This window comes from Coregonus lavaretus (genome assembly GCF_964263955.1).
Source record: "Coregonus lavaretus genome assembly, chromosome: 38".
Taxonomy (NCBI): domain Eukaryota; kingdom Metazoa; phylum Chordata; class Actinopteri; order Salmoniformes; family Salmonidae; genus Coregonus; species Coregonus lavaretus.
The window spans coordinates 21,660,089-21,772,243 of record NC_140025.1 but is presented as its reverse complement, the minus strand read 5'-3'; the positions used below and the strand labels follow the sequence as shown (position 1 = coordinate 21,772,243).

General features: G+C 43.1%; 2 protein-coding genes and 1 pseudogene across 4 annotated transcripts; 1 reads left to right on the top strand and 2 right to left on the bottom strand.

Moving 5' to 3' along the window:
* Positions 1 to 14,127: 14,127 nt before the first annotated feature.
* On the bottom strand, positions 14,128 to 57,446 carry LOC311112388 (alkaline ceramidase 2-like). 2 transcript variants are annotated; one of them, XM_084155495.1, is made up of 6 exons: positions 57,092 to 57,446; positions 56,431 to 56,545; positions 47,458 to 47,599; positions 30,748 to 30,885; positions 18,335 to 18,472; positions 14,128 to 15,868 (listed from the first exon to the last, which is right to left on the bottom strand). In XM_084155495.1, the coding sequence occupies exons 1-6, from the start codon at positions 57,197 to 57,199 to the stop codon at positions 15,679 to 15,681; spliced, it is 831 nt and encodes a 276-aa protein (XP_084011621.1). In that variant the 5' UTR covers positions 57,200 to 57,446; the 3' UTR covers positions 14,128 to 15,678. The 2 variants fall into 2 exon arrangements, with proteins under 2 accessions (XP_084011621.1, XP_084011622.1); XM_084155496.1 differs by lacking the exon at positions 30,748 to 30,885 and having other exon boundaries at positions 57,092 to 57,440.
* Positions 57,447 to 65,997: 8,551 nt separating this feature from the next.
* rps6 (ribosomal protein S6) lies at positions 65,998 to 70,112 on the top strand. Its single transcript, XM_084155693.1, has 6 exons — positions 65,998 to 66,521; positions 67,404 to 67,535; positions 68,098 to 68,308; positions 68,829 to 68,975; positions 69,553 to 69,710; positions 69,983 to 70,112. Exons 1-6 carry the CDS (start codon positions 66,516 to 66,518, stop codon positions 70,076 to 70,078), a joined length of 750 nt encoding a protein of 249 aa, XP_084011819.1. The 5' UTR covers positions 65,998 to 66,515; the 3' UTR covers positions 70,079 to 70,112.
* Positions 70,113 to 106,815: 36,703 nt separating this feature from the next.
* On the bottom strand, positions 106,816 to 110,227 carry LOC311112079 (perilipin-2-like; annotated as a pseudogene). Its single transcript has 8 exons — positions 110,161 to 110,227; positions 109,942 to 109,979; positions 109,497 to 109,692; positions 109,280 to 109,362; positions 108,923 to 109,169; positions 108,448 to 108,632; positions 107,509 to 107,574; positions 106,816 to 107,177 (listed from the first exon to the last, which is right to left on the bottom strand). The product of its transcript is annotated as a perilipin-2-like (transcript).
* Positions 110,228 to 112,155: the final 1,928 nt, after the last annotated feature.

The following is a 112,155-nucleotide window of genomic DNA, read 5'->3' as shown; positions in this document are numbered from 1 at the left end:
GATCCTATTGGAGCGTTCTAGTATTTGCATATTTCCGTGAGGGTATGTCTACTCAATTCGCCCTTGCACTCCGTCTAAACAACGCATTTATTTAATTTTTTGGCAAAGGGTAAAGTCTACTAAACTTAGTCCACTCTGTTCTTAACAGATTCAAATTTTGGGAACAGAAAACTGTGTTGAGATCAAATGTTTAATCGATGAGAACATTTGCAGAATGTTGGCCAAAATCCATCTCGTTCTATCTTCTCCCACTGCCGGCCACTGGGCTTCCTCTCACCACCATATTTGATAGTGAGTGGCAACGCCAAGCGGATGCTTCACATTTATACATCTGGTGAAATATCTGCCTCATTGTTCTCTCTGTGCCTATACCCTGGTTTTAATGTATATGCCTATAACAAAGCGCAGCAGTGCTTTTGTTGTGACTTGCAAGCAGCCCGGCCGAGTTGCATATTCAAGAAAAGCGGAACACTCCTTGTGATGATAAATTGACAAAATTAGTTTAATTGTTTAGGAAATATGTAATCGGGACAATTGTCAAATTGTTGTTTGGGGACGTGTGTGTTTATGTGTGTGTTCGTGAATGGGGGGAACTGCAATTTGACATGTTATTGATAAGTACCGTCAGCAGCCATATCACCTGGCATTCTTCGGCTGTCTAGGGTTTCACCAGGTTGGGCTTTGGAAGACGTTTCTACTGTGATGAGGATACTGTTCTCAAAGGGTGCCATCCTTGCTAAAACTGTAAACTGATGCCCAGACTGAGGACAAGTATCCCAGGGCAGGGCTGTGCATAGACATTTCAGGGGGCAGGTGCTGTAATAATATCTCGAAATTCATAACATAACCGCCTCTGTAGAGAATTGTTATTTTTAGAATATGCCTATATATTTCTGCAACAACATACTCACTCATCACAAATGGTAAGCAAGCTAGTTGCCTCCTAAAGACATGATTGAGATCGGTAAAAGAGGGTGGGCTATCAACTGATCATTGATGTTGATGAATGATGTAAATCTGCTAGTTAGCTAGCTCAATCATTTTTTTTACTGATTGTGATTTATCTTCAATTCTCCTAAATAATGACTTCATAGTATAATATTCTCTCATGATATATGTCTGGCTGGCTAGTGGCCTGTGTGGATATTTTATTATGTTGTGGTTAGCTAGAATCAACTACCTCTATTGCTGATGACACATGTGCAACTCCCGACTGAGGAAAGGATGGAGTTAGGTCAGAGGGTCGTTGATGCAGCGCGCCTCTCCTCTCTTTCTGCGTCTCACTGCTGCACGTATCAGCCAACCAGACCGAATATTGATGATGATGTAAATTAAATGTTATAAAGTGTTAATCACGTTACACTGCTGTGGCAGTACCGTTCATATTTAAAATAGGTAGCTTGCTACACACACACTCACGCATCGCAAGACATGCATGTTTGGATACTGGGCGCGCGCAATCTCCGTGGACACCGGGAAACAGGCGCAACCGATCGTGCGCGAGATCCAGGGCAGACCAAAAGGCGCAACCAATGAACGGGGTGGGTGGTGGCGAACTTGACGACGTGACGACGACCATACAACGACCCAAAGGGCACTTGGTGAGTGGGAGGGCAAAGAGTGAGGTGCTCAGGCACAGTTAGGCCTCTATCTGTGCACGTGCCTGTCCCAGGGCACTTACGGTGCAAGAGCTGAAGGGCTTTATCCCAAATGTCCAAACTAAAGTCCTACTCCGGACCCTCATACTGTCATGGCCATCTAACTAAATTGGCACCCCAGTCTATAGTCACACAGCTCAGTAACACTCACAGTGCAATTATTACTGTGTAATTATTCCTGTAAGGAAAATGTAGCATTGCAATTACTCATTGTTATTATGAAGGTTTAGGGTTACTGCTGTAAGTACAGTGTAAAAATGACTAATAACAATACTTGTTAGACTGTACTCACAAGAATAATTAGCCTATGCAGTAATCAGATAGTGTCACCAAATCAGATAGGAACTTTACCCACAGCAAATGACATGGCAAAATAAACAGCTGTTGGTCTCATTTTGTCACTTACTGGCTTCATTGCTTCAATTTTCTTGCCCACTGAACCAGCCTGTCGATTATTCAAAAACGAACATCCTATTACTGAATAGACATACTGTCATGCCCTGACATAGAGTTCGCTAGTTGGTTTGGTCAGGGTGTGAATATCTATTTATGTGAAGATCTATGTTGTGTATTTCTATGTTGGCCGGGTGTGGTTCCCAATCAGAGGCAGCTGTCGATCGTTGTCTCTGATTGGGGATCATACTTAGGTAGCCATTTTGCCTACCTATGTTGTGGGATCTTGACTCTTGTTTGGCTTGTTTGTGTGTAGCCATTGTGAGCTTCACGTTACGCTGCTTTTGTGGTTTTGTCGTGTGTTAACTTCGTTAATAAACATGTATACATTCCACGCTGCACCTTGGTCCAATCCTGTATTCAACGAACGTGACAGAAGATCCCAACACCAATGGACCAAGCAGCGTGCCCAGGAAAAGCAAAAAGCCTGGACATGGGAGGAGATACTGGAAGGAAAAGGATCATGGACGTGGGAAGAGATCCAGGATGGTATGGATCGCCTTCCTTGGGAGCAAACAGTGGCAGTGAGGGAGAATCGACGGCGACTCCAAAATGTGAAACGACGAAGGAGACCCGAGAGGCAACCCCAAGAAAAAACATTTGGGGGGCACACAGGGTGGTCGACGAAGCAGCATGAGGCCGTGAAAGGGCTGACTGTGGAGGAGGAGGCCACTATTGTAGAGGTCCTCCAAGACCTGCGGATCAGCAGTTTGAGAGAGGAGACCACCATATTACGGGGGCTGTTAGAGAAGAGGGAGCAGGGGCTCTCACTTCAGAAGGAGGCGCTGCAGGAGGCCCAAAGGGAGAAGGAATTAGTGGATGCACGGAGAGAGGAGCTGGCCAGGCAACAGAAGAAGCGTGTGTTCATTGAGGAACCAAGTTATGCGGAGATACGCACTGTGTCACCAGTGCGCCTTCACAGCCCAGTGCGTCCTGTGCCAGCGCCCCGCACGTGCCGTGCGAAAGTGGGCATCCAGCCAGGACGGGTTGTGCCAGCTTTACACTCCAGACCTCCAGTGCGCCTCCACGGTCCAGTATATCCTGCTCCGGTTCTACGCACTGGGTTACCAGTGCGCCTCCCCAGACCGGTACGCCGCGTACCTGCTCCCCGCACCAAACCAGTGGTGCGTGTATCCAGTCCGGTACGACCCGTACCTGCTCCCCGCACCAAACCAATGGGGCGAGTCGCCAGCCCGGTACGCCCCGTACCTGCTCCCCGCACCAAACCAGTGGTGCATGTATCCAGTCCAGTACAGCCCGTACCTGCTCCCCGCACCAAACCAGTGGTGCGTGTCGCCAGCCCGGTACACCCCATACCTGCTCCCCGCACCAAACCAGTGGTGCGTGTATCCAGTCCGGTACGGCCCGTGCCTGCTCCTCGCACCAGACCAGTGGTGCGTGTTCCCAGTCCGGCACAGCCCGTGCCTACTCCTCGCACCAAACCAGTAGTGCGCGTCTCCAGTCCGGCACGGCCCGTGCCTGCTCCTCGCACCAGACCAGTGGTGCGTGTTCCCAGCCCGGTGCGGCCCATGCCTGTTCCTCGCACCAGACCAGTGGTGCGTGTCCCCAGCCCGGTACGGCTGGTGCCAGAGCAGTCCGCTCCACCGGTGCCTAGTCCAGCTCTGGTCAGCTGCTCCAGTCCAGAGCCAGAGTAGTCCGCTCCACCGGGGTCCAGTTCAGCTCCGGTCAGCGGCTCCACTCCAGAACCAGACGTCAGCCCCTCTCCAGGGTCGGGGCCTCCCACACCAGGGTCCAGACAGGGCTTGGTGCATCACGGGAGGATTGCCGGTCCAGGCCCAGACGTCAGCCCCTCTCCAGGGTCGGGGCCTCCCACACCAGGGTCCAGACAGGGCTTGGTGCATCGTGGTAGGACTGAGAGGGGAAGCATTGCGCCGAGGTCCAGACCGGACCAGGGATTCAACGGGGAGGCAGTAAGGGAGAGGACGTCACGCCCGGAGCCGGAGCCGCCACCGAAGCTGAATGCCCACCCGGACCCTCCCTTAATGAGTCAGGTTGGTGCGGCCGGAGTACGCACCTTTGGGGGGGTACGGTACTGTCACGCCCTGACATAGAGTTCGCTAGTTGATTTGGTCAGGGTGTGAATATCTATGTATGTGAAGATCTATGTTGTGTATTTCTATGTTGGCCGGGTGTGGTTCCCAATCAGAGGCAGCTGTCGATCGTTGTCTCTGATTGGGGATCATACTTAGGTAGCCATTTTGCCTACCTATGTTGTGGGATCATGACTCTTGTTTGGCTTGTTTGTGTGTAGCCATTGTGAGCTTCACATTACGTTGCTTTTGTGGTTTTGTCATGTGTTAACTTCGTTAATAAACATGTATGCATTCCACGCTGCACCTTGGTCCAATCCTGTATTCAACGAACGTGACACACAGTATTCTACTAAATTATTTTTTCTAATTTCTTATGTTCCATCAGACAAGATCTGAAAGACTAAATGTAACACTCTTGTTTTTATGTTTGTTGTTATTGTCATTGCATTTGATGTGTATTATGAAAATACAGTTAGTTGTTTGCAATGGGACTCACATGATTATATATAACAATGAAAAGGCAAAATTGTTTAAACACATATATAGCTAACAGGTGTAACAATCGAAGTGAAAATAGCAGTATGATTCAGGCACAGGAGGCAACAAATGTACAAATGCACTAAGGACATTTTTCACAGTTGTGAATGGATCCATTATCATCCCTCTCATATGGTCCAATAGCCAGTTGTGTATCATTAGAGCCCTCTATTAAGGTCTGAAACAGTCTCTCAATATGAGGCTTCTTGTATTTTGTTAGTAAAACTTTGCATAATACTAATAATAATAATTCATAATAACAACAATAGGCTCATATTTGTTTTGGCCTAATACATACTTCCCTTCAAGTATACATTTATTTACTGAAAGGTGTGGCATTTGTAGCATAGCTTAAAAAAATACTGTATAATAACCTTATATGCAACATATTGAGTAAATAGATTCATAGGCTATTTGCTCGGACAAATACAAAACAATGAATAAAATAACAAAAAATCATTCAGGAAAATTATCGTTATAATACCATTATTACATGTAAAGCATATGCCATTTGTAATTGCATCCCTAAACGATGTGTAATTGTAATAATAATAATAATAATAAGCCATTTAGCAGACGCTTTTATCCAAAGCGACTTACAGTCATGTGTGCATACATTTTTACGTATGTATTGTAATGTATATTCCGTTAATACACACAGACAGACTAACAATACGATTTTACTTCTGAAGTGAGAAGACATCAAAAGACAACATGTCAACAGGAACTTGAGGAGGCAGTTTGCTGACAATTTTACCACGTGCTTTTTAGTAGCCTACTAAATACCTCAAGGTTCTCTGTTAAGTTCGGTCAAGGGGGGGGGCACTTCATTTGGCCGGTCATAAAAAAAAACGGTGACATCCATTTCCTCCGCGTTTGGCCTGTGCTTTTTCATCCAGGAGCATTGCTTGCAGGCTGCCAAAGGTTGTGATCAGTTGTAACTTGTAAGTAGAGACGATGCATATATTTTTCTCAACTTTCATATCCATTTGCGTTCTGCAAACATAAGTATGTGGATATACATTTCAGACGCGTTTTGGAAGACCATTTGGAGAACTAGGGAGGAGCGGGTGGTTTAGGCCAATGCGACAGGGTGAAGTCTCCAATAATGAGCATGAGAATCTGAAAAAGGAAATGGAAGAGATGCATAATGGTACGCGTAATGATCCCACGTATAATGGACATTTGCCATTGGTTAGCCAACTCACCGCGGTTGCTTCAATCTTCAAACAGACATCCCTTCCAGGCCAGATCAATGACTCTCGTCAAAAGAATGCCAAAGCGTTCTGGAAGAGCTTTTTGCTACGAAGAAGATCTGAGTTATTGTCTATAATACCTATAAGACACAATGAGATCAACCAGCAGATATGTCGCGCGTTACCAACGTCACAGGTAAGAATACAACCAAATACCCCAACAGGTATTATAATTTATTTGTACTGGGATGAGTCAATTATCATTTGTTTCTTTTTTAGAGGGTTCATCATGACGACTGCGAGACCCTGGTGCTGGAAGACAACATTTGCTTTGGGAAATGTAGTTGTCCAGAGCGCAATACCAACAGCGAAGACGGCGACCACGCTTCTTGCGTTCACTGCTCACCAGTCAAATTGACCAAGTCTGTGCAGTTGAAATGCAAGAACAACACTCAGATAACTAAAGTGGTGACGGTGTTGGAGGACTGTCAGTGCAAATTGAAGAAAGGACTGTGCTCCCACAGCCGCCAAGGACCCTCTCTTTTTGATCCAATCTTAATTTGAAACATACCATGAAGGAGATTCAGTATGGATGTGTAACCTGGTCTCAGAGCATTTCATATTATTCTGTACAAAAATCAGAGACACTCCATTCATAGGTTACGTTTTGCATGGTAGCTCAATTGGTAGAGCACGGCGCTTGTAACGCCAGGGTAGTGGGTTCGATCCCCGGGACCACCCATACGTAAAAATGTATGCGCACATGACTGTTAGTCGCTTTGGATAAAAGTGTCTGCTAAATGGCATATTATTATTATTTATTATTATTATTAATTTGTGGATGTCCATCATCCATTTCGTATGATATGCTACGAATATGCTAAAAATACACTGTTACGAATTTGCTAAAATGTATGATATGTTACAAATTCCAATTTGTTGTTGCTAACGTTAGCTAGCTTGGTTAGGGGTTAGGGTTAAGTAAAAGGGTTAAGGTTAGGGGAAGGGTTAGCTAACATGCTAAGTAGTTGCAAAGTAGCTAAAAAGTAGTTGCAAAGTTTCTTATTAGCTAAAATGCTAAAGTTGTCCATGATGAGATTCGAACACGCAACATTTTGGTTGCTAGACGTTCACGTTATACACCCACCCATCCATCCATCCAGCCACCCTGACCAACCACCCTTCTTTTGTTTTTGCCTTAAGTAACTTTGTCTTACATAATCATACCAAACCTAACATATCATACTCATTTGAGTGTCCCTGATTTACATTTACTATGTTAAATCCAGTGGTGAAAAAAAGTAGTCAATTGTCATTGTTGAGTAAAAGTAAATATACCTTCATAGAAAATGACTCAAGTAAAAGTGAAAATCACCCAGTAAAATACTACTTGAGTAAAAGTCTAAAAGTATTTGGTTTTAAATATACTTAAGTATCAAAAGTAAATGTAATTGCTAAAATATAGTTAAGTATCAGAAGTCAAAGTCAAATTCAAATTCAAAATTTCAAATGTACATTCAAAATGTAACGAGTACTTTTGGGTGTCAGGGAAAATGTATGTAATAAAAATTTCATACTTTTCTTTAGGAATGTAGTGAAGTAAAAGTTGTCAAAAATATATATAGTAAAGTACAGATACCCCCCAAAAATACTTAAGTAGTACTTTCAAGTATTTTTACGCCACTGGTTACATCTAGTCTATGAGACCAGGCTGGGGTGTGAGGTGTCTGACGCTGAAGTGTAGCCTATCAACTCTATTCTGTAGCAATTGTACAGCAGTGGAATGTTGCATGTACTGTACATAAAGTACAAACAATGATAAGAAAGTAACTTAACTATTATACAGTAGAGAAGGAATAACTTGAGAAACATGCCCGATAGGCATACAAATTTGGCACTATATCTCTGATCTACAAACAAGATGAGGTGGGCATGGATAGTCTGCCCTCATTTCTAACACATGGACATTTTGAATTCTATGAAATGTTATTCTTTAGTGGTTATTGTTTGTGTTGAAGTTGCCAATTCCACAAAGCAGCGCTGCTCTTCTGTCATTGTTTAAATAGTTCAAGTTCAGCATTCTAATCAGGTAAACGTTTGCAAATCAATCTCACATGAAGTTTGGAATGTAGCTACATGTAAAAATAAAACATAAAAATAAAGAATAACTTCACAAATTGATCCCATACAGACAGCTTTCAGACAAATTCACAACCCACTGTGTATGAAGGTTTTCCAATGACATGGAGGTGACAGAGTTCTGTTGCTGACACCTCAGTCAAAAGATACAAGGTAATGAACCTTCCTTCATCTGTGCTTCAGTGGTCGGTTAGTTTTTGTTGTAACACACTCCCCCCTGGTGGCATAAACACTGATCAACAGGTAGTCTTAGTTGAGATCAGACAGCCCATTGTCCTTGGCCTAATTTACAGCTGCTAATTGCTTAACATATCAACTTTACTGTACAATGAAAATAGGCTACAATTCCAGCCAACATGTTTTAAAGCGAGCCATAGTTGTATGATGGTGATCAAACATAAACTCATATTTTGGCAGGATTTTGACAGACTCGCTATTATGTTCCATTATGTGTTCGATGTTCTAATATGTGTTTGATGTCCAAATCTAACCAACTTAATCAATTCCTCAAAACGAATAATGCCAGGATGTGCATTTTTTTGTAATATTTTATATTTTATTGCATAAAATAAAAAATAATGTTAGAAATGCTTCAATCACATTCAAAATATTTGTCTACAAAACAGGATAAAATATTAAAATAAATATTACTGTGCAAGTTGTATGTATTGTCATTGCAGGTAGAGAGACGGATCAAGAATACTCTTTTTATAGATTAAACTTCACCTGAACTGAGTTACAATTATGTAGGCTTTAGGTTGGCTAGCTCAAGGCCGTTTGAATAGAAAATGCATCATTCTTTCCGCCCTAACCTTGAGGCCATCACTGACATGCATGTGATTGGATAAGTAAAAGTAAAGTTTAAACCCCACTGCTTTTACCAATTCAACCCTCTCACATCTGTGATTACTTTGAAAAGGGAAATAAGATTGCATTGTTTAAGTTAAAGCATTCAAACAGGTCCTACGTTTTTTCACACTACTGAGCCAAGCCGAACTCAGTTGACCCAGTTACACATCTACTAGTTGCTGGAACCTTGCTTTAATAGGACAATGTGAAGTCAGCAAAAAATTGTTTGGGTCTGCACAATAGTGTGAAAGGGGTATTGGTTAGCCTATGTAAAGATCTGTAGTAGGCTGTCATAGGAATCAAGACACATATTTTGACAAGTAAAAAAGCTTTGCGCTTTGTCAAATCACTCATACTTGGAAAGTAACAGTTACGTGACAGAATGGTGATTCTTGATTCTACACAGTCATATTCTAAAAACAGTTACCATGCTGCATGTCTGCAGGTTTTTAAATAAAACCAAGTAGGGAGTATCAAGGTTTGTAGACACTAGCACAGTTTTTTTTTTTGCCATTGTCATAACAGTGCGCTGCATGTTACGGTATTCCATTCCCATACAATACCTTAAAAGTCATTGAGACATCTACTCACTACAATGGTTGACAATACAAACTAATAATACTTCAGGAGTTTTTTTTTTGTCATGCATCCTTTTAAACAACATGTCTTGAATTTGGTTGTGCTCTACATTTAGGAAAATATATACTTTTTGGCTAAACAAAATACTTCAGATACTGTACTAACAAAACATACCACTGGATAGAGTTGTTTCCTGCACTTGTTTGTAAAATGTTGCTCCTATACTTTGACACCACACAACACAACAAATTGTATACAAAATAAATTGACTGTAAAGAAATAATAGTATAGCTTAGTATTAAACAGAACAGTTCTAAACGGAATCCACGAAAAGGTAATTGATATGAGATTAAATGGCTTGTGGTAAAACTCTATTATTGACGTCTCAATAGTGTTTTGCTATGCCTCCTCCAACCAACAACCTTCCCTTTCAAATGGTAGTGTACAAAAGTTGAGCACTTTTATTCAATTACTACATTTCAATTCACTTACACTACCGGTCAAACGTTTTAGAACACCTACTCATTCAAGGGTTTTTCTTTATTTTTACTATTTTCTACATTGTAGAACAATAGTGAAGACATCAAAACTATGAAATAACACATATGGAATCATGTAGTAACCAAAAAAGTGTTAAACAAATCAAAATATATTTTATATTTGGGATTCTTCAAATAGCCACCCTTTGCCTTGATGACAGCTTTGCACACTCTTGGCATTCTCTCAACCAGCTTGATGAGGTAGTCACCTGGAATGCATTTCAATTAACAGGTGTGCCTTCTTAAAAAGTAAATTTGTGGAATGTATTTTCTTAATGTGTTTGAGCCAATCAGTTGTGTTATGACAAGTTAGGGGGGGTATACAGAAGACAGCCCTATTTGGTAAAAGACCAAGTCCATATTATGGCAGGAACAGCTCAAATAAGCAAAGAGAAATGACAGTCCATCATTACTTTAAGACATGAAGGTCAGTCAACACAGAATATTTCAAGAACTTTTAAAGTTTGTTCAAGTGCAGTCGCAAAAACCATCAAGCGCTATGATGAAACTGGCTCTCATGAGGACCGCCACAGGAATGGAAGACCCAGAGTTACCTCTGCTGCCGAGGATAAGTTCATTGGAGTTACCAGCCTCAGAAATTGCAGAGTTCAAGTAACAGACACATCTCAATATCAACTGTTCAGAGGAGACTGTGTGAATCAGGCCTTCATGGTCGAATTGCTGCAAAGAAACCACTACTAAAGGACACCAATAAGAAGAAGAGACTTGCTTGCTTGGGCCAAGAAACACCAGCAATGGACATTAGACCGGTGGAAATTTGTCCTTTGGTCTGGAGTCCAAATTGGAGATTTTTGTTTGCAACCGCCATGTCTTTGTGAGACGCGGTGTAGGTGAACGGATGATCTCCGCATGTGTATTTCCCGACGTAAAGCATGGAGGAGGAGGTGTTATGGTGTGCGGGTGCTTTGCTGGTGACACTGCCTGTGACTTATTTAGAATTCAAGGCACACTTAACCAGAATGGCTACCACAGCATTCTGCAGCGATACGCCATCCCATCTGGTTTGGGCTTAGTGGGACTATCATTTGTTTTTCAACAGGACAATAACCCAACACACCTCCAGGCTGTGTAAGGGCTATTTTATCAAGAAGGAGAGTGATGGAGTGCTGCATTTGGGATGAGTCGGACGGCAGAGTGAAGGAAAAGCAGCCAACAAGTGCTCAGCATATGTGGGAACGCCTTCAAGGCGGTTGGAAAAGCATTCCAGGTGAAGCTGGTTGAGAGAATGCCAAGAGTGTGCAAAGCTGTCAAAGGCAAAGGGTGGCTAACTGAAGGCCAGATCATGGCATACTGAAAAAGCAAACCAGGTTCACTCAAGGCTTGCCACTATACACACACAGTGCCTCTTAATTGGATAGGCTTTGAATGCCTTAATATTGCTGTCAAGGCGTCATAAAGACATTACATTTACATTTACGTCATTTAGCAGACGCTCTTATCCAGAGCGACTTACAAATTGGTGCATTCACCTTATAGCCAGTGGGATAACCACTTTACAATCTTTTTTTCTTCTTTTTTTTTTTTGGGGGGGGGGGGGGGTGGGTTGGGGTAAGGGAGGGGTAGAAGGATTACTTTATCCTATCCCAGGTATTCCTTAAAGAGGTGGGGTTACATGAACAGCAAACAATAACTATGGTAACAGACCTATCCCTTTTATGCCTATGTGAGTATATATTGTTGCAATTCACTATCATGAACAGTTAAGACAGCATTTTACATTTCAGTTCTGTTACTCTCATTTTCATGACAACTGACAATCTGAGACTTGACTTACATTTCCCTTCTAATACTCCACATTCAGTAAAGACTAGGGTTGGGGGGGTTGAGTGTTTAAAATAAGACTCAGCTAAACACCTTACTTCAAAAAGGTACCCGTGTGTTCCAGAGGATTCAACAGGGTGAACATTTGTTTACTTTCACTTTTCCTTTACATTTTAAAATATATATAATACAAATGCTTTTAAATATAGTTGTAGATAATGCAATAACTGAGATAATACTGTATATACAGGAAGTCTGTTAACCCTTTACATTCGTACCCGTATACGGGTGGAAAATGGCAGATTTGGATACTGCTAAGAGCCTAAATTCGAATGCAGTGGCTGTGCAGTAACATGCTATACATGACGTCAGAGTTCAGGATCTCCGCTTCACAGCTCTGTATGGGCTTTGACTGACAGCCGTTCTGAACTTGAGCACCACGCGTGACAAGGAGTTGCCTCCATCCCTCCTGCTAATTGGGCAACTTTTGCAAATGTTTTGTTGTCTGAGTGAGGGAAATGCTGTAAATTATGAGGACTCAATGTATTTTGAAAGATGAGACATTGAGGATAATAATAAATACCACTCTGATGTCATACAAGCAAGCCAAAAACCTGTGAGTCCAAATGTGCACTTCACATTTCCATATCAACTCACGTAATATACAGTGTCAACGTGTATATTACATGTTTGATGTACAGATGAAAATGGTGTTATACCCTGGGTTGTCCTGAACAGAATGAGCCTGTTTGTTGTATTGTGATGAAAATTTGCAGCGGACCACGCATCTGAATGCACTCATGACTCCATTCTATGCGCACCAAAATTATTATCTGCTTCTCTGAATTGCCTTGTGAAGGCCTAACACTGTAAGATCATATTTTATAATTTAGCTAGTCATGTTGGCAATAGAACAATCTTTCAAATGATGACCCAGATTGCGATTTATAATGGACTGTTTTTGGATTGCGTAAACAACAGTAATTGTGTAAAGACGGGGATGCAGGGCTGTGTTCCAAACAAAAAAACTACAATTGTGCTTGTTCTAGTTCCTCAACGGCGCAGCTAGGAGAAGAAAAAAAAAGCTGCTTATAGTTGAAGATTTTTCTTTGAGTCATAAAAGTGTATTGAAATTACTTAGGAACTGTGCACACTTTGGAGACGTGTGTGGCCACTTGGAAACACAATATATATATCTCACTTGCCATTTTCTTGTCTTATGTTGCGCCTACCCCACATTTTCCAAGAATATTCTTATCAGATTCCTGAATGTATCCAGAGTATTTTTTGTTTTCGTTATAAACAAATGCTTTGAATGCCTTAATATTGCTGTCAAGGCGTCATAAAAACATTACATTTATGTCATTTAGCAGACGCTCTTATCCAGAGCGACTTACAAATTGGTGCATTCACCTTATAGCCAGTGGGATAACCACTTTACAATCTTTTTTTCTTCTTTTTTTTTTAGGGGGGGGGGGGGGGGTTGGGGTAAGGGAGGGTTAGAAGGATTACTTTATCCTATCCCAGGTATTCCTTAAAGAGGTGGGGTTACATGAACAGCAAACAATAACTATGGTAACAGACATATCCCTTTTATGCCTATGCGAGTATATATTGTTGCAATTCACTATCATGAACAGTTAAGACAGCATTTTACATTTCAGTTCTGTTACTCTCATTTTCATGACAACTGACAATCTGAGACTTGACTTACATTTCCCTTCTAATACTCCACATTCAGTAAAGACTAGGGTTGGGGGGGTTGAGTGTTTAAAATAAGACTCAGCTAAACACCTTACTTCAAAAAGGTACCCGTGTGTTCCAGAGGATTCAACAGGGAGAACATTTGTTTGCTTTCACTTTTCCTTTACATTTAAAAATATATATAATACAAATGCTTTTAAATATAGTTGTAGATAATGCAATAACTGAGATAATACTGTATATACAGGAAGTCTGTTAACCCTTTACATTCGTACCCGTATACGGGTGGAAAATGGCAGATTTGGATACTGCTAAGAGCCTAAATTCGAACGCAGTGGCTGTGCAGTAACATGCTATACATGACGTCAGAGTTCAGGATCTCCGCTTCACAGCTCTGTATGGGCTTTGACTGACAGCCGTTCTGAACTTGAGCACCACGCGTGACAAGGAGTTGCCTCCATCCCTCCTGCTAATTGGGCAACTTTTGCAAATGTTTTGTTGTCTGAGTGAGGGAAATGCTGTAAATTATGAGGACTCAACGTATTTTGAAAGATGAGACATTGAGGATAATAATAAATACCACTCTGATGTCATACAAGCAAGCCAAAAACCTGTGAGTCCAAATGTACACTTCACATTTCCATATCAACTCACGTAATATACAGTGTCAACGTGTATATTACATGTTTGATGTACAGATGAAAATGGTGTTATACCCTGGGTTGTCCTGAACAGAATGAGCCTATGTTTGTTGTATTGTGATGAAAATTTGCAGCGGACCACGCATCTGAATGCACTCATGACTCCATTCTATGCGCACCAAAATTATTATCTGCTTCTCTGAATTGCCTTGTGAAGGCCTAACACTGTAAGATCATATTTTATAATTTAGCTAGTCATGTTGGCAATAGAACAATCTTTCAAATGATGACCCAGATTGCGATTTATAATGGACTGTTTTTGGATTGCGTAAACAACAGTAATTGTGTAAAGACGGGGATGCAGGGCTGTGTTCCAAACAAAAAAACTACAATTGTGCTTGTTCTAGTTCCTCAACGGCGCAGCTAGGAGAAGAAAAAAAAAGCTGCTTATAGTTGAAGATTTTTCTTTGAGTCATAAAAGTGTATTGAAATTACTTAGGAACTGTGCACACTTTGGAGACGTGTGTGGCCACTTGGAAACACAATATATATATCTCACTTGCCATTTTCTTGTCTTATGTTGCGCCTACCCCACATTTTCCAAGAATATTCTTATCAGATTCCTGAATGTATCCAGAGTATTTTTTGTTTTCGTTATAAACAAATGCAGTGAAAAGTACATTGAAAGTCAAATGCACATAAAATCAACAATGTAATGTTTGGATTCAGTCTTGTGTCAGGAGAACTGTTGTGTCCTCAGCTTTAGTCTGATAATTTTCCAATAATCTCCAAACTGTTCCCTTTTAATTACTACCATGGTTATGCCTATGCTTTCCATATTTCTTCTGTAAGAAACATTTAAATTTAGCCCTATCCACATAGGTCAATTCCCATGAGTGTAAGGGGTTAATTAATACACATCTATAACAGTATAAACAATCAGTCAGCCACGCTGTAAATTTAAATACGGCACAACATACACCATTGGCAAGGTCCTCCCCATTTGTGCTAAGTTGCCTGAAAATACAAGGACAGTGAGCATTTTGAATAGTAGATCCAGAGCTGAAAAATATGATTTCAAAACATATTTCTGTGAGAAACACCGCAATATACCTATAAATATTACTGGTTCAGTCGAAATTGAATTATTCCCAATCACATCAACAAAGCCTGAGAATTACATTCAGGGTTGATTAATGAATACAACTTGGCAAGTTTCTTAGCATAGAGGTTAGCATAGAGGTTACGTCACTTATGTCACTGTAATAGACGATTGTGCTTTGACACTAAGTTGCATAAACATTATTGCATATGTAACAATGGAGAGAGTGAGTGAGGGGATTACATTTTGAGGCGATAACGGACAAATTATGTCGCCTTTATGTCACCCATGTCAGAGAAGTACTTTAGAGGTACTTCCTTTTATTACATTCTACATGCATTGTTCCAAATGTCTGACATTAGGGCATATTTTGTGTTCGTGTTTGGGAACACCTCATAGTGAGGGATTTTCCAAGCACAGTGGGCCCTGAGTAGGTTATGACACCTTATGTCACCTTGACAGAGTCAGATTTCTTGGTTTCACAGAGTAGGGTGACATAGGGCACTCCGATGAAGGCCCATTTCTCATTGGGCCAGAACATGATGACCGGGCCTCGTTCAGGGGCCTCTGTTGCCACGTCGAAGTAGGCGAAGCACACACAGCCCAGGTAGGAGGCCAGGCAGATAAGGATGTGCCTGTGGTAACAAGAGAGTCATGGGGTCAGGACCTCAAACATTTAGGGCCAGTTTCTCTGAAAACTAGCTGAGAAACTGGCCCTAATGGTGTATCTCAACAGACTTGAGTGGCTTCCTTTCCTCGTCTCCTTTCTTTCTTCTGCACTGATGTGAAAGATCTGGCCCAGTGGGCAAAAATGGTTGAAAGGACGTTCATAATGACATAATTTAAAACAACTTCTGGTTATAACAACATCATTTCAACTAGTTTTGCCTGCTGGGTGTCAGGAAGAAGGACATTTCTTAATACAGAAAGTGCGAAGACAATGTACAGTGGGGAGAACAAGTATCTGATACACTGCTGATTTTGCAGGTTTTCCTACTTACAAAGCATGTAGAGGTCTGTAATTTTTATCATAGGTACACTTCAACTGTGAGAGACGGAATCTAAAATAAAAATCCAGAAAATCACATTGTATGATTTTTAAGTAATTAATTTGCATTTTATTGCATGACATAAGTATTTGATCACCTACCAACCAGTAAGAATTCCGTCTCTCACAGACCTGTTAGTTTTTTTTAAGAAGCCCTCCTGTTCTCCACTCATTACCTGTATTAACTGCACCTGTTTGAACTCATTACCTGTATAAAAGACACCTGTCCACACACACAATCAAACAGACTCCAACCTCTCCACAATGGCCAAGACCAGAGAGCTGTGTAAGGACATCAGGGATAAAATTGTAGACCTGCACAAGGCTGGGATGGGCTACAGGACAATATGCAAGCAGGTTGGTGAGAAGGCAACAACTGTTGGCGCAATTATTAGAAAATGGAAGTTCAAGATGACGGTCAATCACCTCTGTCTGGGGCTCCATGCAAGATCTCACCTCGTGGGGCATCAATGATCATGAGGAAGGTGAGGGATCAGCCCAGAACTACACGGCAGGACCTGGTCAATGACCTGAAGAGAGCTGGGACCACAGTCTCAAAGAAAACTATTAGTAATGGATTAAAATCCTGCAGCGCACGCAAGGTCCCCCTGCTCAAGCCAGCGCATGTCCAGGCCCGTCTGAAGTTTGCCAATGACTATCTGGATGATCCAGAGGAGGAATGGGAGAAGGTCATGTGGTCTGATGAGACAAAAATAGAGCTTTTTGGTCTAAACTCCACTCGCCGTGTTTGGAGGAAGAAGAAGGATGAGTACAACCCCAAGAACACCATCCCAACCGTGAAGCATGGAGGTGGAAACATAATTCTTTGGGGATGCTTTTCTGCAAAGGGGACAGGACGACTGCACCGTATTGAGGGGAGGATGGATGGGGCCATGTATCGCGAGATATTGGCCAACAACCTCCTTCCCTCAGTAAGAGCATTGAAGATGGGTCGTGGCTGTGTCTTCCAGCATGACAACGACCTGAAACACACAGCCAGGGCAACTAAGGAGTGGCTCCGTAAGAAGCATCTCAAGGTCCTGGAGTGGCCTAGCCAGTCTCCAGACCTGAACCCAATAGAACATCTTTGGAGGGAGCTGAAAGTCCTTATTGCCCAGCGACAGCCCTGAAACCTGAAGGATCTGGAGAAGGTCTGTATGGAGGAGTGGGCCAAAATCCCTGCTGCAGTGTGTGCAAACCTGGTCAAGACCTACAGGAAACGTATGATCTCTGTAATTGCAAACAAAGGTTTCTGTACCAAATATTAAGTTCTGCTTTTCTGATGTACAAATACTTGTCATGCAATAAAATGCAAATTAATTACTTAAAAATCATACAATGTGATTTTCTGGATTTTTGTTTTAGATTCCGTCTCTCACAGTTGAAGTGTACCTATGATAAAAATTACAGACCTCTACATGCTTTGTAAGTAGGAAAACCTGCAAAATCGGCAGTGCATCAAATACTTGTTCTCCCCACTGTATGTATTTATTCCCTCTTAAAAACAACAGGTGCAATTTCATCCAATTGGCTTGAGTCATCTGGTGACACAGATCAGTATCAGTCCCTGATTAGAAGGAGAGAATTCAAAACAGAGGCGTTGCAGGTTTCATCCTCCTAGGCTTATAATGGAATATCCCTACATTAGAGAGTGGTTAATAAAATATTTTAAAAATACCACAAGGGAAAGTAATTCTGAAAGCCAGTGTCATAAGAATATTTGTGATCATCATGCATTCACCATGTGTGATGGAACATATCAAGGTGACCCCATTTAAAAGGATGACATTAAAATGGTAGCTACCCATCTTTCCCACTCATTTGAGATTGAGGCATATAAAGTAGCTGGATCAACACATCAGACAGCGTGGTGCATGGACTCATCTCACCATTAGACCACTTTTGAGGTCTGGAAACATTAAATGTTTCATTTCTTTTATTTATCCTAGTTGAATTCACTGACTGTAAGTCACTCTGGATAACAGTGTCTGCTAAATGACCAAAATGTAAATGCAAATTCTCTCAATGACTTCTCATGCAGTTTCAAGCTCACCAAGCACAGTGTAGGTAGGGAAAGTTGACAGAGGACCACATCTCACAGAAGATCTTGTCACTGATCCAGCAGAGGAGAGCCAGAGCCCACCAGATCCCCGAGATCAGCCCCAGCTTGAGTACACGTGGGTTCTCACACCTGCAAACACAACACAATAACATATTGGCAATGCATAAGTCCCCACACAAAGACATATACAATCACACACACCTTGCATTCCCCAGTGACTTCACGGCTTGCTGTTGGTAATGTAGGTTCTATATTGACAAGAACTACAGAAAACACAAAACCACAAGCAAATGCCAGCACAACTTCCAGTAAATGCCCATACATATTACTTTTCATTGCATTTCAAATAAGAGCTTAAAACGATAGGAAGCCATGCATGTAAAAAGCAATGGGCAATGAAATATCACATTTAGCAAACGCTCTTATCCAGAGTGACTTACAGGAGCAATTAGGGTTAAGTGCCTTGCTCAAGGCAACAGAGATTTTTCACCTAGTCTGTTCGGGGATTCGAACCAGCAGCTTTTCGGTTACTGGCCTAATGCTCTTAACTACTAGGCTACCTGCCGCCATAGTCAACTAAAATCCCCATACAGATTTTGAATCTGGTATAAAAATAATAACAAGCAGGTTGTCACGATCGTTTACGGATGAGACGGACCAAGGCGCAGCGTGATAAGCGTACATATTTATTCACGTACTGAACACGACAAAACAACAAACAAACGATACGTGAAGTCTAAAGGTTACACAACACAAACCTATACAGAACAAGATCCCACACAGACTGGTGCCAAACGAGCTACAACTGCCTCTGATTGGGAACCACCCTGGCCAACATAGATCTACACGATCTAGAAACTCAACATAGAAAACTAAACATAGAAACTACACACCCTGGCTCAACATTTAAGAGTCGCCAGGGCGTGACACAGGTAGACTCCCCTCAGGTAAATGCTTCCAGTTCAGTCAGTCAGACACGTGTGCACTGACAGTAGTTTATATTTGTAAATAGCATGAGCAGTATTTAACTGAGCCTCAGTCCGGTGTCACATTGACGGGCGACTCGCCCTGACAGGGGAAATTAAGTGTGGCGATGGGCTGTGTTGTGACAAGCAGTCTGTACTGGGACAATAAACCATTAGTCATCGACACCGACCATACCGATCACTTATCGCAGGCATTTTGCTGATATTGTGCATTACAATAAGCAGCCTATACTAGAGAAATGTGAAGTTTTAAATGAAATAAGGTTGCTAATATGGGTGATTGTTAATGGGACAATTGATGGCTACAACCAAACTATTAGTAGTAGTAGTTTAAAGGATAATTTTAAAAAACTGTGGTGCACATTGTTATAAATTTTTTGTTCTACTTATTGTTATCGCATCAATTCAGGCAATGTATCGCGATATGGATTTAGTTTTTTTTATATCGCATAGCTCTAGTCTGTACAACTGGCTAATTAAGCACCGAGAGGGAGAAACGCATGCACGAGAGAACAAGCAGTAAAGAAGAAGTGCAAAAATAAAGAGACGGGGGAAAAAGACAGTGTCAGGAAATAGAATGTCAGAAGAACTGTGGTAGAACTATTAACTCATATTAGCGCATTTCCATGCAACTTTGAGCTTGAAGGAGACACACACATGTTAAAAAACCACAGGGACTATGGGTAGTGAAATGACAATGGCGTCGTTCCACGAAATGAGTGTAACTTGTTGAAAAAAACACTTGATATTAACATCGTCATGAAAAGCACATGTTCAACGTCATAAAAAAACTTGATGTCCCGTCTCAACATGTTAAAATTGGCCTATAGTAAGTGGCTATTTAGTGCCAAATAAAGTTACAGCATTGACTGTAACAGGGTTGACGATTTCAGCTTACATCAGCCATAAATCCCCTTGTGACAGGGGGAATGGAAGCTTATTGCGTGCAACAGGGAGGGCCAATTGAATGCAAGCTTCATTATTATTATTTTTTATCAGAGCCTGTCTATCTATGGGTAACAGGGTTGATGTGTTATGCTCGACCCACTACGTTTTCCACCACAAAACAGAAAATTGCAAAAAAAACTGTAGAACCAGCTCACCTGATTTGACACTATGATTTGACTATTAGATGTTCAATGTTTGTTTAGATGTACAGTTGAAGTCGGAAGTTAACATACACCTTAGCCAAATACATTTAATCTCAGTTTTTCACAATTCCTGACATTTGATCTGAGTAAAAATTCCCTGTCATAGGTCAGTTAGGATCACCACTTTATTTTAAGAATGTGAAATGCCAGAATAATAGTAGAGATAATTATTTATTTAAGCTTTTATTTCTTTCATCACATTCCCAGTGGGTCAAAAGTTTACATACACTCAAATAGTATTTGGTAGAATTGCCTTTAAATTGTTTAACTTAGGTCAAACGTTTTGTGTAGCCTTCCACAAGCTTCCCACAATAAGTTGGGTGAATTTTGGCCCATTCCTCCTGACAGAGCTGGTGTAACTGAGTCAGGTTTGTAGGCCTCCTTGCTTGCACATGCTTTGTCCCCATGTGCAGTTGCAAACCGTAGTCTGGGTTTTTTATGGCGGTTTTGGAGCTTCTTCCTTGCTGAGCGGCCTTTCAGGTTATGTCGATATAGGACTCGTTTTACTGTGGATATAGATACTTTTGTACCTGTTTCCTCCAGCATCTTCACAAGGTCCTTTGCTGTTGTTCTGGGATTGATTTGCACTTTTCGCACCAAAGTACATTCATCTCTAGGAGACAGAACGCGTCTCCTTCCTGAGCGGTATGACGGCTGTGTGGTCCCATGGTGTTTATACTTGCGTACTATTGTTTGTACAGATGAACGTGGTACCTTCAGGCATTTGGAAATTGCTCCCAAGGATGAACCAGACTTGTGGAGGTCTACAATTGTTTTTCTGATGTCTTGGCTGATTTCTTTAGATTTTCCCATGATGTCAAGCAAAGAAGCACTGAGTTTGAAGGTAGGCCTTGAAATACATCCACAGGTGCACCTCCAATTGACTCAAATTATGTCAATTAGCCTTTCAGAAGCTTCTAAAGTCTTGACATCATTTTCTGGAATTTTCCAAGCTGTTTAAAGGCACAGTCAACTTAGTGTATTTAAACTTCTGACCCACTGGAATTGTGATACAGTGAATTATAAGTGAAGTTATCTGTCTTTAAACAATTGTTGGAAAAATTACTTGTGTCATGCACAAAGTAGATGTCCTAACCGACTTGCCAAAACTATAGTTTGTTAACCAGAAATTTGTGGAGTGGTTGAAAAACGAGTTTTAATGACTATAACCTAAGCGTATGTACACTTCCTACTTCAACTGTATTTATTTTTTGTAATAGTTTCACCATATTAAAATGAGAGTTCAGTTCATAGAACAGGGTTGATCTTAAAAAGAGGGACAGGTTTTTTTAACAAAAGAATGTATCACTAAATCACATGAAATAAATAATAATCTTCATAAATGACTGTCAAAGCAACAAAATAACTACGGCATTCCAATGATGGTGAAAACATGGAGAAATGTTGGTGGTAAGTGGGTTAAAATATTCTTAGAAGTCACAGCGAGTGCACAAGGGACATGTCAAAATGCTGAATTTTTGCACTTTAGCAAGTCTTTGTCCCCCATGATGAAATCGGGGAGGGGACTGTGGATCGTTCTCCATCCTTCCGTCTGTCCTTACGTTAGTCACACGCGATATATCAGACAGCACTGGCCCGATATTGACGAAAATTGGGTGAATGATGCGTCTTGCCATAGAGCTCCGGCATTTACAAAATTACACTGATTGGCTCAAGGCATGAGCTATAGTAATTAACTGAAATGTGTGAGTCACACCAGACAGGAAGAGGCGAAGCGAGAGGGATTACTGGGACAAAAATCTGTTTTCTCCAACAGGTGGCGTTTTTTTTGGGGCATTTGACATCAGGTACAGGGAGTGGATTAGCTGAAGAGACTGGTACCCAGGCTAACTGCCTTCCATTTTTTAAGAAAAGTATTTTAATTGTTAGACCGGCCACTTGAGTATCTGGTCAATACTCAAAAATCTGACTTATAGAATTTTTCATGTGGTATATATTAAAGGGCACTTCATTTAATTTAACAGGCTTTTTAAATGAAATATTGGTGCACAATCTCTACTTAAAAAATCAAAGGGACTCATTTCGTGGAACGACCCACCTGCTAGCTACACAGGTACCAATCTAAGCCAGTTAATTCACAGACAAAAGACTAATCTCCAATGCGATGTGAACTCTAATGTACAGGTAACTGCCAAAATAAAGGAAATACCAACATAGTGTCTTAATAGGGAGTTGGAACAGCTTCAATGTGCCTTGGAATAGATTCTACAAGTCTCTGGAACTCTATTGGAGGGATGCGATACCATCCTTCCACAAGGAATTCCATTATTTGGTGTTATGTTGATGTTGGTAGAAAACGCTGGCCTCAAGCGCCACTCCAGAATCTCCCATAAGTGTTCAATTTGGTTGAGATCTGGTGACTGAGACGGCCATGGCATATTGTGAAACATCAGCAAGTTGAGCGGTCTTCGTCACTGAAGCTCCTGCCAAACATGCCCCTACAATCACTCCTCTTTCAAAGTCACTGAGATCTCTTCTTCTAGTGATTGTAGCCAAAATAATGGGCAACTGGGTCTGCCCAGCATTTTTATACATCACTCTAAGCATGATGGGATTGTAATTCCACACCTGTGTGCAAGCACCTGCTTTCAATACAGTGCATTCGGAAAGTATTCAGACCCCTTGACTTTTTCCACATTTTGTTACAGCCTTATTCTAAAATTGTTTTTTTTATTTTTTTATTCTCATCAATCTACACACAATAACCCATAATGACAAAGCAAAAACAGGTTTTTCAAAATCTTTGAAAAAAATAAATAATAATAATGAAATATTACATTTACTTAAGTATTCAGACCATTTACTCAGTACTTTGTTGAAGCACCTTTGGCAGCCATTACAGCCTCGATTCTCCTTGGGTATGACGCTACAAGCTTGGCTTACCTGTATTTGGGAAGTTTCTCCCATTCTTCTCTGCAGATCCTCTCAAGCTCTGTCAGGTTGGATGGGGAGCTTCGCTGCACAGCTATTTTCAGGTCTCTCCAGAGATGTTCGATCGGGTTCAAGTCTGGGCTCGGCTGTGCCACTCAAGGACATTCAGAGACTTGTCCCAAAGCCACTCCTGCGTTGTCTTGGCTGTGTGCCTAGGGTCGTTGTCCTGTTGGAAGGTGAACCTTCACCCCAGTCTGAGGTCCTGAGCACTCTGGAGCAGGTTTTCATCAAGGATCTCTCTGTAATCCGTTCATCTTTACCTCGATCCTGATTAGTCTCCCAGTACCTGCCACTGAAAAACATCCCCACAGCATGATGCTGCCACCACAATGCTTCACCGTAGGGAGGGTGCCAGATTTCCTCCAGACGTGACGCTTGGCATTCAGGCCAAAGAGTTCAATATTGGTTTCATCAGACCATAGAATCTTGTTTCTTATGGTCTGAGTCCTTTAGGTACATTTTGGTGAACTCAAAGCGGGCTGTCATGTGCCTTTTACTGAGGAGTGGCTTCCGTCTGGCCACTCGACCATAATGGCCTGATTGGTGGAGTGCTGCAGAGATGTTTGTCCTTCTGGAAGGTTCTCTAATCTCCACAGAGGAACAGCGGAGCTCTGTCAGAGTGACAATCGGGTTCTTGGTCACCTCCCTGACCAAGGCCCTTCTTCCACGATTGCTCAGTTTGGCTCTAGGAAGAGTCTTGGTGGTTCCACATTTCTTCCATTTAAGAATGATGGAGGCCACTGTGTTCTTGGAGACCTTCAATGCTGCAGAAATGTTTTGGTACCCTTCCCATATTTGTGCCTCGACACAATCCTGTCTCAGAGTTCTACGGACAATTCCTTCAACCTCATGGCTTGGTTTTTGCTCTGACATGCACTGTCAACTGTGGGACCTTATATAGATAGGTGTGTGCCTTTCCAAATCATGTCCAATCAATTGAATTTACCACAGGTGGACTCCAATGAAGTTCTAGAAACATCTCAAGGATGATCAATGGAAACAGGATGCACCTGAGCTCAATTTCGAGTCTCATAGCAAAAAGTCTGAATACTAATGTAAATAAGGTATTTCTGGTTTTTATGTTTAATACATTTTCTAAAAACCTGTTTTGGCTTTGTCATTATGGGGTATTGTGTGTAAATTGATGAGGGAAAAATATAATTTAATCCATTTTAGAATAAGACTGTAAAAAGTGACAAAAATGTGGAAAAGGGGAAGGGGTTTGAATACATTCCGAATGCAGTGTTTACTTTGTATCCCTCATTTACTGTCTGTCTGATGAAGCTACTCTCACCCCAAGGGATAAAAAGGAAGACATACCCAAAGATAATAGAAGCAAAGTAAGATGCAGCACATAGATTAAATGGTTCCCTTTTCAAGTGCTTCGCTGAAGTTACAACCAGGAATAGTCAGAGATCCTATATGTTCCTTTAATTCAGGATGCGGCCATTCTAAACTGGGCTCTATGAGAGAACATAAACCAGGCATTTAAAATGTAAAATTTACCCACTTAGCGAGATAATGAAAAAGCCCCATAATTGGTTTGAAATGTATTGTGTACATAACAGATGAGTCCTTCATTCTGAACAATAGGAAGAACTTCAAATTGTAAATAACAAATGCACTTAGCATTTGACATGAGCGCTAACTGTTTTAGTTCAATGAGAGTGGGTAATATGCTAAACTATTGGCTCAGTTGCAAAACTAGAGGGAAATGTCAATGGAGTTGCAAAATCAATTGTGATGTACTAGAAGGCAGCAGGCCATGTTTCAAAGGGTCTACTGCAGGAACTCTCACCCACTTATCAGAACTACGAAAACAAAACAACAATATGAATGATTGGCCGTGTGAGCTATATCAAGAATTAGAAACAGGTAGAACAATGGATGAATCAAGGCTAAATGCTTTAAGAAGTGAGTCAGTCTTATAGGAAAAAATGAAAAAACAACATGCACCCCGCTTCCACACACTTGCATATAGACAAACCAGCACACGACAGGAATGGCCCCTGTGCTGTTATTTGGAAGAATGTTAGTTCCTTCAACATTGACAGCAACAAACTATTGAATGGCACAAAATATCTCCATTCAAATAGGTGACACATAACCATAGTAAAATATGTGGACTCTCCAAAATGTGACTCACTTGCTTTCTGTGTCTAAATGGTTTTCTTTGTGTTAACTGCTACTACACTCATGCCTGCCTCTCTGACCTTGGAGGAAAAAAACTTTTCTAAATGCACTTTTAACTCTTTCAGTCTTGCCCTTTACTGGTTGAAAATTACTACACTAAGTATAACATTATAGTGTTGTCACGACACCAGTATTATGAAACAGGAAGCAGACTAAACTCCATGGTCCTTTAACAACCTGCTTTAGGTCACATATTGTGTGCTTAGCTTGGAAATAAAATGTGCCTCTGGGTGACAAAATAAGGCTGTTTATTTCCAACATTAAGACTTCATTAAGTCCACTTCATGTGTTGTTTACTTGCCATGAAACTTGTGACATTACTATAACATTACACTCGTCACTTTTGTAAATCATATTCATTGAGATAAGGTTTTGATATAGAATCCTCAAAGTGAGGTGAATCGCTATTTTCAATGCGAGTGAGAGGACACACACACACAGGTCCACCGTCGCATGTGCACACACACCCAAACACACCTTGTGGCTGCCTCATTAGATACAGCTGTCAAAACATTCAGATGCATTTCTCATTCACTCAGCAACAGGCCACAAAGTCTTTCATAAAAATAATTATCCTTACATTTGAGGGTGTATTCTTTCATTCAGGTTCATTACATTCCAATTCAGGAGATGAATTGACATTCAAATCGAGAAGATATTTTTCTCCAATTCATTCATTACATTTCAACGCTCTTCCTGAAATGGGCTTGACCCCAACCCTGGTTTCTACATAGGCCTACAGTAGCCCCTCAGAGAGAACTAACGACCCAATGTCAATGTGCCATCTGTTATTTAATGGATTCATAATGATCTCAATGATTTAATCTGTTGTGGCTTCTCAAGCATAATTTAATAATTTAATAACTCAACTAGCTGTAGGCCCCATACAATAGGACAGAGTTGTGGACTCAAGTCACATGACTTGGACTCGAGACAGATTCGAGTCACACATTTGATGACTTGAGACTCGACTTGATAGAAAATAAAATAACTGGAGACTTGACTTGGTGGACTTGCTGCCTCAAGACTCGGGGCTCGACTTTGACTTGAGACTGATGATTTGAAATTATCTGGCCATGTTTTGTAACATTTTGTCACTCATTTTGTGGCAGAGTATCCGTGGATTACTCTCCACGCAGTCAGAGACAGTAGCCACAGAATCGCACGTGCAACAGATTGGCTAGTGAAACACACACTCAGCCTCTGATTGGACCAGTAAACTGTCAATCAACACAGGTTGGGTGAGCTAGCAAACAGATTGCTGATTTGCTGTACAGCTATAGGATTGTGTGCAGCACAAACGTCAAATTGTAGGGAGAGAGGATTGCCATAAATAAATATGCAGCTCAAAAAATTGGTGATTAAGAAGATTAACTGTTTAGCCTACTTTGCAAGCTCACAAGCAATGGGACATCAAGCAACAATTACTAGCATATGCCTATCAGTCTTTTGATATGTCAAAATTGCTTGAAATTGTTAATTTACAGTTGAAGTCTGAAGTTTACATACACTTAGGTTGGAGTCATTAAAACTTGATTTTCAACCGCTCCACAAATGTCTTGTTAACAAACTATAGTTTTGGCAAGTCGGTTAGGACATCTACTTTGTGCATGACACAAACAATAGTACGCAAGTATAAACACCATGGGACCATGCAGCCGTCATACCACTCAGGAATGAGACGCGTTCTGTCTCCTACAGATGAACGTACTTTGATGCGAAAAGTGCAAATCAATCCCAGAACAACAGCAAAGGTCCTTGTGAAGATGCTGGAGGAAACAGGTACAAAAGTATCTATATCCACAGTAAAACGAGTCCTATATCGACATAAACTGAAAGGCCGCTCAGCAAGGAAGAAGCCACTGCTCCAAAACCGCCATAAAAAAGCCAGACTACGGTTTGCAACTGCACATGGGGACAAAGATCTTACTTTTTGGAGAAATGTCCTCTGGTCTGATGAAACAAAAATAGAACTGTTTGGCCATAATGACCATCGTTATGTTTGGAGGAAAAAGGGGTACGCTTGCAAGCCGAAGAACACCATCCCAACCGTGAAGCACGGGGGTGGCAGCATCATGCTGTGGGGGTGCTTTGCTGCAGGAGGGACTGGTGCACTTCAGAAAATTGATTGCATCATGAGGAAGGAAAATGATGTGGATATATTGAAGCAACATCTCAAGACATCATTCAGGAAGTTAAAGCTTGGTCGCAAATGGGTCTTCCAGATGGACAATGACCCCAAGCATATTTCCAAAGATGTGGCAAAATGGCTTAAGGACAACAAAGTAAAGGTATTGGAGTGGCCATCACAAAGCCCTGACCTCAATCCTATAGAAAATGTGTGGGCAGAACTGAAAAAGCATGTGCGAGCAAGGAGGCCTACAAACCTGACTCAGTTACACCAGCTCTGTCAGGGGGAATGGGCCAAACTTCACCCAACTTATTGTCGGAAGCTTGTGGAAGGCTACCCGAAACGTTTGACCCAAGTTAAACAATTTAAAGGCAATGCTACCAAATACTAATTGAGTGTATGTAAACTTCTGACCCACTGGGAATGTGATGAAAGAAATAAAAGCTGAAATAAATAATTCTCTACTATTATTCAGACATTTCACATTCTTAAAATAAAGTGGTGATCCTAACTGACCTAAGACAGGGAATTTTTACTAGGATTAAATGTCAGGAATTGTGAAAAACAGAGTTTAAATGTATTTGGCTAAGGTGTATGTAAACTTCCGACTTCAACTGTACTTATGAAGCTTGCATTTGGACTTTGTTGTTAAAATTAATAATAACTGTGGTGAAGACACACCACACTCCCGCCAGTGGAGAGCGCTTTGTTCTCTTGTTGAAATGTTTGATGTTGCTTTCACACGTTTAAATGCCTATGTGGTAAATCTACATTTGATCTAACCCTACAAGAATTGCTAGCGTTTCATCATTCCATCCCTGTACCGTTTATTGCAACACTTAGACATTTGTTTTATGTTTGATAGATACATTTTAATTTACCATTTCTTACCCTTTGAGTGGGTGCGATGTTTATTGTGCACATGAACGTTCGCAAGACTCATGTAGAAGTTCTGTTTATTTAATTAAATGTATGGTTTCCTTAATAATTTCTGGGTTGTTGTTGTTGTTCCGTATGTGTCATATGTCTCTGTAATTCTGGTTGTGCGTAATAGGAGAGCGTGCGCCTATGAATAGGCTTATTGACTTGCGTGCTACGATTTGGAGTCAGTACGTTGAATAGAGAAAATTATTGTTCCATGTATGAATGGTGAGGAAATATCGATTTGGTTTCTCAACTGCCCTCTACCTGTGTCTGTTCAGATAGCACAGGTTAAGCCTGATACATAGGCTATTTCTTTTGGGCTATTGCCCATCTATATTTGGTAAATCTACTTCTATATTTTGTATGATATGGAACTTTCACCATTGGATCACCAAGACCTGTGAATAAATGAGCTGCTCGTTATGTGTAATCCTTTCTACTGCAGTTTTTTTTAAAAGATATAACGTTAGCCATGGAGAACTGCAAATGTGCGCTCAATAACATTGCTGCCCTGAATTTATCAGGCGCTATCGACAAAGGTCAGTGGGAAAAAGTTGTGATGGACTACTTTCAAGAGGATGATTCTTATGGCATTGCACACGGTCAGTGTGATCCAGAGTGACTTGACAACGGGCCAAGCAAGCTGTACAAACAATGAAAGGGGTTGCAGTTTGCCATGAAGCATTCATCCATGTATACGGGTAAGAGTCTAGCTACAGATTTAGATATTATAAGTTTCTAACTTTGTCTGAAAGTTGATTTCATTGCAAGTTAAAGCTTGCTGTTAGCTAGCTAGCTAACGTTAGATGGCTGGCTCTCTAGCTAACATTACGTGTATGATCTGTGTAGTAATATTATCTCAGAAATCCATTTGCATTGTTAGTTATAGCCTAATGTTAGCTAGCTAACATTTAACCTATTTGGTTAACTTTAGCTAGCTATGACAATTGGTTTGTATTGCTAGTACTCTATGGATTGGGATTATGGTTAATTCTGTAGCTATCTAGCTAGCTACATGTTTAAACAAAAGACCCCAAGTTAAAGCGTACTGTTAACTAGCTAGCTGATGTTAGGTGGCTGGCTCGCTAGCTAACATAACGTGTATGATCTTTGTAGTAATATTATCTCAGAAAGCCATTTGCAATGCCAGTTATAGCCTAATGTTAGCTAGCTAACATTGAACCTATTTGGTTAACTTTAGTTAGCTATGACAATCGGTTTGTATTGCTAGTACTCTATGGATTGGGATTATGGTTCATTGTTTAGTGCATGTCTAAACAAAAGACTCCAATTGGCCAGATGATTACATGACCCATCAAGTTAGCCAGGTGTGTCTGACTGTGATTACGGCCATCTATTGTTTAATAATGCTAAAATATTTGTATCTGGAATTTATCTTTCAGCATCAGTAGAACACGCCTGACTCTCCTCCACCAGTCATACAAGGAGAATGGTCTAATGCCTCCCATCAAAAAGAGAGCTGGCCCAAGCAAGCACAGGTTACACCTGAAGCATGACTTGCAGCGAGTTGTGAACTTCAACAACAACGCAGAGGATAATGCAATAGTATTACCAGGACGCCACCCAGGACACAAACACTTTGGTGGAAAGTTGCTCCCATCTCATGTGACAAAAGCAGTGGTGTGAATTGATGACAACACTTGGTATGTAAAGCATAAACAACACGTTTTGATTATTTAATTTACCTCCAACATAAAAAAACTTAACTAGACTCGAATTGACTTGCTCTTAGAATGCCCGACTTTGACCTTTATTTAACTAGGCAAGTCAGTTAAAAACTCATTCTTATTTACAATGACGGCCTACCAAGAAGCAAAAAGCCTCCTGCGGGGACGGGGGCAGGCACTCAACTCGAGACTCAACCTGTTCTACTTGGGACTCGACTTGAGACTTGGACCTCGTGACTTAAGACTTGCTTGTGACTAATAATAGTGACTTGGTCCCACCTCTGCCAGAGGATGTACCAGCTAGTCTATTGCATGTGATATTTGTTGGTGTTTGTTCTCAATAACCCGCCTGTTGAAGTAAACAGTGAATCATTCTCACCTTTTGAGCTCAGTAATGAGCAGAACAGTGCAGGGGATACCCAGAGTCATCAGAGACACCGAGTTGACGACGGGCTTAACGAAGGCCAAACCAGTGGTGATCCCGGACAAGATGCCAATGACCACTTTGAACCTTGACCTGGAAGGCAAAGATACCTATATCACCACAGAGCAAAACAAACTGGCAAAGCTGCATCCACTTTATTTAGAATGTGATGAGCACTGGGAAGAATGCAACATGGGAGTATAGTGCACAAACAAACAGACAAACAGTATAAAATAACCAAAAACAGCTGTATATTGACGATTCAAAGAGATGCAATTTACCTGAGGATTTGAAAAATCCTTTATTTTGATGTCCGAAAGTTTAGCCTGGATACCAGTCCAAAAACAGCAACACAGGAAACGCATCACATCAATCCAAATGCACTGGATCAAAATGCAGTGTACAATGGCAGGTCAAAAAAGTTCAGTAAAGTGCAAGCACAGGCTGGAGTTCAGACACGTGATTGGTTTGGTTACAAAGAAGGACATACAGTGCCTTCAGAAAGTATTCACACTCCTTGACTTTTTCCACATTTTGTTGTGTTACAGCTTGAATTTAAAATTGATTAAATTCAGATTGTCACTGGCCTACACACAACACCCCATAATGTCAAAGTGGAAATATGTTTTTAGAAATGTTTACAAATTAATTAAATATTACATGACATTACATTTCATATCACTTTTCACAACACATTAAGTGTGTTCCCTCAGGCCACTACTCTACTATCACATATCTACAATTCAAAATGTGTGTTTGTAGAGTGCGTGTCTTATCATGTGTGTGTGTGTCTCTATAAAGCCCCGGCTGTTCCATAAGATGTATTTTTATCTTTAAAAAAAATAAAAAATGTAGCACTGTGCGCCTCCCATAGTCTGTTCTTGACTTGGGGATTGTGAAGAGACCTTTGGTGGCATGTCTTGTGGGGTGTGCATGGGTGTCTGAGCTGTGTGCTAGTAGTTTAAAAACAGACACCTCGGGGCATTCAGCATGGCAACACTTAGTAGTGATGAAGTCAATCTCTACTCCACTTTGAGCCATGAGAGATTTACATGGCTCTCTGTGTACCTTTAAGGGCCAGCCGTGCTGCTGAGCTAATTGTAATTTGTGGTACCTGACCACACGACTGAACAGTAGTCCAGTTGCGACAAAACTAGGGCCTGTAGGACCTGCCTTGTTGATAGTGTTGTTAAAAAGGCAGAGCAGTGCCTTAATATGGACAGACTTCTCCCCATCTTTGCTATATCAACATGTTTTGACCATGACAATTTACTATCCAGGGTTACTCCAAGCAGTTTAGTCACCTCAGCTTGCTCAATTTCCACATTATTTATTACAAGATTTAGTTGATGTTTAGGGTTTAATGAATGATTTGTCCCAAATACAATGCTTTAAGTTTTTGAAATATTTAGGACTAACTTAATCCTTGCCACCAATTCTGAAACTAACTGCAGCTTCCCTCCAGGCCTGAAGGCACACACACTTTACTGTAGGCTTAGATTGAAGATATGATAAATAGGAGTGACAATATCGTCCGCTATTATCCTCAGTAATTTTCCATCCAAGTTGTCAGACCCTGGTGGCTTGTCATTGTTAATAGACAACAATAATTTGTTCACCTCTTCCACACTCACTTTACGGAATTCAATATTACAATGCTTGTCTTTCATAATTTGATCAGTTATACTTGGATGTGTAGTGTCAGCGTTTGTTGCTGGCATGTGATGCTTAAGGTTCCTAATCTTGCCAATGAAAAAAGTATTAAAATAATTGGCAATATCAGCGGGTTTTGTGATGAATGAGCAATCTGATTCAATGAATAATGGAGCTAAGTTAGCCTTTTTGCCCAAAATGTCCTTTAAAGGTGCTCCAAAGCTTTTTTACTATCATTCTTTATACCTTTTATCTTTGTTTCATAGTACAGCTTCTTCTTCTTTTTATTCAGTTTAGTCACATGATTTCTCAATTTGCAGTAAGTTTGCCAATCGGTTGTGCAGCCAGTTATTTGCCATTCCTTTTGCCTCATCCCTCTCAACCATACAATGGTTCAGTTCCTCATCAATACACAGGGATTTAAAGGTTTTTACAGTCATTTTCATAAATGTGTCAAGTACAGCGTCTGGTTGCTCCTCATTACACACCATACACTAACAAATATTATTTTCATCAACAGCATATGAATCACTACAAAAGTTATTGTATGACCTCATACACTATATTTGGCCCTTGGAACTTTGGTTTTCCTAGATTTGGCTACTATATTGTGATCACTACATCTGATGGATTTGGATACTGCTTTAAAGGAAATTTCTGCAGCATTAGTAAAGATGTGATCAATACATTTTGATGATTTCATTCCTGTGCTGTTTGTAACTACCGTGGTAGGTTGACTGATAACCTGAACCAGGTTGCAGGCACTGGTTGCAGTTTGAAGCTTTTTCTTTAGTGGGCAGCTTACTTCATGTCCATATTACTTCAACAGTATTTAACATGAGATCCTCTAAGCTTCACAGGAATGTGGTTCTGAATATAAACAGCAACACCTCCACCATTGGCATTTCTGTATTTTCTGTAGATGTTATAACCATGTATTGCTCCCACTGTATCAAAGATATTATCTAAGTGAGTTTCAGAGATTGTCAGAATATGAATGTCATCTGTTACTAACAAATTATTGATTTCGCGAACCTTGTTTCTTATGTTACATATGTTAACGTGGGCTATTTTTATCACTTTTCTGGGATGCTTGATTGTTTTCATTGCTTTACTGGGAAGCTTACCAGGAGTAGACATGCTCATGTTATTTATGTTAGTGCAGGGTGAGCTGCACAGTGGACTTGCTACTAGGGCACACCGCCTCAGTGCTAATAGTATAACTCTTGTTCACAGGCACATGATTACTCCATACAATAGCTGTAGGATCAGCAGAGGCATTCAGTGCAGTTAGAGGGGCATACAGTGCATTTGGAAATTATTCAGACCCCTTTACTTTTTCCACATTTTGTGACATTACAGCCTTATTCTAAAATTGATTATTTTGGGTTTTTTTCCCCGCAATCTACACACAATACCCCATAATGATAGAGCCAAAACAGGTTTTTAGAAAATTTTGAAAATCTATTAAAAAAATAAAAAACTGAAATACCTTACATAATTATTCAGACAACTTCCTATGAGACTCGAAATTGAGCTCAGGTGCATCCTGTTTCCATTGATCATCCTTGAGATGTTTCTACAACTTGATTTGAGTCCACCTGTGTTAAATTCAATTGATTGGACATGATTTGGAAAGGCACACATCTGTCTATATAAGGTCCCACAATTGACAGTGCATGTCAGAGAAAAAACCAAGCCAAGAATTGTCCGTAGAGCTCCGAGACAGGATTGTGTCGAGGCACAGATCTGGGGAAGGGTACCAAAAAATGTCTGCAGCATTGAAGGTCCCCAAGAACACAGTGGCCTCCATCATTCTTAAAATGGAAGAATTTGGAACCACCAAGACTCTTCCTAGAGCTGGCCACCCGGTCAAATTGAGCAATCGGGGTAGAATGTTCTTGGTCAGGGAGATGACCAAGAACCCAATGGTCACTCTGACAGAGCTCTAGAGTTCCTCTGTGGAGATGGGAGAACCTTCCAGAAGGACAACCATCTCCGCAGTACTACACCAATCAGGCCTCAGTAAAAGGCACATGACAGCCCGCTTGGAGTTTGCCAAAAGGCACCTAAAGGACTCTCAGACCATGAGAAACAAGATTATCTGGTCTGATGAAACCAAGATTTAACTCTTTGGCCTGAATACCAAGCGTCACATCTGGAGGAAACCTGGCACCACCCTTACGGTGAAGCATGGTGGTGGCAGCATCATGCTGTGGGGTTGTTTTTCAGCGGCAGGGACTGGGATACTAGCCAGGATCGAGGGAAAGATTAACGGAGCAAAGTACAGAGAGATCCTTAATGGAATCCAGCTCCAGAGTGCGCAGGACCTCAGACTGTGGTTCAAGGTTCACCTTCCAACAGGACAACATCCCTTCTCTGAACGTCCTTGAATGGCCCAGCTAGAGCCCAGACTTGAACCCAATCGAACATCTCTGGAGAGACCTGAAAATATCTGTGCAGAGAAGAATGGGAGAAACTACCCAAATACAGGTGTGCCAAGCTTGCAGCGTCATACCCAAGAAGACTCGAGGCTGTTATCACTGCCAAAGGTGCTTCAACAAAGTACTGAGTAAAGGGTCTGAATACTTATGTAAAACCAGTTTTTGCTTTGTCATTATGGGTTATTGTGTGTAGATTGATGAGGGGAAAAAACGATTTAATCAATTTTAGAATAAGGCTGTAGCGTAACAAAATGTGGAAAAAGTCAAGGGGTCTGAATACTTTCCGTTGTCTATCAACACCCATGGGATAATGTACATTTGCTGAAGCATTATGACAACTCAGCGACACAATGGTAGGGATTAACTGAGGTGGGCTTGGGTCATTGATAAGTAATTGTCTCAGCGCAGCCTTATAATGCTGTGAAAGGATCCAGGAACCCAAATGTTTTGGGTGGATCCCAGACCTACCACAAAAGGCAGAGCCCCGTCAGATCCAGAGAGAGGGAAAGGAGCTGAACTCGACGATGAAGCCGCTGTTGGAGTCAGCATAGTTGGAGTCAGCACAGCTGTCGCAGACAAAGGCAGTCCTAGCGATGAAGGCGCAGGCAGATCAGGCACCAGGGTGGCGAAGCTATTCTTCATGTCAATCGGCTCCGGACCTCTCACAGACACTCTAGTCCGTTTAGCAGCATGCCGCTGCCTTTGGTTTCCACGACTTGTGACAAGGGACCAGCGCTAATTGAAACAATCTTCTTGCTGTTCTCTGTCTACTCCACTACAAGATGGAGGAGGAGAAGCAGATGGAGATTACTTCCTTGGCAGGCAAGTTCCCGGTAGCTGAGGCCATTCGGATAGGGACAGATGACAAGACGGGGATAGATCCATCAAACCTGCGCGGCGTCCAGCCACAGGAGTTGAGACGGAGAAAGTTCCAATTTGCGTTTTCCCCATAAGTTTGCGCAGATTTCAAATTTGCTTGCTAAGGATAGCCACCTCATTCCTGTAATACTCCGCAAGCAAACAATTGACGCATTGGAACGCCGGATTGTCCATATTGTCCTAGACAAGAGCATAATAAACACAGCTTCTACAGCGCTGTAAACTTATAAAATGGAAAGGATATTTTCTCCAAACAATTTGAGGAGTGCGCACATGCGGCTATTCTGTGTTGAGCGGTTAAACAAAGAAACAGGTACTCTTATATGCTTAATTTAGAGTTATTTATGTAACTTTAGTTATGATACAAAACGGGCTATATGTTTTGAATTTTAATACATTCTAAGGCTGCATGATGCGACTAATGATGATTTGAAAAAAGTCACATGAAAAGGCATGAGCTCTGCTTTATCTTTTTTGCAATAATTACATTTTACATTTTAGTCATTTAGCAGACGCTCTTATCCAGAGCGACTTACAGGATCAATTAGGGTTAAGTGCCTTGCTCAAGGGCACATTTACGTCATTTAGCAGACGCTCTAGACCAGAGCGTCTCACAAATTGATGCATTCACCCTATAGCCAGTGGGTGAATGCACCACTTTTTTTTTTTTTTTTGGGGGGGGGGGGGTAGAAGGATTACTTTATCCTATCCCAGGTATTCCTTAAAGAGGTGGGGTTTCAAATGTCTCCGGAAGGTGGTGAGCGACTCCGCTGTGTGTGGGGGGGGGTAGAAGGATTACTTTATCCTATCCCAGGTATTCCTTAAAGAGGTGGGGTTTCAAATGTCTCCGGAAGGCGGTGAGTGACTCCGCTGTGGGGTGGGGGGGGGGGGGTGGGGGGGGGTAGAAGGATTACTTTATCCTATCCCAGGTATTCCTTAAAGAGGTGGGGTTTCAAATGTCTCCGGAAGGTGGTGAGCGACTCCGCTGTGGGGTGGGGGGGGTAGAAGGATTACTTTATCCTATCCCAGGTATTCCTTAAAGAGGTGGGGTTTCAAATGTCTCCGGAAGGTGGTGAGCGACTCCGCTGTCCTGGCGTCGTGAGGGAGCTTGTTCCACCATTGGGGTGCCAGAGCAGCGAACAGTTTTGACTGGGCTGAGCGGGAACTATGCTTCCGCAGAGGAAGGGGAGCCAGCAGGCCAGAGGTGGATGAACGCAATGCCCTCGTTTGGGTGTAGGGACTGATCAGAGCCCGAAGGTACAGAGGTGCCGTTCCCCTCGCTGCTCCAAAGGCAAGCACCATGGTCTTGTAACGGATGCGAGCTTCAACTGGAAGCCAGTGGAGTGTGCGGAGGAGGGGGGTGACGTGAGAGAACTTGGGAAGGTTGAACACCAGACGGGCTGCGGCATTCTGGATGAGTTGTAGGGGTTTAATGGCACATGCAGGGAGGCCAGCCAACAGCGAGTTGCAGTAATCCAGACGGGAGATGACAAGTGCCTGGATTAGGACCTGTGCCGCTTCCTGTGTAAGGCAGGGTCGTACTCTCCGAATGTTGTAGAGCATGAACCTGCAGGAGCGGGTCACCGCCTTGATGTTAGCGGAGAACGACAGGGTGTTGTCCAGGGTCACGCCAAGGCTCTTCGCACTCTGGGAGGAGGACACAACGGAGTTGTCAACCGTGATGGCGAGATCATGGAACGGGCAGTCCTTCCCCGGGAGGAAGAGCAGCTCCGTCTTGCCAGGGTTCAGCTTGAGGTGGTGATCCGTCATCCATACTGATATGTCTGCCAGACATGCAGAGATGCGATTCGCCACCTGGTTATCAGAAGGGGGAAAGGAGAAGATTAGTTGTGTATCGTCAGCGTAGCAATGATAGGAGAGGCCGTGTGAGGATATGACAGAGCCAAGTGACTTGGTGTATAGGGAGAAAAGGAGAGGGCCTAGAACTGAGCCCTGGGGGACACCAGTGGTGAGAGCACGTGGTGCGGAGACAGCTTCTCGCCACGCCACTTGGTAGGAGCGACCGGTCAGGTAGGACGCAATCCAGGAGTGAGCCGCGCCGGAGATGCCCAGCTCGGAGAGGGTGGAGAGGAGGATCTGATGGTTCACAGTATCAAAGGCAGCAGACAGGTCTAGAAGGACAAGAGCAGAGGAGAGAGAGTTAGCTTTAGCAGTGCGGAGAGTCTCCGTGACACAGAGAAGAGCAGTCTCAGTTGAATGACCAGTCCTGAAACCTGATTGGTTTGGATCAAGAAGGTCATTCTGAGAGAGATAGCAAGAGAGTTGGCTAAAGACGGCACGCTCAATAGTTTTGGAAAGAAAAGAAAGAAGGGATACTGGTCTGTAGTTGTTGACATCAGTGGGGTCGAGTGTTGGTTTTTTGAGAAGGGGAGCAACTCTCGCTCTCTTGAAGACGGAAGGGACATGGCCAGCGGTCAAGGATGAGTTGATCAGCGAGGTGAGGTAGGGGAGAAGGTCACCGGAGATGGTCTGGAGAAGGGAGGAGGGGATGGGGTCAAGCGGGCAGGTTGTTGGGCGGCCTGCAGTCACAAGTCGCAGGATTTTATCTGGAGAGAGAGGGGAGAAAGAAGTCAAAGCATAGGGTAGGGCAGTGTGAGCAGGACCAGCAGTGTCATTAGACTTAACAAACGAGGATCGGATGTCGTCAACCTTCTTTTCAAAGTGGTTGACGAAGTCATCCACAGATAGAGAGGAGGGGGGGGGGGGGGGGGGGGGGGGGGGGGGATTCAGGAGGGAGGAAAATGTGGCAAAGAGCTTCCTAGGGTTAGAGGCAGATGCTTGGAATTTAGAGTGGTAGAAGGTGGCCTTAGCAGCAGAAACAGATGAAGAAAATGTAGAGAGGAGGGAGTGAAAAGATGCCAGGTCGGCAGGGAGTTTAGTTTTCTTCCATTTCCGCTCCGCTGCCCGGAGCTCAGTTCTGTGAGCTCGCAATGAGTCATCAAGCCACGGAGCTGGAGGGGAGGACCGAGCCGGCCGGGAGGATAGGGGACACAGAGAGTCAAAGGATGCAGAAAGGGAGGAGAGGAGGGTTGAGGAGGCAGAATCAGGAAATTGGAGGGAGAAGGATTGAGCAGAGGGAAGAGATGATAGGATGGAAGAGGAGAGAGTAGTGGGAGAGAGAGAGCGAAGGTTGCGGCGGCGCATTACCATCTGTGTAGGGGCAGAGTGAGTAGTGTGGGAGGAGAGCGAGAGAGAAAAGGAAACAAAGTAGTGGTCGGAGACATGGAGGGGAGTTGCAGTGAGATTAGTAGAGGAGCAGCATCTAGTGAAGATGAGGTCAAGCGTATTGCCTGCCTTGTGAGTAGGGGGGGACGGTGAGAGGGTGAGGTCAAAAGAGGAGAGGAGTGGAAAGAAGGAGGCAGAGAGAAATGAGTCAAATGTGGACATAGGGAGGTTGAAATCCCCCAAAACTGTGAGGGGTGAGCCATCCTCAGGAAAGGAACTTATCAAGGCGTCAAGCTCATTGATGAACTCTCCAAGGGAACCTGGAGGGCGATAGATGACAAGGATATTAAGCTTAAATGGGCTAGTGACTGTGACAGCATGGAATTCAAATGAGGAGATAGACAGATGGGTTAGGGGAAAAATTGAGAATGTCCACTTGGGAGAGATGAGGATTCCTGTACCACCACCCCTCTGACCAGATGCTCTCGGGGTATGCGAGAACACATGGTCAGAATAATGCTTATTATAACTTGTGTTAAGAAATTGTGCAGCAAAACCGTTGACACTATTCTCACCATTACATTACTGACACCTGAAGGAGAGGCTCCAGAACCCTATTTACTTTATTTATTTCCTTTGCCTGATTACATGATAATCCATAACACCAAGGTAAAAACATTGAGTTAATGGTGAAGCATGTCCATAGGCCATGCCCATGACGTGGGTCATGTAAATGTTGCTCCCATGGCAATGTGGACAGTATCAACGAAGCAATTGCCTTGTGTGTGGTGATGAAGCGTGTACGATGTGAAGGTCTGAAACTCAATGACAACGGAGGTAATTTACAATTGTAATGTACTAAGTGTAAGAAAGTCTTTACTTTTCCCTCTTTCCCCTCATGTTAATGACTGTTTGATGAAAATGCTTGGAAATAATTTTCTATTAGGTTGAGACAGTCTCAAACAGGAGGAAATGTGGTGGAATATTCCCAAATTTGTCATGCTATCCTGTGTTTTACTACTTAGAGAATTGTTTTATGTTAGTTTTTTTCTAACCTGATAAAAACGTGTCTTTGTGTGACTTAGTCATAAGAATGGTTGTATAGTTAAGCCTCTATAGACCTTCTCCCCTACCTCACCTCGCTGATCAACTCATCCTTGACCGCTGGCCATGTCCCTTCCGTCTTCAAGAGAGCGAGAGTTGCACCCCTTCTCAAAAAACCAACACTCGATCCCACTGATGTCAACAACTACAGACCAGTATCCCTTCTTTCTTTTCATTCCAAAACTATTGAGCGTGCCGTCTTTAGCCAACTCTCTTGCTATCTCTCTCAGAATGACCTTCTTGATCCAAACCAGTCAGGTTTCAGGACTGGTCATTCAACTGAGACTGCTCTTCTCTGTGTCACGGAGGCTCTCCGCACTGCTAAAGCTAACTCTCTCTCCTCTGCTCTTGTCCTTCTAGACCTGTCTGCTGCCTTTGATACTGTGAACCATCAGATCCTCCTCTCCACCCTCTCCGAGCTGGGCATCTCCGGCGCGGCTCACTCCTGGATTGCGTCCTACCTGACCGGTCGCTCCTACCAAGTGGCGTGGCGAGAAGCTGTCTCCGCACCACATGCTCTCACCACTGGCGTCCCCCAGGGCTCAGTTCTAGGCCCTCTCCTTTTCTCCCTATACACCAAGTCACTTGGCTCTGTCATATCCTCACATGGCCTCTCCTATCATTGCTACGCTGACGATACACAACTAATCTTCTCCTTTCCCCCTTCTGATAACCAGGTGGCGAATCGCATCTCTGCATGTCTGGCCGACATATCAGTATGGATGACGGATCACCACCTCAAGCTGAACCCTGGCAAGACGGAGCTGCTCTTCCTCCCGGGGAAGGACTGCCCGTTCCATGATCTCGCCATCACGGTTGACAACTCCGTTGTGTCCTCCTCCCAGAGTGCGAAGAGCCTTGGCGTGACCCTGGACAACACCCTGTCGTTCTCCGCTAACATCAAGGCGGTGACCCGATCCTGCAGGTTCATGCTCTACAACATTCGGAGAGTACGACCCTGCCTTACACAGGAAGCGGCACAGGTCCTAATCCAGGCACTTGTCATCTCCCGTCTGGATTACTGCAACTCGCTGTTGGCTGGGCTCCCTGCCTGTGCCATTAAACCCCTACAACTCATCCAGAATGCCGCAGCCCGTCTGGTGTTCAACCTTCCCAAGTTCTCTCACGTCACCCCCCTCCTCCGCACACTCCTCTGGCTTCCAGTTGAAGCTCGCATCCGTTACAAGACCATGGTGCTTGCCTATGGAGCAGTGAGGGGAACGGCACCTCCGTACCTTCAGGCTCTGATCAGTCCCTACACCCAACCGAGGGCATTGCGTTCATCCACCTCTGGCCTGCTGGCTCCCCTTCCTCTGCGGAAGCATAGTTCCCGCTCAGCCTAGTCAAAACTGTTCGCTGCTCTGGCACCCCAATGGTGGAACAAGCTCCCTCACGACGCCAGGACAGCGGAGTCACTCACCACCTTCCGGAGACATTTGAAACCCCACCTCTTTAAGGAACACCTGGGATAGGATAAAGTAATCCTTCTACCCCCCCCCCCCCCCCCAAAAAAAAAAAAAGTATAATTGTAAAGTGGTTATCCCACTGGCTATAGGGTGAATGCACCAACTTGTAGTCGCTCTGGATAAGAGCGTCTGCTAAATGACGTAAATGTGCCCTTGAGCAAGGCACTTAACCCTAAATGCTCCTGTAAGTCGCTCTGGGTAAGAGCGTCCGCTAAATGACTAAAATGTAAATGTAAAAAATGTATAGCTAAGAGCCGTTAGGGTGGGACCGCAGCATGTGACACATCCCGTGGTTACTATAATGTGTGAACTGTAACGAACGCAGTTAGATGGTTGAGCCCTTGTGCTATCAACCTCGGGCTATCTTAATCTGCACAGTCAAACTAAATCGCCTTTTACACCATGTTCCACCCGTTTCCACACATCTGCTAAACTGCCATGTAGACAAAAGAGGTTGCACTATTGAGTGAGTAATTGTTAACTGCTCCATTTTTGCAAATCTTATAATAAAGTTGTTTGAAGAATCTACGGCCCCCTTTGTGTGCCTTATGCCTTATGCAGCCAGTGGCTGTTGTGCCCTTGGGCTGAATATAATAATTATAATTACCTTCTCGCGGCTGCGTGCTTAGAAGCACCTCTCACTCACATGGCTCTCCGTCATGTGATCGGGTCTTTCTTACAGGCTACAAGTGAAGACAGACACATCGGGTACGCAACTGCATGCATTCTTATCCAATTCCGAGGCGCATATTGAAGATATTGGAAGAACTGTCCACATTTACTTTGTCAGCCAACAAGATGAGTAGGCCTAACAAACAGCAAAAGCACTAGCCTATGTCAATCTACTATTCTATTCTGTGTGAACATAGTCTGGGAGAGTTGTGGGATTCGCGCGATAGATCCCAAATTAATACATATATGTGTGAAATTTGTTTTGATTTAGAATGGACCATTATCATGCACCTGTCTCGAAACAGGGGCGGGGAAAAAAATACGTAATCTATACACTTAAATAGCAAATGTAGTCATGGCTCTATGTAGTACTCTGCGCCTCCCATAGTCCGTTCTGGACTTGAGGACTGTGAAGAGAGCAAATCATCAGTCATTTGTGTAAGTGCTGTGCTTGTTGAATGTCCTTTTCTATAAGCATGCTGAAAGTTTGTTGTCAATTTGTTTACAGTAAAATAGCATTGTATCTGGTCAAACACAATTTTTTCCAATAGTTTACTAAGGGTTGGTAACAGGCTAATTGGTCGGCTGTTTGAGCCAGTAATGGGGGCTTTACTATTCTAGTAGCGGAATTACCTTTGCTTTCCTCCAAGCCTGGGGGCACACACATTCTAGTAGGTTTAAATTGAAAATATGGCAAATAGGACTGGCAATATCGTCCGCTATTATCCTCAGCAAATTTTCCATCCAAGTTGTCAGACCCCGGTGAATTGTTATTGTTAATGGACAACAATAATTTGTTCACCTCTTCCACACTCACTTTACGGAATTCAAAATTACAATGCTTGTCTTTCATAATTTGGTCAGATATACTTGGATGTGTAGTGTCAGCAATTGTTGCTGGCATGTCATGCCTAAGTTTGCTAATCTTGCTAATGAAAAAAAGTATTAAAGACGTTGGCAATATCAGTTGGTTTTGTGATGAATGAGCCATCTGATTCAATGAATGACATTTTTCCCAAAATTTAATTTAAGGTGCTCCAAAGCTTTTGACTATAATTCTTTATGTCATTTATCACATGATTTCTCAATTTGCAATACGTTTGCCAAATCGGTTATGCAACCAGACTTATTTGCCATTCCTTTTGCCTCATCCCTCTCAACCATACATTTCCAGCATACAGTGTTCAGCAGTGCACTCTGATGACGTACTGGAGTTGGACAGAATACAGTACTGTACCATATTTATGGAGCGCCAAAAACCTTTTGACCACTAGTGGGTGCATGGTATTGTGTCCACATCACTAAGGAATTAACATGGTCCACACACACCCACACAGTCGTGAAGAGGGCATCAGGAGGCTGAAAAAATTTGGCATGGGCCCTCAGATCCTCAAAAAGTTGCACCATTGAGAGCATCTTGACTGGCTGCATCACCGCTTGGTCCGGCAACTGTAAGGCACCCAACCGCAAGGCGCTACAGAATACAGCTTCGAAGTGAATTGCCATGAAGAAAATAAAAAATAACAGAACAGTCTTGACAGCCAATTATTGCAGGATATCCAAGGACCTATATACCAGGAGGTGTCCGAGGAAGGCCCAAAAAACTGTCACCCTCCAACCGCCTAAGCCATAGACTGTTTTATCTGCTACCGCACAGTAAGCAGTACCAGTGCACCAAGTCTGGAACCAACAGGACCCTGAACAGATTCTGCCCCCAAGCCATGAGACTGCTAAACAAGACCGCTAAATAGCTCATCAAATGGCTACCCGGACTACCTGCATTGACCCTTTTTTGGACTTACTCTTGCACTGACTCTATGCACAAACACTGGACTCTACCCACACACTCACACCCTACATACGCCCACACACACACATAACATGCGCATACTGACGCCACACATACACTTTCACACTCACCACATAGCCTACAGCTATTGTGTATTACATATGCCATTGCCTAGTCTCTTTACCCCTACCTATATGTACAGTAAATTCGGAAAGTATTCAGACTGCTTAACTTTTTCCACATTTTGTTACGTTACAACCTTATTCTAAAATGGATTAAATAAAAAAAGTATTAATCTACACACAATACCACATAATGACAGAGTGAAAACTGGTTTGTAGAAATGTTTGCAAATTGTAATTAATAAAACAGAAATACCTTATTTACATAAGTATTCAGACCCTTTGCTATGAGACTCGAAATTGAGCTCAGGTGCTTCCTGTTTCCATTGATCATCCTTGAGATGTTTCTACAACTTGAATGGAGTCCACCTATGGTAAATTCAATTGATTGGACATGATTTGGAAAGGCACACACCTGTCTATATAAGGTCCCATAGTTGACAGTGCATGTCAGAGCAAAAGCCAAGCCATGAGGTCGAAGGAATTGTCCGTAGAGCTCAAAGACAGGATTGTGTCAAGGCACAGATCTGGGTAGGGTACCAAAAAAATTCTGTAGCATTGAAGGTCCCCAAGAACACAGTGGCCTCCATCATTCTTAAATGGAAGAAGTTTGGAATCACCAAGACTCTTCCTAGAGCTGGCCGCCCGGCCAAACTGAGCAATCGGGGGAGAAGGGCCTTGATCAGGGAGGTGACCAAGAACCCGATGGTAACTCTGACAGAGCTCCAAAGCTCCTCTGTGGAGATGGGAGAACCTTCCAGAAGGACAACCATCTCTGCAGCACTACACCAAATCAGGCCTTTATGGTAGAGTGGCCAGATGGAAGCCACTCCTCAGTAAAAGGCACATGACAACCCGCTTGGAGTTTGCCAAAAGGCACCTAAAGGACTCTCAGACCAAGATTTAACTATTTGGCCTGAATGGCAAGCGTCATGTCTGGAGGAAACCCTACGGTGAAGCACGGTGGCAGCATCATACTGTGAGGATGTTTTTCAGCGGCAGGGACTGGGAGACTAGTCAGGATCAAAGAATCTATTAACGGAGCAAAGTACAGAGAGATCCTTGATGAAAACCTGCTCCAGAGCGCTCAGGACCTCAGACTGGTTCGAAGGTTGACCTACCAACAGGACAACGACCCTAAGCACACAGCCAAGACAATGCAGGAGTGGCATCGGGACAAGTCTCTGAATGTCCTTCAGTGACCCAGCCAGAGCCAGGACTTGAATCTGATCGAACATCTCTGGAGAGACCTGAAAATAGCTGTGCAGCAACCCTCCCCAACTAACCTGACAGAGCTTGAGAGGATCTGCAGAAAAGAATAGGAGAAACTCCCCAAATACAGGTGTCCCAAGCTTGTAGCATCATACCCAAGAAGACTCGAGACTGTAATCTCTAACAAAGGTGCTTCAGCAAAGTACTGAGTAAAGGGTCTGAATACTTATGTAAATGTGATTTCAGTTTAGTATTTTTATAACATTTGCAAAGATTTCTAAAACCTTTTCTTCATCGTTATGGGGTATTGTGTGTAGATTGATGAGGGAAAAAAAGTCCAGTTTAATCCATTTTAGAATAAGGTTGTAACGTAACAAAAAGTGGAAAAGGTCAAGGGGTCTGAATACTTTCCGAATACAGTACCAGTCAAAAGTTTGGACACACCTACTCATTCAAGGGTTTTCTTTATTTTTACTATTTTCTACATTGCAGAATAATAGTAAAGACATCAAAACTATGAAATAACACATATGGAATAATGTAGTATTCAAAAAAGTGTTAAATCAAAATCTATTTTAGATTTTAAATTCTTCAAAGTAGCCACCCTTTGCCTTGATGACAGCTTTGCATACTCTTTGCATTCACTCAACCAGCTTCATGAGGTAGTCACCTGGAATGCATTACAATTAACAGGTGTGCCTTGTTAAAAGTTAATTTGTGGAATTTCTTTTCTTAATGCATTTGAGCCAATCAGTTGTGTTGTGACAAGGTAGGGGTGGTATACAGAAGATAGCCCTATTTGGTAAAAGACCAAGACCATATTATGGCAAAAACAGCTCAAATAAGCAAAGAGAAACGACAGTCCATCATTACTTTAAGACATGAAGGTTACCTCTGCTGCAGTGGATAAGTTCCTTAGAGTTAACTGCACCTCAGATTGCAGCCCAAATAAATGCTTCACAGAGTTCAAGTAACAGACATCTCAATATCAACTGTTCAGAGGAGACCGCGTGAATCAGGCCTTCATGGTTGAAATGCTGCAAATAAACCACCTCCAAAGGACATTAAGAAGAAGAAGAAACATGAGCAATGGACATTAGACCGGTGGACATCTGTCCTTTGGTCTGATGAGTCCAAATTTGAGATTTTTGGTTACAACTGCAGAGTAGGTGAACAGATGATCTCCGCATATGTGGTTCCCACCGTGAAGCATGGAGGAGGAGGTGTGATGGTGTGGGGGTGCTTCGCTGGTGACACTGTCTGTGATTTATTTAGAATTCAAGGCACATTTAACCAGCATGGCTACCACAGCATTCTGCGGGACAATGACCCAACATACCTTCAGGCTGTGTAAGGGCTATTTGACCAAGAAGGAGAGTGATGGAGTGCTGCATCAGATGACCTGGCCTCCACAACCACCCGACCTCAACCCAATTGAGATGGTTTGGGATGAGTTGGACCACAGAGCAAAGGAAAAGCAGCCAACAAGTGCTCAACATATGTGGGAACTCCTTCAACACTGTTGGAAAAGCATTCCAGGTGAAGCTGGTTGAGAGAATGCCAAGAGTGTGCAAAGCCGTCATCAAGGCAAGGGGTGGCTACTTTGAACAATCGCAAATATAAAATATTTTGATTTGTTTAACACTTTTTGGGTTACTACATGTGTTATTTCATAGTTTTGATGTCTTCGCTATTATTCTACAACGTAGAAAATAGTTTTAAAAAACAACAACACTTGAATGAGTAGGTGTGTCCAAACTTTTGACTGGTACTGTAGCTACCTCAATTACCATTGTACCCCTGCACATCGACTCGGTACTGGTACTCCCTGTATATACCCATGTTATTTTTACTCATATTCGTTATTCACTGTGTATTCATTCCTTGTGTCACTATTTATTTATTTTAATTTTGTATCTTTAACTCTGGAAAAGGACCCATAAGTAAGCATATCACTGTTTACGAAGCATGTGACAAATAACATTTTAATTTTATAACATGTAGTTTAATGGAACTGAAACCAACCAGGCCCCCAAAAGGGAGGTCTGCAGACCCTTCATATCTGCAAACATCGACGCTTAAGTGCCAAGGGGAAGGGAGTGAATTGAGGATTGAGACCAGGCAAACTGTTGACTCACCTGTCCTTCCTGAACATCTTGGGCAGGTATCTCTTGGGGAACCACATGCCGATGGCACACATGAGCACCCACAGGATGGACAACTCATCCAGCATCTGACCCAGGAAACTGAGGGTGGCATGAAAGTATGTGGAGCCAATACCTGAGGCAAGGGAGAGACACCACAAAGTTACATGCTATACAAAACAAGGGCATACAAAATCAACACTGTGCCTTTTAATAGGCACAACAGCTGCTCATATGTGGAGCTGTTGAGAACAGGTGTTACTGGTATACTACAGGTGGTCCTCTGTAGCTCAGCTGGTAGAGCACGGCGCTTGTAACGCCAAGGTAGTGGGTTCGATCCCCGGGACCACCCATACACACAAAAAATATATAATGTATGCACGCATGACTAAGTCGCTTTGGATAAAAGCGTCTGCTAAATGTCATATTATTATGAATGAAATTGCTGTAACTCCGGTCAAAAGCAGTGACTAGGGAATAGGGTGCCATTTCAGACGCACAGGATTTACAGACGCCCAGAGCTCCTCAGCTCCCTCAGACTAATTTTATTAACTTTTATCTTACTTTGTGATCAGTTTCCAAAAATTTTCCCTAATCAAATTATGGTCTTGGTTCTTTCAAAACAAGGAAACATCGCCCTCTTGCAGAAATCAAACTTATCTGATTAGTGGCAGGATGTTTTGAAACACAATTTCACCCGGAGGTCAATTGAAAACAGTGGGAGAGTTCACCTGAAACCCAGTTCTTTCCCTACAGCCGTTAAGCTATCCACAGCAATTCAGTCTGACCACAAGAAATACTACTGTCTCTCAATGAAACATAAGAAAGAGAACACTGTTAATAACAATACGTTGAGCCAAAGCACAGACAAGTCAAGCACAAAGACTTAGTAGATTTTAATGTTAAGCCACTGTTCATGTAGCCTGGTCCCAGATCTGTTTGTGCTGTATAGACAATTTACAGTATATGCCATAACAATGACAAAAGGAGTTGGCTATACAGCTCAAACAGATCTGGGACCAGGCTAAGTGGATCTCAGCTAAGGCTTGTTATAATTTCCATAGGAGCATAAGAATATTGACAAAAATGACAACAGGCCATTCAGTTCAACTGGTCTCTATATTTACAGGGTGAAGGTAGACACCTTGTCTGATCTAGATTTGCATGATTAATTGAGCATGGCTTGAGATGGTGTGACAGACTGCTTGGTGCTGAAGGTCAATAAAATAAGTCAGGAATTTCTCCTAGGCCTTATCATAATAATAATAATAATAATAATAATAATAATAAGCCATTTAGCAGACGCTTTTATCCAAAGCGACTTACAGTCATGTGCGCATACATTTTTACGTATGGGTGGTCCCGGGGATTGCACCCACTACCCTGGCGTTACAAGCACCATGCTCTACCAATTGAGCTACAGAGGACCACATCATAACTCATTATGTGACGGAGTTTTACACTTACATATTTTAAGTGTAGTGTTTTGAAGTTTTAGTGTGAACAGACTGGTCGGTAGCCCATGGCCTCTTGTTATCAGGGTCCAACAGACACTCTATTGTATTTATCAGTGCTTGTCCAAGAGGCACCACCCGAACCTGGCAACCCTTTAAGGAATTTCCCAGCAATCAGGACTTCTCCTTATAAATGCCCAACATGGCAACCTGTCAATCCACTCTGGGATCATCGGTAGCCATATAGCCCCTTGACATCGACCCCTAGCCCTTCACCCACCTAAACTCTAACCTCCCCAGATCTGAAGGAACCAGGTGTGAACAATGTGGCAAATCTCCCTTTTGCCTATGGGAAGGCAAGGTAGTGCCATCTCAGATTTACCCTGTGCACTGCCTGAGGATGCCTGCGGCATAAACGTGCCCTTAGGCTACATTGAATACATTAATCATTGAAGATTATTTATGGTGTGCTGTCCAAGCTCTTTCACCAAGGTGGAGCCATTGCCACACTGCTTGACCTATCCAGTCCCTTCAGAACCACATAGAGTGAACACAGAGGAAGTGTTTCCCATTTCTGGTCCTGGGGAACCAAAAGTGTGCACATTTTTGTTTTTGCCCTTCGGGTCAAAAGGACCAGAATTGGGAAACACATCCTCTCAGTGTTCACTGCATGCAGACACACTGGATAGGGCCTATCTAGACAGAGGAAGGAGCCAGGACACCAGGCACACAGCTCTAAATTAGATTCCAGCTCTGTCTCAGGTCAGAGGTGAACTCAGCTCCAGAGACTGTGTAAGGAGAGGCAGGGGTTATGCGAATTGTGGCCACTGTGCAGCTACTGTCCACTAGGCGTGTAATGCAGTATGCTATTAACTCTCTTAAACCTATTTTAATGTCTTTATAGTCATCCATTTTAGACTGCAGACTTATAGATCAGGATACACAGTTTAATATGTTGTTTGGGATTGTGGGTGATGCTGTAGATTTAGGTAACCCCACAGCCTGGACAAGAATCTGCAGTGTAGGCTTCGCAGAGACATAGCGAAATAGAAATGGCAGCTGTACATATAACTCATCCAGACCCCTTTGACTTCTCAAACATGGCAGAATGGCCCAGATGGATCAGAATTTCGAGAGGTTTTGTCTGGCATCAGGACTGAATGCAAAACCAGAGGAATATCAGTTGAACTCTTTTATACAGTGCCTTGAGAAACTATTCACACCCCTTCAATTTTTCCACATTTTGTTGTGTTACAGCCTGAATATAAAATTGATTAAATTGAGATTTAGTTTCACTGGCCTACACACAATACCCCATAATGTCAAAGTGGAATTATGTTTTTAGAAATGTTTACAAATTCATAAAAAATGAGAAGCTGAAATGTCTTGAGTCAATAAGTATTCAACCCCTTTGTTATGGCAAGCCTAAATAAGTTCAGGAGTAAAAATTTGCTTAATAAGTTGCATGGACTTATGGACTGTGTGCAATAATTGTGTTTGACATGATTTTTGAATGACTACCTCATCTCTGTACCCCACACATTCAATTATCTATAAGGTCTCTCAGTTGAGCAGTGAATTTCAAACACAGATTCAACAAAGGCCAGGGAGGTTTTCCAATGCCTCCCTGGCCAATATATATATACAGTGAGGGAAACAAGTATTTGATCCCCTGCTGATTTTGTACGTTTGCCCACTGACAAAGAAATGATCAGTATATAATATTAATGGTAGGTTTATTTGAACAGTGAGAGACAGAATAACAACAAAAATATCCAGAAAAATGCATGTCAAAAATGTTATAAATTGATTTGCATTTTAAAAGAGGGAAATAAGTATTTGACCCCCTCTCAATCAGAAAGATTTCTGGCTCCCAGGATTTCTGGCACCTGTCCACAGAAGCAATCAATCAATCAGATTCCAAACTCTCCACCATGGTCAAGACCAAAGAGCTCTCCAAGGCTGGAATGGGCTACAAGATCATCGCCAAGCAGCTTGGTGAGAAGGTGACAACAGTTGGTGCGATTATTCGCAAATGGAAGAAACAAAAGAACTGTCAATCTCCCTCGGCCTGGAGCTCCATGCAATATCTCACCTCGTGGAGTTGCAATGATCATGAGAACGGTGAGGAATCAACTCAGAAATACACGGGAGGATCTTGTCAATGATCTCAAGGCAGCTGGGACCATAGTCACCAAGAAAACAATTGGTAACACACTACGCCGTGAAGGACTGAAATCCTGCAGCGCCCGCAAGGTCCCCCTGCTCAAGAAAGCACATATACATGCCCGTCTGAAGTTTGCCAATGAACATCTGAATGATTCAGAGGAAAACTGGGTGAAAGTGTTGTGGTCAGATGAGACCAAAATGGAGCTCTTTAGCATCATCAACTCAACTCGCCGTGTTCGGAGAAGGAGGAATGCTGCCTATGACCCCAAGAACACCATCCCCATCGTCAAACATGGAGGTGGAAACATTATGCTTTGGGGGTGTTTTTCTGCTAAGGGGACAGGACAACTTCACCGCATCAATGGGACGATGGACGGGGCCATATACCGTCAAATCTTGGGTGAGAACCTCCTTCCCTCAGCCAGGGCATTGAAAATGGGTCGTGGATGGGTATTCCAGCATGACAATTACCCAAAACACATGGCCAAGGCAACAAAGGAGTGGCTCAAGAAGAAGCTCATTAAGGTCCTGGAGTGGCCTAGCCAGTCTCCAGCCCTTAATCCCATAGAAAATCTATGGAGGAAGCTGAAGGTTCGAGTTGCCAAACGTCAGCCTCGAAACCTTAATGACTTGGAGAAGATCTGCAAAGAGGAGTGGGACAAAATCCCTCCTGAGATGTGTGCAAACCTGGTGGCCAACTACAAGAAACGTCTGACCTCTGTGATTGCCAACAAGGGTTTTGCTACCAAGTACTAAGTCATGTTTTGCAGAGGGGTCAAATACTTATTTTCCTCATTAAAATACAAATCAATTTATAACATTTTTGACATGCGTTTTTCTGGATTTTGTTGTTGTTATTCTGTCTCTCACTGTTCAAATAAACCTACCATTAAAATTATAGACTGATCATTTCTTTGTCAGTGGGCAAACGTACAAAATCAGCAGGGGATCAAATACTTTTTTCCCCTCACTGTATATATACACACTACCGTTCAAAAGTTTGGGTTCACTTAGAAATGTCCTTGTTTTCGAAAGAAAATCAATATTTTTGTCCATTAAAATGACATCAAATTGATCAGAAATAGTGTTTAGACATTGTTAATGTTGTAAATGGCTATTGTAGCTGGAAACGGCTGATTTTTAATGGAATATCTACATAAGCGTACAGAGGCCCATTATCAGCAACCATCAGTCCTGTGTTCCAATGGCACGTTGTGTTTGCTAATCCAAGTTTATCATTTTAAAAGGCTAATTGATCATTAGAAAACCCTTTGCAATTATGTTAGCACAGCTGAAAACTGTTTTGCTGATTAAAGAAGCAATAAAACTGGCCTTCTTGAGACTAGTTGAGTATCTGGAGCGTCAGCAATTGTGGGTTCGATTACAGGCTCAAAATGGCCAGAAATAAATAACTTTCTTCTGAAACTCATCACTCTATTCTTGTTCTGAGAAATGAAGGCTATTTCATGCAAGAAATTGCCAAGAAACTGAAGATCTCGTACAACGCAGTGTACTACTCCCTTCACAGAACAGCGCAAACTGGCTCTAACCAGAATAGAAAGAGGAGTGGGAGGCCCCAGTGCACAACAGAGCAAGAGGACAAATACATTACTGTGTCTAGTTTGAGAAGCAGATGCCTCACAGGTCCTCAACTGGCAGCTTCATTAAATAGTACCCGCAAAACACCAGTCTCAACGTCAACAGTGAAGAGGCGACTCCGGGATGCTGACCTTCTAGGCAGAGTTGCAAAGAAAAAGCTATATCTCAGACTGCCCATCTTAATCCTTTCTTTTTATTGGCCAGTCTGAGATATGGCTTTTTCTTTGCAACTCTGCCAAGAAGGTCAGCATCCCGGAAATCCTGGTTCAGTGCTTTCAAACAGACACTGGGAGACAAATTCACCTTTCAGCAGGACAATAACCTAAAACACAAGGCCAATATACACTGGAGTTGCTTACAAGACGACATTGAATGTTCCCGAGTGGCCTAGTTACAGTTGACATATATATCGGCTTGTAAATCTATGGCAAAACTTGAAAATGGCTGTCTAGCAATGATCAACAAACAAATTGACAGAGCTTAAATAATTTAAAAAAGCAGATATTGTACAATCCAGGTGTGCAAAGCTCTTAGAGACTTACCCAGAAAGACTCACTGCTATAATCACTACCAAAGGTGATTCTAACATGTATTGACTTACGGGTGTAAATACTTATGTAAATCAGATATTTCTGTATTTCATTTTCAATAAATGTGCCTTTTCATTATGGGGATTGTGTGTAGATGGGTGACATTTTTTTTATTTTTTTTTATCAATTTTGAATTCAGGCTGTAACACAAAATGTGGAATAAGTCAAAGGGTATGAATACTTTCTGAATTACTGTATATTCTATGGGGGATGCCGCAGATTATATTCTGGGAGCATTGCTATTGACTGATGCAGATAAAAAGTATGATGCTGTAAAAGGAGCATTTGAGAAGCACTGTGTAGGAAAACAATATTATTTTTGAGAGCGCTCAATTCAACATGAGATGTCAAGATAAAGGAGAGAGAGCAGAGGCATTCATCACAGTTGTACACATCTGGCTGAGCATTGTAACTTTGGAATGCACAAGGAAGAACTGATAAGAGAGAATTGTTGGAATAAAAGACAGGAGGCTGTCAGACTCAGAACAGCTTCAGTTAGACTCAGACGTGACACTTGCAAAAGCTATTCAAAGAGTCAGACAAAGTGAAACTGTAAAGAAACAGCAAACATTACTGCACAGTAATGCAGTAGTAGGAGAAACCACAACAAATATGGACACCACCAAAGCACAATTTAATAATAGGAACAAATTCCAACAAAGTGCACAGAAACCATACAAAAGGCAAAACAAAATGAAATCCAACTGAAAAGGAGTGCAAAAGATGTGGAGGACGAGAGCATGGATGGAAGGACTGTCCAGCCAAGGAGGCTGAGTGCAGAAAGTGTCGCAAAACGGGACATTATGCAGCAGTCTGTCGTTCTGTCAAGTTGTACACAAAGTCACAGCCCAGCACCGAATCACAAGACTTTGCTTTCCTAGGTTTATTGTCCTCACAAGGTACACAGCTGTGGATGGAGAAAATGTATCTGAATGGGGAAATCATCAGCTTCAAACTCAACACAGGAGCAGCTGTGACAGCCATACCAGAGAAATACTTCAAACAACAACAAGATGGCAGTCTGGTGAGACCAACCAAGATGCTATACGGGCCGGGGCTAAATCTGCTTGACGTGAAAGGCTGCTGTAAGAGCAAGCTGATAATAAAAAGGGTACAGCACAGAACAAGAGGTGTACATCGTAGCAGGACTGACACAACCACTCCTAGGCATACCAGCCATAGAGGCCCTACAGTTACTGCACAGAATCCATCTTTCCAGGACTGGGGAAACTCCCAAGATTCATACAAGATAGAGCTTAAAGATGGAGCCACACCCTGTGCTCTTTCAGCACCACGACGTGTTCCGCTCAAGAGAAAAAGTTTATGAAGAACTGGGCAGGATGGAGAACATGGATGTCATAACAAAGTGACAGAGCCCACAGAATGGTGCTCCGGAATGGTGGTCGCCCCAAAAGCGAATGGAGACATAAGAGTGTGTTTTGACCTCAAACCTTAAAATGATATCATGAGCAGAAAACCCAATTAATCTCCATTGTTTATTGAAGTTGATGGGTCATTTATGACCAAACCTTTTGATACAGCCAATCATTTCAATTACTATTTCTCCAGTAAAGTGGACAAACTGAGAAGTGAAATGACAACATTGAACAGTGAACCATCATATCTGTATATTGAAGATCTAATAATGAAAGAGAAGGATTTCCGTTTTGAATTTGGCAAGTTTTTGTGGAAGAGGTGGAAAAACGGTTGTTATCCATCAATAATGATAAGCCACCAGGTACAGACAACCTAGAAGGGAAACTATTGAGAATGGTAGCAGACTGTATTGCCACCCATATTTGCCATGTCTTTTACCAAAGCCTAAACGATTGTCTGTCCACAGGCGTGGAAGGAAGCTAAAGTAATTCCACTACCAAACAATGGTAAAACATCCTTTGCTGGCTCTAATAGCCGCCCAATCAGTTTGCTGCCTGTTCTTAGTAAACTGATGGAGAGATTTTTTTTTAAGAACAAGTGAACTACTGACTTTCAGCATGCATATAGGGAAGGGCACTCAACTTGTACTGCACTGACTGATGACTGATGATTAGCTAAATGAAATTGATAATAAGATTATAGTTGTATTGTTAGATTTCAGTGCAGCCTTTGATGTTATTGATCAAAATGTGTTATTAAAAAACTAACTTGTTATGGCTTTACATCACCTGCCATCACATGGTTGGAGAGTTACTCTTCAATGGAAGCTACTCTAACATGAGATATGTACAGTGTGGTATCCCTCAGGGCAGTTGTCTTGGGATATTACTCTTCTCTATTTTTACAAAGTAATGCCAAATGTCTTACAAAAGCAGCTAAAATGACTATGTATGCTGATGATTGCACACTCTACACTTAAGCACCTACAGCCGGAGTATACAGAAGATAGCCCTATTTGGTAAAATACCAAGTCCATATTATGGCAAGAACAGCTCAAATAAGCAAAGAGAAACGAAAGTCATTACTTTAAGACATGAAGGTCAGTCAATACGGGAAGTTTCTTCAAGTGCAGTAGCAAAAACCATCAAGCGCTATGATGAAACTGGTTCTCATGAGGACCGCCACAGAAATGGAAGACCCAGAGTCTTGGTCAGGGAGGTTTTCAAGAACCCGATGGTCACTCTGACAGAGGGAAAGATGAACAGAGAGATCCTTGATGAAAACCTGCTCCAGAGCGCTCAGGACCTCAGACTGGGGCGAAGGTTCACCTTCCAACAGGAGAACAACCCTAAGCACACAGACAAGACAACGCAAGAGTGGCTTCAGGACAAGTCTCTGAAGGTCCTTGAGTGGCCCAGCCAGAGCACGGACTTGAACCCGATCGAAAATAGCTGTGCAGTGATCCAACCTGACAGAGCTTAAGAGGATCTGCAGAGAAGAATGGGAGAAACTCCCCAAATAGAGGTGTGCCAAGCTTGTAGCGTCATACCCAAGAAGACTAATCACTGCCAAAGGTGCTTCAACAAAGTACTGAGTAAAAGGTCTGAATACTTATGTAAATGTGATATTTCTGTGCTCATAATATTTAGAGCACCTTTTTTCAGACGTAAACCTATAAGTATGAGTGCTCTTAAAATAAGATTAGGTTCAGGCCACACACAAATCAAAGCAGAGGCGAGTAACTGAAGGAATCATCATGCTTTGTCAAAACAACTCACCAATCACAACCAGTAGAATCCAAATGAGATATATTCCACTGTTGAAATGTGTTGCGTACTGGCGGAACAAGCACATTAATATAGGCGGTAAAACAAAAAACAAGATGTTGCTGATCTGAAATGAAGAAAAAAAAATGAAGGGAATGAAAATGTGAGCAGAATTGTAGGCCAAGCAAGTGATATGCTTGTTACAAATACAATACACACATCCATTAATTTCACTCTGTATTTCAACAGATTTTTGGGATCTTTAGGAACACATAGCCATAGTATGGAGATGAATACAAGGAGGTAGGCCTAGGCCTATTGAACAATATGAAAATGTTTAATCTAAATCCCAATATGTTTTCTTGATAGGCAACAAAAAGAACTCTGCACTGATAGTAGCTGACAGCTGTTGAACCAGATATGAGGTGCCAATGCGCCTGTGTGTTCTTTACCCCTTTCTATGTCCTAAAAATCTAACTGTTCAACAGTGAGGATGTGTCGACTACCAATCTGGGGTAGTAACATTCAAACGAAATCCCAATAGACTAAATAAAGGGAAGCAGTGCCATGCAGAAAAGCAAGGGCATCCCATTACCAAATATTGACACAAAGGCACTAAGCAATGGCTGTCACAAAACATATTACAATATTGTCTTAAAGATAAATGACTAACCGTGTTATAAAACTCTGCAATACTAGGGTAAATAAGGTAATTGCCTTCACACCAGTCCACCTCGGAGCTACCAGCTTGTAGTTGGTCCCAAAACATAGGATTAGTCATGTCTCGACTAGTTCTAGTAATGGACAGGACTCCGCAGCCACTATTGAGATAAAGCAGTCGACGATCTAATCAGCTGTGGACCGCTATATGATCAATTACTAGAATTTGAGACACGTAGTTGTATACAAAGTGCATCCAAATTCAATCGCATTTTAAATCACCGATATATCCCAATGCAAGATTGTCGTGCAACGCTGCTCTCAACAAAGTGCCAGAGTGCGTCTTCCTTTTCTTCTTCTTCTTCGATGAGGTTTAACGGCAGTTGGGATCCAATATGTTGCATTACCGCCACCTACTAGACTGGAGTACAACTCCCTTTTATTTTGCTTGAAAAATAAAATAAAGAAATACCCTACCATCTAACACTACACTCACAAATTCAAAAACAATTTAATCAACAAAAAACAATAAAGAAATTAACACCACCCTACTCCCCTATTATTATTTTTGTATTCCTACCTCATGCCCTCAACCTGAAAGGATGGGACATCACCACTTAACACAACCTGTAACTCTTCTGATGTCAAGTCTCGCACACCCAAATACCTCTCTGCAGCTGCCACCACAACCTCAATTTTCTTTGACTTACGTTCCATCCCTGCAGTACAATTAATAACCATTGCTATAAATGCTACAAATCCAATCTTACTGAAACATATATCACTTGTTGGCCTATCCCTCTGTACTGGTACATATCTACTACTCTCACCACTCCTCCCCCTTGACCAATCTTCCTCTACTTTCTTCACTGCCTCAGCATATGACAACTTCTTCACTACTCTTACCCTGGAAACCTCAACCTGCCTCTCTCGCACGGGACATTTCTGATCCCCAGCCCCATGGGCACCCCTACAATTAGCACATACCACTACTTTCCCCAATGCTACACATTCCTTTGTCTCATGCCCTTCTGCACACTTCTCACACCTTGGAACCTCCCTCCTACACACTGCTGCCACATGCCCATAAGTTTGACACCTGTAACATCGTAATGTATTCGGCACATAAGCTCGTACAGGATAACTTATATATCCTAACTTCACTTTGTCGGGCAAAGACTCAACTTCAAAACTCAAAAGAACAGACAATGACTCTTCGGTTTCCCCACTCTCGCCACTCTGTTTGCGTCGCACCACACGATGAGCATCACAAACACCTGGAATCTTCCCCTTCAGTTGGTCAACTTTTACATTTACTGCTACCCCAGTAATCACTCCTTTCAATAGTGCCCCCATTTGTTTAACTCCGAGCGCCTTCTCCCTCTGACCAACAGAAACACAAACAATTATCACTAGACCACTTCTGGTTACCCTCACCGATTCCACTATACCCAACTATTTTTTAACCCACCCTGAAACCATAAATGGATCAGCCAAAAGGCAAGGGTCCACTTTTTCCAAAAACTTCACTCCTACTGTCACAGACTCATCTTTATCCTGACCCTCGGTGCAAGCCTCAGGCTCCGAGTACTTCACCACACCTACCATCTCCAATACTTCACCCTCATTCACTTCCATTTCTCCTCCTGTCTTCAACTCACTCCGCTTACATTTTCTACCATTCTACCTTTAACAAACCTTCTCCCTTTTTCCCGCAATTTTTATCAGACTCAAGCTCACAATCTACCTCCCTCTCTATCTTAGACCTCCTCTGCCTCTCTTTTTCCCTCCATTCCTCCTCCGTAATCCAAGTATACGTCTCCTTACGATAATACTGTACTTCACCTAACATACATCTTGTTCTTGCTTTCTAAAGGGACGGCATTTACTAGGCTCTCCAACCAAACATTTGTCTAACGTTACTTCCACCATACTCCTGGTTTGCACCAGGGGACTCTGGCATCCCTACAACGTTTCTCGAGATGTTTTCCCTTTTTGCAGTCCCAAAAACGTATTTCCATTGTTTCTTTTCTCGACCACCCAATTAATCACTCAGGACAAACATCAACACAGGCACCTGGGTAAAGTCAGTGCCAGAGTGCTGTAATTCTGCTTCTTCTTCTTCTTTGGGATTTGGTTGGCGGATCGCATCCAACTTCTAGGTGCATACACCGCCACCTACTGTACTGGAGTGTGATGCCATTCACGGTCTACATACATCACATTCTTGGCCACAATAATGCAAAATTGGGGAAAAGGAAAATTACTCGACCACCTATTAGCCCTCTCAAAAAAAAAACACCACCCATTCCACTATTTAACCCTACCTAGTCCTACTCCAGACCAATGGTCTGAGAGGACATATCACTACCACTCAACACCCCCTGCAGCTGTTCTGTAGTAAATCCTCGCAATCCCAAGTACTTCTCTGCCGCTGACACTACAACCTCTATTTTCTGTGACTTTTGATTAATTTCTGCAGTACAATTAACAACCATGGCTGTATGTACCAGTGTTGCTTCCGTCCCTCTCCTCGCCCCTACCTGGGCTTGAACCAGGGACCCTCTGCACACATCGACAACAGTCACCCTCGAAGCACCATTACCCGTCGCTCCACAAAAGCCACGGCCCTTGCAGAGCAAGGGAAACAACTACTTCAAGGTCTCAGAGCGAGTGACGTCACCGATTGAAACGCTACTAGCGCGCACCGCTAATTAGCTAGCCATTTCACACCGGTTACAAATACATTCTAAAAAGCCCACCTTACTGAAGCACATATTCTTCCCATCACTCTCTCTTGACCTCTGCCTACTCACAGGAATCCTCTCAGGATCCCTCACCCTGTACCCATCCTTCTCTACCACTCTATTCACTGCTTCGGTATACTACACTTTCTGTGCAACACTCAATCTGCCTTTCTTTCACCGGACACCTCCGATCTCCAGCCCCATGATCACCCCCACAACAAACACACACAACTTTCTAAACCGATACATACCACACATTCCTTCGTCTCATGCCCTCCTGCACACTTATCACATATCACATCTAGGCATCTGCTGCAATATGCCCATAACCTTGACACCAAAAACACTGTAATATTTTCAGAACATGAACTCTCACTGGATAACTGACACTTCCTACCTTGACCTTATCTGGTAACGACTGCATCAAAACTCAGCATGACAGATAATGTCTTCTCTATTTCCCCAACGGATCTACGTTTCATCAAGCGGCGGGCATCACAGACACCAGGAATCTTCCATTTCAACTGCTCCTCCTCAATACTTAATGCCACCCCTGTTATCACTCCTTTCAACAGCACCCTGCTCTGGAGAGCAAAGCACGTCAAAATTCTTCTCCCTAATCTCGTAATCCGGAGCGCCCTCTCCCTCTGGGATGAGGAAACACAATAAATCATCACGAGTCCACTCCGAGTTACCTTCACCAACTCAACAGTCCCCAACTTCTCCTCCACCCAACCTGACACCACATATAGATCAACCAAACAGCAAGGATCCATTCTCTCTACAAATCTCACTCCCACTGGACCAATATCATCCTTGGGACGAGGCCCGAACTCGGTGATCCTCACTGCAGGTAGTTTCATCTCTGAACTACTGGAGCACGTATCCCCATTTTTGCATTTGACGCCCACCTTCCTCACCTCACTACTTCCCTCTACACTCAACTTCTTCTCAGCAGTCATCACTGCACCTGCCACTACTTTTAATTCATCCTCACTCTCGTCCTGTCCCATTTCCTCCTCAAGCAATTCCAAAAGTTCTGTGCGATTCCATATTAACTCAATAAATATTCCATGTCTCTCCTTTTTTTCTTCTCCATCATCTTCTCGTTCACCAGATCTTTCAGAAGGCCTATGCAATCCCCCACTCCATGTTTATTCATAATATGTTCCACTTTCTTCCTTATTTCCTTTTCCGCCAACCTCCCCACCGTGGCTTTCGCCCAACTACTCTCTCTGGTCTGATCTCATTATTACTGAAACAGGATACAAGTGGAAAATATAAAGATCCAGTCCATTTACAAAATTGGAGGCCCCTTACACTTCAGTGTTGTGATGCAAAAATCCTAGCAAAATGTATAGCGCATATAATTAAAAAGGTATTGTCGGATATTATTCATTCATTCATTCTAATCAGACAGGTTTTTTACATGGAAGATACATTGGAGATAATATAAGGCAAGTATTGGAAACAATAGAACACTATGGAAAATATGGGAAACCAGGCCTGCTATTCATAGCAGACTTCGAAAAGGCATTTAATAAAGTTCGACTGGGGTTTATATATAAATGCCTGGAGCATTTCAATTTTGGAGAATCTCTTATAAAATGGGTCAAAATCATGTATAGTAACCCTAGGTGTAAAATAGTAAATAATGGCTATTTCTCAGAAAGTTTTAAACTGTCAAGAGGAGTGAAACAAGGTTGTCCACTATCGGCATATCTATTTATTGTGGCCATCGAGATGTTAGCTATTAAAATCAGATCCAATAATAATATCAGAGGACTAGAAATACAGGGCTTAAAAACAAAGGTGTCATTGTACGCAGATGATTCATGTTTTCTTTTAGATCCACAACTAGAATCCCTCCACAGCCTCATAGAGGATCTAGATACATTTTCTAACCTCTCTGGATTAAAACCAAATTATGACAAATGTACTATATTACGTATTGGATCACTAAAAAATACAATTTTTACATTACCATGTAGTTTACCAATAGAATGGTCTGATGGTGATGTAGAGCGGCAGGTAGCTTAGTGGGTAAGAGCGTTGTGCCAGTAACCGAAAGGTCGCTGGTTCTAATCCCCGAGCCGACTATGTGAAAAATCTGTCGATGTGCCCTTAAGCAAGGCACTTAACCCTAATTGCTCCTGTAAGTCGCTCTGGATAAGAGCGTCTGCTAAATGACTAAAATGTAAATGTAGATATACTCGGAATACATATCCCAAAGGAAATAAATGATCTCACTTCAATAAATTTTAATAGAAAGTTAGCAAAAATAGATAAGATCTTACTACCATGGAAAGGAAAATACCTGTCAATTTGTGGAAAAATAACCCTGATTAACTCTTTAGTATTATCCCAGTTTACCTATTTGCTTATGGTCTTGCCTACGCCTAGCAAACAGTTTTTTAAATTATATGAGAAAAAAATATTCAATTTTATTTGGAACGGCAAGCCAGACAAAATTAAAAGAGCATATTTATATAATGAATATGAATTCGGAGGACAGAAATTATTAAATATTAAAGCATTAGACCTATCACTAAAATCTTCAGTCATCCAAAAGTTATACTTAAATCCGAACTGGTTCTCAAGCAAATTAGTAAGATTGTCTCACCCACTGTTCAAGAAAGGCCTTTTTCCCTTTATTCAGATTACAACCTCTCACTTTCAGTTATTTGAAAAGGAAATAATCTCCCAAATGTCACTATTTCTAAAACAAGCCATAGAAAGTTGGTTGCAATTTCAATTTAATCCTCCAGAAACGACAGAACAAATAATGCAACAAATATTGTGGTTAAATTCAAATATACTAATTGACAAAAAAACTTTATTTTTTGACAGAATGTTTAAAAAAGGTATAATCTTCGTAAATGATATCATCTGTAGGACTGGTGGAGTTATGTCGCACATGCAGCTAACAAAAACATATGGAAATGTCTGCTCTACCCAAAATTACAACCAAATAATTGCAGCCTTACCGCAAAAGTGGAAGAGGAAAGTTGAAGGGGGAGAAAGTAAGGAACTTGTCTGTCGGCCTTGCATTAAAGAACATAATTGGTTAAGGAAAACTGTGATAAATAAAAAAGTATATCAGTTTCACTTAAGGACCAAAGGATTGACAGCCGTCCCATATAGATTGCAAAATAGTTGGGAAGAGATCTTTGACGTACCGATCCCATGGCATAGTGTTTATGAACTGACACGCAAAACGACACCGGATTCAAAAATTAGAATCTTTCAATTTAAATTATTATATAAAATTCTTGCTACCAATAGAATGTTATTTATATGGGGGATACAATCTTCCCAGCTCTGCAGATTTTGCTGTGAAGAGATATAATCATTAGATCATTTGTTTTGGTTCTGTCCATTTGTAGCTTGTTTTTGGACACAGGTCCAGGAATGGCTAAAGGATTGCAATATTTACCTGGAACTAACGTTGCAGATAGCATTACTGGGTGATCTGAAAAGTCATAGTCAATCAATCAATAATATAATAATACTTTTAGCAAAAATGTTTATTTTTAATTCACAATCTGTAGAAGCAATGAGAATAGAAAGGTTCAGAACTTTTGTAAAACATCACAGTACGGTTGAAATATATATGGCAAATAGAAATCCTATATGGATGGTGTTAAGAGATAGATGGGAGGTATTGAATAGAGTTGAAGGATGGGACTAATAACAAATAACAACAAATAATAACAAAGATAGCTAATAATGTAAGCATACTGTGTCCATAATAAGTATATAGGTTGTATGTTGGGAGCTTTTGGGAAAGAGCACAGTTAGAAAGATATGGCATTTAGAAGCAAACTGGATGGACATCATGAAAATGATCGGAGAGGTTGAGAGTAGAAGAAGTTCAGGAGCAAAAAAATAAATAAATATATATATATATATATATATATATATATATATATATATATAGATATAGAATTATTGTAAAAGTAACTCTGTCCATAAGGTGTAGATAGTAAGTATAGACCGGAAGTAGAGGCCTGGGCGTTGTTGTTCACTAATTTACTCCAAGTAGGGAAAGGATGGTGGGGTTGAAAAGTAATAAAGGGGAATATATATATAAAAAATAAAAATAAACATGGGGGATTGGAAGTGATGCAGACAATTACATTGATAGAAGATGCAATCTATCTGCAATATTAAGCTGATCCACCCCCCCCCCCCCAAAAAAAATTAAAAAAAGATTTAATTTTTTTTATTTAAATACTCTCTTCACCGCTGTAATTCTTATTCTTCTATGATATAATGGCGGTCCGCAAACCAATGTTAAAGGTGCATGCCGCAACCTACTGTGCTGGAGTGTGTGGTCAATCACGGTTTACAAAATTTCTAATTCCCCATACCTAACTCAGTACTTCTGAGAAAATAAAAAAGAGCCCTACTAACTTCTAATAGACCCTCCCCCATCCCCAAAATCCCTTCCAAACCCCCCCAACCCCAATGACCCTACACTTCGATCTTTCCCTCTCTTCAACATACTTGCAACAATATAACAACACATGCTCCACCGTTTCATGGACCATACAGTCCAGACACAAACCATTCACATGCTTGCCAACCAGATGTAATGACGAGTTCAATGTACAATGTCCTAAGCACCTTTCTTTGGAGGGCATATAAATGGGCTCAGAGTCCCATCTCTTCTGCCACACATCTATCAAAATGGCTCTGATCTTACATTTGGCCTCACCTCTACCCAGTGGAACATTAATATAAACGATATATTTTGGCTAACTGGTCCACAATTTCATTCGCTGTAATTCTTCTTCTACTTCTTCTTCTTCTTCTTCTTCTTCTTCTTCTTCTTCTTCTTCTTCTTCTTCTGTGGATTTTCTTTTTAAGATTTCCTTAGCATTTCACTTAATCTTGGCTCTTCCACCCCATTACTCCATAAATCCACCTTTCCGTCCCATGTTTCTGGCACTGAAGTGTGCTGTAATCTCTGGTTGGCCTACCCTTGAATACAGCAACAAATTGTAACACATGCGTGATGATGCACAAGTATACTTTTCCAGACAGACTAAAATTATGAAATCATGAATGTAGAATTACAGTATATTGAAAGGCATATAGCTGACAATAAAGAAAGATGAATACCTTGTTTGTACAGTCATTGGAGGGGAATATGGGGATATTAGAGACCATGTTCAGTGACATTAAAAAATATATTTAAACAGAATCAAATCACATTTTATTTGCCACATGCGCCGAATACAACAGGTGTAGACATTACAGTGAAATGCGTACTTACAAGCCCTTAACCAACAATGCAAATAGTCTGCGTAGCCATGATTATCTGTTCAGGAGTCTTATGGCTTGGGGGTAGAAGCTGTTAAGAAGCCTTTTGGACCTAGACTTGGCGCTCCGATACCGCTTGCAGTGTGGTAGCAGAGAGAACAGTCTATGACTAAGGTGGCTGGAGTCTTTGATCATTTTTAGGGCCTTCCTCTGACACCGCCCGGTATAAAGGTCCTGGATGGTAGGAAGCTTGGCCCCAGTGATGTACTGGGCCGTACGCACTACCCTCTGAAGTGACTTGCGGTCGGAGGCCGAGCAGTTGCCATGCCAGGCGGTGATGCAACCAGTCAGGATGCTCTCAATGGTGCAGCTGTAGAACTTTTTGAGGATCTGAGGAACCATGCCAAATCTTTTCAGTCTCCTGAGGGGGAATAAGCTTTGTCGTGCCCTCTTCATGACTATCTTGGTGTGTTTGGACCATGATAGTTTGTTGGTGATGTTGGTGAAGCTCTCAATCTGTTCCACTACAGCCCCGTCGATGAGAATGGGGGTGTGCTCAGTCCTCTTTTTTTCCCTGTAGTCCACAATCATCTCCTTTCTCTTGATCACGTTGGGGGAGAGGTTGTTATCCTGCTGGCACCACACGGCCAGGTCTCATCGTTGTCGGTGATCAGGCCTACCACTGTTGTGTCGTCTGCAAACTTAATGATGGTGTTGGAGTTGTGCCTGCCATGCAGTCATGGGTGAACAGGGAGTACAGGAGGGACCTGAGTACGCACCCCTGAGGGGCCCCCGTGTTGAGGATCAGCATGGCAGATGTGTTGTTGCCTACCCTTACCACCTGGGGGCGGCCCGTCAGGAAGTCCAGGATCCAGTTGCAGAGGGAGGTGGTTAGTCCCTTGGTCCTTAGCTTAGTGATGAGCTTTGAGGGCACTATGGTGTTGAACGCTGAGCTGTAGTTAATGAATAGCATTCTCACGTAGGTGTTCCTCTTGTCCAGGTTGGAAAGGGCAGTGTGGAGTGCAAAAGAGATTGCATCACCTGTGGATCTGTCGTTGCGGTATGCAAATTGGAGTGGGTCTAGGGTTTCTGGGATAATGGTGTTGATGTGAGCCATGACCAGCCTTTCAAAGCACTTCATGGCTACAGATGTGAGTGCTACGGGTCGGTAGTCATTGAGGCAGGTTATGTTAGTGTTCTTGGGCAAACATTTACACGTTTCATTTAGGAGTATTCAACTGAATGTTGCCATTACATTTATGCATGCAGTTTTAAATGCTGATGAATGATTCATATGAGAAAAACGCAACGTTGTAACTTCATCACGTGTTATCGCGATAGCTCATGACGCCTATGTGAGACAGCGAGGCGAACATCCGGTCTCTTTTTGGTGGCGGAGTGTTGTCGAGTCAGTTTTACAACATGAAGGTAAGAGAAGTAAATTCAACTAATATTTAAAATAACTAATCTCTCCCTGTTAATGTCCAGGCCGAATTGAAGTAGTCCATTCCAATATTATAAAACCGTATCTCGGTTTGTCTGATATTGCATTGTCTTTTAGGATGCATGTTGATTTTGTTGGTAACTAACTAGCTAGCTAGCTAGCTAGCTAGCTATGGCTGACAACGTTAGTAAGTGAACCTGAAAATATGTCCGCCTCCTGAGAGAAATGTGCATGTCTTGCTTGGCGTCTTTCATAGAACCGCAACAAAGTATCCTCTGCTGTTTTTTAAGGGGGTGGGGGGATACGAACATTATCCCTGATGTGGGTTTGTTCACACATCCATATTTCGCCAATGAGTTACAAGTTTGTTAGTTACAACGTAGTCATTATCAAGGCCGCTTCCAGCCAGCTAGCTTCCAACATCGGTAAACTAGCTACTTAACTACTGGTTCCTGTGGTCTTAACTGCGTGTCATTGGATCGTTCCAAATAGTGTAGCTGCCGGATTCACGTGCATCCCGTGTTCTGTATAACTAATCTTGTTTCTAGGAAACTAACGAGTTAAACCAATTGCATCAACTAGTTAACATACTAGTAGTATCTGCCAATTGCTAGCATCCCGTGTATAGCTGCATCATGTTGCACTCAATTCAGCTGTCTCACCATACTGACTTGTTTTGGTTAGGCTACTGTATTAGTTAATTATTCAACTCATCTAAAGTTTGTTATGGATGGGTAGCTTAGGTGCAAGGTGATAGTCTAGCAAGCAATCTGCCTGATGTACATTGTTAAGTCATTCTCAACTAGGGTAGTTTGCTACATCTGGTCAATCTACAACACACTGATCTGTATATCTGTCTCTCTCAGCTGAATATCTCGTTTCCTGCCACTGGCTGTCAGAAGCTGATTGAAGTTGATGATGAGCGCAAGCTGCGAACCTTCTACGAGAAGCGTATGGCCACAGAAGTGGCTGCTGATCCCCTGGGAGATGAGTGGAAGGTAAGCTTCGGTCACTAAGAAAGCAGCTCAGTTTTCAGACATTAACATCATTTAGCAGACGGTCTTATCCAGAGCGACTTACAAATTGGTGCATTCACCTTATAGCCAGTGGGATAACCACTTTACAATGTTTTTTTTTTGGGGGGGGGGGTTGGGGTAAGGGGGGGGGTAGAAGGATTACTTTATCCTATCCCAGGTATTCCTTAAAGAGGTGGGGTTTCAAATGTCTCCGGAAGGTGGTGAGTGACTCCGCTGTCCTAGCGTCCTGAGGGAGCTATACTTAACCAGACCCTGCTGGTTAAGTATTTTTTTTTATAGTTCAATTAGTTTGTCCCAAACTCAAGTGATTGTGGTCTTCACTATTTACGCCAAGCTCATTGACTATAGCTTTGGGTAATTTTGGAATTGTCAATTTAATGCCAGTGTGTCTTGAAACAGAACGTTGATACTGCTCGTGTTCGTTTCAACATGATCTCACACACCTTAGTAAATGTCTGTTGTGATCAATAGGTCCTTGTACAGAGCAAGTTTTTTTTACTTAATCTTAGCTCATCTCTCCCAGGGCTACATGGTGCGCATCAGCGGAGGCAACGACAAGCAGGGCTTCCCCATGAAGCAGGGTGTGCTGACCCATGGCCGTGTGCGCTTGCTACTTGCTAAGGGCCATTCCTGTTACCGCCCCCGCAGGACAGGAGAGCGCAAACGCAAGTCTGTCCGTGGCTGCATCGTTGATGCCAACCTCAGTGTGCTGAACTTGGTTATCATCAAGAAAGGTATGGAGTTGTAATGATGGTAATGATTTTCTCTGGCACACCTTAGTAGACCCTTTCTGGCTGATCTGTAGCCTCAAAGGGGGGACAGTGTTGTGCTACAGAAACTGTAGAGCTGCTTTACCAGATGCAACCTGACCCTCTGACCATGGCTGGTTGAACTGCAATGCTCTCCCAATCCTTTCCCTGTTTAACATTGGGTTATTTTGAAAGGTGATACATTTTTTTATTAAACCTTTATTTTGACAGAAAGTCCTACTGAGACTAGGGTCTTTTAAATTTATTTATACATATGAGTCCTGCATAAATACATCAAAGTCATACAGTATACAAGATTACAAAACATATTAAGGAAAACAAGACGTGCCTGGTTTCACAACTGTGTACCATTGAAACCAACTTGAACATCCTCAGTACTGTTCTGCTCCCGCTGCCAGCGCTTGGATGTGGTTAACCATTTTGGTGGTGATTCTGTATAGACTGTTTTGAATCTAGTGTCTTGACACTTTTTCCTGCATCCCAGGCGAGAAGGACATCCCCGGCCTGACCGACAGCACCGTGCCCCGCCGCTTGGGACCCAAGAGGGCCAGCAAGATCCGCAAGCTCTTCAACCTGGCCAAGGAGGACGATGTCAGGCAGTACGTTGTGAGGAGACCCCTGACTAAAGAAGGTGAGGCCAACACTGCTTCTAAATGGTCCTGTTAATGAATGGATCGGTAAAGAGCTTAGCACATTGGCGCTTGTAAACTCTTGACAGCGTGATTTTATTTTGAAAACTAATATTTCTGCTTGCCAAATTGTTCGAGAGTTATTGTCTGGCACACCAGTAGACCCTTTCTGGCTGGTCTGTAGCCTTTAAGGGGGGACAGTGTTGTGCCACAGAAACTGCAGAGCTGCTTTACCAGATGCAACCCGACCCTCTGACCATGGCTGGTTGAACTGCAATGCTCTCCCAATAAGTTGCCATTCAATAAGTATATTGGCTAAAATCAGATTTGAGGCAAGTTATACATTTGTATGGGACATCTTTCTTTCATGTGAACATTGGCAGTCCAAATTAGTCGATACGCACAAAACAGTCAAACTATAAAACATTCGGAATACTGGCTAGAATGAATAACGGCTACAACTATCACTAAGCTGGACATACATTCCATAAACATTGAAACCCTTAACTATTTTCCCCATGTGCACAGACTTTGTAGTAAATGCCACTGGTAACACCTCTCCTCCCCTGCCTTTTCCAGGTAAGAAGCCCAGGACCAAGGCTCCCAGGATCCAGAGGCTGGTGACACCCCGTGTGCTGCAGCACAAGCGTCGCCGCATTGCCCTGAAGAAACAGCGCACCCAGAAAAACAAGGAGGAGGCTTCTGAGTACGCCAAGCTGCTGGCCAAGAGGATGAAGGTACGGAAAGGGAGACCACTAAGGCATTTGGCTGTAATATTAGTCATTATCTGTTATGTCTAATGAATTGCCCTGAATGTTGAATACCAATTATTTCATTCCTACGATTGCAAGCGAATTGATGGTGTTGCAAGTTCTCATAAAATGGTTAATCAAATATTACAATTAATTGAAATGTCCATAGGTACAAAATCCTGCATGAAGTGTACAATATTGCCATTGAGTAACTTGTAGTCCGTAGGAAGACTAACAAATCTCATCCTTGTTTGCAGGAGGCTAAGGAGAAGCGCCAGGAACAGATCGCCAAAAGACGCCGTCTCTCATCCCTTAGGGCCTCCACATCCAAGTCTGAGTCCAGCCAGAAGTGAAATGTGGAATTGAATAAAAAAATGTTTTGCTGTTTCTGGTGTTTGTATTCAGTGTTTCATACATCAAAAACAATGTCCATGCCTGAAACAAACATCCTGGTTGTATTTCTATTGATCCTTGTCGCATACCTAAGAGGCTCCATGGCTCCCAAAACTATTACATAATTGGTGAACACTAAAATCTGTCAAAGGTGTGTAGAGAACAAGACAGATTTGTTTTAATGACTGCCACAGACCAAACGGCAATTGTAAATGTAACTGCTATTTAAGGCAGTCTTTGATCTGGAGGGGATTCTCATTAAACAGAGACCATCCTTTGGATGACAGGGTAATGAACAAAGACAACTGTTGACACTACCATGCTGATGTGCCTGAAGCAGGGACCAGACAAACTAGGAAAAACATTAACTTATAAAACTAAATAGCAGATTCTCTTTTCCGTTAAATAAAGTTGTCCACTTAATGCATCAATATTAGTCCTGCACTTCCACCGTCTGCTAAAACAGAGGCTCTGAAAACTGCGATGATTGTGGACTCATTTTATTTGTCACATGCCGAATACAACCGGTGTAGACCTTACAATGAAATGCTTACTTACAAGCCCTTAACCAACAATGCAGTTAAGAAAAATAAGTAAACATTTAAAGCAGTAAAACAACAGCAACGCTATATACAGGGTGTACCGGTTAGTTGAGGTAATATGTAGGTGTAGTTAGTGACTATGCCTAGACTTGGCACTCCGGTACCGCTGCCCGTGCGGTAGCAGAGAGAACAGTCTATTACTAGGATGGCTGGAGTCTTTGACAATTTGTAGGGTCTTCCTCTGACACGGCCTTGTACAGTGGGGGGAAAAAAGTATTTAGTCAGCCACCAATTGTGCAAGTTCTCCCACTTAAAAAGATGAGAGGCCTGTAATTTTCATATGTACACGTCAACTATGACAGACAAAATGAGGGAAAAAAAATCCAGAAAATCACATTAGGATTTTTAATGAATTTATTTGCAAATTATGGTGGAAAATAAGTATTTGGTCAATAACAAAAGTTTCTCAATACTTTGTTATATACCCTTTGTTAGCAATGACACAGGTCTAACGTTTTCTGTAAGTCTTCACAAGGTTTTCACACACTGTTGCTAGTATTTTGGCCCATTCCTCCATGCAGATCTCCTCTAGAGCAGTTTTGTTTTGGGGCTGTCGCTGGGCAACACTTACTTTCAACTCCCTCCAAAGATTTTCTATGGGGTTGAGATCTGGAGACTGGCTAGGCCACTCCAGGACCTTGAAATGCTTCTTACGAAGCCACTCCTTCGTTGCCCGGGCGGTGTGTTTGGGATCATTGTCATGCTGAAAGACCCAGCCACGTTTCATCTTCAATGCCCTTGCTGATGGAAGGAGGTTTTCACTCAAAATCTCACGATACATGGCCCCATTCATTCTGTCCTTTACACGGATCAGTCATCCTGGTCCCTTTGCAGAAAAACAGCCCCAAAGCATGATGTTTCCACCCCCATGCTTCACAGTAGGTATGGTGTTCTTTGGATGCAACTCAGCATTCTTTGTCCTCCAAACACGACGAGTTGAGTTTTTACAAAAAAGTTTTATTTTGGTTTCATCTGACCATATGACATTCTCACAATCCACTTCTGGATCATCCAAATGCACTCTAGCAAACTTCAGACGGGCCTGGACATGTACTGGCTTAAGCAGGGGGAAATGTCTGGCACTGCAGGATTTGAGTCCCTGGCGGTGTAGTGTGTTACTGATGGTAGGCTTTGTTACTTTGGTCCCAGCTCTCTGCATGTCATTCACTAGGTCCCCCTGTGTGGTTCTGGGATTTTTGCTCACCGTTCTTGTGATCATTTTGACCCCACGGGTGAGATCTTGCGTGGAGCCCCAGATCGAGGGAGATTATCAGTGGTCTTGTATGTCGTCCATTTCCTAATAATTGCTCCCGCAGTTGATTTCTTCAAACCAAGCTGCTTACCTATTGCAGATTCAGTCTTCTCAGCCTGGTGCAGGTCTACGATTTTGTTTCTGGTGTCCTTTGACAGCTCTTTGGTCTTGGCCATAGTGGAGTTTGGAGTGTGACTGTTTGAGGTTGTGGACAGGTGTCTTTTATACTGATAACAAGTTCAAACAGGTGCCATTAATACAGGTAACGGGTGGAGGACAGAGGAGCCTCTTAAAGAAGAAGTTACAGGTCTGTGAGAGCCAGAAATCTTGCTTGTTTGTAGGTGACCAAATACTTATTTTCCACCATAATTTGCAAATAAATTCTTTAAATATCCTACAATGTGATTTTCTGGATTTTTTTTCTCAATTTGTCTGTCATAGTTGACGTGTACCTATGATGAAAATTACAGGCCTCTCTCATCTTTTTAAGTGGGAGAACTTGCACAATTGGTGGCTGACTAAATACTTTTTTCCCCCACTGTATAGAGGTCCTGGATGGCAGGAAGCTTGGCCCTAGTGATGTACTGGGCCGTACGCACTACCCTCTGTAGTGCCTTGCGGTCAGAGGCCGAGCAGTTACCATTCCTGGCAGTGATGCAACCGGTGTCAGGATGCTCTCGATGGTGCAGCTGTAGAACTTTGAGGATCTGAGGAGGAATAGGCTTTGTCATGCCCTCTTCACGACTGTCTTGGTTTGTTTGGACCATGACAGTTTGTTGGTGATGTGGACACCAAGGAACTTGAAGCTCTCAACCTGCTCCACCACAGCCCCGTCGATTAGAATGGGGGCGTGCTCGGTCCTTATTTTCCTGTAGTCCACAATCATCTCCTTTGTCTTTAGGGCGGCAGGTAGCTTAGTGGTTAGGAGCATTGTGCCAGTAACCGAAAGGTCGCTGGTTCTAATCCCCGTGCCTACTAGGTGAAAAATCTGTCGATGTGCAAGCAAGGCACTTAACCCTAATTGCTCCTGTAAGTCGCTCTGGATAAGAGCGTCTGCTAAATGACTAAAATGTAAAATGTCTAAAAATGTTGATCATGTTGCGGGAGAGGTTGTTATCCTGGCACCACACGGCCAGGCCTCTAACGACCTCCCTATAGGCTGTCTTCATTGTCGGTGATCAGGCCTACCACTGTTGTGTCATCGGCAAACTTAATAATGGTGTTGGAGTCGTGCCTGGCCATGCAGTCATGGGTGAACAGGGAGTACAGGAGGGGACTAAGCACGCGCCCCCGTGTTGAGGATCAGCATGGCAGATGTGTTGTTACCTACCTGTACCACCTGGGGGCGGCCCGTCAGGAAGTACAGGATCCAGTTGCAGAGGGAGGTGTTTAGTCCTAGGGTCCTTAGCTTAGTGATGAGCTTTGAGGGCACTATGGTGTTAAACGCTGAGCTGTAGTTAATGGATAGCATTCTCACGTAGGTGTTCCTTTTGTCCAGGTGAGAAAGGGCAGTGTGGAGTGCAACAGAGATTGCATCAGCTGTGGATATGTTGGGGCAGTATGCAAATTGGAGTGGGTCTAGGGTTTCTTTGGATAATGTTGTTGATGTGAGCAATGACCAGCCTTTCAAACCACTTCATGGCTACAGACGTGAGTGCTACGGGTCGGTAGTCATTTAGGCAGGTTATCTTAGTGTTCTTGGGCACAGGGACTATGGTGGTCTGCTTGAAACATGTTGGTATTACAGATTCAGTCAGGGACAGGTTGAAAATGTCAGTGAAGACACTTGCCAGTTGCTCGGAGTACACCGTCTGGCCCTGCGGCCTTGTGAATGTTGACCTGTTTAAAAGTCTTACTCACGTCGGCTACGGAGAGCGTGATCACACAGTCGTCCGGAACAGCTGATGCTCTCATGCATGCTTCAGTGTTGCTTGCCTCGAAGCGAGCATAGAAGTGATTTAGCTGGTCTGGTAGGCTCGTGTCACTGGGCAGCTCGCGGCTGTGCTTCCCTTTGTAGTCTGTAATAGTTTGCAAGCCCTGCCACATCCGACGAGCGTCGGAACCGGTGTAGTACGATTAAATCTTAGTCCTGTATTGACGCTTTCCCAGTTTGATGGTTTGTCGGAGGGCATAGCGGGATTTCTTATAAGCGTCCAGGTTAGAGTCCCCCTCCTTAAAAGCGGAAGCTCTACCCTTGAGCTCAGTGCGGATGTTGGCTGTAATCAATGGCTTCTGGTTGGGGTATGTACGTACAGTCACTGTGGGGATGGCGTCATTTATGCACTTATTGATGAAGCCAGTGAGTGATGTGGTGTACTCCTCAATGCCATTGGAAGAATCCCAGAACATATTCCAGTCTGTGCTAGCAAAACAGTCCTGTAGCTTAGCATCTGCGCCATCTGACCACTTCTTTATTGACCGAGTCACTGGTGCTTCTTGCTTTAGTTTTTGCTTGTAAGCAGGAATCAGGAGGATATAATTATGGTCAGATTTGCCAAATGGAGGGCGTGGGAGTGCTTTGTTATGCGTCTCTGTGTGTGGAGTAAAGGTGGTCTAGAGTATTTTTTCCTCTGGTTGCACATTTAACATGCTGGTAGAAATTAGGTCAAACAGATTTAAGTTTCTCTGCATCAAAGTCTCAGACCACTAGGAGCGCCACCTCTGGATGAGCGTTTTCCTGTTTGCTTATGGCCTTATACAGCTCATTGAGTGCGGTCTTAGTGCCAGCATCGGTTTGTGGTGGTAAATAGACAGCTATGAAAAATATAGATGAAAACTCTCTTGGTAAATAGTGTGGTCTACAGCTTATCATGAGATACTCTACCTTAGGCAAGCAAAACCTTGAGACTTCCTTAATATTAGATTTCTTACACCAGCTGTTTACAAATATACACAGACCGCCACACCTTGTCTTACTGGAGGCCGTTGTTATATCTTGCCAATGCAGCATAAACCCCGCCAGCTGTATGTTATCCAAGTCGTCGTTCAGCCACGACTCGGTGAAACACAAGATATTACAGTTTTTAATGTCCCGTTGGTAAGATATTTGTGATCGTAGCTCGTCAATTTTGTTATCCAATGATTGTATGTTGGCTAATAGGACTGATGGAAGAGGCAGATTACCCACTCACTGTTGGATCCTTACAAGGCACCCCGACCTACGTCCCCGATATCTCTGTCTCTTTCTCCTGCGAAGGACGGGGATTTGGGCCTTGTTGGGTGTCTGAAGTAAATCCTTTGTGTCCGACTCGTTGAAGAAAAAATATTCGTCCAGTACGAGGTGAGTAATCGCTGTCCTGATATCCAGAAGCTCTTTGCGGTCATAAGAGACGGTGGCAGAAACATTATGTACAAAATAAGTTACAAATAACACGAAAAACCCCACAAAATAGCACAATTGGTTAGAAGCCCGTAAAACGGCAGCCATCTCCTCCGGCGCCATTACATTGACTGATGCACATCTAAAATGGCAGCCATCTCCTCCGGCTCCATTAGATTGACTCTGATGCACATCTTCACAGGAGAGACTAAGGCTGCGTTAAGACAGGCAGCCCCATTCTGATCTTTTTCTCAGTTGGTCTTTTGTCCAATCCGAGCTTGGGCTGCCTGTGTAAAAGCAGCCATAAGGTGACCCAGATATACTGACTCACAAGGGAGAAACTACATGGCTGTTTTATCTCAATCTCGTGGACAGACGCACGTAACATAACTGGTGTTGTAGCATCTGTCAACAGACTGGGATGCGTCTATTAACGTGGAGTTTTGTTCCAGTGCGCAGATTTTTCGGCATTGATCGTTTGGCCTGGCTTGGTTAACAGGCTAGACATTTGGCTTAACCTGGGTACCAGTCTGTTTCTGCCATCATTCCACTCCAAAAACAGTTTTGCATGACAGTAGTGTGTGTGTGTTTGCACTGTCGGATCCAGTGCTTGTCACATCGTTCATACACCTCGGGTGATAAGTGCATACTCAGAGAGAGCTGTGGCTGTTCAGCTGAACTCCAGGCCTGCAGTAGCTACAGATTGTTACATCAGATAATGTGATTTAACCAAAGCTTTTTGGTATCCATTACTGGGAGTTACAGGTTAGGTACTGTTTGGTGTAGCACAGCAAATTTTCGACCAACATTAACTTGGCAATACTATCTTCATTCCCGATTCGGCCAAAAAGTTTCTTCTAAAATGTGTCCAGTTGCAGGTGGTGCATTTGAATTTAGAAAATGCTCCATTAGTTAAGAAAATAAGTAATCCAACAATGTGTTCGCTGCCATTTTGTCTATTTCAAATCTTCTCTCATTGATTGAGACGGGTGGGTCCACCCCAAAGTGCTGCATGTCATGATGAATGTCTTGATCAATGAGAGAAGATTTGAAATAGACGAGATGGCTGCGTACACCAGGTTTGAATATTTTACAAATGTCCCATCCCGAGAATAAATCACTTTTCTCCCGGGTAACCTGGTATGTCATTCAAAAGCATTATAACGCATATAAATATGTCTGGATTTGATTAGAGCTTTGATCAGCATGAAAATGCTAACCTGATGCTACCTGAGCCTGATGAGCCATATATGAAATACATTTTATGAGCGCTACATTAATGACATGTAATGAGCCAAAGCCCCAAAAAAGCCTAAATGATTTTGCAGTTATCAAATACATACAGTGCATTCGGGAAAGTATTCAGACCCCTTGACTTTTTCCACATTTTGTTCCGTTACAACCTTATTCTAAAATAGATTAAATAAAAAATATCCTCAATCTACACACAATACACCATAATGACAAAGCAAAAACAGGTTTTTAGAAAGTTTTGCAAATGTATTAAAAATAAAAACAGAAATACCTTATTTACATAAGTATTCAGACCCTTTGCTATGATACTCGAAATTGAGCTCAGGTGCATCCTGTTTCCATTGATCATCCTTGAGATGCATCTACAATTTGATTGGAGTCCACCTGTGGTAAATTCAATTGATTGGACATGATTTGGAAAGGCACACACCTGTCTATATAATGTCCCACAGTTGACAGTGCATGTCAGAGCAAAAAACAAGCCATGAGGTCGAATAGAGCTCCGAGACAGGATTGTGTCTAGGCACAGATCTGGGCAAGTGTACCAAACAATTTCTGCAGCATTGAAGGTCCCCAAGAACACAGTGGCCTCTATCATTCTTAAATGGAATAAGTTTGGAACCACCAAGTCTCTTCCTAGAGCTGGCCGCCTGGCCAAACTGAGCAATCGGGGGAGAAGGGCCTTGGTTAGGGAGGTGACCAAGAACCCGATTGGAGCTCTGTCAGAGCTCCAGTTCCTCTGTGAAGATGTGAGAACCTTCCAGAAGGACAACCATCTCTGCAGCTCTCCACCAATCAGGCCTTTATGGTAGAGTGTCCAGACGGAAGCCACTCCTCAGTAAAAGGCACATGACAGCCCACTTGGAGTTTGCCAGAAGGCACCTAAAGACTCTCAGACCATGAGAATCAAGTTTCTCAGGTCTGATGAAACCAAGATTGAACTCTTTGGCCTGAATGCCAATCGTCACGTCTGGAGGAAACCTGGCACCATGAAGCATGATGGTGGCAGCAGCATGCTGTGGGGATATTTTTCAGTGGCAGGGACTGGGAGACTAGTCAGGATCAAAGGAAAGGTGAACAGAGCAAAGTACAGCGAGATCCTTGATGAAAACCTGCTCCAGACCGCTCAAGACCTCAGACTGGTGCGAAGGTTCACCTTCCAACAGGACAACGACCCTAAGCACACAGCCAAGACAATGCAGGAGTGTCTCTGAAGGTCCTTGAGTGGCCCAGCCAGAGCCCGGACTTGAACCCGATCAAATATAGCTGTGCAGTGATGCTCCCCATCCAACCTGACAGAGCTTGAGAGGATCTGCAGAGAAGAAGGGGAGAAACTCCCCAAATACAGGTGTGCCAAGCTTGTAGTGTCATACCCAAGAAGACTCAAGGCTGTAATCCCTGCCAAAGGTGCTTCAACAAATTACTGAGTAAAGGGTCTGAATACTTATGTAAATGTGATATTTTCGTTTTTTATTTTTAATACAATTTCTAAAAACCTGTTTTGCTTTGTCATTATGGGGTATTGTGTGTAGATTGATGAGGGGGGGGGGGGGGGGGACAATTTAATCAATTTTAGAATAAGGCTGTAAAGTAACAAAATGTAGAAGTCGTCAACGGATCTGAATACTTTCCAAATGCACTGCACATTATGCATGACAGAAAAAAAGAAAAGCCCATAGATGTTGCAAGCTGTATGCTCCCTTAGGTAAATACACTGAACAAAAATATGAACTCAGCATGTAAAGTGTTGGTCCCATGTTTTATGAGCAGAAATAAAAAATCCTTGAAATGTTCCATATGCACAAAAAACGTATTTCTCTCAAATTTTATGCACACATTTCTTTACATCCCTGTTAGTGAGCATTTCTCCTTTGCCAAAATAATCCATCCATCAGACAGGTGTGGTATATCAAGAAACAGATTAAACAGTGTCATGACTATCCTGTGAGGATCCAAATAGGTCAGATCAGCTTTGCAATGAATAACTTCCACCAGACCCCCTCTCACCCGCAGAGGGGGGGAGGAGGGAACTGGTGGGGGGTTGACACCTCACGTCCCTGTTGTAAATCAAAGGAGAGAAGATCCAGGGTCTCCCTCTCCAAATTCACAAAGGAATGTGCTTTGTCTCCAGATACTTTTTACCGCTGAAACTTTAACACATTCAAAAGCAAATACTGGAACAATATTCCTAACAGAGAACGTGGGGAATGGTCAGAGGCGATCTATAGAAAACGTATGTCATATTGTTGGTTATTTTGTGATGTCATTAAAAATGTTATAAAGGAAATACTGTAACTTGAAAAGTATACACACTGTGAAGTGTGAAGTGTCCATCCGATTCGTTGTGCGTGAAATATGAAAAATGATGAAAGGGTTTTTGTGAAGAGAGGGACATGATTTTAGGAGCTTGACATAACTTTGTACAAGTGACAAGTCACGCCCGAGTGAGGTCACGGAGCATGTCAGCCTGACGGAACTGCCCCTTTCGACCAGAGTGCATAAAGGATCGGTAAAGAAATTAACATTCAGACCAGAAAGATGTTAAGCTGCAGCTGCACGTCTAAAGTGGTTTGAACTCTGAATTGCAAAACGAGGTGGAGAAGAAAACCCCCCTCCCGGATAATCACTTGTATGGCTGATTAGCTGTCCTAAATACAGTATATTGGAAAGTGAAGTTAAGTGGGACCATTCTACCCTCCTGTAGGTTTTCGCTCCAACCCCAGTTGTAACAAACCTGATTCAGCTTATCAACAGCTAATTATTAGAATCAGGTGCACTATATTAAGGTTAGAGCAAAAAACCTACAGGACGGTAGCTCCCCAGGAATAGGGTTGGAGAGCCCTGTACTACTCTATTCAAGCCATCCTACTAAGCTACTCTCATCACCCCACTGGGAAACCATCGACACGGCTGGCTAGCCTATCTTCAAAGAACCAATCTTCCAGAACGAGTGGAAGGAAAATCCATTCTGTAGTTCTGTTTAGGACTACATGACAAGTCACCAGAGACCTACAGAGGACCACAACAGTAGAAGACTTGTTGTAACGGTTGGACAGTCAGAGCCTTACGAGCGAGCCACGAGAAGGCCCAACCAACTCCCTTTCCAAGGCGTCCCGATTCTGAGAGAGAGAGAGCTACAGGGCGGCACCTCACGTAAATACATTCATAATTTCTTACTCCAAGCGGGCGGCGGTTCGTGTGCAAAGTATTGGAGAAATATAAGTGAGAGTCGTTTCTAAATGTACCAACGTTAAGTGTCTCTGTCCCTGTCTCTACCTCTCCTATGTATTAAGTGTGCATGTTATCTTGTGTTACCATTTAGTTAGCTAGTAAATAAATAATTCAACCAGTTTGTGTAGAACTGAATCATAAGTAAGGCTGGGCTTTTTTCATATGCAAGGAGGTTACGGTGTTCAGAATTATGATATGATAAGAGGTTATGATGAATAAGTTGACTTTTTATCGATGTGATAGGTATAGACCAGGGCTGCCCAACCCTCTTCCTGGAGATCTACTGTCCAGTAGGTTTTCAGTCCAACCCTAATTTAGCATATCTGATTCAGCTAGTTAAGGTCTTGTTGAGCAGCTAATAAGTAGAATCAGGTGTGTTAAATTAGGGTTGGACTGAAAACCCACAGTATGGTAGATCTCCAGGAAGAGGGTTGGGCAGCCCTGGTATAGACCTTCTAGAGTTTAATTAGGGAGATGGAAACTCTTTAAACAACCACTCTCATGGTTCCCCAAATCCTAATAAGTTAATTGTTACATGATGAATTTGATCGGGTAACAATTAAAAATAATTAGTTAATTAGAGAAATAACAGTCATCCGATTGTTAAAAGTCATGTCATGACATATTGGTGCCCCTGTGCGAGGAATCTAAGACAAAATTAGGCCTTACTGTTGAATTCAGCCTACAGGAATTTTGTAACTAATTATAGACCAAAAAACATTAGGAGGGATTGTCATTGAGTGGTGTGTGTGATTCCTTTTGACCAAGATACTGGAGAGATTGACTCCGGTGTTGTATACCTGACAAAGGGTCAGAGTGTGTAGGGTGAATTACTACATTTCTAAGATATAAGGGCCAGCCGATTAAGGAAATTTGAGAATATATATTTGTTTGGCCGAAGCGAAGTATTATCTCTGTTTCTCACGCTTCAACAGCGTGAGTAGCTGTGGCCAGTATTAATTTCTAGAGATAGAACATAAGGGCAAGCAGATTAAGGAAATTTGAGAAGATATATTCGTTGGGCTGAAGCGAAGTATTATCGCTCTCTCTCGCGCTTCAGTAGCGTGAATAGACGCGGCAAGTATTTCTTTATGTTACCGCGTGTTCCGGTAACATTGCTAGCAAGAAACGTCGATTGGGTTGAACGTGAGATGTTGTTAGTAAACCCCGTTCCCGAATTGAAGGGAACCCTTTTTGTGCTTGAAGTAAACATTTGGATGCAAGAACGGCTAGCTTTGCATTAGAGGCTAAGCTAACAAAGACAGAGAAGCCATTTTCCTTTGTTTACATTGAAATCCCACTGTTTTGATTGACGGAAGTCCCGCTTTTGCAGGAATCCCGTGGGATTTCAGCTTTCAGGGGTAAGTGACCCCTTGTGGTGAAGAATCGCCAACAACTTTTTTTGTGCTGGAAGTGAACATTCTTGTACAAGAACAGCTAGCTTTGCCTTAGAAGCTAAGATAACAAACAGAGAAGCCTTTCTCCTTTGTTACAGCGAAATTCCAAGCTTTGGGCGACGGAAGTCCCACCTTTGCTGGAATCCCATGGGATTTCAGATTTCAGGGGTAAGTGACCCCTTGTGGTGAAGAATCCAGTAATGTTTTGAAGAAAAATGTGAGGGCAAACGTCTTCTCACATCTGTAACAACTGGTTACACTGTATGATATCCAACCAATCTCAACTGATTGGATATCGTTGTTTCATTCGATTTACCAAGGAAGTTAACTTGTCAAACAAATCTTTTTACCAGGTTGATCATTTGGATAAGGACCAAATTAATTTGTTCCAACCAATGAGACATTTTATACTTGTCAAGCTTAACCTAGATACAGCGACGCTTTCAGGTTAATGAAAGTTTAATTCCCAGATAGCCTATACGAGTCAAAACCCAAACTTTACAAAACTAAATAAAAATACAAATAAATGAGCAAGCTATCAGAGGGGGTGCCCCCCATTCCCCCGCTAATAAGTGAACCCTCACCCACGGAAAGATTGATCGCTGACCTCAGCAGCGATATAAACCCAAACTATGCCGAAGGGCTAAGAATGTTAGATCACAAAGCCATAAGCGAAAAAACTGCAGGAATTGCGACAGACGCCCTCCAAAATAGACCATCAGGCACAGGCCTTGTAAAGGTTCTCTCTAGTTTAGCCCTGAACTATGCTCACCAGCAGAGATTGACATGGGTCCAATACCGCAGTGCCCAGCAGAAGCACGAGCAAGAAACTGTTGAGATGAAGGGACAGGTGGCGAGAACCAGGAAACTAATGACAAAAGCCGGCAAAGACAAGAGACTGCGTTTGAGGAGGAACTGCGTTTGAGAACGGAATAATTAAAAGACCTGGCAAACACTTATAACGACGAACGAGCACAAACTCTTGAACAAATTCTACAGGAACAACTCGATTTAGCCAAAAATAAATACTACGAAGTCCACGCAAAACTAGAGAAATCTGACGAGCTAGCTAAAAACAAGGGCGAGCAACTTGATATCCTGCAAGCAGTTTTGAATGACACCACTCAAAGCAATAATGTTCTATTCCAAAAGCTGCAGACCAAAGACGATCAGTTAATGAACACAATTACCAAGTTGGATGACAAAAAAGACAAGGCTGAACGGAGCAAGTGTGACACTCACGTGTCTAAAATAAGTACTCTAAGCGCCCAAGTGGACTCTGCTATGCAGCAGAATACCACCCTTAGGTACCACCTGGAGGAACTCCAGAACAGTCATGCGCTACAGTGTGACTACCCAACCAAGCAACCAAGCTTGTAACCAGAGCTCAGTACACAAAGGAGGGAAGACGACAGAAGGTTTCAGACTTTACCTCTCTCAGGGGTCCCTCAGACTTTTCCTCTTGGCCATACGGCACAGAGTAATATGGCACCTCCTTGCCAACAAAGCCAAAGCTTGGCTTCTCCTCTTGGCCTTTTGGCCCATAATTCACCACAGGATGAAGCAAACCCTCCCCGCACACTTGGCGTGGAACGCCTTGACAAAATTATAAAAAACTTCTGCACCTTTGACCCCGTTCCAGGGAAGCCAAACGACACTGAGATGTTCTTAGCAGACAGAGGACGCCTTACATGGCTACCCGAACGCTACGGATACTGACAGGCTTTACCTGTTGAAGCGAACATCGAATAGACACGACAAGTTTCATCTGTCTACAACAGCAACACGTGCTTGACAACTACGCTAAACTTGCCAAGGCTTTGAAAATATAATTCAGTGGTTCTGCAACTCGCAAACACCACAGCTTGCTGGCTAACACAGTCAAACAAGCTCGGAATGAACACCCACAAGCATACTATCATAGGATTCGTTCAGCTTACTTTGGCCTACTCACTGAAACAGGGATGGAAGAGCTATTACAATTCAAACCAATTTTTCTGTCAAACATGTATCCCAACTTCATTAACTACGTTGGTTTGCCAATCTCAGAACTCCGAGAGCTTGCGGGCACAGCTTTTGAAGCATCAAAAGTGAGCATGGCTAAAAGCCCTGACAACTCGGTTTTCAATATTGACCAGGAACAAACACTCCAGTTAGAGGGTGTGGCGTCAGAGATAGGAGCGGTGAGAGTTGACGCACAAGAAGGGTGGCTACCACGAAACCACAACACCAATAACCACTGTGGTAAAGATAACTAAACAGGTACCGCAACGATCGACCTGGCCACTACGTTCCTGCACCCAACCCACACAAAGGGTCAGGGTAGACCGATACTCTCTAGAAGTTCTGCTAAAAGCAGTACAGAAGCAAAAAAAGATAAGTCACCATGACTAGGCGTGGAATTGCCGGAGAACGGGTCCGCCAAAATGAACACCATTTGCGAGGATGTAAACGATCAAATGACCCCCGCTCTCACTCAAAAAACCCTATCCAGGGCCTGCTCGATCAAGAAACAAGCCCACAGGTTTTGACTATAGACTCTGATACCAATGTTGCGACGCACAAGGTAAGCAACATCGAAATAGCAGATTCCACTCAAATTTCGATAGAGGACCCACTTGGTCACGAAGTACGGCAGTCTGTCTTGACAATTGACACAGATAACACACCACACCGTTCTTCCAACCCCCTCCACTTTGTCGGTGATATGATGAGAAAACACAACTCAAACAGGCCATACCTCAAAACAGTCTTAGAGGACTGCTTGACCTGTGATGCGCTGATCGATTCGGGTTCGACAATTTCCCTCATATCTCAGACTTTGCTGGACGAACTCAAAAGGGCAGTGGACCCAGCAAAACGTTGGTTAAAAATGGAACGATGCGACACTAAACTTAGAGGTTTCACTCAGGCTACCTCACCTCTCATCAGGCGTCTCCTACTAAAACTGAACTTACAAAGTGTGTCACTTATCCACCCTGTGTACGTGACTAGAATTGACACAGAGCAGATGCTGATTGGGGTAGATTTAATAGACCATTTGGTATCACTAATGGATTGGGAAGCAACCAAGTAATGTCACAAATAACTATGCCACCTCCACTGACACTACCGCCTTCATCGCAGGCAACCTGCAATAACTTACGCAACGACAAAGGAACGGCGACATCAACAGACAAACCTGTGGTGAACTTGGTCATGAGTCCGCCATTAGTGGCAGATGACAGAATGACAAGTTCAACTCGGAAGTTGACCGAACATGAGGATTTCCTGTGTGGCTTGGGTGAATCACCAGCCGACACATACCGCCCTCCACTGATAGGCGGTGTATGCCTAAACGGCACAATGGTTGAGGATGCCATACTGGCAACCCGGTCTGAAACATCAGCAATCAATTTGGAAATCAACATCATTTCAAAAGCGGCTAACTTGACAACCCCTTCTTCCGAAAACGTTCCGATTCCAACTGAGAATGACTCCCCAGACGACACTCACTGCTTTAGGGGTGTGTGCGCTATCACTCCGCATTGGCTCCAAGGAGGTATATCACTACCTAATGGTTGTCGCGAAACTCCCACATACAGTCTATGTGGGAGCGGACATTTTGGTGAGATTGGGTGTTAAACTTGATACCATACACCAAGTGCTGTGGTCTTTGGCGCAGCCAGCTCAACACACCTCTTCTTTCGACCCTGTGCAGCTGGTGTCCGGGCAGACTATTCTATATAAGCTTGCAAAGTGGTAACTGAGTCCGCCATGTTGATACCGGCAAGAACCACAGGGGTCTTTGTAAGACTGAACCTGGCTCCCGGCTACCGAATGGAAGGCACTGCCGCGTTCTTCCAACCCTCTCCGCGACTATTCGACTTGGGGCTAACTATCAACGGTAACCCGCTGTTGGACCTAAACGCTAGATATACTTACCTCTTGGTGCAGATTCTGACTCAAGCGGATGTTTCCATTTCTCGGCACACTCAGCTAGGAACACTGATTGATTACTCCTTCCATGATTTCGAGCTTGTTGTTCCCGTAATTCACCCACTTCCTTCCTCCGTAGACCCATGTGGTGAGGGAGGGACGATTTTTACTTGTCCATCAAAGGCAATTGCAATAACTCCCGTATTGCCAGTTGACGACACATCCACGTTCAGACTGGACGTCGACTCAGACCACGACCTGTTGAAGATAACGCATCTTCTTCTGCATTTGAAGTACACACTGATGAGGTAACAGCAAATTTTCCCTCACCACTGACAAACTGTCACCAACTGATGAAGACCTGTACGACATCACTGAACCATATCCTGGTTTCCATTCACAGGTACTGCAGCTAATGACGGAGGCAGACACACTTGTCAATGACACTGAACGGGACTTGTTCTCTCACCACTGACAAACCGTCACCAACTGATGAAGACCTGTACGACATCACTGAACCATATCCTGGTTTCCATTCACAGGTACTGCAGCTAATGACGGAGGCAGACACACTTGTCAATGACACTGAACGGGACTTGTTCTCTCACCACTGACAAACCGTCACCAACTGATGAAGACCTGTACGACATCGCTGAACCATATCCTGGTTTCCATTCACAGGTACTGCAGCTAATGACGGAGGCAGACGCACTTGTCAATGACACTGAACGGGACTTGTTTAACACAGGCATATCTGGTCGACAGACTCGCTGGATTGCGGGGTTACGGGTGTTCATGTGGTGCGTATTCTTACGCCACCCGGAGAAGCTCCATGTTTGTGAGACAATAAAAAATTCCACTTGCAACGTACTCGGCGGTACGGGAGATTATCGACTCCCTATTAGCTAAACAGATAATCAGGGAATGTAACAGTACATACAGCGCTCCCGTGTGGCCTGTTTTGAAACCAATGGGTAAATGGCATCATACTATTGACTATAGGCAACTCAACAAGCTGGTTCAGTTGTCTCGTTGGCCAATGACACAGCTCGACCAAGAGTTGCCAAAGGTGACAAATGCAAAGTACTTCTCCACCGTAGATGTGGCAAATGGTTTCTGGACCATGAAAGATGACCATTGTGACCAACACAAGTTTGCTTTCTCTTTCTCGAACAAGCTCTTCACATTCACTTGCTGCCCGTTCGGGTATGCAAACTCCCCTGCAGAATTCAACATCTTCTTGCACAAGGCAATGCCGGATGCAGACACCAGGGGGACGATAATCTATGTTGACGATGTTCTCATGAGGAGTGAGACTTGGTCACACCACCTCAACGAGATGGACCACGTTCTTACCCAACTAAGGGCAGCAGGGGTTAAATTGGCTATCATGAAAGGACAATGGTGCAGGACCAAGGTAAACTACGTTGGACTTCCGGTGGGTGCTGAGGGTATCCTCCCACAATCTAGCAGAATCCAAGCAGTCCCTAACATCAAAACACCTACAAACCTTCATGAGGTGCGCAGCTTCTTGGAAGTATGTAATTACTCCCGTCAGTTCATCGAACATTATGCCGATTTATCAAAGCCTTTGACCCATCTTCTTCAGAAAGATACCCCGTTCATTTTGGATACCACTCACAACGAAGCTGTGACTTCCTTGAAAAACCTGCTTTGTGAGGCACCCTGCCTGGTATACCTCAACAAAGACAAGACGTTATTTTTGGAAGTAGGCTTCTCAGAGCACTGCCTTAGTGCTGGGTTGTACCAAAAATACAACCGTGGTTGCTTACACGAGCAAAACACTCAACCCTGCTGAACACAAATACTCAGACTGCAAACAAGTGCTGCTGTCGACAGTCTGGGCGGTCAAGCACTTCACCAGTTATGTAAGCGGACAAAAAGTGATCATAGAAACATGTCACCAGCCGGTGACTTTCCTGATGAGCCAACGATTCCGGGAGGGAGCTGTACACAACAGCAGGATAGTGGCTTGGCTAATGAAACTGCAGAGCCATGATGTGGTAGTAAACTACGCAAATGCGGAAAAACCTGCCTTTGGATGAGGCTTTGGCGGTATGTCAACGCTGTGGTGAGGATGACACCGACTTCAAACCGCCCCCTTGTGACATACAGTGGGGAGAACAAGTATTTGATACACTGCCAATTTTGCAGGTTTTCCTACTTACAAAGCATGTAGAGGTCTGTAATCTTTATCATAGGTACTGTGAGAGACGGAATCTAAAACAAAAATCCAGAAAATCACATTGCATGATTTTTAAGTAATTAATTTGCATTTTATTGCATGACATATGTATTTGATACATCAGAAAAGCAGAACTTAATATTTGGTACAGAAACCTTAGTTTGCAATTACAGAGTTTCCTGTAGGTCTTGACCAGGTTTGCACACACTGCAGCCGGAATTTTGGCCCACTCCTCCATACAGACCTTCCAGGACCTTGAGATGCTTCTTACGGAGCCACTCCTTAGTTGCTCTGGCTGTGTGTTTCGGTTCGTTGTCATGCTGGAAGACCCAGCCACGACCCCATCTTCAATGCTCTTACTGAGGGAAGGAGGTTGTTGGCCAAGATCTTGCGATACATGGCCCCATCCATCCTCCCCTCAATACGGTGCAGTCGTCCTGTCCCCTTTGCAGAAAAGCATCCCCAAAGAATGATGTTTCCACCTCCATGCTTCACGGTTGGGATGGTGTTCTTGGGGTTGTACTCATCCTTCTTCTTCCTCCAAACACGGCGAGTGGAGTTTAGACCAAAAAGCTATATTTTTGTCTCATCAGACCACATGACCTTCTCCCATTCCTCCTCTGGATCATCCAGATGGTCATTGGCAAACTTCAGACGGGCCTGGACATGCGCTGGCTTGAGCAGGGGGACCTTGCGTGCGCTGCAGGATTTTAATCCATGACGGCGTAGTGTGTTACTAATGGTTTTCTTTAAAACTGTGGTCCCAGCTCTCTTCAGGTCATTGACCAGGTCCTGCCGTGTAGTTCTGGGCTGATCCCTCACCTTCCTCATGATCATTGATGCCCCACGAGGTGAGATCTTGCATGGAGCCCCAGACAGAGGTGATTGACCGTCATCTTGAACTTCTTCCATTTTCTAATAATTGCGCCAACAGTTGTTGCCTTCTCACCAAGCTGCTTGGCTATTGTCCTGTAGCCCATCCCAGCCCTGTGCAGGTCTACAATTTTATCCCTGATGTCCTTACACAGCTCTCTGGTCTTGGCCATTGTGGAGAGGTTGGAGTCTGTTTGATTGAGTATGTGGACAGGTGTCTTTTATACAGGTAACGAGTTCAAACAGGTGCAGTTAATACAGGTAATGAGTGGAGAACAGGAGGGCTTCTTAAAGAAAAACTAACAGGTTTGTGAGAGCCGGAATTCTTAACTGTTTGGTAGGTGATCAAATACTTATGTCATGCAATAAAATGCAAATTAATTACTTAAAAATCATACAATGTGATTTTCTGGATTTTTGTTTTAGATTCCGTCTCTCACAGTTGAAGTGTACCTATGATAAAAATTACAGACCTCTACATGCTTTGTAAGTAGGAAAACCTGCAAAATCGGCAGTGTATCAAATACTTGTTCTCCACACTGTAGTTCCGAAGTTGCCTTCGAACCATCACTACTTCGAAGAGAACTTACACAGTTTTAGAACACCAACTCATTCAAGGGTTTTTCTTAATTTTTTACTATTTTCTACATTGTAGAATGATAGTGAAGACATCAAAACTATGAAATAACCCATATTGAATCATGTAGTAACCAACAAGTGTAAAAAGAATTAAAACATATTTTATATTTGAGATTCTTCAAATAGCCACCCTTTGCACACACTTGGCATTCTGTCAACCAGCTTAACCTGGAATGGTTTTCCAACAGTCTTGAAGGAGTTCCCACATATGCTGAGCACTTGTTGGCTGCATTTCCTTCACTCTGAGGTCCGAGTCATCCCAAAGCATCTCAATTGGGTTGAGGTCGGGGGATTGTGGAGGCCAGGTCATCTGGTGCAGCACTCCATCACTCTCCTTTTTGGTAAAATACTCCTTACACAGCCTGGAGGTGTGTTGGGTCATTGTCCTGTTGAAAAATAAATGATAGTCCCACTAAGCCCAAACCAGATGGGATGGCGTATCGCTGTAGAATGTTGTGGTAGCCATGCTGGTTAAGTGTGCCTTGAATTCTAAATAAATCACAGAGAGTGTCACCAGCAAAACACCCCCAAACACGACATACAGGTGTATTGGAAGAAAGTCAAGGAACACTCCAAATCACCTGGTCGTGACAAACTTGGCAACGACCATGCCGACAGCATGGCAAAATCTCGTGCATTCACGGCACTCCTTGGGTGTTCGATGCTTGGGACACACTGATCACTAGTGCCCCCATGGTGTCTGTGGTAACGTGTAGCCATGTAGCACCGCAGGAAACCTCTTCTCACGAACATAATGTATTGCTAACTCATTCATTCCAGAATGGTGACCTGGTAGCAATGCAACACCAAGAGTCCTTCGCCACTTTGATGGCTTTCTCGTCTGATCCTGTCAATCACCCAGTGACCGAGCTGGCTTTGGCAGGCTCACACGACTTGCGTTCGCTGTATGCCACTAAACAGCACCTCACACTTGTAGATGACCTACTAGTGCATGTTTTGGAAACCGGCGCCACATAAAGGTGGGTGGTTCCCAAAACACAGAGGGGGATAATGATAGCTCATGTCCACGACGAGCCATGCAGAGGCCATAGGGGGGTCATTGCGACAGTTGGCCCACTGGCCTCACATGGAACAAGACGTGGTACAATACGTGAGGGGGTGTCTAGTTTACTGCCAGTTTCAACCCTCCAAGCCACTTCACAGAGCACCCTTGTAGCGCAAGAGTGTGTCTTATCCTTGGAGCGCGATCCAGATCGACTGTTGCCAGGTCGGCAAGAGGCAACAAGTATCTCCTCACAGTGACTTGCACATTCACAAAGTGGGTGGAGTGCCTGCCAGCAACCAATGACACAGGAAAAACCACGGCCATTCTCTTGCTGAACCACGTTTTCAGTCGATTCGGCCTGCCAGGAGAAATCGTGGACAGCGACCGAGGAACGCATTTCTCGGCTTCTGTAATGACTGAACTGTGGCAGCTTCTGGGAGTCAAAGCCAAACTCCATATCGCGTACCACCCTAGGAGCTCCGGCAGTGTAGAAAGGGGCGATCAGACACTCATCAGAATCCTGAGGAAATATGTGGCAGCCAAACACAAAGATTGGAACCTCAAACTCCCACTGGTACTGATGGTGATCAGAGCCACATGCAACAGGTCTACGGAAATAACACCATTTGAGATGATGACGGGCCGGCAAATGACGCTTCCACTGCATCTCTTGTACCAACCGGGAGATGTCGTCGCAGCCACCGCATACACGGCTCATCAATACGTGACGGACTTGCGAACCTACCTCCAGACTACCTTGCATACGCTCAAGGAAAGTTGGAAAGAAGTGTAGAAGGTGACAAGACCCATTACGACAAAAAGGCCTCACACCAGGAGTTTGACGGTCGGGGATAAGGTGTGGTACTACATGTACACCAAACTCGTGGGTGTCGCGAAAACGTTCCTGCCCCACTGGTTAGGGCCACATGTGTTATAGCTGTCACTTATCAAATCCTGGTCCTCTGTAGCTCAGCTGGTAGAGCACGGCGCTTGTAACGCCAAGGTAGTGGGTTCGATCCCCGGGACCACCCATACACAAAAAAAAATATGTATGCACGCATGACTGTAAGTCGCTTTGGATAAAAGCGTCTGCTAAATGGCATATTATATTATTATTATTATTATTATAAATCAGAATCAGCAAAGTTCAACAAAACACCACGTTCAAGTGGGTCCACATATTTTATTCTCTTCCCAGCTACAAGATATACAGTCGAAGTCGGATGTTTACATACACTTAGGTTGGAGTCATTAAAACTCGTTTTTCAACCACGCCACACATTTCTTGTTAACAAACTATAGTTTTGGCAAGTTGGTTAGGACATCTACTTTGTGCATGACACAAATAATTTTTCCAACAATTGTTTACAGACAGATTATTTCACGTATAATTCACTGTATCACAATTCCAGTGGGTCAGAAGTTTACATATACTAAGTTGACTGTGACTTTAAACAGCTTGGAAAATTCCAGAAAATGATGGCATGGCTTTAGCTTCTGATAGGCTAATTGACATAATTTGAGTCAATTGGAGGTATACCTGTGGATGTATTTCAAGGCCTACCTTCAAACTCAGTGCATCTTTGCTTGACATCATGGGAAAATCAAAAGAAATCAGCCAAGACCTCAGAACAAAAATTGTAGACCTCCACAAGTCTGGTTCATCCTTGGGAGCAATTTCCAAACGCCTGAAAGTACCACGTTCATCTGTACAAACAATAGTACGCAAGTATAAACACCATGGGACCACGCAGCCGTCATACCGCTCAGGAAGGAGACGCGTTCTGTCTCCTAGAGATGAACGTACTTTCGTGCGAAAAGAGCAAATCAATCCCAGAACATCAGCAAAGGACCTTGTGAAGATGCTGGAGGAAACAGGTACAAAAGTATCTATATCCACAGTAAAACGAGTCCTATATCGACATAACCTGAAAGGCCGCTCAGCAAGAAAGAAGCCACTGCTCCAAAACCGCCATAAAAAAGCCAGACTACGGTTTGCAACTGCACATGGGGACAAAGATCGTACTTTTTGGAGAAATGTCCTCTGGTCTGATGAAACAAAAATAGAACTGTTTGGCCATAATGACCATTGTTATGTTTGGAGGAAAAAGGGGGACGCTTGCAAGCCGAAGAACACCATCCCAACCGTGAATCACGTGGGGTGGCAGCATCATGCTGTGGGGGTGCTTTGCTGCAGGAGGGACTGGTGCACTTCACAAAATAGATGGCATCATGAGGAAGGAAAATTATGTGGATATATTGAAGCAACATCTCAAGACATCAGTCAGGAAGTTAAAGCTTGGTTGCAAATGGGTCTTCCACATGGACAATGACCCCAAGCATACTTCCAAAGTTGTGGCAAAATGGCTTAAGGACAACAAAGTCAAGGTATTGGAGTGGCCATCACAAAGCCCTGACCTCAATCCTATATAACATTTGTGGGCAGAACTGAGAAAGCGTGTGCGAGCAAGGAGGCCTACAAATCTGACTCAGTTACACCAGCTCTGTCAGGAGGAATGGCCCAAAATTCATCCAATTTATTGTGGGAAGCTTGTGGAAGTCTACCCGAAACATTTGACCCAAGCTAAACAATTTAAAGGCAATGCTACCAAATACTAATTAAGTGTATGTACACTTCTGACCCACTGGGAATGTGATGAAAGAAATAAAAGCTGAAATAAATGATTCTCTCTACTATTATTCTGACATTTCACATTCTTAAAATAAAGTGGTGATCCTAACTTACAGGGAATTTTTACTAGGATTATACAGTGAGGGAAAAAGGTATTTGATCCCCTGCTGATTTTGTTCGTTTGCCCACTGACAAAGAAATGATCAATATATAATTTTAATGGTAGGTTTATTTGAACAGTGAGAGACAGAATAACAACAAAAAAATCCAGAAAAACGCATGTCAAAAATGTTATAAATTGATTTGCATTTTAATGAGGGAAATAAGTATTTGACCCCCTCTCAATCAGAAAGATTTCTGGCTCGCAGGTGTCTTTTATACAGGTAACGAGCTGAGATTAGGAGCACACTCTTAAAGGGAGTGCTCCTAATCTCAGTTTGTTACCTGTATAAAAGACACCTGTCCACAGAAGCAATCAATCAATCAGATTCCAAACTCTCCACCATGGCCAAGACCAAAGAGCAATCCAAGGATATCAGGGACAAGATTGTAGACCTACACAAGGCTGGAATGGGCTACAAGACCATCGCCAAGCAGCTTGGTGAGAAGGTGACAACAGTTGGTGAGATTATTCGCAAGTGGAAGAAACACAAAATAACTGTCAATCTCCCTCGGTCTGGGGCTCCATGCAAGATATCACCTCGTGGAGTTGCAATGATCATGAGAACGGTGAGGAATCAGCCCAGAACTACACGGGAGGATCTTGTCAATGATCTCAAGGCAGCTGGGACCATAGTCACCAAGAAAACAATTGGTAACACACTACGCCGTGAAGGACTAAAATCCAGCAGCGCCACCAAGTACTAAGTCATGTTTTGCAGAGGGGTCAAATACTTATTTCCCTCATTAAAATGCAAATCAATTTATAACATTTTTGACGTGCGTTTTTCTGGATTTTTTTGTCGTTATTCTGTCTCTCACTGTTCAAATAATCCTACCATTAAAATTATAGACTGATCGTTTCTTTGTCAGTGGGCAAACATACAAAATCAGCAGGGGATCAAATACTTTTTTCCCTCACTGTATGTCAGGAATTGTGAAAAACTGAGTTTAAATGTATTTGGCTAAGGTGTATGTAAACTTCCGACTTCAACTGTACGTTTCATTGTAATTGTTGATATTGTCCTGCATTGTGCTGTTTGAAATAGGAAAATCAGCTAAATTAGTTGTGTCAAAAACGTTTTTCTTTCACAAAAAAACAACTGAAATAAACAAATAATATCTCTAATTATGCGTTTTTGTAGGATGGAGTTCCTTTGGTTGATCCTGACACTCTGCGCCCTGGTCAAAACCAAACCAGCAGATGTACTCACGAGTGGACTCCCTACGGGAATCGTTCTCCGTGATGATCCAGGACTCCTTATAACAAACTGCAGAGTATACACGCAGAGGGTGTACGTCCGCCTAGATGCAGAGAACGTGTACCGCCAACACATTCCACCTGCGGCACATTTGAGCTGGGCCGGGGCTGATTTGACCACCCAGGCAGTTAAGCACGTCCAGCTTGAGACTGCCCACATGTTGGCCCAACTCCAAAAGTTCACAGTCACCCAGTCAGAACTAGCAGAGCCAGGCGAGAAAAACGATTCATCTGGGCGCTACTCTCAATAGGTGCAACCGTAGGGTCACTATTTGCTCTAGGTACCACTGCCGTCAACGCAGCCAGTCTAGCCAGATTACTGAAGAGATGCCACTTATCCAACAACAGATGCAATCACAGGCACTCAGGTTGCAGCATGTGGGAAGGTCTCTCCAGGACACTATTCTGGTGAATAAACACACACGCTTCTCTCTTGAACAAAACACTCCTGTCGGTAGGAAAGTTAGTAGAGGTCATGAACCATGACTATGCCCATGTCCAATTGGTTCGATTGTTGTTGGAAGATTTTCTCCGTGAAGTTAGCTCTTCTATGGACCACTTGGCTATGAATAGAATCCCCTCATATCTAGTGTCCCTCTCAATGGTGCACAACATATTGACCTCAGCTACCACAACCACGATAAAGCCATTACAGTCACACCTGGCCTATAGTCTGGGGTCTGCAATTCCAATACATGTTGATGTTAATCGTAACTAAGTGGGATTTTTACTGACGCTGCCGGTTGTTGAACTGGAGAATATCTATAGGTTGAAAACGGTTCTAAAACGTAGGATTTTGGTGCGACAACACCCATGTGAAAATCACCACATCCCCAGTCATAGCTTATCAGGAACACAATCCAGATTTCTATCTCACCCCTAACCTGTTAATGTGTACTCTAACCAAAGACGTCCACTACCTTTGTACTAGCAAACCCTTCGTCAAGGATAACACTGAGCGTCTTTGTGGACTTAAGCCTATCACCAGCGAAGAACACTGTAGAGCCAAACTAACAGCAAGAGATGGGATCACCACCACACAAGTGGAGGTGGTAGGGAATCAACTTGCAGAATCCTTCCAATATTGAACTCACCAGAGGGGGACTGTCATGACTGTCCTGTGACGATCCAAATGGATCAGCTTTGCAATGAATAATTTCCACCAGACCCCCTCTCACCCGCAGAGGGGGGGAGGAGGGAACTGGTGTGGGGTTGACACTTCACGCCCCTGTTGTAAATCAAAGGAGAGAAGATCCAGGGTCTACCTCTCCAAATTCACAAAGGAATGTGCTTTGTCTCCAGATACTTTTTACAGCTGAAACTTTAACACGTTCAAAAGCGAATACTGGAACAATATTCCTAACAGAGAATGGGGGGAATGGTCAGAGGCGATCTATAGAAAACGAATGTCATATTGTTGGTTATTTTGTGATGTCATTAAAAATGTTATAAAGGAAATACTTTAACTTTATAAGTATACAAACTATATGTGTGAAGTGTCCATCTGATGCGTTGTGCATGAAACATGAAAAATTATGAAAGTGTTTTTGTTAAGAGAGGGACATGATTTTAGGAGCTTGACATAACTTTGTACAAGTGACAAGTCACGCCCCGAGTGAGGTCAGAGAGCGTGTGAGCCTGACGGAACCGCCCCTTTCGACCAGAGTGCATAAAGGATCGGTAAAGAAATTAACATTCAGACCAGAAAGACGTAAAGCTGCAGCTGCACGTCTAAAGTGGTTTGAACTCTGAATTGCAAAACGAGGTGGAGAAGAAAACTCCCTCCAGGATAATCACTGGTATGGCTGATTAGCTGTCTTAAATACAGTATATTGGAAAGTGAAGTTAAGTGGGACCATTCTACTACTCTATTCAAGCCATCCTACATCATCCCACTGAGGAACCATCAACACAGATGGCTAGCCTATCTTCAAAGAAGCAATCTTCCAGAACGAGTGGAAGGAAAATCCATTCTGTAGTTCTGTTTAGGACTTCATAACAAGTCACCGGACAACTACAGAGGACCACAACAGTAGAAGACTTGTTGTAACGGTTGGACAATCAGAGCCTTACGAGCGAGCTGCGAGAATGCCCAACCAACTCCCTTTCCAGGGCGGCCCGGTTCCGAGAGAGAGAGCTACACGGCGGCACCTCATGTAAATACATTCATGATTTCTTACTCCAAGCAGGCGGCGGTTCGTGTGCAAAGTATAGGAGAAATATAAGTGAGAGTAGTTTCTAAATGTACCAACGTTGTGTCTCTGTCCTTGTCTCTCTAACTCTCCCTCTTTTGTAACAAGCAGTCATGTTGTTGTCAGTCCACTAGGGACCTGTTGTTAATGTATTGAGTGTGTATGTTATCCTGCGTTACCATTTAGTTAGCTAGTAAATAAATAATTAAACCAATTTGTGTAGTACTGAATCATAAGTAAGGCTGGGTTTTTTGCAGGTGCAAGGAGGTTACAACGTTCAGAATGATGATATGATAAGTGGTTATGATTAATAAGTTGACTGTATATCGATGTGATAGGTATAAACCTTCTAGAGTTTAATTCGGGAGATGGTAACTCTTTAAACAAGAGTTACCTCTCAAGGTGCCCCAAATCCTAATGAGTTAATTATTAACACGTGATTTCTATTGGCGACTGTATTTAACATTCAGCAAAAAAGAGCTTGCATCCCTCTTCGAATATATTAAATTGGTATAAGAAATGCAAAAAAAATGTCCAGCAAGCTATTCTAGTCTAGCTTTTCCTGCATGGGACTCTAAGAGCTAAGGAGCGTTTTTTAAGGAGAGGCCAGCGGAGCACAGGTGCTTGCATATTGCACAAGAGAGTTAGAAGCTTATTATGCATAACCCATCATTAATTAGATAAATATAAGGCTAATACTGCATTGAATTTATTAACTGAAAGAGGTAGGCTAGGACATCTATATATTGGGCTATAATGTATATCAATCTAGAACAGGATTATCTATTTTGGATGCAATTTGAATGGAGTTGATGGAGAGAGAGAAAGGAAAATGAGGCTGTAACTTAACAAAATGTGGAAAAAGTCAAGTGGTTTTGTTCAGTGGTCAGTAGTGCAGTGGTTGTTTGTTCAGTTGAGGTTCAGTTGTCAGTAGCGGGGTGGCTGTAGGTTCAGTTATTAGTAGTTGCAGGTTCAGTTGTCAGTAGTGCAGTCGTTGCAGGTTCAGTTGTCAGTAGTGGTTCAGTTGTTGGGGTCATTGTTGTTGTTATTGCTGAAAAAAATGCAAAATCCATTCTGTGAATTCCGTCAGAGAAAAGAGGACAACACACTTCTGAAGCACCAAATCAACTGACCACCAGCCACGTTTCCATCCACAGTTTTTATGCGAGTAAAGTCATATCGTATAAAAAAAATAATCAGAACAGGTGCGATAGAAACATTCCAACAGATCATTTGTCCAGTCGACATGGTGGGATGTTTTTGTCTCTGTAAAATTATACTGAACAAAAATATAGAACGCAACATGTAAAGTGCTGGTCCCATGTTTCATGAGTTGAAATAAAAGATACCAGAAATGTTACATACGCACAAAACCTTATTTCTCTAAAACGTTGTGTACAAATTTGTTTACATCCCTGTTAGTGAGCATTTCTCCTTTGCCAAGATAATCCATCGACCTGACATATCAAGAAGCTGATTAAACAGCATGATCATTACACGTGTACCTTCTGCTGGGGACAATAAAAGTCACAACACAATGCCACAGATGTCTCAAATTTTGAGGGAGTGTGCAATTGGCATGCTGACTGCAGGAGCTGTTGCCAGAGAATTGAATGTTAATTTCTCTACCAACGTCATTTTAGAGAATTTGGCAGTACGTCCAACCGGCCTCACAACCGCAGACCATGTGTAACCACGCCATCCCAGGGCCTCCACATCCGGCTTCTTCACCTGCAGAATCGTCTAAGACCAGTCACCCGGACAGCTGATGAAACTGAGGAGTATTTCTGTCTGTAAAAAAGCCCTTTTGTGGGGAAAAACTTGTTGCAATGATCATGAGAACGGTGATGAATCAGCCCAGAACTACACGGGAGGATCTTGTCAATGATCTCAAGATAGCTGGGACCATAGTCACCAAGAAAACAATTGGTAACACACTACGCCGTGAAGGACTGAAATCCTGCAGTGCCCGCAAGGTCCCTCTGCTCAAGAAAGCACATATACAGGCCCGTCTGAAGTTAGCCAATGAACATCTGAATGATTCAGAGGAGAACTGGGTGAAAGTGTTGTGGTCAGATGAGACCAAAATCGAGCTCTTTGGCATCAACTCAACTCGCCGTGTTTGGAGGAGGAGGAATGCTGCTTATGACCCCAAGAACACCATCCCCACCATCAAACATGGAGGTGGAAGCATTATGCTTTGGGGGTGTTTCTCTGCTAAGGGGACAGGACAACTTCACTGCATCGAAGGGACGATGGACGGGGCCATGTACCGTCAAATCTTGGGTGAGAACCTCTTTCCCTCAGCCAGGGCATTGAAAATGGGTCGTTGATGGGTATGCCAGCATGACAATGACCCAAAACACACGGCCAAGGCAACAAAGGAGTGGCTCAAGAAGAAGCACATTAAGGTCCTGGAGTGGCCTTGCCAGTCTCCAGACCTTAATCCCATAGAACATCTGTGGAGGGAGCTGAAGGTTCGAGTTGCCAAACATCAGCCTCGAAACCTTAATGACTTGGAGAAGATCTACAAAGAGGAGTGGGACAAAATCCCTCCTGAGATGTGTGCAAACCTGGTGGCCAACTACAAGAAACATCTGACCTCTGTGATTGCTAACAAGGGTTTTGCCACCAAGTACTAAGTCATGTTTTGCAGAGGGGTCAAATACTTATTTCCCTCATTAAAATGCAAATCAATTCATAAAATATTTGACATGCGTTTTTCTGGATTTTTTTGGTGTTATTCTGACTGATCATGTCTTTGTCAGTGGGCAAACGTACAAAATCAGCAGGGGATCAAATACTTTTTTCCCTCACTGTATGTTCTGGAAATTTTGCTGTTACTTACAAGAGTCATGCTAATCACATTAGCGCACGTTAGCTCAACTGTCCCATATACGGGACACCGATCCCGTAGAGGTTAACGCAGTTGTTTTTGGCAAAACTAATCGGTAGAGTTGAAAATGAGATGGAAACACATTGAACTTTCGATTTTTTATTCGGTACACAAAAACTTAGGCGAAAAAGTACATTGTGTGCACTACATACATCATCACCCACTAATTTTTGGTGGAAGTCCATTTGTCCAAATGCGCATATTTTCTTTATGCGGATTCTAGGATATTTGCATGAAAATCTGTCGTCAATTGGATGGAAACCTAGCTACTGTAGCAGAAGGGAGGTTGGTGGCACAGCTCTCATCTGTCCATATGCCCAGGTCTCCAAACCAAGACGTGATGCAGTTAACCCCCTGGAGTCGATGTCCACACCCCGCGGAAATCGAATTAGCATTAACAAATCCCCGTCAAAATCTGCATCTGCGGTGGAAGGTGGCCAAGCTAATCATTCTTCTCACGAAAACGTCTGTAGTGTCTGAACGGTTTGGCCTATAAACTAGTCTCATCGATCCACTCTGGAAAAATTTGACTCACAAACATTATGGTTCTCAGTTTTGCGCTATGACCCCCACAAGTGTCACGGTATTCGTCTGACGTCGGTACTGTTGATCTGCCAACTTCTGTCTGTAGAGTCCGAAAAGTTTGGGCTACACACTAATATGACCCCTCTATGGAAAGGTGAGACTCTCACGAACACATCGGTTATTTTGCTCTAGGACGCCGACAAGCCTCGTCTGAAGGAAGCCCTGTACCAGTAAAGAAAAAAAAAAGATGTGTGTATATATGTATATATAAGTAGTTTAGTGCCCCATAAAAAGGGGTTAAATATGGGTAGAAAATATAAATTTCCTGATCTTTCTCATCTCTCAGATATGACATCCACTTTAAAACAAACGTACTTTTGATACATTTTTTGACTCCGTTTTTCCATCTATGAATCTGTTGTTCAATGCGTTTCTATGGGCTAATACACTACATGACCAAGAGTATGTGGACACCTGCTCGTCGAACATCTCATTCCAAAATCATGGGCATTAATATAGAGTTGGTCCCCCCCTTTGCTGCTATAACAGCCTCCTCTCTTCTGGGAAGGCTTTCCACTAGATGTTGGAACATTGTTGTGGGGACTTGTGAGGTTGGGCACTGATGTTGGGCGATTAGGCCTGGCTCGCAGTTGGCGTTCCAATTCATCCCAAAGGTGTTCAATGGGGTTGAGGTCAGGGCTCTGTCAGGCCAGTCAAGTTTTTAATTTTTATTTTATTTTTATTTCACCTTTATTTAACCAGGTAAGCCAGTTGAGAACAAGTTCTCATTTACAACTGCGACCTGGCCAAGATAAAGCATAGCAGTGCGATAAAAACAACAACACAGAGTTACATATGGGGTAAAACAAAACAAAGTCAAAAATACAACAGAAAAATATACAGTGTGTGCAAATGTAGCAAGTTATGGAGGTAAGGCAATAAATAGGCTATAGTGCAAAAATAATTACAATTAGTATTAACACTGGAATGATAGATGTGCAAGAGATGATGTGCAAATAGAGATACTGGGGTACAAATGAGCAAAATAAATAACAATATAGGGATGAGGTAGTTGGGCGGGCTAATTTCAGATGGGCTGTGTACAGGTGCAGTGATCGGTAAGGTGCTCTGACAACTGATGCTTAAAGTTAGTGAGGGAGATAAGTGTCTCCAGCTTCAGAGATTTTTGCAGTTTGTTCCAGTCATTGGCAGCAGAGAACTGGAAGGAATGGCGGCCAAAGGAGGTGTTGGCTTTGGGGATGACCAGTGAGATATATCTGCTGGAGCGCATACTACGGGTGGGTGTTGCTATGGTGACCAATGAGCTAAGATAAGGCGGGGATTTGCCTAGCAGTGATTTATAGATGGCCTGGAGCCAGTGGGTTTGGCGACGAATATGTAGTGAGGACCAGCCAACAAGAGCGTACAGGTCACAGTGGTGGGTAGTATATGGGGCTTTGGAGACAAAACGGATGGCACTGTGATAGACTACATCCAATTTGCTGAGTAGAATGTTGGAGGCTATTTTGTAAATGACATCGCCGAAGTCAAGGATCGTTTTACGAGGGCATGTTTGGCAGCATGAGTGAAGGAGGCTTTGTTGCGAAATAGGAAACCGATTCTAGATTTAACTTTGGATTGGAGATTCTTAATGTGAGTCTGGAAGGAGAGTTTACAGTCTAACCAGACACCTAGGTATTTGTAGTTGTCCACATACTCTAGGTCAGACCCGTCGAGAGTAGTGATTCTAGTCGGGTGGGCGGGTGCAAGCAGCGTTCGGTTGAAGAGCATGCATTTAGTTTTACTAGTGTTTAAGAGCAGTTGGAGGCTACTGAAGGAGTGTTGTATGGCATTGAAGCTCGTTTGGAGGTTTGTTAACACAGTGTCCAATGAAGGGCCAGATGTATACAAAATGGTGTCATCTGCGTAGAGGTGGATCTGAGAGTCACCAGCAGCAAGAGCGGCATCATTGATATACACAGAGAAAAGAGTCGGCCCAAGAATTGAACCCTGTGGCACCCCCATTGAGACTGCCATAGGTCCAGACAACAGGCCCTCCGATTTGACACATTGAACTCTATCTGAGAAGTAATTGGTGAACCAGGCGAGGCAGTCATTTGAGAAACCAAGGCTATTTAGTCTGCCAATAAGAATGCGGTGGTTGACAGAGTTGAAAGCCTTGGCCAGGTCAATGAATACGGCTGCACAGTACTGTCTATTATCGATCGCGGTTATAATATCGTTTAGGACCTTGATCGTGGCTGAAGTGCACCCATGACCAGCTCGGAAACCGGATTGCACAGCGGAGAAGGTACGGTGGGATTCGAAATGGTCGCTGATCTGTTTGTTAACTTGGCTTTCAAAAACGTTTGAAAGGCAGGGCAGGATGGATATGGGTCTGTAACAGTTTGGATCTAGAGTGTCACCCCCTTTGAAGAGGGGGATGACCGCGGCAGCTTTCCAATCTCTGGGGATCTCAGACGTTACGAAAGAGAGGTTGAACAGGCTAGTAATAGGGGTTGCGACAATTTCGGCAGCTAGTTTTAGAAAGAAAGGGTCCAGATTGTCTAGCCCAGAAGATTTGTAGGGGTCCAGATTTTGCAGCTCTTTCAGAACATCAGCTGTCTGGATTTGTGTGAAGGAGAAGCGGGGGGGGGGGGGGGGCATGGGCAAGTTGCAGCGGAGGGTGTAGAGCTGGTGGCCGGGGTAATGGTAGCCAGGTGGAAAGCATGGCCAGCCGTAGCAAAATGCTTGTTGAAATTCTCGATTATTGTAGATTTATCGGTGGTGATAGTGTTTCCTAGCCTCAGTGCAGTGGGCAGCTGGGAGGACGTGCTCTTATTCTCCATGGACTTTACAGTGTCCCAAAACTTTTTGGAGTTAGTGCTACAGGATGCAAATTTCTGTTTGAAAAAGTTAGCCTTTGCTTTCCTAACTGCTGCTGTATATTGGTTCCTAACTTCCCTGAAAAGTTGCATATCGCGGGGGCTATTTGATGCTAATGCAGTAAGCCACAGGATGTTTTTGTGTGTGTCAAGGGCAGTCAAGTCTGAGGAGAACCAGGGGCTATATCTGTTCTTAGTTCTGTATTTTTTGAATGGGGCATGTTTATTTAAGATTGAGAGGAAATTACTTTTAAAGAACAACCAGGCATCCTCTACTGACGGAATGAGATCTATATCCATCCAGGATACCTGGGCCAGGTCAATTAGGAAGGCCTGCTCGCTGAAGTGTTTTTGGGAGCGTTTGACAGTGATGAGGGGTGGTCGTTTGACCGCGGACCCGTTACGGACGCAGGCAATAAGGCAGTGATCGCTGAGATCCTGGTTGAAGACAGCGGAGGTGTATTTAGAGGGTAGGTTAGTCAGGATGATATCTATGAGGGTACCCATGTTTACGGATTTAGGGTTGTACCTGGTAGGTTCGTTGATAATTTGTGTGAGATTGAGGGCATCTAGTTTAGATTGTAGGATGGCCGGGGTGTTAAGCATATCCCAATTTAGGTCACCAAGCAGTACGAACTCTGAGGATAGATGGGGGGCAATCAATTCACATATGGTGTCCAGGGCACAGCTGGGGGCTGAGGGTGGTCTGTAGCAAGCGGCAACAGTGAGAGATTTATTTCTGGAAAGGTGGATTTTTAGAAGTAGAAGCTCAAACTGTTTGGGCACAGACCTGGGTAGTATGATAGAGCTCTGCAGGCTAACTCCACCCCCTTTGGCAGTTCTATCTAGACGGAAAATGTTATAGTTGGGGATGGAAATTTCAGAATTTTCGGTGGCCTTCCTAAGCCAGGATTCAGACACTGCTAGAACATCAGGGTTGGCGGAGTGTGCTAACGCAGTGAATAACTCAAACTTAGGAAGGAGGCTTCTGATATTTACGTGCAGAAAACCAAGGCTTTTACGGTTACAGAAGTCAACAAATGATAGCTCCAGGGGAGTAGGAGTGATACTGGGGGCTGCAGGGCCTGGGTTAGCCTCTACATCACCAGAGGAACAGAGGAGGACTAGAATAAGGATACGACTAAAGGCTTTAAGAACTGGTCTTATAGTGCGTTGGGTACATAGAATAAAGGGGGCAGTTCTCCGGGCATTGTAGAAAAGATTCAGGGCATTATGTACAGAAAAGGATATGGAAGGATATGAGTACAGTTGAGGTAAACCTAAGCGTTGGGTAACAATGAAAGAGATAGCATCACTGGAGGCACTGATTGAGCCGGTCTCGGCGTGTATGGGGGGTGGAACAAAGGAACTATTTGAGGCAGTTTGAGAGGGACTTGGGGTTCTACAGTGAAATTGTATAATAAGAACTAACTGGAACAGCAATAGGCAAGGCATATTGACATGGGAGAGAGGCATAAAGCAATCACAGGTGTTATTAGAGAGAGCTAAGACAACAACTGGTAATGGAGATAAAGTTTGGGCTGAGGCTAAACAGAATAAACAGGACAGGGTACCGTGTAAAGGAACAGTCCAGCAGGCATCAGCTGTGCAGCTGAGTGATCATAAGGTCCAGTAACAGCAATATGTGAGTCCGAGAGCAGTTCAAATTGGTGCTTCAGCACAGCTAGCAGGGAGCACAGTTGTAGTTTGCGTGTGCTAGCGGGCCGGGGCTAGCAGATGGATCTTCGTGGTCGTCGCAACGGGAAGCCTGTTGAAACCACATCAGACGATTTCGTCGGCAAACCAGTCGTGTTGGATCGGCGGGGCTCAGTGTCAACACTAGGAGGTCCCGTCCGGTTGACAGAGAGGTAGATAGCCGGGAGATGGGCCTGAGGCTAGCTCAAGGCTAACTGGTGCTTGCTATGGGGCAATGGTAATTAGCCAACAACAGGTTGCAGCTAGCTAGCTGGTTGCGATGATCCGGCGCTAGGGTCCAGTGATTCCGGCAGAAAGTCCGATAAGCTCTGGGTCGATAGCACGCTGTGCAGACTGGCCGACGAATTGTCCAGGCTAGAGTTAGAGCTGGCTGGTGGATAGTGTAGGCCACGGACAATGGTGAAGACGCTAACGGTGACTAATAGCAAGTGGCCATTCAGTTGCAGCTAAACTAGTTTCAGCTTAAGGTTCTTGATGAAAGTTATAAAGAAATAATAGAATCCTTTCCACGTTGGGTGAGGCGGGTTGCAGGAAAGTATATTTAGTTAAAGAATGAAAAGTAAAATTGAGAAATATATACAAAAGACAAAAAAAACTAGAAACGGGATATTTACACTAGGACAATGAATAAAACCACGACCACGCTGCTACGCCATCTTGGATCAAAAAAAAGTTCTTCCACACAGATCTCGACAAACCATTTCTGTATGGACCTCACTTTGTGCACGGGGGCATTGTCATGCTGAAACAGGAAAGGTCCTTCCCCAAACTGTTGCCACAATGTTGGAAGCACAGAATCGTTTAGAATGTCATTGCATGCTGTAGTGTTAAGATTTCCCTTCACTGGAACTAAGGGGCCTAACCCGAACCATGAAAAACAGCCCCGTTCTCCTGGCATCCGTCAAACCCAGATTCGTCCGTCAGACGGTGAAGAGTGATTCATCATTCCAGAGAATGTGTTTCCACTGCTCCAAAGTCCAATGGGGGCAAGCTTTACACCACTCCAGCCAACGCTTGGCATTGCGTACAGTGATCTTAGGCTTGTGTGCTGCTGCTCGGCCTTAGAAACCCATTTCATGAAGCTCCCGATGAACAGTTCTTGTGCTGACGTTGCTTCCAGAGGCAGTTTGGAACTCGGTAGTGAGTGTTGCAACCGAGGACAGACTATTTTTACTCGCTACGCGTTTCAGCAGTCTGCAATCCCATTCTGTGAGCTTGTGTGGCCTACGACTTCTCGGCTGAGCCCCGTTACTGCTCCTAGACGTTTCCACTTCACAACATCAGCATGTAGTTGACTGAGGCAGCTGTAGCAGGGCAGAATTTTGACTTGTTGGAAAGGTGGCATCCTATGACGGTGCCATGTTGAAAGTCACTGAGCTCTTCAGTAAGGCCATTCTACTGCCAATGTGTGTCTATGGAGATTGCATGGCTGTGTGCTTGATTTTACGCCTGTCAGAGAAGGGGTGTGGCCGAAATAGCCGAATTCACTAATTTTAAGGGGTGTCCACATACTGCTACACTATATATACACACACACACGGCCAAATTCAATGTTATCAAATCACTGTTTTTGATACCTAAAGGGGTCCTAAAATTCAAAATCACATAGCTAAATGATCCTTGGTATGACCATCTTAAAACAATTCCATATGGTAGTTTAGTGGAACCCGCTATCATGACTGCACCGAATCAACTGATTAAGTCTTCCCTTCAGTGAGATATCCCAACTGGGGTCTCAGCATTCACTCGCTTTGTATCACAGTCAGCCAGTCTTTCTCCATCTTTGGCACTAACTAATCTGGACAAGGAAGCTCCACTTCAAGAACCTGTCAGATACCAGTTTCACATTTATCTCCCATGATCATCATATGGTTGACCGGTGTGAACTCAAATACATGTTTACCTTCACAGTACCCCATCCCGACACACTAGTCTGGGAGCACAGAGTAAGCCTCAGAACATTACCCAGGTAGCAGTTTAAGGGTTTATACAGTATGCCTTACTTGAAGGGCCACTATGGCATTAAGGCAGGGGTGTGAAACGCAGTTGTAAGGCGTGAGTCTGCTGGTATTTGTCATTTCCTTTCAATTAGTATCCAATAAAGACCTATATAACCAGGTGAGGAAAGTGCCTAACTGATCCCCAGATTTTTATACTTTCGCTTACTCCATTGTCAAGCAAAACAGGTTTGGCAATGACACAGAGTACAAGGATATGTTGTCAGTCTTGACAGGTTCACTTTTTGTACATTGGGGCACTCATGTTGGGTCATGGTCTTTGCCGTCGCCCTAGAACGGGGTATTTCTTTGTTTATTTAGTTGCATTGCAGTACGTCATCTTGATATCACAATAGCATTTAGGAACACCAAACCATGAATGACAAGGCCAAAGGAAATAACTTGCATTGTCATTTATTGTGGTTTAACATATTCTTTCCACAGCATGAAACATACAATTCCAGCGCCATCCACACATTGATTTGCAGTACAGCAGTGACAGAAACCCCAAACAAAATGGATTGTGACCTTACCGGAGTCTATTGACCCAAGTCTAGAAAATGTGAACAGATGCCCACAGGTCAAATGCATTAACATGATGCTGTGTGTTAGACCAATATTATATTAATAAAAAACAGACACCACTACATTTCAGAAGGATACTTATATCTGAGAAGACTGATTCCCAACACAAACCACATCAATATTGTTCATAGGGTGTGACAGTACACTTATGGTCAAAAACACCGGTTTTCTTGGCAGGCCTCTTCCTCCTTCGACCATTGGTCTGGGCTCTTGGCGTAATGGGGGGCGTCCGAGGGTACCAGGGCCCCACCAGCCAATTGAGGGGCATGTTGTGGACCAGGTAGTCCAGGATGGCATCCAGAGAACCGCTCACTATGCCCTGAGGTCTGATGCCCGGGTGGGGGTCAGCGGAACTAAAGTTGTGTAAGATCTGTGAGGCAGAAAGCAGCACACACACAGCCTGCTGCTGGAGGTGGCGGGGGAGACTTTGGAGGCTGCAGGCCAGGCTCAGACAGCTGCTCTGCAGCTGGTGACTCACACTGGGAGAGACTTCCAGGCTGTGGATAACCACCCGCTGGAGAAACAGAGGTTATGTACTGCTTTATGTGGTACTGAGCTGAACCATGCAAGCGAACGTGTCAAGTGAATATAGCCAACGCTTGGTCTGGGAAACTGTCAACAGCATGGTTGAGTGCAATTCTGTTTTGTTTAACATTGCAGTACCGGAATTGACATGTTTTCAGTAAGGATTTTTCAATTAGCCACTTGAATAGATAATGAATATGATCCAATTTCTAGGAAGGAACATTTGAGAACCCCTAGAGCAAGCTTGTAAAAGTAATAATCACAGCTTTTAAGACTCATGTCCACCAACACAGTACATTAGTAAATAGATTTTATAATACCTCGGTCTCCTTGTCTTCCTTCTCTTGAACATTACTAGTCCATTCCACCAAGGCGCCAAGATTGTCCTGCACACATCAATTCCATCAGAAGCATAATGGTCAGTTTACAATCAAAGTACAGTGTTTCAATTTCAAGAATACGATAATTGGAGGACAACTATACTGAAGAAAAATTAACGCAGCATGCAACAAATTGCAAAGATTTACTGTTAGTTCATATAAAAAGAAATCAGTCAATTTATATAAATTAATTATGCCCTAATCCATGGATTTCAAATGACTACAGATATGCATCTGTTGGTCACAGATATCTTAAAAAGGTAAAGGGGGTGGATCAGAAAACCATAAGTATCTCGAGACCACCATTTGCCTTACGCAGCGCAACACGTCTCCGTCACAAAGTTGATCAGGTGGTTTGTGACCTGTGAAATGTTGTCCCACTCCTCTTCAATGGCTGTGCGAAGTTGCTGGATATTGGAGGGAACTGGAACACGCTGTCATACACGTTGATCCAGAGCATCCCAAACATGCTCAATGGGTGACATGTCTGGTGAGTATGCAGGCCATGGAAGAACTGACATTTTCAGCTTCCAGGAATTGTGTACAGACCCTTGCGACATGGGGCCATGCATTATCATGCTGAAACATGAGGTGATGGTGGCGGATGAATGGCAGAACAATGGGCCTCAGGATCTCGTCTGTGCATTCAAATTGCCATCGATAAAATGTAATTGTGTTTGTTTTCTGTAGCTTATGCCTGCTCATACCATAACCCCACCATGGGGCGCACTGTTCACAACATTGACATCAGCAAATTGAATCAAGCCAGGACCCCAAACTGACCTGAAACTAATAGGCTACCAAAACCCATCAGTGGGTGGGTCCCTCTCCCAAATGGACTTCTAGAAAAACACTGGTTTAAGCATCTACCAGGCTTACCAAGTTCATGGTGTACTGAAGCAAGTTGAGGGATTTCTGACCACAGACTTTGACAGAGCGCACCTTCTCCTCTGCCTGGTGGTATGCTCGTCTACACAGCTTGACAGTGAGGGAAACCAGTCGGACAGGAGAGCTGAGCCTGGCGGCGGCAACATCAAAGCCCTTCACAGTCTTTACCTCGTCTTCTAAAGACAGACCGACAAGTCGGTGTGATGAGGGATGGAAGGTTACAGAAGAACACATCAGCTTTCAGTTGCCCTTTATGTCTGTCAGTATAAGTTACCAGAGGCCTTGGAAAACCATAGTTTAAGGTGCAAAACATTGTGGATTACACTTTGATATGCATGTGTAAATAGCCCCTCACTTTTACATCATGTTGCAGAGCGTTTGGAGTAAAGTGTGTCCGTTGCGAAATATTTTGTGTTTTGCTATGGTGTGCCACTAATGAACACACCCAAGCATTAGCCCCACTCACCCATCTCTTCATAGGTCGGAGGAAGGGCTTGGTCCACCAGGGTTTCTGACAGGCTCAGTGCAGATTCCAGTCCCACGCTAACCAGCTGGACCGCATGCTCCAGGGACACCACGTTGACTCTGCCACCACTTGTGCCTTTTGTCATCGCAACCATTCCAGTCATGGTGTAATACATGCAGTTCTTTGCGCCGCGGACAGCAACAGCATCTTTGGCCTCCATCATTATATTCTTCACATCTGAAACAATCTGGGTGATAATGAGAATTGAGCACAAAGACAGTTCTTACAGTAATGTTAAATATATTTAACACAAAAAGACAGCAAATAAAAGGATTGGGACATAGAGATTGAGTTCACCTGCTGTGAAGGCTGTTGAAGCACTGGCAACGTACTCTCAAGCTTATCTAGGCCTTTACATGCAAGATCATTCACAATGGAAACTGTGGGAGCACAGCAGAGGGGTTGGATTTGGTGTGAGACAGAATTGTCACAATTCAAGCCCTGGTTTGGACCAAAGTGATTCTGTAAGTGTGGAAACAGTGGAAAGAAGGTGACAGAGCATCTATGTACTTACTTTGGGGCTCCAGCTTAATGATGATGGGGGTGGCACTGTTACAGGCTACAGAGGTTAAGGTCATCACACTAATCTCCACCACCTTACACAACGATCTGATGTAGGGGTGGTTGCTCTTGGTGTCACAATACAAGACAGATACGAGTGCACACGCTGAGCTAACCATGGGGAGGTTAGCCAAACGAAAGATCACATTCTGTCAAGAAACATAGCAAACTGTGACCACAAGTCATGACTAATAAAAATACCTATGACCAATCAAAGGCCTACAACCAATGCAAAACACTTTCACTGGGTATGGCTACTTTAGGTCATCAGTGCTCTCACGAACACTAAGCAAGCAGTTAATATAGCTAGAACATGGTTGAGTAGTAGGAATACAAAACATAGGGAACGTGCTGTGTAGGCTTAGTGGCTGTCTGGCAAGAATTTCAATTGAACCAACCGGACTCAAGTTATGATTCCCAGGCATCATACTTCGCCCTATTAATTAAAGATAGATTAGGGTTATTTAACTGTTAATTGATATTTTACAAATCCATTTAATTTCAGAGTTGCATGAGAAAGGAGATGGTTCAAAGTATAAACGCTTTTCATGTGCCCCCTGAGCAAAATTACTAATTACTAATAACTTGCTTTAGAAATTGTTGCTTTGTCCATTCACCTGCCAAACATTTACCTGCCTGTTCTTTGTAAAACCACATTCTTTCTTGCGATGTCCCTTGCACCATGACGATAGGGCATAGGAGAATTGGACAGCAACAATAATATGTCAGGCTAATAGCAAACAAAACGCACACAGGCTGGATCTCTATGGTACAAAGTGGTGTCCTTTCCTTTACCTTATCGGTCCTATGAATTAAATGCGACAGCTGAAACCCAATTCCTGATATATATTCATTAGGCTATTGCTTTCACCTGTTGTTTCCCCCCCTAATTAGTGACTATGAATCAGCGTAGACGAGGAAAGGAAGAAGATGGATGAGATGCGCGCGCATGCACACACGCACACACGCACACACACACACACACACAGACGCGATGTCAATCACACTTTGAAGGATTACTGTGTGTGTGTTACTATGTGTGTGTTTGTTTTTTGCTTGCCACTTAAATTATATCATACGTAGGCTTAGACTAATCATTTTAAGTTCATATTTTATGAATGTCTCATTTCACCTGTCTCCATGTGAAAAATTACAAGGTAGCCTAGTCCTATCGCCAACGGGGATATGCAGGAGCTGTACATGGTGCTGATCACGGGAAAGACGTCCGCATTCTTCGTGTCCATAGCCTGTCTGTCCTCTATTTCTTACTCAGAGGATCGAAGGCTTTCAGATAGACAATAAAAGCCTGTATAAAAAGTAATAGCTAGTGTAATGTAAGAAACCTTGAAAACGTTTAAACTTTTGGGAGTTGTATTTATTTATGTGAGACCACGTCATAAGTCGCGCTATAAACTGCCATCCGTTTATTACATCATCAGCGCTTCCTGGTCTTAAACACACAAATTGCCTAAAACTAAAATTACGCTATAGGCTAGAGAAGAAATGTGGGCTAACTTATTATTTGCAGGCTATTTGCTTAGGAAATAGTATCTAATTCCATACTTTAGAACTTCCTAGGTGATATAAATGCCCACCTGACCTACCCCCTCCAATGTTGTTGAGGACACTGGGACTCGTTCAGATGGTGTAAACATGATGACCCAGTGCTTATGCCAGATCTGAACCTGCGGGTAAGTATTTTTTCAAGTAGCCTTGTGCCGAGAAAGTGAACGAGATAGGCTATGCATGGTAGGCTAACTATCAAAGAAGATCACTTTGGCAAATTACAATTCTGTGTTGTGGGACAAATTATTTTTCTACTATGGTCATGCCGGTAAATGTACATTTACATCAATACAAATTAATTTTCTAAATGTATCTTTGCATCATCTCTTAGGAGTGACATCACTTCCTAACACAGCCTAACCACGGCTACATCAGATAATGGTTTATGCAATCGCAGTCTATAATTAGAATTTTGTAGTTCATGTTATTGTTCATGTTCTTTGGTTATTAGGTTTACCCATTCAATTGTTATTTTCATATTTATTCATGTTCTTGTCAAGTTGCAAAGATTAAACAACTATTTTTTGTGAGCACAGAGTACGGTGACAAGTTCCACTCTAAAAGAACTGTGGCTCCTCGGGTGTCCAAAAAAGTACAAGCTATTGGAGGGTCACATGTCCAATACCACCACCTTCAGGTTCGTTTCAGTCAATTAATTAGGTCTACACAGTAGAAGGCCTTCTACGGTAACACAATATAGGATACAGACATGCAGTTGACATGCAGTTAATATATGATAGCTTAATAGATAGGCTTGGGATAATGCTACCGAAACAAAATAAACAATAACGTGTTTTCTTAACAAACTATGGCACCTATAAAGTGTTCATATTGTAGAGTCCCTTGCCATATGGAGCCATGCCAAACCCACTTATATGGAAGGCACTATACACAATTGGCACAAGGAGTGTACAAGCCTTATAAGTTAGGGTCCCTGGAATGAGCCCCACTGCCCCAATCCCTTGAAGTGTTACTTACATTGGTGTTAGAAGTGGTTTGTGTGCTTTCTTGCAGGAGGGGTATGGTGTGGCATCCATGCTGTATGT

Bases quoted from the DNA above. Each gene is read 5' to 3' on its own strand.
- LOC311112388 (XM_084155495.1), bottom strand. From the start codon at position 57,199: ATGACTAATCCTATGTTTTGGGACCAACTACAAGCTGGTAGCTCCGAG. The intron at 30,886-47,457 runs GTGAGTCAACAG...TTTGCCTTCCAG, and splicing joins AAGATGTTCAGGAAGGACAG to GTCAAGGTTCAAAGTGGTCA. The intron at 15,869-18,334 runs GTGAGCTTGAAA...TTGTTACCACAG, and splicing joins CCCTACCTACACTGTGCTTG to GCACATCCTTATCTGCCTGG.
- rps6 (XM_084155693.1), top strand. The intron at 68,309-68,828 runs GTATGGAGTTGT...CCTGCATCCCAG, and splicing joins CTTGGTTATCATCAAGAAAG to GCGAGAAGGACATCCCCGGC. The intron at 69,711-69,982 runs GTACGGAAAGGG...CCTTGTTTGCAG, and splicing joins TGCTGGCCAAGAGGATGAAG to GAGGCTAAGGAGAAGCGCCA.